Consider the following 121,896-nt stretch of genomic DNA (forward strand, 5'->3'; position numbering starts at 1 on the left):
CTCCCTTGGCAGGCAAAGGCAGGCGCACATTCCTGGCATCTTCCAGGCATCGCTCAGAAGATTGTGAACATCTGGGGCCTCCCTCCATTTGTTCTTGGAGCGAAAGAAAGAAAGATAGAAAGAGAGAAAGAAAGAAATCCAAGGCGGAGAAGGAAGGAAGGAAGGAAGGAAGGAAGGAAGGAAGGAAGGGAGGAGAGAAGGCAGGCAGGCAGGCAGGCAGGCAGGAAGGAAGGAGAGAATGAGAGAAGGAAGGAAGGAAGGAAAGAGAGAAGGAAGGAAGGGGACAAGGAAGGAAGGAAGAAGAGAAGGAAGGAGAGAAGGAAGGAAGGGGACAAGGAAGGAAAGAAGGAAGGAGAGAAGGAAGGGAGGGAGGGAGGCAGGCAGGCAGGCAGGAAGGAGAGAATGAGAGAAGGAAGGAAAGAGAGAAGGAAGGAAGCAAAAAAGCAAGGAGGGAAGAAGAGAAGGAAGGAAGGAAGGAAGGAAGGAAGGAAGGAAGGAAGGAAGGAAGGAAGGAAGGAGAGAAGGAAGAAAAGAAGTAAGGAAGGGGACAAGGAAGGAAGGAAGGAAGGAAGGAAGGAGGGAGGGAAGGAAGGAAGGAAGGAAGGAAGAAAGAAAGAAAGAGAGGGAGGGAGGGAGGGAGGGAGGGAGGGAGGGAGGGAGGCAGGCAGGCAGGAATGAAGGAGAGAATGAGAGAAGGAAGGAAGGAAAGAGAGAAGGAAGGAAGGAAGGAAGGAAGGAAGGAAGGAAGGAAGGAAGGAAGCAAAAAAGCAAGGAAGGAAGAAGAGAAGGAAGGAAGGAAGGAAGGAAGGAAGGAAGGAAGGAAGGAAGGAAGGAAGGAGAGAAGGAAGAGAGAAGGAAGGAAGCAAGAAAGCAAGCAAGGAAGGAAGGATGGAGAGAAGGAAAGAGAAAAGGAAGGAGAAAAGGAAGGAAGCAGACCCCCTTCCTCTCTCTTTGGAGAAACTAGGGCCTGTGAAGCGGCCATGAGGTTCAATGGGACTTTGATAATACCACTACTACTACTACTACTAATAATAATAATAATAATAATAATGGCACTAGGATGCAACCTATAGAATACTACTACTACTACTACTACTACTTATTATTATTATTATTATTATTATTATTATTATTATCCCACCACCATCTCCTAAAAGGGACTCGGAGTGGCTTACAAGGCACCCCAGGTGCAATATAACATAAGCGGTGAAAGGTAACCGAATTTTGCAGTTTCCCTTAGCTCTGTCTAGGAATTTTGCACAAACTCAGAGCCCTCTAAATTCGGCACTTTTATTGCTCCCATGGTACTGTTTTCATAATGTTGTGATATTTTTCTATTTGGTTTGGTTTTGTTTTGATTTTATTGCATTACGTTTTAACTTTGTGCTCATTGGGTTTGTCTTTTTGTAAGCCACCCCGCGTTCCTTCTAGGAGTTGGAGGTGGGGAATAAAAAAGTTATTATTATTATTATTATTATTATTATTATTATTAAAGGTAACGTTTTTCCCTTGACATTAAGTCTAGTCATGTCCAACTCTGGGGGATGGTGCTCACCTCCAAGGTCATGTGGCCACTGGAATGATTGCATGGAGCACCCTTACCTTCCTGCTGGGGCAGTACCTATTGATCTACTCACATTTGCATGTTTTCGAACTGTTAGGTGGGCAGAAGCTGGGGCTAGGAGTGGGAGCTCACCCAGCTCCCCAGATTTGAGCTGCCAACCTTTTGGTCAGCAAGTTCAGCAGCTCAATGGCACTCCAACATAAACAGTACATGAGTATGAAACAAGATCACATATAAAATTATAAAAATAATAACAACAATAGGACTGGGATCCAACCCATGATATAATAGTATAATAATAATAATAATAATAATAATAATAATAATAGTGTAATAATATTAACAACAACAACAACAATGTGCTGGCACACCAAGAGATTTGATTCTTTTTCTTGCACTGTTAGTTTGTTTGAATTCATTTGGGCCATGCATTTTGCAATTGGGTAGCTTTCCCCTGGTTGCAGTCATAGGGCCAACAACCTATCAATCATTGTTAGAGCCTTTAGATCCACCCCTTTCACCAGGTTTGGAGGGAAAAGGGGACTTTTAGTTCAGTCTTACAGTTTGGAACCTTACAGCAGGACGTGTGGGCTTTCTCTGTCCCACTTGTAAAAAGCTTCACTTCTTACAGCTTTTGCTGGGGGAAAAGGAAAACCTCTACAGCTTTTGCTGAGGAAAAGGGAAAACCTCTACAGCTTTGCTGGGGAGTAAAGTTACAGTTCTGCAACTTTGCTGGGGGAATACAGCCAGCTTTGCTGGAAAATAAAGGAATTGTTCTGCAGCCTTCGTGGGCAAATCTACAGAACACCAGCTTGGCAGATCTACAGCAACCATTGCCTGGTAAGGGACCACTCGAGCTATCCATAACGCAGCTTGGAGCCGGGAGTTGGTGCCTCACGCCAGCAGGGTAAAAAAAGATTGCCCAAGGAGGGGTCGGAAGGTTTCCCTAAAGAAGATAGGAACAGTTTATCAAGCAGTTGCCTGTCCCTTGTTGGCAGATCGAGAAAGCTACCAGCTTTTTAAGATTATATAGCATTTAATTCATTTGTTCGAAGATTTAAGCCTTAATAAAGAACTTTGTTGAACCTATTTTGAGCCTCTACAGAAGTTTGTGTTGGGAAACCTATGGGAGCCTTTAGCTGAGGCACCCCGGTGTCCCATTGGGCATACAGAAAGCACGTCCTGTAAACAGACATTGTCATAAGCCCAGTGCACGACGGCACAAACAACAATGATATAATGGCACTGGGATCCAGCCTATAGATGATGATGATGATGATGATGATGATTATTATTATTATTATTATGGCACTGGGATCCAACCTGATTGCATTAAAACAATAATAACAACAACAACAATGGTCCCATTATCCCTGGAACTTGAACTGCGACCGCTCTGCTTGTTGATTTCCTCAAACTTACAAAGTCTGAGTCATTTCTGTATAACACGAAGGCAATCCTTTGCTCTAACCAACGGCATTAAAATAATGGGGATGATGATGATGATAATGATGATGATGGGGGCAGCTCACCTGCTCCTCCTCCTGCTGCTCCCGCACAGTTTGGGGAGAGCTGCCCATTGGCGCAGGTGCAGATGTTGGGCCGAGAGCAGAAGCCATCTCCGCAGGAATTCCGACAAATAGCTGTTGGGAGGAAGAAAGAAAAGAAGGAGGATGAGGAGGAGGATGATTATAATGATGCTGATGGTGATGATGATGATTCTACTCACGGACGATGCACTGATTGCCTCCTGGGAGTGTCTTCCATCCAGGGCAGCAATACGAATGGAACCGTGACCCGCACACGTTGGGTCTGCAAGGCAAAGGGAAGAAGGAGGCTAGTCTCCAACCATATCATATCCATCAGGCAAGCCCCCACCTTAGCAGCCTTTAAGAAAGATCTAAAAACTTGGCTTTTTTGATGTGCCTTCGGAGAGTGACCCATACACTCCATCTACAGTTGCCCACATGATGCACTTTCCCCTGTCCTTAATGAAGACCAAACCCCACTGCTCCTCCTTCTCGGGCTCCTCCCCTACAAATACACTTTCTATATTTCCTATCTCACCCAGGGTATTAACATATTAACATTTTATCTTGCACATCTGGCCCGCCCTTTGTGTTTGATTTTTATTATGTTATTTTGCACTGTTTATTTTATTTTGTTACATTATGCATTTTGTTGTGTTTAATTTTCTGCTGTTTTGTATCTTATTTTGCTGTATTATGTTAGCCGCCCCGAGTTCCCTTTGGGGAGATGGTGGCGGGGTATAAATAAAGATTATTATTATTATTATTATTATTATTATTATTATCTGTCGATTTCAATCATATCTATGGCTGGATGGCCATCTGTTTGGAAGACTCCAGTGGTGTCCTGTACTGGATGGCCCTCTTTGGGGTCTCGTCTAACTCTAGATGTCTATGATCTATCTATCTATCATGCATATGTATGTATATATGTATATATGTATCATATGTGTGTGTGTACACACACACACACACACACACACACACACATATATATATATAAGATAAAGGTAGTCCCCTGACATTAAGTCCAGTCATGTCTGACTCTGGGGTGTGGTGCTCACCTCCATTTCTAAGCCGAAGAGCCAGCGTTGTCCATAGACACCTCCAAGGTCATGTGGCCGGCATGACTGCATGGAGTTTTCGAACTGCTAGGTTGGCATATTATTTTATTATCATAATCAATTAATTAATGGGTTGTAGGTTTTTTCAGGCTATATGGCCATGTTCCAGAGCAGGGGTCCCCAAACTACGGCCCGCGGGCCACTTCTGGCCCGCCAAGGGCACTTATCCGGCCCGCGGAGGAGGAGCGCCCCCCACACAATGCCCCTCTCTTGGCTGGCTCATGCTATCCGTCAGGCCCGATGGGCAGCATGAGCCAGCCAAGGGCAGCTGCTCCACGTGGCCTACTCGCACGTAAAGCACCTCGCAAGGTGCTTTACGGGCGAGTAGACCGTGCGGGGCTGCTCCTCCCTTGGCAGGCTCACGCTATCCGTCAGGCCCGATGGGCAGTGTGAGCCAGCCAAGGACAGCTGCTCCGCGTGGCCTACTTGTGCATAAAGCACCTTGTGAGGTGCTTTACGCGTGAGTAGGCCGTGCGGGGCTGCTCCTCCTTTGGCAGGCTCACGCTATCCGTTGGGCCTGATGGGCAGTGTGAGCCAGCCAAGGGCAGCTGCTCCGCGTGGCCTACTCGCGCATAAAGCACTTTGTGAGGTGCTTTACGAGCGAGTAGGCCGCGCGGGGCTGCTCCTCCCTTGGCAGGCTCACACTGCCCATTGAGCCCGATGGGCAGCATGAGTCAGCCAAGGGAGGCTGCCCCGGCGCTCCATGCAGTCATGCCGGCCACATGACCTTGGAGGTGTCTACGGACAACGCCGGCTCTTCAACTTAGAAATGCAGATGAGCACCACACCCCAGAGTCAGACACGACTGGACTTCATGTCAGAGGAAAACCTTTAACTAGGAAAATTGTGGAAGATCCAGGGTGGGAGAAAGAACTCTTGTCTGTTGGAGGTAGCTATGAATGTTTCAATTGGCCACCTTGATTACCATATCATAGCCTGACAGTTTTTAGGGAGAATCCTTTGTTGAAAGGTGATTAGCTGGCCCTGATTGTTTCTTGTCTGGAGTTCCCCTGTGTTTGAGTGTTGTTCTTTATTTACAGTTATAATTTTAGAGTTTTTTAAATACTGATAGCCAGATTTTGTTCAGACTAGAAATAGGAAGATTTCCCATTCTCTGCTCCTGGAATTACTGCCTAAAGAGGGCTAGAAAGAACCCCCTCTAAGGGCCCTTCCACACAGCAAAATAAGATACGTGCAATGTGCATAGGAATTTTTTAATTGATTTTTTTATATAAAAAAACTATAGTCCGGCCCTCCAACGGTCTGAGGGACAGTTAAAAAGTTTGAGGACCCCTGGTGTAGAGGCATTCTCTCCTGACGTTTCGCCTGCATCTATGGCAAGCATCCTCAGAGGTAGTGAGGATGCTTGCCACTTGTCACTACCTGAGGATGCTTGCCATAGATGCAGGCGAAACGTCAGGAGAAAATGCCTCTAGAACATGGCCATATAGCCCGAAAAAACCTACAACAACCCAGTGATTCCGGCCATGAAAGCCTTCAACAATTAATTAATATTAAATTATTTATTATCATAAATAATAGTTATTTTATTATGAAATTATTTTATGATTATTATAAAGAATTATAAAATAATTATTTGATAACAAAATAATAGTTTAATAATGATTTAATAATAATAAAAACAACAAAATAATAATGTTGTTGTTGTTCATTCGTTCAGTCGTCTCTGACTCTTCGTGACCTCATGGACCAGCCCACGCCAGAGCTCCCTGTCGGCCATCACCACCCCCAGCTCCTTCAAGGTCAGTCCAGTCACTTCAAGGATGCCATCCATCCATCTTGCCCTTGGTCGGCCCCTCTTCCTTTTACCTTAAATAATAATACCTTACTAATAATTACTAATAATATAGTAACAACAACACCAATAATGGCAGCAACCATGAGGAGAGCAACCTCTGGTGGGTCCCATTCTTCAGGGCACTCCACTACTCCCTTTGCTAAGTTTTTTATGTGGCGGGGAGTTCCACAGCTCAACGGATGCATTGTGCATAATGATATTAATATTAATAGTAATAGCAATGGTGCTGACCCACGGAGGGTGTCGTGTCCCCTGCGGCGGACTCGGCTGGAGGGCGGCGGCTGGCTCTCAGGTCCAGAGGAGGAGGAGGAGGAGGAGGAGGAGGGGAGACCTTCCTCTTGGCTTGGACAGATGGACAGCAATGGCAGGAAGCAAACCCCGCCCAGCAGGAACCGGGCCCAGGCACCCATGGCAATGGCCAATGGGGACTGAAGAAAAGGAAGGAAGGGGGTCCCGACCTGGCAAAAGACAAAGAGAAACACAGGCACCATGAAGACGAGGAACAGGGCAAGGTTGCAAAGGGTATACAGTGAGGTCAAGAAATACATCAATGGCTAATGAGACACAATGAGGACTATGAACATGTCAAGGTGGCAAATATGACACAATGGGACTAGAAGATGGCAAATTGGCCCCCATGAGGACTAGGAACACATCAAGATAGCAGGCATCACATAGTGAGGACTTTAAATACATCAAGTTGGTAAAGAATATACAGTGAAGACAAGAAACACATCAGTGGGTAATGCAAAACAATGAGGAGTAGGAACACGGAAAGGTGGCAAATGGGACACAGTGAGGATTAGAAATACTGTATATACTCGAATATAAGCCTAGTTTTTCAGCCCCTTTTTTAGGCTGAAAAAGCCCCCCTCGATTTATACTCGAGTCAAGGTTATTTATTATTTTACTTTGTTATTAGTAGTATTTATTATTTAATCTTTTACTCTATTTGTTATTATTATTACATTTACATTATTTTACTCTATTACTATCATTATTACATTTATTATTTTACTCTATTATTATCATTATTACATTTATTATTTTACTCTATTATTATTAAAATTTATTTTTCTCTATTCATTATCGTTTGATTACATTTTTATTGTACTCTATTATTATTACATGTATTATTTTACTCTATTATTATTATATTTACATTATATTACTCCATTATTTTATTACATGTATTCTTTTATTCTATTATTATATTTACATTATATTACTCCATTATTATTTTATTACATGTATTATTTTACTCTATTATTATTACTATGATTATTATTACATTTGTTATTTTACCCTATTATTGCTGTTATTCTTACATTTCCATTATTTTACTCTATTATTATTTTTATGACATTTATTTTTCTCGATTTATTAGCATTTTATTACATTTTTATTGTACTCTATTATTATTACATGTATTATTTTACTCTATTATTATTATTATTATATTTAATAATAATATTATATTACTCCATTATTATTTCCATTATTTCCATTATTATATTATATTACTCCATTATTATATTACTCCAATATTATTATATTACTCCAATATTATATTACTCCATTATTATTTCCATTATTTCACTCTATTATTATTTTTATGACATTTATTTTTCTCGATTTATTATCATTTTATTAATTTTTTATTGTTCTCTATTTTTATTACATGTATTATTTTACTCTATTATTATTAAATATAATTATAATAATAATAGAGTAAAATAATACATGTAATAAAAATAGAGAACAATAAAAATTTAATAAAATGATAATAAATCGAGAAAAATAAATGTCATTAAAATATTATTATATTTAATAATAATATTATATTACTAAATTATTATTTTATTACATGTATTATTTTACTCTATTATTATTATTATTATTATTATTATTACATTTGTTATTTTACTTTATTATTACTGTTATTCTTACATTTCCATTATTTTACTCTATTATTATTTTTATGACATTCAGTATTTTACTCTATTATTATTGGAAGGATACACAAGCACATTTACACCGAAGAAGATTAGAATAATGGTTTAATCAGAGTTCGACATAAATTACAGTTTTATGTAAGAATTCAAAAACATTTTTCCTCCTGATGCCTCAATTAGTTTAATTTCATTGGTATCTATTTTTTATTTTGAAATTGGCCCATAGCTGCTGCATTTCCCACCCTCGGCTTATACTCGAGTTAATACGGTTTCCCAGTTTTTTGTGGTAAAATTAGGCACCTCGGCTTATATTCGGGTCGGCTTATACCCGAGTATATACGGTACATCAAGATGGTAAATGGTATACAGTGAGGACTAGGGTGGCAAATGGCACACAATGAGGACTAGAAACACATCAAGATAGGAAGCATCATATAAAGAGGACTAGAAGTACATCTTGGACATCTCAGGGGCTTTTGATACCATCGATCATGGTATCCTTCTGGGACAACTCTCTGGGATGGGTCTTGGGGGCACGGTTTTGTCGTGGCTCCGGTCCTTCCTGGAGGGTCATTCCCAGATGGTGAAGCTGGGAGACACCTGCTCGGACCCCTGGCCTTTGTCCTGTGGGGTCCCGCAAGGCTCCATTCTGTCCCCCATGCTTTTCAACATCTACATGAAACCGCTGGGAGAGGGCATCCGGAGTTTTGGAGTTGGGTGCCATCTCTATGCAGATGACACACAACTCTATTACTTATTTCCACCCAACTCCAAGGAGGCCTCTAGGGTGCTGGACGAGTGCCTGGCCGCTGTGTCTATCTGGATGAGGAGGAACAAGCTGAAGATCAATCCCGACAAGACAGAGGTCCTCCTGGTCGATCGTAAACCGGATTGGGGTATAGGGTGGCAACCTGTGCTGGACGGGGTTACACTCCCCCTGAAGTCACATGTCCGCAGTCTGGGTGTCCTCCTGGACTCATCACTTACGCTTGAAGCTCAGGCGTCGGCGGTGGCTGGGAGGGCCTTCGCACAATTAAGACTTGTGAGCCAACTGCAACCGTACCTCGTTAAGTCAGATCTGGCCAGGGTGGTCCATGCCTTAGTCACCTCCAGATTGGACTACTGTAACGCACTCTACATGGGGCTGCCCTTGAAAACGGCTCGGAAATTTCAATTGGTACAACGGGTGGCAGCCAGGTTACTAATCGGTGCTTCTTACAGGGAGCGGTCAACTCTCCTGTTTAAGGAGCTCCACTGGCTGTCGTTCATTTTCCGGTCTCAATTCAAGGTGCAGGTTCTTACCTACAAAGCCCTGAACGGTTCGGGACCCGCCTACCTGCATGACCACATTTCTGTGTACGAAGCCACACAATCTCTTCGATCATCTGGAGAGGCTCTGCTCATGCTCCCACCTCCTTCGCAGGCACAATTGGTGGGGACGAGGGAGAGGGCCTTCTCCGTGGTGGCCCCTCGACTCTGGAATTCACTCCCTAAGGACATCAGATCAAGGGTCTGGAGAACAAGCCCTATGAGGAGCGGCTTAAGGATCTGGGCATGTTTAGCCTGAAGAAGAGAAGGCTGAGAGGAGATATGATAGCCATGTATAAATATGTGAGAGGAAGCCACAGGGAGGAGGGAGCAAGCTTGTTTTCTGCTTCCCTGGAGACTAGGATGCGGAACAATGGCTTCAAACTACAAGAAAGGAGATTCCATCTGAACATGAGGAAGAACTTCCTGACTGTGAGAGCCGTTCAGCAGTGGAACTCTCTGCCCCGGAGTGTGGTGGAGGCTCCTTCTTTGGAAGCTTTTAAACAGAGGCTGGATGGCCATCTGTCGGGGGTGATTTGAATGCAATATTCCTGCTTCTTGGCAGGGGGTTGGACTGGATGGCCCATGAGGTCTCTTCCAACTCTTTGATTCTATGATCAGACATGCCCCAACGCTGGCAGTCTTTAGGAGGAGCTTGAAAACGTGGTTGTTCCAGTGTGCCTTCCCAGAATAAGGAAAACTCTTCGCAATATGTCCTCAAAGGCACTTTAATATTGACTTAGGATTGTCTGTGCCTCCTTCTCTTTCTTTGAAAACCCTATCCTAGTTATACCCTACCTTGTTTATGCCCAGCATTTTAAATTTTAATTATTACATAATTATATACATAGGTTTTTAAATGCTGTATGTTATTGTTATTGTTTATTGCTTGTTGTGTATTTTTGTTTTTGAGTTTTTATTTTAACTGTTTTGTATTGATTATTTGTTATCGTTTTTGTTTATTGATGTGCTGTGGGCTTGGCCTCATGTAAGTCGCACCAAGTCGCTTGGGGAGATGGTAGCGGGGTACAAATCAAGTTTTATTATTATCATTATCATCATTATTATTATTATTATTATTATTATTAACTTTATTTGTACCCCGCTAGCATCTCCCGAAGGACTCGATGCGGCTTACAAAGGCCAAGGCCTCAAAAACATAGCATAACAAATACACAACTCAAAGCAAATCAAAACAATTAAAGCAATATCAAAAACAACAGAACAATTAAACAATACACCAAACACAATAAAACTGGGCCGGGCCAATGTAATGGGTACAGATTAAAAGTACTGATGTGACAGGTGGTATGTCGGATTTTAGGGTAATTGCAGTGTGCAAGCAATCTTAAACTCTAATAAAGTGCTTCTGGGACAGGTTGTTGGAGTTTTCCTATTCTGGAAAGGAACATCGGAACAGCCAGGTCTTCAAGTTCTTCCTAAAGACTGCCAACGTAGGGGCCTGTCTAATGTCTTTGGGGAGGGTGTTCCAGAGTCGGGGGGCCACCACAGAAAAGGCCCTGTCTCGCGTCCCCATCAGACGCGCCTGCGACGCAGGGGGAATCGCGAGCAAGGCTTCTCCGGATGAGCGAAGAGAACGCGTGGCTTCATAGACGGAGATGCGATCACGCAGGTAGGATGGTCCCAAACCGTTTAGGGCTTTGTAGGTAAGCACCTGCACCTTGAATTGGGCTCGGAAGATAAATAATAAACGATCATTATTATCAAGGTGGCAAATGGGGCACAGTGAGGACTAGGAACATGTCAAGATAGCAAGCATCACATAATATGGACTAGAAACACACCAAGGTGGCAAATAGTATACAGTGAGGACAAGAAACGCATCAATAGCTAATGCGACACAATGAGAATTAGGAACATGTCAAGGTGGCAAATGGGACACAGTGAGGATTAGAAATGCATCAAGATGGCAAATATGATACAGTTGAGGACTAGAAGTACATCAGGGTGGCAAATGGGGCACAAGGAGGACCAGGAAGATGGCAAGATGTCAAACTGCAAGCAGAGGGGGCCCTAGGTAATTTTCAATGGTAAGCAAGCAGTAATTTGGCGCCCCCACCCCAACCAATCACTGATATATATTTTCTGTTCGTCGTGGGAGTTCTGTGTGCCATATTTGGTTCAATTCCATCATTGGTGGAGTTCAGAATGTTCTTTGATTGTAGGTGAATTATACATCCCAGCAGGGGCGGCTCATCCATTATGCGAAGTAAGCGGTTGCAGAACACTTTTTTTTGCCAGGGGTGCAGAGGCGCCTCTGTAAATGCCCCTCAACCGCCACTTGAGGAGCGCCCCCTCAGCTCACAACAGCCCTAGCAGTCCGGGGGGAGCCTCGGCTTTCTTGCTTCGCTGCCGGGCGATCCTCTTCCCAAAGGGGCCGGGCCCTTGAGCCTCACCTAGACCCTCTCGTTCCTGCTCCACCCGGCTACCAGGTGCACAAGCAGAGCCGGCACTCAATCGTTCTCCGTGTTCGATCCCTTCCCCATGACCGGCTCCCTTTCCCGATCCCCCGGCGCTCCACCCACCTCCTCTCCTCTCCCCAATCCGCGGGTGGGCCAAGAGGCGGAGCCACCACATCTGGCCCGCTTTGGGTCCGGAGGCGTGTCTGAAGACCCCAGCGTGCACACCAAAAGTCACCTCTTCTCCTGACTTTCCCTTCAGCCATTGGGACCGAGAGAGAGAGAGAGAGAGAGAGAGAGAGAGACCGACCCTCTGGCTGGAGGTATCTCCCACCTCCGCTCCCTCCTTTGTTTTTGTGCCTACCTTCAGGAAAGGTGGGCATCTCCACCTCTGTCTCTCTCTCTCTCTTGGTCCCAAAGGCTGAGGAAAAAGTCAGGAGAAGAGGTGACTTTTGGTGCACACGCCGGGGTCTTCAGGCACATCTCCGGACCCAAAGCAGGCCAGGCAAGGGAGCAAGTGCGGCAAGTGCAGTTACTGGGATGTATAGTTCACCTACAATCAAAGAGCATTCTGAACTCCACCAATGATGGAATTGAATCAAATACGGCACACAGAACTCCCACGACGAACAGAAAATATATATCAATGATTGGTTGGGGGGCGGGCGGCAAAATACAGTTTGCTTACCTTTGAAAATTACCTAGGGCCGCCTCTGCATCCCAGTAACTACAACTTGCATACGTCAAGGTCTATTTCCCCCCAAGTGCGCCTCTGGGCAAAATCAACTATACTGCAAAGGCTTACTTTGCGTAAGGGTTGAGCCGCCCCTGACTGCAGGCGTTTGCTCTTGCCTGAATGGATTGGGAAAGACTTGTCCCTCTCCTCATCCGTCTCTATCTGCTTCGAACTCAAGTTTGCAGTAAAAGTGGCAGAAAAGCCTTGAGTTAGTTAATGCTTCCCAGATGTATGAATGCATGCGCTACTCTCTGCGGAAGAAGGCGAAGAAGGAGAAGGAGCCATCTTTTCCCTTTGGAGGTGGGAAGGAAGGAAGGCATGGCTCCCTTTGCAAGAAGCAGACAAGTCTTTGCAAGGAGAAGGGAAAGGGCCAAAGAGGGAAGAAAGAAAGAAAGAAAGAAAGAAAGAAAGAAAGAAAGAGGGAGGGAGGAACAGCTCTGAACAAAGGAGTCCCTCCCAAACCTCTCTCTCCCCATAGGTTGAATGGGCTGGTGATGAGGAGAGATTCATTGACAAACTGCTGCAGGATGAGCTCCCTCCTTCCATCCCGCCCACAAAATCAAAGTTTGGGCAACTTGGTAAAACTTTTCCCCCCATGTCTTTATGTTAGAACCAATTAGGAAATAATGACACGGATCACCCAGGAACAAAAACAGTGTTGGCACAGTGTAACGAATAGTAAGACAAATAATTAAAATAATAATTAAATAATAATAATAATTAATAATAATAATAATAAGTGCAGGCGAAACGTCAGGAGAGAATGCCTCTAGACCATGGCCATACAGCCCGAAAAAACTTACAACAACCCAATTAAAATAATGATAATAATAATAATAATAAAATAATAATAAAAGAATATAAAGAATAATAACAATTAATAACAATAACAATAATATACACATCATAAGAATAATATAAAGAATAAAAAAGATAATCCTATATAAATAAAAAGGTAATGTTCGTTTGTGGGATTAACAGAACTCAAAAACCACTGGACGAATTGACACCAAATTTGGACACAAGACACCTCTCAGGCCAACGAGTGACCATCACTCATAAAAACACAGAAGAAGGGACTTAAAAAGCCCCCAAACCCCAAAAATACATTACAACGCACACGCAAAACCATATATATATATATATACACACTCACACATATATGCATATACACACACAAAACACATACACAGGAAGGAGGTAAGGAGAGAAGGAAGGAAAGAAAGATGGGTAGAGAAGGAAGGAAGAAGGAGGGAGAGAAGGAGGGAAATAAGGAGGGAAGGAGAGAAAAGGAAAGAAAGAAGGGTAGAGAAGGAAGGAAGAAGGAGGGAGAGAAAGAGGGAAAAAAGGAGAGAAGGAAAGAAAGGTAGAGAAGGAAGGAAGGAGAGAAAGAGGTTAAGAAGAAGGGAAAGAAGGAGAGAAGGAGAGAAAGAAGGAAAGAAGTGTAGAGAAGGAAGGAGGGAGAGAATGAAATAAAAAGTGAAAGAGGGAAGGAAGGAGAGAAGGAACAAAAGAGAGAAAGAGGGAGGGAGGGAGGGAAGGAAGGAAGGAAGGAAGGAAGGAGGGAAGGAAGGAAGGAAGGATGGAACCAAAGAGCAAAGGAAGTGAGAAAAGAAACAGGTAGAGAAGGAAGGAAGAAGAAGGGAAAGAAAAAGAGGGAAGGAAGGAAAGAGGAAGGGAAGGGAGAGAAAGAAAGAAGGAGGGAAGGTTGGCCACAGCAACCTGTGGCGGGTACAGCTAGTTAATAATATAAAGAATTATTATTATTATTATTATTATTATTATTATTATTATTATTTTAAAGCCCCGTACACTTTTCACAATATAAATAAGAACAATCAACAACAATAATATAAACGTAATATTGATATAAAGAATTATTATTATTTTAAAGACCCCCACACTTTTCATAATATAAATAAGAACAATCAGTAATATAATTGATACGAAGAAGAATATAAAGAATATAAAGAATCTTAATGTTATTATTACAGTTTGAAAGACTCCCCTCCCAACTTTGCCCATGCACCAGCCCCATTCATTCCCTATCTGCTTGATGCCTATGGAGGGATCCCAGGCTGAGTCTGCACTGCCACTTTCTGCCACTTTTAACCCCCAGAAGAGTCCGTCCCATTCATTCCCAGGATGGAGCTTTCTGGACACATTCCATCACTCTCGGAAGGAACCCATAATAAATAAATAAATAAATAAATAAATAAATAAATATTAATACAAATAAATAATAGTAATAAATAATAATAATAATAATAAATAATTGCAAGAGTAATCTACATTATATTAATAAAAATAATTAATAAAAATAATAAAATAATAGTAATAATAAAAATGTATTGCCGAAGGCTTTCCTGGCCGGAATCACTGGGTTGTTGTAGGTTTTTTTGGGCTATATGGCCATGTTCTAGAGGCATTGATATAGTCTTTCATTTATTAGAATTTACTGCACCAGGCTTTCTAGTAAATGAAAGACTATATCAATGCCTCTGGAACATGGCCATATAGCCCGAAAAAACCTACAACAACCCAATCATAAAAAATCATACAGAACAGCAATAATAATATCAAATAATAATAGCAATAAAGTAAAATAATAGCATTAGACAATAATAAAATAATATAATAAATAAGTACCAATAGCAATATGTAAAAACAATTAATAAAAGTAATAGTAATAAATAATAAAATAATAATAAAATAAATAATAGCAATAATATATATTAATAAAATAATTAATAAAATAATAAAATAAATAATAATAAATAGCAATCATGATGATGATGATGATGATGAGATGATTATGATGAAGAAGAATACCACCTTGTAGATCTGTCCCAAAGACAGGCAGACCAACCAGAGCAATAATATATATTAATAAAATAATTAATAAAATAATAAAATAAATAATAATAAATAGCAATCATAATGATGATGATGATGATGAAGAAGAAGAATACCACCTTGCCAACAGATTTGTCCCAAAGACAGGCAGACCAACCAGAGCAATAATATATATTAATAAAATAATAAATAAAATAATAAAATAAATAATAATAAATAGCAATCATAAGGATGATGATGATGATGATGATGATGATGATGATGATGAATACCACCTTGCCAACAGATTGGTCCCAAAGACAGGCAGACCAACCAGAGCAATAATATATATTAATAACATAATTAATAAAATAATAAAATAAATAATAATAAATAGCAATCATAATGATGATGATGATGATGATGATGATGATGAATACCACCTTGCCAACAGATCTGTCCCAAAGACAGGCAGACCAACCAGAGGCAGAGGAGAGTGCTTTAATAGCAGCACACAAAGGGAAGTTTTGGAAAGTTTTCCTTTGGACTGCAGCTCCCAAAATCCCCCTTCAACTGCGAATTGGGGCAGGAAGAAGAACAAGCATGGAGTCAGTCCCTCCTCAAACAAAACCTGGGCTCCTTCCCAAGCCTTTGAATCAGCCCAGAGACTGGAAAGGGGGAGAAAAGGAACTGGGGAGGGTGGGATTCCAAAGCATTCCCTGAGGCATAGAAAGGGAAGGAAGAAAGAGAAAGAAGAAGGAAAGGAAGAAAGAAACCTCCCTCTCTCTTTGGAGGAACAAAGGAAAGCCTTGCAGGAGAAAAAAGGAGGAGGAGAGGATGGAGCCAAGGCTCTCAAACCATTGGAAAAGCCAAAGGAAAAGTTGCCTTCCTTGCTCCCCCACTCCCCACAAAAGAGAGACAACACCACATTCCCAACCCCCTCCCCCAAAACATTTGGAAGTTTTCATTGAGAGATGATCAAGATCAATCCTACCTTTTCTGGGGGGCTCCCAAGAGCCGGAGGGTCAGCCAAGCCCAAAGGGAGAAGAAGGAAAGAGAGAAGGAGAGAAGAAAGGAGGAGAGGAAGGAAGGAAGACAATAAGGGGGAAAGAGGGGCGGAAAGGTAGTCCAAGTTGGGCAGGGGGAGGGCCTTGGAGGAAGGGGAGCCAGCCAGGGGGAGAGGGGAAAGGAAGGAAGGAAGGAAGGAGAAAGACAGGAAGAAAGGGAGAAATAAAGGAAAGAAGGAAAAGAGAGCCCCCTTCCCCAACTCTTTTTGCACTGGGGACTCACTTTAGGATCTTTCTCTTTGCAACGAGAAGGAAAGAAAAAAGGAAAGATGCTTGTCCTGCAGGGACAAAAGGGGTTGGACTGGATGGCCTTTAGTTGACCAACTCTAGGAGCCTCTCTCTCTCTCTCTCTTAAGGGGTTGGAATGGATGGCCTTTAGTAGACCCTCCTCTAGGATTCTCTCTCTCTCTCTCTCTTAAGGGGTTGGACTGGATGGCCTTCAGTAGACCCAACTCTAGGATTCTCTCTCTTTCTCAAGGGGTAGGACTGGATGGCCTTTAGGAGCCCCAACTCTAGGATTCTCTCTCTCTCTCTTAAGGGGTTGGACTGGATGGCCTTTAGGAGCCCCAACTCTAGGATCCCCAATCTCTCTTAAGGGGTTGGACTGGATAGCCTTTAGTAGATCCAACTCTAGGATTCTCTCTCTCTCTCTCATAAGGGGTTGGAGTGGATGGCCTTCAGTAGACCCAACTCTAGGATTCTCTCAAGTGTAGGACTGGATGGCCTTTAGTAGACCCAACTCTAGGATTCTTTCTCTCTCTCTTAAGGGGCTGGACTGGATGGCCTTTAGTAGACCCAACTCTAGGATTCTCTCTCTCTCTCTCTCTCTTAAGGGGTTGGACTGAATGGCCTTTAGTAGACCCAACTCTAGGATCCCCCCCCCTCTCATAAGGGGCTGGACTGGATGGCCTGTAGGAGACCCAACTCTAGGATTCTCTCTCTCTCTCCCTTAAGGGGTTGGATTGGATGGCCTTTAGTAGACCCAACTCTAGGATTCTCTCTCTCTCTCTCTTAAGGGGTTGGACTGGATGACCTTTAGTAGACCCAACTCTAGGATTCTCTCTCTCTCTCTCTTAAGGGATTGGACTGGATTACCTTTAGTAGACCCAACTCTAGGATTCTCTCTCTCTCTCTCTCTCTCTCTTAAAGGGTTGGACTAGATGGCCTTTGGTAGACCCAACTCTATGATTCTCTCTCTCTCTCTCTCTCTCACTCTCTCCCTCTTAAGGGGTTGGACTGTATGACCTTTAGTAGACCCAACTCTAGGATTCTCTCTCTCTGTGCGTCATAAGGGGTTGGACTGGATGGCCTTCAGCAGACCCAACTCCAGGATTCTCTCTTTCTCTCTTAAGGGGTTGGACTGGATGGACTTTAGTAGACCCAACTCTATGATTCTCCCTCTCTCTCTTAAGGGGCTGGACTGGATGGCCTTTAGGAGCCCCAACTCTAGGATTCTCTCTCTCTTAAGGAGTTGGACTAGATGGTCTTTAGTAGACCCAACTCTAGGATTCCCCCCCCCCCTCATAAGAGGCTGGACTGGATGGCCTGAAGGAGACCCAACTCTATGATTCTCCCTCTCTCTCTTAAGCGGGCTGGACTGGATGGCCTTTAGGAGACCCAACTATAGGATTCTCTCTCTCTCTCTTAAGGGGTTGGACTGGATGGCCTTTAGGAGCCCCAACTCTAGGATTCTATCTCTCTTAAGGAGTTGGACTAGATGGTCTTTAGTAGACCCAACTCTAGGATCCCCCCCCCCCTCTCATAAGGGACTGTACTGGATGGCCTTTACTGGACCCAACTCTAGGATTCCCCCCCCCCCCATAAGAGGCTGGACTGGATGGCCTGTAGGAAACCCAACTCTAGGATTCTCTCTCTCTCTCTTAAGGGGCTGGACTGGATGGCCTTTAGTAGACCAAACTAGGATTCTCTCTCTCTCTCTCTTAAGGAGATGGACTGGATGGCCTTTAGTTGACCCAACTCTAGGATCCTCTCTCTCTCTCTCTTAAGGGGTTGGACTGGATGGCCTTTAGTAGACCCAACTCTAGGATTCTCTCTCTCTCTCTCTTAAGGAGATGGACTGGATGGCCTTTAGTAGACCCAACTCTAGGATTCTCTCTCTCTCTCTCTCTTAAGGGGCTGGACTGGATGGCCTTTAGGAGCCCCAACTCTAGGATTCTCTCTCTCTTAAGGAGTTGGACTAGATGGTCTTTAGTAGACCCAACTCTAGGATTCCCCCCCCCCTCATAAGAGGCTGGACTGGATGGCCTGAAGGAGACCCAACTCTATGATTCTCTCTCTCTCTCTTAAGCGGGCTGGACTGGATGGCCTTTAGCAGACCCAACTCTAGGATTCTCTCTCTCTCTCTCTCTCTTAAGGGGCTGGACTGGATGGCCTTTAGGAGCCCCAACTCTAGGATCCCCCCCCCTCTCATAAGGGACTGTACTGGATGGCCTTTACTGGACCCAACTCTAGGATTCCCCCCCCCCCATAAGAGGCTGGACTGGATGGCCTGTAGGAAACCCAACTCTAGGATTCTCTCTCTCTCTCTTAAGGGGCTGGACTGGATGGCCTTTAGTAGACCAAACTAGGATTCTCTCTCTCTCTCTCTTAAGGAGATGGACTGGATGGCCTTTAGTTGACCCAACTCTAGGATCCTCTCTCTCTCTCTCTTAAGGGGTTGGACTGGATGGCCTTTAGTAGACCCAACTCTAGGATTCTCTCTCTCTCTCTCTTAAGGAGATGGACTGGATGGCCTTTAGTAGACCCAACTCTAGGATTCTCTCTCTCTCTCTCTCTTAAGGGGCTGGACTGGATGGCCTTTAGGAGCCCCAACTCTAGGATTCTCTCTCTCTTAAGGAGTTGGACTAGATGGTCTTTAGTAGACCCAACTCTAGGATTCCCCCCCCCCCCTCATAAGAGGCTGGACTGGATGGCCTGAAGGAGACCCAACTCTATGAGTCTCTCTCTCTCTCTTAAGCGGGCTGGACTGGATGGCCTTTAGCAGACCCAACTCTAGGATTCTCTCTCTCTCTCTCTCTCTTAAGGGGCTGGACTGGATGGCCTTTAGGAGACCCAACTATAGGATTCTCTCTCTCTCTCTCTTAAGGGGTTGGACTGGATGGCCTTTAGGAGCCCCAACTCTAGGATTCTATCTCTCTTAAGGAGTTGGACTAGATGGTCTTTAGTAGACCCAACTCTAGGATCCCCCCCCCTCTCATAAGGGACTGTACTGGATGGCCTTTACTGGACCCAACTCTAGGATTCCCCCCCCCCCCATAAGAGGCTGGACTGGATGGCCTGTAGGAAACCCAACTCTAGGATTCTCTCTCTCTCTCTTAAGGGGCTGGACTGGATGGCCTTTAGTAGACCAAACTAGGATTCTCTCTCTCTCTCTCTTAAGGAGATGGACTGGATGGCCTTTAGTTGACCCAACTCTAGGATCCTCTCTCTCTCTCTCTTAAGGGGTTGGACTGGATGGCCTTTAGTAGACCCAACTCTAGGATTCTCTCTCTCTCTCTCTTAAGGAGATGGACTGGATGGCCTTTAGTAGACCCAACTCTAGGATTCTCTCTCTCTCTCTCTCTTAAGGGGCTGGACTGGATGGCCTTTAGGAGCCCCAACTCTAGGATTCTCTCTCTCTTAAGGAGTTGGACTAGATGGTCTTTAGTAGACCCAACTCTAGGATTTCCCCCCCCCCCCCCTCATAAGAGGCTGGACTGGATGGCCTGAAGGAGACCCAACTCTATGATTCTCTCTCTCTCTCTTAAGCGGGCTGGACTGGATGGCCTTTAGCAGACCCAACTCTAGGATTCTCTCTCTCTCTCTCTCTTAAGGGGCTGGACTGGATGGCCTTTAGGAGCCCCAACTCTAGGATTCTATCTCTCTTAAGGAGTTGGACTAGATGGTCTTTAGTAGACCCAACTCTAGGATTCCCCCCCCCCCTCTCTCATAAGGGACTGTACTGGATGGCCTTTACTGGACCCAACTCTAGGATTCCCCCCCCCCCCATAAGAGGCTGGACTGGATGGCCTGTAGGAAACCCAACTCTAGGATTCTCTCTCTCTCTCTTAAGGGGCTGGACTGGATGGCCTTTAGTAGACCAAACTAGGATTCTCTCTCTCTCTCTCTCTTAAGGAGATGGACTGGATGGCCTTTAGTTGACCCAACTCTAGGATCCTCTCTCTCTCTCAAGGGGCTGGACTGGATGGCCTTTAGTAGACCAAACTAGGATTCTCTCTCTCTCTCTCTTAAGGAGATGGACTGGATGGCCTTTAGTTGACCCAACTCTAGGATCCTCTCTCTCTCTCTCTTAAGGGGTTGGACTGGATGGCCTTTAGTAGACCAAACTAGGATTCTCTCTCTCTCTCTTAAGGGGCTGGACTGGATGGCCTTTAGTAGACCCAACTAGTTTTTTCTCTCTCTCTCTCTCTCTCTCTCTCTCTTAAGGGGCTGGACTGGATGGCCTTTAGTAGACCCAACTAGTTTTCTCTCTCTCTCTCTCTCTCTCTCTCTCTTAAGGGGCTGGACTGGATGGCCTTTAGTAGACCCAACTCTAGGATTCTCTCTCTCTCTCTTAAGGGGCTGGACTGGATGGCCTTTAGTAGACCAACTAGGACTCTCTCTCTCTCTCTCTCTCTCTCTCTTAAGGGGCTGGACTGGATGGCCTGTAGGAGACCCAACTCTAGGATTCTCTCTCTCTCTCTTAAGGGGCTGGACTGGATGGCCTTTAGTAGACCAACTAGAATTCTCTCTCTCTCTCTCTCTCTCTCTCTTAAGGGGCTGGACTGGATGGCCTTTAGTAGACCCAACTCTAGGATTCTCTCTCTCTCTCTCTCTCTCTCTCTTAAGGGGCTGGACTGGATGGCCTTTAGTAGACCAACTAGGATTCTCTCTCTCTCTCTCTCTCTCTTAAGGGGCTGGACTGGATGGCCTGTAGGAGACCCAACTCTAGGATTCTCTCTCTCTCTCTCTTAAGGGGTTGGACTGGATGACCTTTAGTAGACCCAACTCTAGGATTCTCTCTCTCTCTCTCTCTCTCTTAAGGGGTTGGACTGGATGGCCTTTAGTAGTCCCAACTCTAGAATTCTCTCTCTCTCTCTTAAGGGGTTGGACTCGATGACCTTTAGTAGACCCAACTCTAGGATTCTCTCTCTCTCTCTCTTAAGGGGTTGGACTGGATGACCTTTAGTAGACCCAACTCTAGGATTCTCTCTCTCTCTCTCTTAAGGGGTTGGACTGGATGGCCTTTAGTAGTCCCAACTCTAGAATTCTCTCTCTCTCTCTTAAGGGGTTGGACTGGATGACCTTTAGTAGACCCAACTCTAGGATTCTCTCTCTCTCTCTCTTAAGGGGTTGGACTGGATGGCCTTTAGTAGACCCAACTCTAGGGTTCTCTCTTTCTCTCTCTCTCTCTCTCTTAAGGGGCTGGACTGGATGGCCTTTAGTAGACCCAACTCTAGGATTCTCTCTCTCTCTTAAGGGGCTGGACTTAATGGCCTTTAGCAGACCCAACTCTAGGATTCTCTCTCTCTCTCTTAAGCGGCTGGACTAGATGGCCTTTAGTGGCCCCTTCTCGAATTCTATCTATCATCTATCTATCAATCTCTACTTTTCTTAAGGGGCTAGACTGGGTGATCTTTAGAGGTCCCTTCTAACTCTAGGGTTCTATATCTCAGAGATCACAACAGATCTATAGCTGGATGGCCATCTATCAGGGGGACTTTGATGGTGGCTTTCAGGAAGAAGCAGGTTGGACTGGATAGCCTTTAGCGGTCCCTTCATACAATAGGATTCTATGACCAAGAACCATCGCATTGCAAGGCCTTTCCCATTCGCTTTTCTTGGAGCCCTCCCCCCCCCCCCCCGCCCTGCCTGCGCTTTTCACCATTGGAATCTTAGAACCCTAGAGTTGGAAGGGAACTCCAAAGGCCACCCAGTCCAACCCCCTTCTGCCATAAAGGAAGGTAGAATTACATTATTATTATTATTATTATTATTATTATTATTATTTCCCTGCAGGTGAGGTTTGTGTGCAGAGGCTGAGAGAGTGTGGCTTGGGGAAAGGACCGTTGTGTTGGGGAAAGGACCCTTCCCAGGCGAGGGGGGGGGGCTGTCTAAAAGGGAAGGGAGGGAGGGAGGGGAGCCAGACCACGTGACATCATGCCCCAGGGGAATGCATGGGCCATGACTTCACTTCCTGTCTGGCCTGCACCACCAAAGAGCACAGACCCCCGACAAGAGCTCTTTCCTGTTGTGTCTGAAGCCGAGTGGAACAGGGCTGCGGCTGCCAAAACGAAGGAAGAAGGCGGGTGGGGGTGGGGGTGGGGGTGGGGGCTCCCAGCCCCATAGAGATGTAGGGGAAGGGGCACAAATTGGCAGAATCCATGGGAAACACTCCTTCAGAGAGAGGGAAGCCATCTCCATCATTACTATCGTCTTCATCTCCATCATCTCCAAGATCTCCATCAATCACCACCATCGACACATAATCACCATAATCTCTATCCATCCTCTTCATTATCTCTAGCCATTGTCTCCATCATCTTCATCATCTCTATCCATTATCTTCATTGTCTCCATCATCTCCATCATTCACCACCATCGACACATAATCACCATAATCTCTATCCATCATCTTCACCATCTCTGTTGTCATCTCTAGCCGTTTTCTCCATCGTCTTCATCATCTCTATCCATTATCTTCATTGTCTCCATCATCTCCATCATTCACCACCATCGACACATAATCACCATAATCTCTATCCATCATCTTCACCATCTCTGTTGTCATCTCTAGCCGTTGTCTCCATCGTCTTCATCATCTCTATCCATTATCTTCATTGTCTCCATCATCTCCATCATTCACCACCATCGACACATAATCACCATAATCTCTATCCATCATCATCATCTCTGTTGTCATCTCTAGCCATTGTCTCCATCGTCTTCATCATCTCTATCCATTATCTTCATTGTCTCCATCATCTCCATCATTCACCACCATCGACACATAATCACCACAATCTCTATCCATCATCTTCATCATCTCTGTTGTCATCTCTAGCCATTGTCTCCATCGTCTTCATCATCTCTATCCATTATCTTCATTGTCTCCATCATCTCCATCATTCTATCTTCATCATCTCCATAGAGATTAGGGGGAGGGGTGCAAATGGGCAGAAGATTAAAATGGAGATGAAGATGATGGATAGAGATGATGGAGATGGTACAAATGATGAAGATAGAGATAGAGATTATGGAGACAGAATGATGGAAATCATAGAGATGATGGAGATAGAGATGGTGGAGACAGAATGATGGAAATCATAGAGATGATGATATAGAGATGAAGAAATGATGAAGACGGAGATGATGGAGACAGAATGATGGAAATCATAGAGATGATGATATAGAGATGAAGGAAATGATGATGATGGAGATAGAGATGGTGGAGACAGAATGATGGAAATCATAGAGATGATGATATAGAGATGAAGGAAATGATGAAGATGGAGATAGAGATGATGGAGACAGAAATGGAAATCATAGAGATGATGATATAGAGATGAAGGAAATGATGAAGACGGAGATAGAGATGATGGAGACAGAATGATGGAGACAATAGAGATGGTGATACACATGATAGAGATTATGAAGGTGATGGAGAAAGGGGTGATGGAGATAGAATTATGAAGGTGATGATAGAGATGAAGGAAATGACAAAGATGATGGAGACAGAATGATGGAAACTATAGAGATGGTAACAAAGATGATAGATAGGAATGATGAAGATGATAAACACCCCCAAGAGAGGGAAGCCATCTCAATCATCACTATCATCTTCACCATCTCCATCATCTTCAGGACTGTCTCCTCTTCCCCTCCCTATTAGACTTGTATGCAGAACACATCATGCGATGCGTGGGGCTTGACAAATCCAAGGCTGCAGTTAAAATGGCTGCAAGAAACATAAACAACCTCAGATATGCAGACGATCCCATTTTGATGGCTGAAAGCGAAGAGGAGCTGAGGAACCAAGGTGAAAGAAGAAAGGGCAAAATCTGGGATGCAGTTAAACATCAAAAAACAAAGATGATGGCAACCAGACTGATGGAGAACTAGCAAATAGAGGGAGAAAATGTGGAGGAAGTGACAGACTTTGTATTTCTAGTCACAAAGATGACCGCACACACAGACTGAAGCCAGGAAATCAGAAGACATTTCCTTCTTGGGAGGAGAGCAATGGCCAATCTTGACAAAAGAGTGAAGAGTAGAGACATCACACTGGCAACAAAGCAGTGGTAATCCCTATAGTAAACTATGTGTGTATGGTCCACATAAGGAAGGCTGAGCGAAGGAAGAGAGACGCTTTGGAACTGTGGTGCTGGCAGCCACCTCTCCACCAAAGTCAACATCGACACCGAAATACAACACCGCCTGAACTCTGGGAGTGCAGCATTTTTCTGAATGAAGCAGAGAGTGTTTGAGAACCAGGACATCCATAGGGATACCAAGGTGCTTGTTTATAAAGCTATTGTCCTCCCAACCCTGCTATACACCTGCGAAACGTAGACTGTCTACAGACGTCACATGCAATTCCTGGAACGATTCTATCAGCGCTGCCTCCGGAAAATCCTGCAAATCTCTCGAGAAGGCAAGCGGACAAATATCAGCATGCTGGAAGAAGCAAAGACCACCAGCATTGAAGTGATGGTACTCTGCCATCAACTCCCCTGGACCGGCAACGTTGTCCGGATGCCCGACCACCGTCTCCCAAAGCAGTTGCTCTACTCTGACCTCAAGAATGGAAAACAGAATGTTGGAGGACAGGAAAAGAGATTTAAAGATGGGCTCAAAGCCAACCTTTAAAACTCTGGCATAGACACTGAGAACTGGGAACCCCTGGCCTGTGAGCGCTCCATCTGGAGGTCAGCTGTGATCAGCAGTGCTGCAGAACTTGAAGAGGTATGAATGGAAGGCGAAAGAGAGAAACGTGCCAAGAGGAAAGGACCGCCTTCCACCTGGAAACCAATGCCCTCATTGCGGTAAACCGTGCAGATCAAGAATAGGGCTCCATAGTCACCTACGGACCCATCCTGGAGGATTATCCTACTTGGACAACAAGGAATCGCCTAAGAAGAAGAAGAAGAGAAGCTGGAGGAAAATGCTGAAAGCTCCTTGGACCCCAAGAATATCCAACCAGTCCATCCTCCAGGAAATGAAGCCTGGCTGCTCTCATTTGAGGCAAAGATGAAGTCCTTTGGCCACATAATGAGAAGATAGGAAAACTTAGAGAAGATAATGATGCTAAGGAAAATGGAAAGGAAAAAGAAGAGGGGCCGACCAAGAGCAAGGTGGGTGGATGGTATCCTTGAAGGAACTAGCTTGACCTTGAAGGAGCTGCCAGTGGCCACAGCCTACAGGGAGCTCTGGCCTGGGCTGGGCTAGGAGGGCACCAAGAGGCCTTGAACAAATAAACAACAAAAATCCATTATTTTCATCATCTTCATCTCCATCATCTCTATAATCTCCATCGTTCACTGTCGTCATCAGATAATCACCACCATCTCTTTCTCCATCTCCATCACCTTCTTCATTGGCATCATCTCCATCATTTCCTTCAACTCTGTCATCATCATCTCTATCTTCGTCATCATCTCCATCATCTCTATCCATCATCTTAATCTCTATCTTAATCTTCAACTCCATTGTCTTTATCATTCCCTTCATTTTTATCACCATCATCTCCATCATCTTGTCTCTATTGTCTCCATCATTCTGTCTCCATCATCTCTATCTCCATCTTCATCATTTCCTTCATCTCTATCATCGTCTCCATCATTTTATCTCCATTATCTCCATTGTGTTTATCACCCTCTTCATTGTTATAGTCTCTATCATCTCCTTCATCTTCATCGTCTCCAGTATCTTTATCATCTTAATCTGTATCACCTCCATCATTTGTCATCTTCATCATCTTATTTCAATCATCTCTAGCATCTCCTTCATCATTTCCTTCATCTTTATCACCTCTATTATTACCATTATTTCCTTCATCTCCATTATATTTATAATACTGTCTCTATCATCTCCATCGCCTTTATCCTCTTCATCATCCCTATCTCTGTCATTTTCATCATCTCGTTCATCTCTATCTCCATCATCATAATCTTCATTTCTTTCATCTCTATCACCATTGCTATTGTTTCCAGGATCTCTATCTCTATTATCTTTATCATCACCATCATCTTAATCGTTTCCATTATCTCTATCCACTCTACCATTTCCTTCATCTTTATTACCATAATCTCGTTCATCTCCATCATTCTATCTCTATCCTCTCCATTGGCTTCATCATTTTCATCACCTCAATCTCCATCATCTTTAACTCTGAGTTTAATCTATGCTGACAATTGTGCCATCACCACCCAAGCAGGGAGCTTTGAAACGGTTGAGCAGAAGCTCTCTGAAGGTTTAGGTGCCTATTAGCGGGAAAACCAGCTGATTCCTAATCCATCTGAAACACCGACATGTGTTTTCCATCTTAAGAACAGACAAGCATCTCAAGCTCTGAGGATGACCTGAGAAGGAACCCCACTGAAGCACTGCAGAACACTTCCTCCTTTAAAACCCAGGAGTGTTCTTGCACCCAAACTTCCTGCAATGGAAAGGGAAACCTTGGCTTCATCTCTGCTCCAGAACAGATCATAGAATGATAGAATCAAAGAGTTGGAAGAGACCTCATGGGCCATCCAGTCCAACCCCCTGCCAAGAAACAGGAATATTGCATTCAAATCACCCCTGACAGATGCACTTTGGTTGCCTTGGTGCAATGCTATGGAGTCGTGGGAGCTGTAGTTTGGCAAGGCCCTTGACCCTACTCTTGCTGAGGCCCCACCAAACTTCAAACCCCAGCATCCCATAGCCAATTAAGCAGGAGTCAGTTAAACGGGAGGCGAGGCCCCTCCATGTTGGAAATGACGTCCTGCCCAAGCCTCCTCTACTAGTTACTGGTTGTGGGATTCCAATTGCTTGCTGGATTGTATCTGTGTGTGCTGGTATGCACTTTTCCTTAACACTTTGTTATGGGAAGGGCTGCAGACCATGTGATCAAGTCTGGGCTTGTTCAGGACTCAGACTCCATTTTAGAACAATTCAGTTTAGACTTCAGCAGGAACTGTCTGCTTAGAGACTGTAGTCAAGATAGACAAATGCTTATAGAAGCTTTTAGAAGTTAGTTGAACCAGATAAGGATCTTGAGCACTGAGGATGACTCGGGAATCAATCAAATCAAATCATTTATTTCGGTCATTGACCAGCACAGGAAATAGAGTCACATTTTCATACAAACTTGGTATTTTTGGTACATTAAAAATATAAATATAACTACTAAAGCACAATATGGGTGAGGGAGCAGAAGGGGAAACAGGATAAAAACATACAATGCCCAGATCCATCACCAAATTGCAGATTCAGGGAAGAAGATTACTGGACACACAGTTGACTTTGGGACTAGTCATTCGACCCGGGAAGGAATCCCACGGGAACACTGCAGCACACCCAAACACCTGGGAGTCACTCTGGACCGTGCTCTGACTTACAAGAAGCACTGCTTGAATATCAAACAAAAAGTGGGCACTAGAAACAATATCATACGAAAGCTGACTGGCACAACCTGGGGATCACAACCAGACACAGTGAAGACATCTGCCCTTGTGCTATGCTACTCTGTTGATGAATATGCATGCCCAGCATGGAACACATCTCATCATGTTAAAACAGTGGATGTGGCTCTTAATGAGACATGCCGCATTATCACGGGGTGTCTGCGCCCTACACCACTGGAGAAATTACACTGCTTAGCCGGTATTGCACCACCTGACATCCGCCGGGAAGTAGCAGCCAGCAATGAAAGGACCAAGGCAGTGACATCTCCAGCTCATCCCTTGTTTGGGCATCAGCCAGCATGCCAATGCCTTAAATCAAGAAATAGCTTCCTGTGATCTACAGAGATACTCGCAGGAACACTGCAGCAAGCGAGAGACCAAACGTGGCAGGCTCAAACCCGGAACTTCACTCAGTGGCTGATACCAGATGAGAGACTCCCTCCTGGGCACACAGAAGATGGGGCAACTTGGAAGGTGCTGAACAGACTGCGTTCTGGCACCACGAGGTGCAGAGCCAACCTTCAGAAATGGGGCTACAAAGTGAAGTCCACGACATGCGAGTGTGGAGAAGGACAAACCACAGGCCACCGATTACAGTGCAGCCTGAGCCCTGTCACATGTGCAAGGGAGGACCTTCTTGCGGCAACACCAGAGGCAATCCAAGTGGCCAGATACTGGTCAAAGGACATTTAATCAACTACCAAAATTGCAAAATTTGTGCTTTTTTAATCTGTTTGTTTTGTTCTGTTAGAAATGTAATACAATGGTATGGTTGCTGATGACATGATAAATAAATAAATAAATCATAGGATGTCTATGCCCAAGACCGCTGGAGAAATTACACTGTTTAGGTTATTGCACCACCTGACATCCGCCGGGAAGTAGCAGCCAGCAATGAAAGGACCAAGGCAGTGACATCTCCGGCCCATCCCCTGTTCGGCTATCAGCCAGCATGCCAATGCCTTAAATCAAGAAATAGCTTCCTGTGATCTACAGAGATACTCGCAGGAACACTGCAGCAAGCGAGAGTCCAAAAGTGGCAGGCTCAAACCCGGAACTTCACTCAGTGGCTGATACCAGATGAGAGACTCCCTCCTGGGCACACAGAAGATGGGGCAACTTGGAAGGTGCTGAACAGACTGCGTTCTGGCACCACGAGGTGCAGAGCCAACCTTAAGAAATGGGGCTACAAAGTGGAATCCACGACATGCGAGTGTGGAGAAGAGCAAACCACTGACCACCGATTACAGTGCAGCCTGAGCCCTGTCACATGCGCAAGGGAGGACCTTCTCACTGCAAAGAAGCCAATCTCATAGACCTAGGAGACACTCCTAAACCATTAAATCAGCTCCCTCCAGCAGAGCAACCGGAATCAGTGCTCATAACTGAAACACCGTTTAGTGAGCTATATATAGGCGAGGAAGGTGACCTGCTGGAAACATTCCAATGCTTCCCACAACCAAGTCAAAGGGAAATAATAGACAGATTGACTCTGCTACGGGCAGAGCTTCTTAGTAGGGCGACTAAGGGGGCTAAAATTCAATCCGAGCCAGGACATTTTATAGGGGACCAAGTGGAGAAGGATGTACCAGATCCTGAACCGGTGCTTGGCCGCTGTAACGGACTGGATGAGGGACAACAGATTGAAACTAAATCCAGACAAGACAGAGGTACTCCTGGTCAGTCATAAGGCCGAACAGGGTATGGGGTTACAGCCTGTGCTGGACGGGGTCACACTCCCCCTAAAGGCGCATGTTCGCAGTCTGGGAGTTCTCCTAAACTCATCGCTGAGCCTGGAGCCCCAGGTCTCGGCGGTGGTCATTGGAGCTTTTGCACAACTAAAACTTGTGCGCCAGCTGCGCCCGTACCTTGGGAAGTCTGACTTGACCACGGTAGTCCACGCTTTGGTTACATCCCGCTTAGGTTACTGCAACGCTCTCTACGTGGGGTTGCCTCTGAAGACTGCCCGGAAGCTGCAGCAAGTCCAACGCTCGGCAGCCAGACTACTAACAGGTGCTGGGTACAGGGAGCACACCACTCCGCTGTTACACCAGCTCCGCTGGCTGCCGATTAGCTTCCGAACACAATTCAAAGTGCTGGTGTTAACCTATAAAGCCCTAAATGACTCCGGCCCTGTTTACCTCTCCGAACGTATTCTCCCCTATGAACCATCAAGATTGTTAAGATCGTCTGGAGAGGCCCTGCTCTCGGTCCCACCGGCCTCTCAAGCGCGTCTGGTGGGGACGAGGGACAGGGCCTTCTCGGTGGTGGCCCCGCGACTCTGGAACTCTCTCCCACCGGAGGTCAGAACCGCCCCATCTATCCTGACATTTAGGAAACAGGTGAAGACGTGGTTATGGAGACAGGCTTTCGATGAATGAGACAACACCCTAAGATTTGGATGGAAGATGATGTATAATCGATTTTAGTATGACGACTGACCACTGTAGTTTTAAATAGATTTGTTGTTTTAATATGTTATTGTAATATGAACTATGATGTTTTACTGATTGTATGTGTTTTTATGGCTGGAAACCGGTCTGAGTCCCTCAAAGAGGTGAGAAGGTCGGTATATAAAACTTTGAAATAAATAAATAATAAATACCTTATGGGAGGGCTAGAGGCGGGCAACAAACAGAACCACTGAGCCATCCTAAGAGTGATTACTGACTATTTAGGAATGAAGTAAAGAATGAAACACCTCCTAAGGTAAAGGTAGCCCCCTGACATTAAGTCCAGTCATGTCTGACTCTGGGGTGTGGTGCTCATCTCCATTTCTAAGCCGAAGAGCCGGCGTTGTCCGTAGACACCTCCAAGGTCATGTGGCCAGCATGACTGCATGGAGCGCCGTTACCTTCCCGCCGGAGCGGTACCTATTGATCTACTCACATTTGCATGTTTTCGAACTGCTAGGTTGGCAGAAGCTAGGGCTGACAGCAGAAGCTCACGCCGCTCCCTGGAATCAAACCTGCGACCTTTCGATCAACAAGCTCAGCAGCTTAGTGATTTAACCCACTGCGCCACCGGGGGCTCCATGAAACACCTCCTACTCAGCCCTCTATTCTGCAACCTCCATCAGCCCCAAAAGTGAAAATCTTGCTAACAAAATCATCTAACCTCAACTGTCTATCGTGGAACATAGCAGGTTGGCAGACCAGAAGTAAAGAGGAAGGGGTTGGTAAATTTTTGAGGAATTTTGACATAATTTCACTACAAGAGACATGGGAGCAAAGGACCTCTAGATTTTAATGGATACACTATACTTGACTCCCCAGCTAAATTGGAAAACGGTAGAGAGCGACTGAAAGCTTGCCTGGCCATTCTGCTGTCTACATCTCTTGGGGCTAAAGTCAAACCACTCGACAACTACAGCCATATAGCTATGGCTTGTCACATAGAATATGGACCTACACAGATACTCCTGGTTAATGTATATATTCCTCCCAGCTGCAAAAGGGCAGAGCTAATTTGTACTTGGGAGGAACTAGAAGATTATATAGTAATGTATTGTCGAAGGCTTTCATGGCCGGAATCACTGGGTTGTTGTAGGTTTTTCCAGGCTATATGGCCATGTTCTGGAGACAATTTTTCTCCTGACGTTTCGCCTGCATCTATGGCAAGCATCCTCAGAGGTAGTGAGGTCTGTTGGAAGTAGGAAAAAAGGGGTTTATATATCTGTGGAATGACCAGGGTGAGACAAAGGACTTTTGTTTGCTGGGGTTAGCTGTGAATGTTTCAGCTGATCACCTTGATTAGCATTCAATGGCTTGGAAGTGCCTGGGGGGAATCCCTTGTTGAGAGTGATTTTATGTGCCTGTTTTGTTTCCCCTCTGTTGTTTTGCTGTTGTAATTTTTGAGTTTTTTTTAATACTGGTAGCCAGATTTTGTTCATTTTCATGGTCTCTTCCTTTCTGTTGAAATTGTCCACATGCTTGTGGATTTCAATGGCTTCTCTGTGTAGTCTGACATGGTTGTTGTGAGAGTGGTCCAGCACTTCTGTGTTCTCAAATAATATGCTGTGTCCAGGCTGGTTCATCAGGTGCTCTGCTATGGCTGATTTCTCTGGTTGGAGTAGTCTGCAGTGCCTTTCATGTTCCTTGATGTGTGTCTGGGCGCTGCGTTTGGTGGTCCCTATGTAGACTTGTCCACAGCTGCATGGTACACGGTAGACTCCTGCAGAGGTGAGAGGATCCCTTTTGTCCTTTGCTGAACGCAGCATTTGTTGGATTTTCTTGGTGGATCTGAAAGTGGTTTGTATGTTGTGTTTCCTCATCAGCTTCCCTATGCGGTCAGTGGTTCCCTTGATGTATGGCAAGAACACTTTTCCTCTGGGTGGATCTTCATCTTTACTCTCGTGGCTTGTTCTCGGTTTTGCAGCACTTCTGATGTCTGAGGTGGAGTATCCATTGGCCTGTAGAGCCCAGTTTAGGTGGTTCAGTTCATCTTGGAGGAGGTGGGACAACTGACCAGATAATCCAACCTTACTAGCCTCCAAGTTATGGCATCTGGAAGATATGGATGACCACTTAAACAAGATTGATAGGAAATCTAAGGATAACAAGATCAACTTCGCAGGTACATGCTCAGCGCAGATGACAACAAGACTAGCCTTAAACATAATAAATGGTGACCCTAAATTTGAGAATTGTGCAGAATTTACCTATATATCAGGAAGCGGAAGCAGTGTAATAGATTATGTGGTAGTAGCAAATCACACTTATAAATATATTTATTTATTTGACTTGTATACCGCCACTCCCAATTTGGCTCGGAGCAGTTTACAGCAGTAGATTAAAACAATACAACCAACTTTAAAATACAATAAAACGAGAACCGACATAGTCCCGAGTTATTCACCCATTGAAAGCTTGTCGGAAAAGAAAGGTCTTACAGGCTTTCCGAAAAACAAATAGCTCTCGGATGGTTCGGGTTTCAACTGGCAAGGCCTTCCATAAATAAGGGGCCACAATCGAGAAGGCTCTCTGCCTAGTAGAGGACAGATGATAAGTCCAGATGTTGGGGATTTCAAGCAAATTTTGGTCCTCGGACCGAAGTAATCTCTGGGGTTGGTAGGGGGATAAGCGGGCCCTCAGGTACGCCGGCCCCAGACCATATAAGGCCTTAAAGGTTAGCACCAGCACCTTGAAAGTAATCCGGTACTCAATCGGAAGCCAGTGCAGCTGTTGTAGAATTGGGGTGATACGACACCTCACCGGCACCCCAGCGAGAAGACAAGCCGCTGCATTTTGCACCAGCTTCAGTTTCCGGATCACTGACAAAGGAAGGCCAATGTAGAGGGCGTTACAGTAGTCGAGCCTTGAGATGACTATCGCCTGGATCACCGTAGCCATGTCGTTCCTAGATAGGAAGGGAGCCAGTCGCCTAGCCTGACGTAGGTGGAAAAACGCAGATCTGCTCACAGCAGAGACCTGGGCCTCCATTGTGAGCAGAGGGTCCAATAAATCACCAAGGCTTTTTACAGAAGGTGACGGACGTAGTGTCTCGCCATCCAGGGTAGGCAGCTGGATCTCCCTCCCACCCGGATGGTCCAGCCAAAGGATCTCCGTCTTCACTGGATTCACCCTCAACCTGCTGGCCATGCAACCATCCAGTAACGGCCTCAAGTCACTGATGGAAATTTTTGGGTACAGAGTCCGGCCGGCCCTCCATCCTCAGAATGAGCTGAGTGTCATCAGCGTACTGGTGGCACTCAAGCCCAAAGCTCCGCACCAGTCGGGCAAGCGGTCACATATAGATGTTAAATAATAGAGGAGAGAGAATAGCTCCCTGCGGGACCCCGCAAGTTAGTGGAGATCTCTCGGAAACCATCCCTCCCCTCACCACACGCTATCCTCGATTCTGGAGGAAGGAGGACACCCATTTAAGGGGTATCCCCCTAACCCCAGTCATGGCTAGGCGGTGGGTCAAAAGATTGTGATCGACCGTATCAAATGCTCCTGTGAGGTCCAATAACACAAGCAGCGCTGATCCGCCTTGATCCATCTGGCAGCAAAGCTGATCTGTGGTGGCAAGTAGCACAGTATCCGTCCCGTGCCCCCTACGGAAGCCGGACTGGAAGGGATCGAGTCCAGCTGTGTCATTAAGGAACTGCTGCAACTGTTCTGCTGCTGCCCTCTCAACCACCTTGCCCAGAAACGGAAGGTTCGAGACTGGGCGGTAGCTAGAGGGAACCGAACGATCTAAGTGTGGTTTCTTCAGCAGCGGAGATACCACCGCCTCTTTTAAACCCTCTGGAAAAACTCCTTGCTCAAGGGAGCTGTTTATTATATTCAACAGAGGTCCACGTAATCCCTCCAGGCAAGATTTTACTAGCCAGGAGGGACACGGATCGAGGGAGCAGGTGGTCGGCCGAGTTGCAGTCATGATCCTATTGACAGTCTCCACCACCACACTTCGGGGCAGAGAGTTCCACTGCTGAACGGCTCTCACAGTCAGGAAGTTCTTCCTCATGTTCAGATGGAATCTCTTTTCTTGTAGTTTGAAGTCATTGTTCCGCATCCTAGTCTCCAGGGAAGGAGAAATCAAGCTTGCTCCCTCCTCCCTGTGGCTTCCTCTCACATATTTATACATGGCTATCATATCTCCTCTCAGCCTTCTCTTCTTCAAGCTAAACATGCCCAGCTCCTTAAGCCGCTCCTCGTAGAGCTTGTTCTCCAGACCCTTGATCATTTTAGTCACCCTCCTTTGGACACATTACAGCTTGTCAATATCTCTCTTAAATTGTGGTGCCCAGAATTGGTCACAATACTCCAGGTGTGGTCTAACCAAAGCAGAATAGAGGGGTAGCATTACTTCCTTAGATCTAGACACTATGCTCCTATTGATGCAGGCCAAAATGCCATTGGCTTTTTTTTGCCGCCACATCACATTGTTGGCTCATGTTTAACTTGTTGTCCACGAGGACTCCAAGATCTTTTTCACACGTACTGCTCTAGAGCGAGGCGTCCCCCATTTTGTATCTTTGCATTTCGTTTCTCCTGCCTAAGTGGAGTACCTTGCATTTGTCCCTGTTGAATTTCATTTTGTTAGTTTTGGCCAATCATCTCTCTAATCTGCCAAGATCGTTTGAATCCTGCTCCTGTCCTCTGGAGTACTGGCTATCCCTCCCAATTTGGTGTTGTCTGCAAACTTGATGATCATGCCTTCTAGCCTTTCATCTAAGTCAGAGGTCCTCAAACTTTTTAAACAGAGGGCCAGGTCATAGTCCCTCAAACTGTTGGAGGGCCAGATTATAATTTGAAAAAAAAAATGAATGAATTCCTATGCACACTGCACATACCTTATTGGAAGTGCAAAAAAAACCCACTTAAAATAATACAATCATTAAAATGAAAAACAATTCTAACAAATATAAGCGTATTAGTATTCCAATCTGTACAAGGACCAAGTAGCAACAGTAAGAACTGACCACGGAACAACAGACTGGTTCAAGATTGGGAAAGGCGTACGGCAAGGCTGCATCCTCTCACCCAACCTTTTTAACTTGTATGCAGAACACATCATGCGATGTGCGGGGCTGGATAAATGCAAAGCTGGGGTGAAAATTGCTGGAAGAAACATTAACAACCTCAGATATGCAGATGACACCACTCTGATGGCCGAAAGCGAGGAGGAGCTGAGGAGCCTTCTAACCAAGGTGAAAGAAGAAAGCGCAAAAGCCGGGTTGCAGCTAAACGTCAAAAAAACCAAGATTATGGCAACAAGAATGATTGATAACTGGAAAATAGAGGGAGAAATCGTGGAGGCCGTGATAGACTTTGTATTTCTAGGCGCAAAGATTACTGCAGATGTAGACTGTGGCCAGGAAATCAGAAGACGCTTCCTTCTTGGGAGGAGAGCAATGTCCAATCTTGATAAGATAGTGAAGAGTAGAGACATTAGACTGGCAACAAAGATCCGCATAGTCAAAGCCATGGTATTCCCTGTAGACACCTACGGATGTGAGAGCTGGACCTTAGGGAAGGCTGAGCGAAGGAAGATCGATACTTTTGAGCTGTGGTGTTGGAGGAAAGTGCTGAGAGTGCCTTGGACTGCGAGAAGATCCAACCAGTCCATACTTCAAGAAATAAAGCCCGACTGCTCACTGGAGGGAAGGATACTAGAAACAAAGCTGAAGTACTTTGGCCACATCATGAGGAGACAGCAAAGCCTAGAGAAGACAATGATGCTGGGGAAAGTGGAAGGCAAAAAGAAGAGGGGCCGACCAAGGGGAAGATGGATGGATGGCATCCTTGAAGTGACTGGACTGACCTTGAAGGAGCTGGGGGTGGTGACGGCTGACAGGGAGCTCTGGCGTGGACTGGTCCATGAGGTCACGAAGAGTCGGAGACGACTGAACGAATGGACAACAACAACAAGTATTTCAATGGGAAGTGTGGGCCTGCTTTTGGATGATGAGATAGGATTGTTGTTGTTGTTATGTGCTTTCAAGTCATTTCAGATATAAGTTGACCCTGAGAGAGGGCCGGGTAAATGACCTTGGAGGGCTGTATCCGGCCCTCGGGCCATAGTTTGAGGACCCCTGATCTAAGTCATTCATCAAGATGTTGAACAGGACCGGGCCCAGGACGGAACCCTGCTTGTGGCACTCTGCTCGTCACTTCTTTCCAGGATGAAGAGGAAGCATTGGTGAGCCCCCCCCAAAGGCCACCACTTATATTCAAACAAATGGGAGTCATTTGTAAGTCGGATGTGTGTAACTTGGGGATGGCCTGCATGTGTGTGTATAGATGAGATAGTAGGCTTGGGCGATCAAGAAAAAAATTGGTTCTAAACTCGTTTCGTTTCTAGGGTGCGCTAGCGTTTCTAAATTCTGAGGACTTCCGAAATTTAAGATTTCAAAATTTTGAAATTTCCGAAATTTCGTAAATTACGAATCGATTCGTTAATGGCGGACGCGATTGCGCAATATGCTAAAAAAACCTCCAAATGGGACAGGGGGAACTTCTGAAGCTTCCCTCTCCCTCTGTTGTTGACTGTTGGTGTGATAAAACAAACAATTATTATATTATATTATATTATATTATATTATATTATATTATATTATATTATATTATATTATAATAATATTATTATATTATATTGTATATTATATTATAATATTATTATATTATATTATTGTATATTATATTATTATATTATATTATAATATATTATATATATTATATTATATTATACAATTATAATATAATATAATAATATAGTAATACAATATATAATATAATAATATAATATAATATATACAATACTATAATATAATAGTATTATAATAATATAATATATATATTATATTATTATAATATTATTATATTATATATTATATTATAGTATTGTATATTAGAGTGAGGCAAGAAGAAGCATGAGGAAAGAGGAGGGAAGCAGCAGAGCAAAGGGACCGGAAGTGGGGTAAATGCAAGACTGTAAAACTTGCACCTGACATACGGAAATAATTACGAAATAATTACGAAATAATTACGAAAATTGGAAAAATTGTTTCGATTCTTAATTACTCCTCACACTATTCCTGCATGGTTCGATACTGGATCGTAAGCTAATTTAAATACGAATTAATAACGAATTACGAAATTAACGAACTGGATCGCCCAAGCCTATGAGATAGACAGAGTGTCCAGGCCCGTTCTGAACTCTGAGTCGTATGCAAGTGGGGGGGGGGGGGCGTACCAAGAGGCGCCCCTTGAGCTCTTCCCAAGACCCCAACGCGCCCTTCTCTTCCTTCCACCTGAATACAAGGCTGCGCCACCCCCTGGTGCCCGGCTGCGGAATGGCAGGCCTGCCTGGCTGGCTGCCTTGCTTCGTTGGCCCGCAAGGTCCAAGGGCCACTTTTTCGCTCGCTCACTCCCTCCTTTGGCAGGCAGAAAGCAGCTCGGAGCCACGACTGGGGAGAGCCGGGGAGCCCACAAGGTAAGCAGGCCAAAAACATACCAGGAAGGAGGAAGGAAGGAAGCCCTTGCCTTCGCAGGTTGCAGTTCTGTGGCTATAATAATAATAATAATAATAATAATAATAATAATAATATAAAATATTAATAAATATAATAATAAATTTAAATCAGATCAATCCCGACAAGACAGAGGTCCTCCTGGTCAATTGCAAACCGGATCGGGGTATAGGGTGGTAACCTGTGTTGGACGGGGTTACACTCCCCCTGAAGCCACAGGTCCGCAGTTTGGATTCATCGCTTACGCTTGAGGCTCAGGCGTCGGCGGTGTCCAGGAGGGCTTTGGCACAATTAAGAGTCGTGTGCCAACTGCGACTGTACCTCGCGAAGGCTGATCTAGCCAGGGTGGTCCTTGCCTTGGTCACCTCTAGATTGGACTACTGTAATGCGCTCTACGTGGGGCTGCCCTTGAAAATGGCTCAGAAATTTCAACTGGTCCAACGAGCGGCGGCCAGGATGTTAACTGGTGCTCCCTACACAGAGAGGTCAACCCTTCTGTTCAGGGAGCTCCACTGGCTGCCGTTTATCTTCCGAGCCCAATTCAAGGTGCAGGTGCTTACCTACAAAGCCCTAAACGGTTGGGGACCTGCCTACCTGCGTGACCGCATCCCCGTCTATGAACCCACGCGTTCTCTTCACTCATCTGGAGAGGCCTTGCTCGCGATTCCCCCTGCGTTGCAGGCGCGTCTGGTGGGGACGCGAGACAGGGCCTTTTCTGTGGTGGCCCCCCGACTCTGGAACACCCTCCCCAAAGACATTAGACCGGACCCTACGTTGGCAGTCTTTAGGAAGAACTTGAAGACCTGGCTGTTCCGATGTTCCTTTCCAGAATAGGAAAACTCCAACAACCTGTCCCAGAAGCACTTTATTAGACTTTAAGATTGCTTGCACACTGCACTTACCCTAAAATCCGACATACCACCTGTCACATCAGCACTTTTAATCTGTACCCATTACATTTGGCCTGGCCCCAGTTTTATTGTGTTTGGTGTATTGTTTTATTGTTCTATTGTTTTTCATATTGCTTTAATTGTTTTGATTTGCTTTGAGTTGTGTATTGTTATGCTATGTTTTTGAGGCCTTGGCCTTTGTAACCCCCATCGAGTCCTTCGGGAGATGCTAGCGGGGTACAAATAAAGGTAATCATCATCATCATCATCATCATCATCATACTACTATTAAATATACTACTGCTACTAAATATAAATATAATGCATATTATTAATATAATAACGGATATAAAACTATAAATGTGATCAGTCCTCCTACAACTAGATCTACATGTAATAATCCATATAAATATAATACATATAATAATAATGTTGCTGCTAAATATAAATAGAATTCAAAGTATTCATATAATCAAACACATCATAATATAATAATTATTATATTATTATTAAAATATTTTTATTGTTATTATATTAGTATAATATTATTTTATTATTTTATAATAGCATTATATTATTATTATATTTAATTATTCTTTTTAAAGAATATTACATTATTTTAAAATATTTTTATTATTATATTACATTATTATTATTTTATTAAAATTATATTATAATATTGTTATTGTTACCAGCTGTTAGGAATTGTGTGAGGGCCAAAGTTTGCCCGGGCCAATTACATTATTATTATAATATTATTTTTATAATTATTTTAATTATTAATTATTTTAATTATTATTTTATTATTATTATTATTATTATTTATTTTAATTATTTATTTTAATTTATTTTAATTATTAATTATTTAATTATTAATTTTAATTATTATTTATAATTATTTTAATTATAATTATTGGCCGTCTGCAAGGACGTTGCCCAGGGGACGCCCGGATGATTTGATGTTTTTATCATCCTTGTGGGAGGCTTCTCTCATGTCCCCGCATGAGGAGCTGGAGCTGATAGAGGGAGCTCATCCACCTCTCCCCGGATTCGAACCTACGACCTGTCGGTCTTCAATCCTGCTGGCACAGGGCTTTAACGCACTGCGCCACCGGGGGCTCCTCATTTTTATAATAACTTTATTATACTATTTTAATATTATTATTGGGGGACATGAGAGAAGCCTCCTCGCAGGATTGCAAGACATCCGGGCGTCCCCTGGGCAACGTCTTCGTAGATGGCTGAAAATGCAATGCAACTGTTTGGTTTGCCCCTGACACAATAAATAAATCAATCAATATTATTATTATGTTTTAATATTGTTTTGCAATATTATATTGTATTATTATATTATTTTAAAATATCATAATATTATTTTTAAAATATTTTATTATATTATAAAAATAATATAATAATTATTATATAATTGGCCCAGACCAATTAAATCTTTTTTAAAATATATTAAATACAATAATATTTATTGTAGTATTGTTATCAACTGCTTTGAGTCCTCCTAGGGGTGAGAAAAGCGGTATATAAATGCTGTAAATAAATAAATAATAAATAAATAATAATCATATTATATTATTATTTTATTATAATTATACTATTGTATTGTTTATTATTTATTTTATTTTATTGTTTCATTTATACCCCGCCCTTCTGTACCCAGAGCGGTGTTACAAATTAGGCAGCAATTTGATGTGAAAACATAAACATACCGTACAATAAACATTTACATTAAACCTAAACATGACAACAACACAAACTAAAACCAGTTATTAAAGTCACGCCATCCAGAATCGTAATCTGAAGCCGTTCCATTGGTCTGTTCACTGTTCCTTATTCTGTTGTTTCATCATCATCATCATCATCATTATTATTATTATTACCGGCTGTTAGGAATTGTGGGTGCACCAAAATTGGTCCGGGCCAATTACATTATTATTATATTATTTTTAGAATAACATTATTATATTATTTTAATATTATTGTTGTATTTTATTATTTTTTTCTTTTTAAAGAATATTATCTTCATTTTAGTGTTTTATTATTATTATGTTATTGTATTGTTATCAATAATAATAATAATAATAATCATTATTATATTATAATTATTGGCTGTTAGGAATTGTGGGAGGGGCGAAGTTGGCCCGGGCTTGCCATAAGTGATAATCATCCTTGATCTGAGCGATATTGTTGTTGTTGCTGTTGTTTGGGGGACTCGTAGAGAGACTCTCAACGGTTGCTTGCCCCTTTGGTCTGCAATGTCACTGTTTCCAAACCCATGACTGTGAATCACCCCAGAGGCGAGGAGAGAGGATAAGATAAGAGGCCGAGGAGGCTTCCTTTTGCAGGCAAGTCAGAAGCGCCAAAGGTCTCCTTCCCTCTTTCCCTCCCTCCTTCCTTCCTTCCTTGAGTCTCACGGGTTCAAAGCCCTGGAACCAAAATGAAAGAATTTGCTGCAGAATGTGATGTAGACAGTGTAATTTCTCCAGTGGTGTAGGGCGCAGACACCCCGTGAAAATGCAGCATGACTCATTAAGAGCCACATCCACTGTTTTAGCGTGGTGAGATGTGTTCCACACTGGGCATGCATACTCAGCAGCAGAGTAGCATAGCGCAAGGGCAGTCGTCTTCGCTGTGTCTGGTTGTGATCCCCAGGTTGTGCCAGTAAGCTTTCGTATTATATTGTTTCTAGCACCCACTTTTTGCTTGATGTTCAGGCAGTGCTTCTTGTAGGTCAGGGCACGGTCCAGAGTGACTCCCAGGTATTTGGGTGCGCTGCAATGCTCCATAGAATCATAGAATCAAAGAGCTGGAAGAGACCTCATGGGCCATCCAGTCCAACCCCCTGCCAAGAAGCAGGAATATTGCATTCAAATCACCCCTGACAAATGGCCATCCAGCCTCTGCTTAAAAGCTTCCAAAGAAGGAGCCTCCACCACACTCCGGGGCAGAGAGTTCCACTGCTGAACGGCTCTCACAGTCAGGAAGTTCTTCCTCATGTTCTGATGGAATCTCCTCTCTTGTAGTTTGAAGCCATTGTTCCGCGTCCTAGTCTCCAAGGAAGGAGAAAACAAGCTTGCTCCCTCCTCCCTGTGGCTTCCTCTCACATATTTATACACGGCTATCATATCTCCTCTCAGCCTTCTCTTCTTCAGGCTAAACATGCCCAGTTCCCTAAGCCACTCCTCATAGGGCTTGTTCTCCAGACCCTTGATCATTTTAGTCGCCCTCCTCTGGACACATTCCAGCTTGTCAATATCTCTCTTGAATTGAGAGTGGGATTCCTTCCCAGGTCATCCTCAGAGCTCAGGATGCTTGTCTGTTCTTAAGGTGAAAAGCACATGTCTGTGTTTTAGATGGATTAGGGATCAGCTGGTTTTCCCTGTAGTAAGCGGTAAGAGCACATAGAGCTTTGGAGAGCTTCTGTTCTACCATCTCAAAGCTCCCTGCTTGAGCAGCAATGGCACGATCATCAGCATAGTTGAAGCTTGTATAAGTTAGTTGAACAGAGACTGTATTTGACTCTGAGACTGGAGAGATGCTTTAGACTAGGCACGGGGAAACCCAGGCCCGGGGGCCAAATGCAGATTGGGCTCTTTTCTCAGGCCCTCCTCTCTCTCACCATCCTTTCCTTCCTTTCTTCCCTCTTTCCTTCCTCTTTTCATCCTTCCCTTCCTTCCTTCCTTTCCTCCCTCTTTCTCCCTTCCTCCTTCCTTTCCCTTCCACCCTTTTGTTCTTCTTTCCTCCTTCCCTCTCCCTCTTTCCTCCCTTCCCTTTTGTTCTTCCTTCATTCCCTCTTTCCTTCCTCTTTTCATCCTTCCCTTCCTCCCTTTCCTCCCTCTTTCTCCCTTCCTCCTTCCCTTCCCTTCCACCCTTTTGTTCTTCCTTCCTCCTTCCCTCTCTCCCTCCCTCCTTCCCTTTTGTTCTTCCTTCATTCCCTCTTTCCTTCCTCTTTTCATCCTTCCCTTCCTCCCTTTCCTCCCTCTTTCTCCCTTCCTCCTTCCCTTCCCTTCCACCCTTTTGTTCTTCCTTCCTCCTTCCCTCTCTCCCTCCCTCCTTCCCTTTTGTTCTTCCTTCATTCCCTCTTTCCTTCCTCTTTTCATCCTTCCCTTTCTCCCTTTCCTCCCTCTTTCTCCCTTCCTCCTTCCCTTCCCTTCCACCCTTTTGTTCTTCCTTCCTCCTTCCCTCTCTCCCTCCCTCCTTCCCTTTTGTTCTTCCTTAATTCCCTCTTTCATTCCTCTTTTCATCCTTCCTTTCCTCCCTCTTTCTCCCTTCCTCCTTCCTTCCCTTCCACCCTTTTGTTCTTCCTTCCTCCTTCCCTCTCTCCCTCCTTCCTCCCTTCCCTTTTGTTCTTCCTTCATTCCCTCTTTCCTCCCTTGTATCTTCTCTCTCTTTCTCCTTCCTTCCTTCCCTTTGGTCTTTCCTTCCTTCTCTCTTTCCTCCCTCCCTCCCTCCCTTCCCTTCCACCATCCCTTCCACCCTTCTCTTCTTCCCTTCTCTTCCTTCTCTTTTGTTCCTCCCTCCCTCCTTCCCTTCCCTTCCACCCTTTGGTCTTTCCTTCTTTCCCTCTCTCCTTCCTTCTCTCCCCCCCCCCCTTTCCTTCCTTTCCTTTCCTCTCTCCTTCCCTCTCCTCCTTCCTTTTCTTTTTCCTTCCTCCTTTCCTCCTGGGGATGTTTACCTGGGAGAAGAGAAGGTCCAGAGGGAACATGAAATCACCCTTTGTGATTTCAAAGGGTGTCCCATTGAGGAGGAGGAGGAGGAGGGAGGGAGGGGGGAAACTGGCTTTCTGCTGCTCTAGAGACCAGGGTACAGGGGAGCAATGGGTTCAAATGGCAGGGAAAGGGATTTGACTGACACAACTAGGAAGAACTTCCTGGAGAGTGGCCTAGGCTGCCTGGGAGTGTGGTGGAGTCTCCTTCTCTGGAGGCTTTTCCTGCAGAGGCTGTCTGTCTATCAGGAGTGCTTTGATTGTGTCTTCCTGCATGCCAGAAGGGGGCTGGACTGGATGGCCCTTGGGGGTCTCTTCCAGCACTAGGATTCTAGGATTCAATATCTGGAGTAGGCTAGACGGGGTCTCGTGGATACACGTTTTCCCTCCCACCCACCACCTCATCCTGACCAAGGCCAACCCTTTTGGGATCCAAACGTTTCCTGACTTTCCTTCACTTTCTGCCTTCAAAAGAGAAGAGGAAGGAAGGGAGGAAAGAGCAGGGAGGGGGCTTGGGGAGAACCCCCTCCCTCTCTCCTGGCCCGCCCACCCTGCTCCAGCCCACCCTGCAGCCCCCAAGTTAGAAAGGTTGCCCATGCCTGGTTTAGACTTTGAACTGTTGATTCTGAGAAGGATGTCCTGTGCTACTTGCACAGAGAAAACAATTCAAATCCTATCTGTATCTCGACTGATAAGCAGTGTATCTGTATGCTGAATACATGAAATTTGTGAGTAAACCAACTATGTTTTTTGTGCATTGGCATGCCTTTGTCCCTAACCGTTCAAAGAGATACCTCGGGACAGCTGAGACACCTAATGGCCTTGCGTGAATGCCATTTTCCCAAAAGGTGATTACTCTTAGCAGGTCATGCTTTTCCCCAAGATGTTTTGGCATAATTTCCCAAAAGGTTGTGACTTCTGACAAGGTTGTGCCTTTCCAAAGATCTTCAAATCTCCAGAAGGATTTCTGTTTTCCCAAATTGCAAGAGCAGCTTCCCTTTTGGCTGGGGCTCAGCAGGAAGATGGGTGGGATCGTGTGGCTCTCAGGGGCTCCCAAACCAGTCTCCTGGGCTTGGTCCCAGTCCAAACCAGTGGCGACTTCCCCTTCACTGGCTGGGTGAAAACTCTGCCCATGCGCAGAGGGACAGAGGGATTCCCATTCAGGCGAGAGATACATAGATAAATAAAGAGAGGTAGATTTATTTATTTATTATCAAAAGCATTGCATAAATTAGTATAAAACTGATAAAAATAGAAGGACTACAAGCGGCTAATATCTTTTGACCAAAAACGGGTAACAGCGACTACATTGTCTGTAGCCTCAAATAGTTCTTCCTGTGTGCATGAGGCAGGGCATAGCGGGCAAGCATGCAAATGCGGAGTTGTCTGTTCTGCTCCACAGTTGCAAGAGGATTCTACTAGGAGGTAATGCCATTTTGACAGGTTCCCTTTTGCTCTGCCCACTCCTCTTCTGAGTCTGTTCAGGGACTTCCATGTTGCCCATTCTTGGTTTGCCCCTGGAGGAAGACCCTCCCTCATGGGGGGCACCCAACTGGGATTTCCTGGTTGAGCTGCCAATAGGGAGACTCTTGCTGTTGCTGGAGGAACACTGAGAGGAGTGGGTTGTTGTAAGACTTTGGGCTGCTTGGCCATGTCCCAGAAGCATTCTCTCCTGACGTTTTACCTGCATCGATGGCAGGCATCCTCAGAGGTTGTGAGCTCTGTTGGAAACTAGGCAAGTGGGGTTAATATATATATATATATATATATATATATATATATATATGGAATAATGTCCAGGGTGAGAGAAAGACCTCCTACAACAACCCAGTGATTCCGGCCATGAAAGCCTTTGACATTAAGAGGAGTTGTGGTTCTCATGAAGGTAGGTAGATGAAAGGTGGTAGGTGATTAAAAAAAAGATAAATAGAGACATGAGAGAGAGGTAGATACAGTACAGGGAGCGCACAACTCCTTTGTTGCGCCAGCTCCACTGGCTGCCAATTAGCTTCCGAGCACAATTCAAAGTGCTGGTTTTAACCTACAAAACCCTATACGGTTCCGGCCCGGTTTACCTGTCCAAATGTATTCTCCCCTATGAACCACCAAGACAATTAAGATCTTCTGGTGGGGCCCTGCTCTCGGTCCCGCCACTTTCGCAATCGCGTCTGGCCGGAACGAGAGACAGGGCCTTTTCTGTGGTGGCTCCTCGGCTCTGGAACTCTCTCCGGATTGAGATCAGATCTGTCCCCTCCCTCCTGTCCTTCAGGAGGCTGGTGAATTCCTGGCTATGGAAGGAAGCATTCCCAGAGTAATGGTTGAAACCTGCTACAGAACAAATTTATCGACCACACATAGGGACTGAGTTGGACATGATTTTATCTTGGCGATTTGGCTTATTTGTAATTTTAATCAATACATATTTTAACTCGTTATTATATGATGTTTTTAGATTGTACTGTTAGCATTGAATCCTTGCTATAAGCCGGTCTGAGTCCCTCTACGGAGGTTGAGAAGATCGGGATATAAAAGTTTAAAATAAATAATAAATAATAGATTTCAGACAGGGAGGAGAGATAAGTGAATGGTAGAAAGTTGACAGACAGCAGATAAATGAAAGGTAGATAGGTAGATGGGTAGATGAATGAGAGCTAAGAGAGAGGTAGATAGACAGAAACCGAAGAAAGGGGAGAGGAGGCGGAATAGCCTTATATGTCAAAAACTGTTATGCTGCAGAAGAGATGCAAGAGAGCAATCCGGGAAACTAGCTTGAAAGCATCTGGATAAGAATCAAGGGAACTGGGACTCAAAAAGATCTCGTTGTAGGCGTCTACTACAGACCTCCAAGCCAGGAGGAAGAACTTGATGAAGTCTTCTGCCAACAGTTGACAAAACAGGCACAGAGAAGAGATGTAGTAGTCATGGGCGATTTCAACTATCCCGATATTTGCTGGAAAACAAACTCGTCCAAGAGTACAAGGTCCAACAAATTCCTCGCTTGCCTTACAGACAATTTCATGGTCCAGAAGGTAGAAGAGGCAACAAGGGGATCGGCTACTCTTGATCTCATCCTAACAAATGCGGAGGACCTGATCAATGCGGTTGAAGTGGTCGGATCCTTAGGAGCAAGTGACCATGTGCTCCTGCAATTTGAGGTACAAAGGAAGACCAAAACTAAGACAAGCCAAACCCGTATTTTGAACTTTAGGAGAGCTGATTTCCGAAAAATGAAGGAAACACTGAGCAGCATTCCGTGGACACAGATACTGAAAGACAAGGGAGTTACGGATGGATGGGAATTTCTCAAGAGTAAAATACTCAAGGCGCAATTGCAAACTGTGCCAACAAAGAGAAACCCTCCTTTCACCCCTACCAATCTCACAAGCTCGTCTTGTGGGCACAAGGGAGAGAGCCTTCTCCTCTGTGGCTCCCCGACTCTGGAACTCATTACCTGGGGAGATCAGGAAAGCCCCTTCACTAGAAACGTTCAAAAAGAACCTTAAAACCTGGCTCTTCTACTGCGCCTTTGGCGAGTAGGTGCACAACATGACACTATTGCTCCCCTCAACGCTTCTGCCACTGAAGTACACGGCCTCCAAATGGGAAGTTTAGTTTCACAACCCTGTGTGTTTTTATCTCCCTGCAAATAATCTGCTCCTATTTTTATCTCATTAGAGTCTTTTAATCATTTTATCCTGAACAAGTGGCCCGCCTACTGTTATTGAGATTGTGTTTATTGGAATGTTATTTTGTTACTGTGTTTATACTTTTTTTTCCTATGTAATTTTGATTATGTTGCTTGTTGTTTATGTTTTGATTTTATTTTGCTGTAACATGTTACTCTATTTTATTTTTATTTTGCTGTAACATGTTGGCCTGAGTCCCCATTGGGGAGATGGTGGCCGGGGAATAAATAAAGTTTATTATTACTATATATTATTAAAAAGCCAAAAAAAATCTATAGCACATTCGCAAAATGACTCCCCCAGCAAACAAAACACATAATAGCATATCCACACTCTCTTCTGGACTACAGCTCCCAGCATCCCCTAGACCAGGCCCTTTAGGAGAGGAGGATGATCCAAATGCCAGGCCCCGCCCACCTGCCCCTCCCTCCTCCTCCCTCTGATGCTCCTCCTCCTCCTTTTCTTTCTGAGTCTGTTAATGAGAGGAGGCCCCGCCCATATCCCCTCCTTGGCCCCTCCCTTCCCTCTGCCTGGTAGCCAGGCCCGCCCACCTCCCCTGCCCCTCCCTCCTCCTCCCTCTGAGGCTCCTCCCCCTCCTTTTCTTTCTGAGTCTGTTCCCGAGAGGAGGCCCCGCCCATATCCCCTCCTTGGCCCCTCCCTTCCCTCTGCCTGTCAGCCAGGCCCCGCCCACCTCCCCCTGCCCCTCCCTCCTCCTCCCTCTGAGGCTCCTCCCCTCCTTTTCTTTCTGAGTCTGTTCCTGAGAGGAGGCCCCGCCCATATCCCCTCCTTGGCCCCTCTCCCTCCCTTTCTCTCTGCCTGTCAGCCAGGCCCCGCCCACCTTTCCTCCCCCTGCCCCTCGCGCTCCTGCCTCTAAGGCTCCTTTTCTTTCTCTGTTCCCGCCCATTTTTCCACCTCTCTGGCCCCTCCCCTTGCCGCTCCCTCCGAGGCTCCTCCTCGTTTTCCTCTCTCCCTGGCCCCGCCCCCTGACTGCTCCTCCTCCTTTCTCTCTCTCTCTCTCTGCCCCTGAGGCTGTCCACAAGGGGAGGCCCCGCCCACTTTCCCTCAGAGGCCCCTCCCCCTCCTGCCCCTCCCTCCTCCTTTCTCTCTCTCTCTCTCTGTCTCAGTCTGTTGGCGGTCCTCCTCCACTTCGGCTGCTGCTGCTGCTGCTCCTTCTGCAGGAAACAGGTTTGGCTCTGGGTTGAAAGGGGAGGGAAGGGAGTCAGGCAGGCCCCCTCCCCATTACAACCCCCTCTCTATGGAAAGGAGGGACAGCTTGTTGCTTTGGGGAGGGAAAGGGGGGGCTCAACATGGAGACAGATGCTGGAGGGGGCTTTTATGGGAAACAGAAGAGGAAGCATCCCTTTTCACACACCTCTATGCATTCTCTGAGACCCCCCTCCTCAAGGATTAGGATCCTCATCATTGTCATCTTATCACTCTTGGTATCCATTCATCCTCATCATTATTAGATTGATTTCTACCCCCAAAGGAGAATCAAAGCGGCTTCACATCAAAGCGTCAATCAGCCCACCATTTAAAATAGACACATTATTATCATCATCATCATCATTGTTATCATATGCGGATGAGCTCCCTCTATCAGCTCCAGCTCCTCATGCGGGGACATGAGAGAAGCTTCCCACAAGGATGATAAAACATCAAAAAAATCATCCGGGCGTCCCCTGGGCAACGTCCTTGCAGACGGCCAATTCTCCCATACAGGACGCTCCTGACACGACAAAAAAACCCCCAAAAAACATTATTATCATTAGGTTCTTGTGGGTTTTTTCGGGCTATAGGCATTTCTCCTGACGTTTTGCCTGCATCTATGGCAAGCATCCTCAGAGGAGAAACGTCAGGAGAAATGCCTCTAGAACATGGCCCTATAGCCCGAAAAAAAACACAAGAACCTAGTGATCCCAGCCATGAAAGCCTTCGACAATACATTATTATCATTATATCAACATTGTTTTTTATTGTCATTATTATTACATTATCACTATAATTATTATAATATTATATTTATCATTATTGTGATCGTTATTATTATATTTATCTTTATTTCTACCTGCCAAAGCAGCTTAACACCAAAGCGTCAAACAGCCAGTCAGGCTACAATTTAAAATATGCAATTCATATTATTAAATACAATTTTTAAAAAACGTTATAACACTCCTTATGTCCCCTAAAGGTATTATCATTACCATTATATCAACGTCATTATATTATTAAGACCATCTGGATGGATGGCCATCTGTTGGGGGTGCTTTGAATACAATTTTCCTGCTTCTTGGCAGGACTGGCCTACAACAGGGGTACTCTTGGTATCCATTCATCCTCATCATTATTATATTGATTTCCACCCCCGAAGGAGAATCAAAGCGGCTTCACATCAAAGCGTCAATCAGCCCACCATTTAAAATAGACACATTATCATCATCATCATTGTTATCATATCAACATTATTGCCGGCAGGACTGAAGACCGACAGGTCGCAGGTTCAAATCAGGGGAGAGGCGGATGAGCTCCCTCTATCAGCTCCAGCTCCTCATGCGGGGACATGAGAGAAGCCTCCCACAAGGATGATAAAACATCAAAAATCATCCAGAATTGCAGACGGCCAATTCTCTCACACCAGGAGTCACTCCTGACATGACAAAAAAAACAAAAACAAACAAACATTATTATTATATCAACATTGTTTTTTATTGTCATTATTATTATATCATCACTATAATTTTTATTATATTATATGTATCATTATTGTGATCATTATTATGATATTGATCTTTATTTCTACCTGCCAAAGGAAACTCAAAGCAGCTTAACACCAAAGCGTCAAACAGCCAGTCAGCCTACAATTTAAAATATGCAATTCATATTATTAAATAAAAATTTAAAAAAACGTTATAACACTCCTTATGGGCCCCCGGTGGCGCAGTGGGTTAAAGCACTGAGCTGCTGAGCTTGTTAATCGAAAGGTTGCAGGTTCGATTCCGGGGAGCGGCGTGAGCTTCCGCTGTCAGCCCTAGCTTCTGCCAACCTAGCAGTTCGAAAACATGCAAATGTGAGTAGATCAATAGGTACCGCTCTGGCGGGAAGGTAACGGCGTTCCATGCAGTCATGCTGGCCACATGACCTTGGAAGTGTCTACGGACAACGCTGGCTCTTCGGCTTAGAAATGGAGATGAGCACCACACCCCAGAGTCAGACATGACTGGACTTAATGTCAGGGGACTACCTTTACCTTTACCTTTATGTCCCCTAAAGGTATTATCATTACCATTATATCAACGTCATTATATTATTAAGACCATCTGGATGGATGGCCATCTGTTGGGGGTGCTTTGAATACAATTTTCCTGCTTCTTGGCAGGAATGGCCTACGACAGGGGTCCTCAAACTATTTAAAGAGAGGGCCAGGTCACAGTCCCTCAAAGCGTTGGAGGGCCTGATTATCATTTGAAAAAAAAATGAATGAATTCTTATGCATGCTGCACATATCTTATTGATTGTGCTATAACACTTAAAAACAATAAAATAATTAAAATGAAGAACAATTTTAGCAAATATAAACTTATTAGCATTTCATTGGGACGTGTGGGCCTGCTTTTGGCTGATGAGATAGGATTGTTGTTGTTGTTGTGTTGTTTCAAGTCATTTCATACCTAGGTTGACCCTGAGCAAGGGCCAGGTAAATGACCTTGGAGGGCCGTATCCGGCCCCCGGGCCGTCGTTTGAGGACCCCTGGCCTACAAGGTCTCTTCCAACTCTGGGATTCTACCATTCGATGATGATTATTATTATTATTTATTTATTTATTTATTTATTACGCTTGTATACCGCCAATATCTCAGCCTAAACGGCGACTCATTGCGGTTTACAACAACATTAAAACAACAATATTCCAATTAAAGTATAAAACACAAACATATACATTTCACAGTATTGGGCCACCAATACAGACCAATGCATCTCTTAATTTAATCATGATCCTATTTCGTTGTCAGTAATTGCCGGTCCTAGGTCGAAAATTCCTTGCATCGGGTTAACCGAATGCTTGCTCAAACATCCAAGTTTTCAGTTTTTTACGAAATACCATCAGTGAAGAGGCTGATCTTATCTCTATAGGGAGGGCATTCCAAAGCCGAGGGGCCACCACAGAAAAGGCCCTATCTCTCGTTCCCGCCAACCGCACCTGTGAAGCAGGCGGGATGGAGAGAAGGGCCTCTCCTGAAGATCTTAGGGTCCTGGTGGGCTGATAGGTCGAGATACGTTATTACCATATCATCACTACCATTATTATTATCAATTTGTTATTATTTTATTTCTTTCTACCCCTGCAAGAGACTCAAAGTGGCTTAACATAAAAGCATCAGCTTACAATTTAAACTATGCTATTATTATCAATATTATTATTGTTGTTATTATATTTCTACCCCCAAAGAAGACACAAAGCAGCTTTAACATAAAAGCATCAATCAACCTACAGTTTAGAATAGATTATTATTAGTATTTGTATTATTAGATCCTGTTCAGAGGGGCAGCAACAAGTGAGTGTGGTTGGGGGCAAAGAAGGGAGGGGATGCGCAGCCCTCGGCCAAGAAGTCCTTGGAAGTGTTATTGACAGGAAAGGATGCTAATGGAGGGTCCCCCAGAGGTCCTCCAGGTGTTCCCCCCTTGCTTTGCATGTATCGAGAGCAGAGGAGTGGTAAGCCTCTAAAAATATGGCAACCTTGGCCTCTAGATCAGAGATAGACTACCATCTGCCATAATGCAGCCTCTTAAGAGCAGAGGAGCACTATACCACCAAGGAATGTGGCAACCTTAGACTCTAAGCCCCATTCTTCAGGAGAAATGGGTCAGAGATAGAGTACCACTTACGATAGTGGGTCATAGAGGTGCCACTATCGTGTGTTAAGAGCAGAGGAGTGCTAGTCCTCCAAAAACATGGCAACCTTGGCCTCTAAGCCCCATCTTTGGGGGGAAATGGGTCAGATAGACTATCATTTGCTATAATGTGGCCTCTTAAGAGGAGGAGCACTAACCCCAACCTTGGTGAGAAATGAGTTGGAGATAGACTACGGTAGAACATCTTTATTAATGACTTAGATGAAGGGCTAGAAGGCATGATCATCAAGTTTGCAGACGACACCAAATTGGGAGGGATTGCCAATACTTCAGAGGACAGGAGAAAGATTCAAAACGATCTTGACAGATTAGAGAGACGATTGGCCAAAACTAACAAAATGAAGTTCAACAGGGACAAATGCAAGATACTCCACTTTGGCAGGAAAAACGAAATGCAAAGATACGGAATGGGGGACAATGCCCGGCTCGAGAGCAGTACGTGTGAAAAAGATTTTGGAGTCCTCGTGGACAACAAGTTATGAGCCAAGAATGTGATGTGGCGACAAAAAAAGCCAATGGCATTTTGGCCTGCATCAATAGGAGCATAGTGTCTAGGTCCAGGGAAGTCATGCTGCCCCTCCATTCTGCTTTGGTTAGACCACACCTGGAATATTGTGTCCAATTCTGGGCACCACAATTCAAGAGAGATATTGACAAGCTAGAATGTGTCCAGAGGAGGGCGACTCAAATGATCAAGGGTCTGGAGAACAAGCGCTATGAGGAGCGGCTTAAGGAGCTGGGCATGGTTAGCCTGAAGAAGAGAAGGCTGAGAGGAGATATGATAGCCATGTATAAATATGTGAGAGGAAGCCACAAGGAGGAGGGAGCAAGCTTGTTTTCTGCTTCCCTGGAGACTAGGATGCGGAACAATGGCTTCAAACTACAAGAAAGGAGATTCTATCTGAACATGAGGAAGAACTTTCTGGCTGTGAGAGCCGTTCAGCAGTGGAACTCTCTGCCCCGGAGTGTGGTGGAGGCTCCTTCTTTGGAAGCTTTTAAACAGAGGCTGGATGGCCATCTGTCAGGGGTGATTTGAATGCAATATTCCTGCTTCTTGGCAGGGGGTTGGACTGGATGGCCCATGAGGTCTCTTCCAACTCTTTGATTCTATGATTCTGCCGGCTGCCTTAATGGGCCATAGAGGTGTATTAAGAGCGGAGGAGCAACTTTGGACTCTTGGTCAGAGATTTACTACAGTGTGGGATCTTAAGAGTGGAGAAGTGCGAAATCTACAAGAACGTGGCAACCTTGGCCCCTAGGTCAGAAATAGACTACCATCTGCTCTAATGCTACAGAGATGTCACCATCTTGAATGAAGAGCGGAGGAGCACTAAACCTCCCCATTTTGGGGAGAAAGGGGTTAGAGGTAGACTAACTCTATAATGGGTCATATTGGGGCTGCCGTTGTGTGTTAACAGCGAAGGAGCAATAAAGCTCCAAAAACGTGGCAGCTTCAAGGGGATTTACCTTCTTCTATCACTTCCTTTTTTTGACTCTTCCCTCTCTCAGTATTGCTTTGCTGTTGTCTTTCAGTGAAACAAAACAAAACATGTCAATACTGCAATGGCCTCGCCCGCTTGAAGTGTTACTATTCTTGTTATATTACTATTACTATTGGTATTGCTGCTAGTACTGTATGACTCCCATGGGTTGCTGGATGATGGGAGTTGGAGGAAGGCAGGGTTGAGATTGGGTAATTGGCCTGTAATGATCCTCCTAATAGAGCTGTACAGATAATTACCTGGGGTTATATAACCATAATTGGGCCATCAGCTGCTATGGAGACGTATGGGAGATAAGGGCTCTGATTGACACCTGAAATCTGCTTGGAGGCTCCTTGCCAGTCGGGTAGAAATAAACATATTAGTAGTAGTAGTAATAATAATAATAATAATAATAAGTCATTGAGGGAAGTCAATAGTCGTAAACTGCTTAAAGTGCAAAAGACAAAGAGAGAATACCATAAAAACACAATCCAGAGCAGAAGAGAAAACTGGTGAAAGAAGGCTCTCCATGGACAGTTTCTGGCAAAAATTGAGAGCCAAATTGACAAAGAACAAACATGGCTGTGGCTCACAAATGGAGCTCTGAAAAAGGAGATGGAGGGCCTGATTCTGGCAGCTCAAGCCATTCGAACCAATGCCATCGAAGCCAGAATTGAAAAGTTGACAACAGATCCCAAGTGTAGACTGCAAGGAAGCAGACAAAATGATAGATCCCATCCTCAGCTGCTGCAAGAAGATTGCACAGACAGACTACAAGCAGAGGCACAACACCGTTGCTCAGATGATTCATTGGAACTTGTGCCACAAATACCATCTGCCTGCAACAAAGAACTGGTGGGATCACAAGTTACAGAGAATGAACACGCCAAACTCCTCTGGGACTTCCGGATTCAGACAGACAGAGTTCTGGATTATAATACTCCCGACCTCACAATCGTGTTAAAAAACAAAGCATGGATTGTCGATGTTGCAATCCCAGGCAACAGCAAGATCTGAAAAAAAACAACTGGAAAAGCTGACACGATATGAGGATTTAAAGATCGAATGGCAAAGACTCTGGCACAAGCCTGTCAAGGTGGTCCCAGTGGTGATCGGCACACTGGGTGCAGTGCCTAAAGACCTTGGCCTGCACTTAAACACAATCGGCACCGACAAAATTATCATCTGCCAGCTGCAAAAGGCCATCTTACTGGGATCTGCATGCATCATTTGCCGATACATCACACAGTTCTAGACACTTTGAAAGTGTCCGACGTGTGATCCAATACAACAGCCAGCAGAGTGATCTTGTTTGCTGTGGACTCATCTTGATGTGTTTCTAATAATAGTAATAATAATAATAATAATAATAATAATACATCCTAATACTAATAATATTCTTGGCCCAAGGCTCAATGCCAATTAGCCTAAAGGAGGCTGTAGGAAGACCATTGTTAAAGAAACCAGTACTGGATCCCACCCAACTTAACAACTACAGGCCAGTGTCCTGTTCCAGGGCAAGGTTCTGGAGAAGTTGGGACCTCACAACTCCAAAGGTTCTTAGATGAAACCAATTATCTGGATCCATCTCAATCTGGTTTCAGACCTGGTTACGAAACTGAGATGGCATTGGTCACTTTGGTGAATTATCACCAAAGACAGCTGACAGGGGGAGTGTGTCCCTGCTGGTTCTCCTGGACCTCTCAGCGGCTTTCAATACCATCGACCATGGTCTCCTTCTGGGCCGCTTCTCAGGAATGGGACTCAGGGGCACTGTTCTGTAGTGGTTCTGGTCCTTCTGGGAGGGACGGACCCAAAAGATGCTGCTGGGGGATTCCTGTTCAACTCCCTGGCCTGTGGCGTCCCTCAGGGCTCCATTCTGTCCCCATGTTGTTTAACATCTACATGAAACTGCTGCGAGAGATCATCTGGAGTTTTGGAGTTCAGTGACATGTGTATGTGGATGACACCCAACTCTACTACTACTTTGTAGGCTTGGGTAACCACGGAAAAATTTGGTTCTAAACTCGTTTTGTTTTTAGGGGGCCCTTGCGTTTCATTTTTTTAAATAATTCCGAAATTTTCCTTTTAAAAATTTCGAAATATACGAAATTTCGTATAATTACGAATCGATTCGTTAATGGCGGACGCGATTGCGCAATATGCTAAAAAAACCTCCAAATGGGACAGGGGGAACTTCTGAAGCTTCCCTCTCCCTCTGTTGTTGACTGTTGGTGTGATAAAACAAACAACAACTATAAAACTTGCACCAGACATGCCGAAATAATTACGAAATAATTACAAAATAATTACAAAATAATTACGAAATAAATTGAAAAAATTGTTTCGAATCTAATTTACTCCTCACATTATTCCTGCATGGCTCAATAATGGATCGTAAGCTAATTTAAATACAAATTAATAACGAATTATGAAATTAACGAACGAAACCGCCCAAGCCTACTACTTTGCACCAAAAGCCAAGGATGTCATTCTGGTCTTGAACCAGTGCCTGCCATCAGTAATGGGCTGGATGAAGGCTAATAAGTTGAAGGTAAATCCAGACAAGACATATCCTCACCTGCTGCAAGAAAATCGCACAGACAGACTACAAACAGAGGCACAATTTTGTGGCCCAAATGATTCATTGGAACTTATGTGACAGGTATCACCTCCCAGTAGTAAAGAACTGGTGGGATCATCAACCTGCAAAGGGAGCGGAAAATGAACATGCAAAAGTGGGACTTTTGAATCCAGACTGACAAAGTTTTGGAACACAATACACCAGGTATCACGACTGTGGAAAAGAAAAAAGTTTGGATTATTGATGTCGCCATACCAGGTGACAGTCGCATTGAAGAAAAACAACAGGTAAAACTCAGCCGTTATCAAGACCTCAAAATTGAACTGCAAAGGCTCTGGCATAAACCAGTACATGGTGCCATGCCAGACAGATCTCAGTCAGCATTTGGAAACAATAAACAGTGACAAAATCATGATCTGTCAACTGCAAAAGGCCACCATCTGCACGCATGATTTGAAAATACATCACACAGTCCTAGACACTTGGGAAGTGTTTGACTTGTGATTTTGTGATATGAAATTCAGCATATAGATCTCGTTTGCTGTGACATACTGTGCTTTTGTGTCAGTAAAATAATAATAATAACTAGCGGTCCCCTGCCACGCGTTGCTGTGGCCCAGTCTGGTGATCTGGAAAATAAAGTTATGAGAAAGTGTTGATTTCTAATATATGTAATGTCTTTATGCTTGTAGGTAAACAGTATTTCTTGCTGTTTCTTTGCCAGTGTTGATGTGGAGATTATCTGGTTTGTCTACTCTGGAACATGCAATGTATCATTGTCCTTCTGTAGGGGTCCCTTTCAAGTCTTCGATACTGCATCTGTCATATACATATATGTGAGTGTGTGTGAATGGGTGGATGGCTCTTTGTCAGGAGGGCTTTGATTATGTTTTCTTGCCCTGGTGAAGGGAGTTGGATTGGATGGCCTTAAGGCAGCATTTCTGAACCTGGAAAGTAAAGACCCCCGGGGGGGGGGGGGGTCACCAGCAGGGTGTCACAAGGGTCACCCAAGACCACTGGAAAACACAGTATTGGGTTGTTGTAGGTTTTTCCGGGCTATATGGCCATGTTCTGGAGGCAATTTTTCTCCTGACGTTTCGCCTGCATCTATGGCAAGCATTCTCATGAGGATGCTTGCCATAGATTCAGGCGAAACGTCAGGAGAAAAATTGCCTCCAGAACATGGCCATATAGCCCGGAAAAACCTACAACAACCCAGTGATTCCGGCCATGAAAGCCTTCGACAAAACACAGTATTTTCTGTTGGTCATGGGGGTTCTGTGTGGGATGTTTGGCCCAATTCCATCATTGGAGGGGTTCGGAATGCTCTTTTATTGTAGGTGAACTATACATCCAAGTAAATACAACTCCTAAATGTCAAGGTATATTTCCCCCAAACTCCATCTGTGTTCACATTTGAGCATATTGAGTATTCCTATCAAGTTTGGTCTGGATCCATCATTGTTTGAATCCACAGTGTTCTCTGGATGGAGGTGAACTACAATTCCAAAAATCAAGGTCAATGCCCACCAAACCCTTTCAGTATTTTCTGTTGGTCATGGGAGTTCTGTGTACCAAGTGTGGTTCAATTCCATTGTTGGTGGAGTTCAGAATGCTCTTTGATTATAGGTGAACTATAAATCCCAGCAACTACAACTCCCAAATGACAAAATCATAATTTTTTGAGTGATGGTCACTCCTTGTGTTGTGAGATGTTTTGTTGCCAAATTTGGTGTGATTTCGTTCATTGGTTCTTTTGTTTTTAAGGTACTCATTATGCACAGAGCATTTATATATATATACAGATAGATAGATAATAATAATAATAGCAATTATTATACTAATCATCCCCTGGATGGAGAGGGAAAACAAGCCCAGCCCTGTGGCGGTGGGCTTTGTGCCAGAAACTGCTTCAGAATTAAATATTAAACATGACCCGGCTCTTCCCTTCCATTTTCCCAAAAAGCGGAGTCACTTGAGTTCAGGCTCCAAAGTTTACTTTGTGCTTAAAATAACCTTTTCTCCCTTATCACGGCGTTTTGGGACAGCAAACAGATCCCAATTCAGAGGCAACGAAAAAGAACTAAACACATCCAGAAAAGCCATTGATATCAGAACACATGATATCAATGAATCCATGAAAAGCTGTCTCTGCAGTGTCATAAAATCATAGAGTTGGAAGAGACCTCATGGGCCATCCAGTCCAACCTCCTGCCAAGAAGCGTCATATTCAAACCTTGAATATAAAGGGTGGCAGGATGGGAGCCCAGCAGGCTTGCCAGGAAAGGAGTTCCTATTATTATTATTATTATTATTATTATTAGTAGTAGTAGTAGTAGTAGTAGTAGTAATATTTTACTATTCTTAGTATTTTACTATTACTAGTATTATTATCACTATTATTATATGATTATTACTATTCCTACTGCTACTGGTATTTATTTAATTTATTCAAAACTTTTCTATCCCGATCTTCTCACCTCCGTAGAGGGACTCAGACCGGCTAACAGCAAGGATTTAGTGCTACTAATACAAGTTAAAACATCATACAACAATACAAGATTAAAATACATATAGATAAAATACATATATACCAAATCGCCAAGGTAAAATCATGTTCAACTCACTCCGCATATGTGGTCACTCACTTTGGTCTCAGCCATTATCCTGGGAATGCTTCCCAGGTCTCAGTCTCAGCCATTATCCTGGGAATGCTTCATTCCATAACCAATATTTCACTAGCCTCCTGGAGGACAAGAGAGAGGGGGCAGATCTAATCTCGCTCGGGAAAGAGTTCCATAGCCGAGGGGCCACCACAGAGAAGGCCCTGTCTCTCGTCCCCACCAAACGTGCTTGCGAAGGTGGTGGGACCGAGAGCAGGGCCTCTCCGGAAGATCTACTATATTATATTATTATTTCTTTATATGATTATATTACTACTCTATTATTATTATTATTATTATTATTATTATTATTATTTATTACTATGCTATTGTATATTATGAGGAGCCCCCGGTTGCGCAGTGGGTTAAAGCACTGAGCTGCTGAGCTTGTTGATCGAAAAGTCGCAGGTTCGATTCCGGGGAGCGGCGTGAGCTTCCGCTGTCAGCCCTAGCTTCTGCCAACCTAGCAGTTCGAAAACATGCAAATGTGAGTAGATCAATAGGTACCGCTCCGGCGGGAAGGTAACAGCGCTCCATGCAGTCATGCCAGCCACATGACCTTGGAGGTGTCTACGGACAACGCTGGCTCTTCGCCTTGGAAATGGAGATGAGCACCACACCCCAGAGTCAGACATGACTGGACTTAATGTCAGGGGACTACCTTTACCTTTTATTGTATATTATAATATTATTGCTACTTTATTACTTTTTTATATAATTACTATTGTTATAGTACTATTATTATTGCTACTATTATAATACTATTATATTACTATTATAATGTTATTACTCTATTATTAGTATTTTACTATTATTACTCTATTACTTTATATTACTATTATTACTACTATATTATTATTACTATAATATGACATATATTATTACATTATTGTTACTATATTACTATTTTGTATTATTATATTACTGTTATTATTACTGCTGCTACTACTATATTACTGTATTATTATTAATATACTGTATTTCTCTATTATTATGGCTACTATATTACTATTTTGTCTTATTATTATATCACTATTGCTATTGCTGCTATTATTATATTACTACATCATCATCATCATCATTACTACTACTACTACTACTCTAATGCTATTATTATTACTCCATCACTACCATATTTATTTATTTACTCCGAGTATTTCCCTCCTGCCTTCCTCCCAACGGACCCAAGGCAGCTCGCATACAATATAACATAAACGCATTGATTAAAACAACCCAAATGAGTTCCATGGATACTATCTTGTAGACAATTAAAATTAAATTAAGGTTGAATTAAAAGTAGTCTAAAATTCCCATAAGGCGGTAAAATACTAGGCTTGTGTCTCATTCCATTGAAAGCTATTTCAAAACAGGAATGTCTTCAGTTCTTTCCTAAAGGACAAGAGGGGTGGAGCTGCTCTCATAGCTTCCGACAAAAACCATTCTATTACAATTATTATTTCTGTATTACTATATATTATTCTTATTATCACTATTGCTCAATTTCTATTCATTTTTATCATTATTGTTAGGAAGCCGGGGTGGCAAAATGGGTTAAACCCTTTGCCGGCTCAACTGCTGATCTGAAGGTTGGCAGTTTGAATCCGGGGAGTGGGGTGAGCTCCCATTTGTCAGCTCCAGCTTCTCATGTGGGGACATGAGAGAAGATTCCCACAAGGATGGTAACACAACTGGGCAACGTCCCCTGGCCAGCGTTCTTGCAAATGGCCAATTCTCTCACACCAGAAGTGACTTGAAGTTTCCCAAGTTGCTCCTCACATGAAAAAAAAATCATTATTGTTATTACTCTATTTATTATTTATTTACTTTACTTCTATACCGCTGTTCTCAGCCCGGAAGCGACTCACAGCGGTTCACAACACACTCTATCACTATATATTATTATATTACTATATATTATTATTATTATTATACACTCTATCACTATATATTACTCTATCGCTATATGTTATTATGATACTATTATTAATACTATAATAGTAATAATAACAATAACAACTATTATTTCTCTCCTGCTCTACCTCCCTGAGAGGACTAGGGGCTGTTTACAACAGGTATTACGCAGCATTCAATGACATGGGAAGCTGAACAAAGACAAAAAAAAGTCCCCCCAAATCCCAAAAACAAATCCACATCTATATTCAAAATAATAACAGGTTATATCAGTGTTTCTCAACCTGGGGGTCGGGACCCCCGTGGGGGTCGCGAGGGGGTGTCAGAAGGGTTGCCAAAGACCATCAGAAAACATAGTATTTTCTGTTGATCATGGGGATTCTGTATGGAAAGTTTGGTCCAATTCTATCGCTATGCTATTTCATTGTGGGTGAACTATAAATCCCAACAATTACAACTCCCAAATGGCAAGGTCTATTTTCTCCAAACTCCACCAGTGTTCACATTTGGGCATATTGAGTATTTGTGCCAAGTTTGATCCAGATCCATCATTGCTTGAGTCCACAGTGTTCTCTGGGTGTAGGTGAACTACAACTCCAAAAAACTCAAGGTCAGTGTCCACCAGAGCTTCCCAGTATTTTGTCTTGGTCATGGGAATTCTGTGTGCCCAGTTTGATTCAATTCCATCATTGGTGGAGTTCAGAAGGCTATTTGATTTTAGGTGAACTATAAATCCCAGCAACTCCAGCATTACCAAATGACAAAATCAATCACCCCCAACCTCACCAGTATTCAAATTTGGTCGTATTGGGTATTCGTGCCAAATTTGGTCCAGTGACTGAAAATACATCCTGCATATCAGGTATTTAGATTACGATTCATAACAGTAACAAAATTACAGTTGTGAAGTAGCAATGAAAATAACATTATGGTTGGGGGTCACCACAACATGAGGACCTGTACTAAGGGGTCACGGCTTTAGGAAGGTTGAGAACCACTGGGTTATATTGTAATATTACTACTTATATGTAATAGATAATATACAATTATCATATTATTACATATTATCATTATCATATTAGACTATATTATTATACCACTATATATATATATATATATATATATATATATATATAATGCACTACCATGTCATAAGTTGTAGTATATACAATATATATTATTGCCGTTGTTGTTGTTGTCGTTACAGCTACTCTAATATATATTCTTCTCCTCCTGCTGCTGCTGTTCTCTCTCTGCTTGGGGCCTGTCTCTTGGAACAGTTTTGGGGTTCAAATAAATACAAATCTTTTAGTATTAGGGCCAAGGATTTCCAAATCTGGCAAGTGGACCTTTAAAGAGACCCAGTCTCTTGCTTCTAAGATAGATCCGATATTTATTTATTTATAGATAAATAGATAGATAGAGATATATATAGAGCTGGCAAAAGGGAGGATTTTGGAGAGAGGGATCAAGGGCGAGGATTATGCTTCCCGTCTGTTGCTAATCGCATGCTGCTTGGCCTCCTTCTGCCGGAGGGGAAGAGAGAGAAAGACACGCAGACAATGTCATGCCAATTAGGGAGGCGTGGGTCACGTGTCGCACTTCCAGCCCAGACAGACGGGTCCCGATCCGGATCTGTGGCATGGCCAGGAAAGGAAGGAAGGGAAGGCTTGAATGTAGCCAAAGCCTGTGTTTAACAAGGTGGAGAGTCTTTGGGAAGAAATGGGAACGGTTTGATACACCCCACATGGACTCACGTGTCATGTGCCATTGGATCTGAGGCGCACCTCTGTTTCCAAAACCCTGAAACCAATAAAAAGGATTTGCTGGCGAATGCAATGTGTCAAAAGTGCCCTCTTTGAGCCCCCTTCGGGAAAGATAAAGCAGGGTATAATAACCAATAATAACAACAACAACAACAACAACAACAACAACAACAACATGGCACCAAAGCTTTCAGCAATGGAAAGGAACACCTTGGGTGCATCTCTGCTGCAAAATGAATCCACTTGAATTGCCTGGGTTCAGTGCTACTGAGTCCTGGGGGCTGCAGTTGGACAAGGCCTTGAGCCCCCTCTTGATGCCTCCCCAAACTACCAATCCCAGCATCCCATAACATGGAGTCAATGCAACTAGATGAGAGATGATGTCCTTCAAAGAGGAGCTCCTTCTTCTTTTCAGGCGTTGTTGCTTCTTGCACAAGCCATTCCACATCTGTCCTTCAAATGCGTTGCTTGTTCCCATAGAAGGCCCTTGCCTTTGCTCACATTGTGTGTTAAAGTCTCAGAAAGCAAGCCGGGTCTGGAGGGCCCAGATTCTAGCTGCGGGAAGGAACTGATTTGGAAAAGAAAGCGGATTTTCAAGTAGACAATGCTGGAAACATGTTCCACTTTGGCGTATTCTTCCACAAGGAAGAACAAACAATGCAGCCCTGAATGTATTGTCGAAGGCTTTCATGGCTGGAATCACTAGATTCTTGTGGGTTTTTTCGGGCTATAGGGCCATGTTCTAGAGGCATTTCTCCTGACGTTTCGCCTGCATCTATGGCAAGCATCCTCAGAGGTAGTGAGGTCTGTTGGAATTAGGACAATGGGTTTATATATCTGTGGAATGGCTGGGGTGGGGCAAGCCCTGCTTTGCCCCCGTCCAGTCGATGGCATGCGTAGGGTCGACGGGAAGTGATTTCCAGGCCAGCAATTTCCAGGCCAGCAGCCTTTGTGCTTTGCTCTGGGAGGTGGGACCCAGGTCTCAAAGGTGCCACCACGCTGTTGATGCCTCTTATTCACCTGCAGGTCATTTTGGATGTGATGATTTTGTGCAGGAAACAACGTTCCAAAAGGTGGTCCTGGGTGCAAAGATTTTGCGCAGGAAACAACATCCCCAAGGCCAAGAACCCACTCTCTTGGCCGCCTGGATCAGACCATTTTGAAGATATGGATTTTTATTTATCGAGTTCCGAAACGAATTGAGGATACAGTTACAATGTATAGAAAAACCACAAACAAAGTTAAAAACTTGGCATAATGCTAAATGTCCTTTGGCCAGAAGCTGCCCACTTGACGTGCTTCTGGTGTTGCTGTAAGAAGGACCTCCCTTGTGCATGTGGCAGGGCTCAGATTGCATTGTAGTTGGGGGTCTGTGGCTTGCTCTTTTCCACACTCGCATGTCATGGACTCCACTTTGTGGTCCCATTTCTTAAGGTTGGCTCTTCACCTCGTGGTGCCAGAGCACAACCTGTTCAGTGCCTTCCAAGTCTCCCATCTTCTGTGTACCCAGGAGGGAGTCTCTCATCCGGTCTCAGCCACTGATTGAGGTTCCGGGTTTTTGCCTGCCACTTTTGGGCTGGGGTGGGCCCGATATAGAATCATAGAATCAAAGAGTTGGAAGAGACCTCATGGGCCATCCAGTCCAACCCCCTGCCAAGAAGCAGGAATATTGCATTCAAATCACCCCTGACAGATGGCCATCCAGCCTCTGTTTAAAAGCTTTAATGATATGTCAATGCCTTGGTCCTTTCATTATTGTCTGCTTCTTCCCGGCAGATATCAGGTGGTGCAATACCGGCTAAACAGTATAATTTCTCCAGTGGTGTGGGGCACAGACATCCTGTTACAATGCGGCATGTGTCATTGAGAGCCACATTCACTGTTTCAGCATGATGTATTCCACACTGGGCATGCGTACTCAGCAGCAGATTAGCCAAGCACAAGGGCAGATGTCTTCACTGTACCTGGTTGTGATCCCCAGGTTGTGCCAGCCTGCTTTTATATGATATTATTTCTTGCACCCAGTTTTTGTTGATAGTCAAGCAGTGCTTCCTGTAAGTCAGAGCAGGTCCAGAGTGACTCCAAGGTATTTGGATGTGCTGCAGTGCTCCAGTGGGATTCCTTTCTAGGTCATCCTCAGACCTCGAGATACTTGTCTGTTCTGAAATTTCTGTATTTTAGATTGATGTGGAATCAGTTGGGTTTTTTTCCTGTCATAAGCAGTAAGAGCACTTTGGAGAGCTTCTGTTCAGCCATTTCAAAGCTCCCTGCTTGAGTGGTGATGGCACGATCTTCGGCATAGATGAAACTCTCTGTCCCTTCTGGCAGTGACTGAATACGGATAAGGATACGATAGGGACCGTCAATGCTATCATTTTGAAGAAGGAGCCTGTTTGTTTCCGGCTGCTGCAGTGAACTCAAATGAGAAAAGGGTCTTGTGACTCTCACCGACGGAACATGTTGCCTTGGAGAGGGTGGCACAGGTGGCCATCTGTCAGGAGGGTTTGCCCAGCGCTTTCCACTTCTGGGGGGCCTTGGCTTGGATGAGAGCCCTGCCTGCCTGCCTTAATCCGTATTGTGCTCCATCTGCGGCTGCCTCCCTCCTTGTGGGCCTTCCAAGCAGATTGTCCCCACCAGAAATAGCCCTGAGTGGCCTCCTCCTCCTCTAAACAAAACTGGCTCCCGGTTTATTTTTGATCCCTTCTCCTCTGGCTTTGTAATGTGGATGGATCAGAATTAGGAAAGTCACCCTGTCCCTGGAATGGCTTGAGTGTTGACAGGAGATAAGGAGCTCTTCCAAAGAGCCTCAGCTTCTTCCTCCCTGGGCTTCTCAATGGCAAGGAGAAGGCAGAGAAGAACAAAGATGGGGAAAATGCAGCTAGTGCTTCTTGTACTCGAGAAGGCAAACTTTCGGAAAACATTGGGTCACTGAACAAACTCGGAAGTTGCTCCGCTCTGGTAACAGCATTGAAACGTGTCACTCTGTTTGTTTTGGAAGGCTTTTCCAGCCAAGTTGCCCAATTTGGGCTCCCGGAGTGAGTTACTCCATCCACCCGAGGCTCCTTTGGCGTTGTTGTTGCCGCCGAGAGGAGAGAGGGGGGCCTTTTCCTTCCACCCCAATTTCATGCCTGAGTTTGAGTTTTGAGGGCGGATCCGAATCCCGTCCCTTTTTGAAGGCTTTCCCCCCCAATTCGCTTCCAGGACAGATACCAGCGTTTCGGGTTCAGGGCGTTGGCGTTGGCAGAGGCCTCAGGGATTGCCCATCTGTAAACAAAAGAGCATCTGAACAAATGAGAATCCGGTCAGAGCCGTTTGCTGCCTTGCGCTGACCCAGAAACCACAGGGCGTGCAGCCTCCCTCCCTCCGGGGTCAGAGCTCCTGCTTTCGGGATGAACTCAGTGGTTAGGCAGGCAGGAGATAGGCCGCGTGCCCTAGGTTCGGAAAGGGCCCCCAAAGGCCATCCAGTCCAGCCCCCTTCTTAACTAGGAGTCGCTTGTATGTCAGGTGTTTGTAAGTTGGCTGTGTATGTATAGATATAGATATGAAATAGATATAATTTCATAGATTTGGAAGGGACCCCCAAAGGCCATCCAATCCAGTCCAGCCCGACTTACAAATGACTGGGAGTCGTTTGTAAGTCGGATGTGTGTAACTTGGGGATAGCCTGTGTGCGTGCGTGTATGAGATATAGTATCCTAGATTTGGACAGGGCCCCTAAAGGACATCAAATCCAGCCCTGTTCTCAACTGGGAGTCATTTGTAAGTCGGATGTGTGTAACTTGGGGATAGCCTGTGTGTGTGCGTGTATGAGATATAGTATCCTAGATTTGGACAGGGCCCCTAAAGGACATCAAATCCAGCCCTGTTCTCAATTGGGAGTCATTTGTAAGTCGGATGTGTGTAACTTGGGGATAGCCTGTGTGTGTGTGTGTATGAGATATAGTATCCTAGATTTGGACAGGGCCCCTAAAGGACATCAAATCCAGCCCTGTTCTCAACTGGGAGTCGTTTGCAAGGCGGATGTTTGTAAGTTGCGGGTGGCCTGTATAGATGGATATATAAATAAATAGATATGAGATAAAGTATCATAGATTTGGAAGGGACCCCTAAAGGCTATCTAGTCCAGCTTTGTTCTTAACTGTGAGTCATTTGTAAGTCGGATGTGTGTAACTTAGGGATGGCCTGTGTGTGTGTATATATATATATAGAGAGAGAGAGAGATAGTATCCTAGACTTGGAAGGGGCCCCCAAAGGCCACCCAGTCCAGCCCCATTGTTCTTAGCTAGGAGTCAATTGCCTGCTCCGCTGGTCTCCACCCAGGCTCATCTCCGCCTTGCTATCTTTGCTCTACACAGGCTGTCCCCAAGTTGCAGGCATCCGGCTTGCAAATGACTCAAGAGTTAAGAATGTATGGGGAGAGACAAAGAAGAAGTGAGGGAAATCTTCCCCCCATGATGCCATCCTGCCTGGCAGATAGAAGTAGGCTGGGCTGGGTGGCCTTTGGGGGCCCTTTCCAAATCTAGAGTGCTATATCTATCTCATACACACACACACACACACACACACACATAAATGCTCTGTACATAATGAGTACCTTAAAAACAAAAGAACCAATGAACGAAATCACACCAAATTTGGCAACAAAACATCTCACAACACAAGGAGTAACCATCACTCAAAAAACTATGATTTTGGGAGTTGTAGTTGCTGGTATTTATAGTTCATCTACAATCAAAGAGCATTCAGAACTCCACCAATGATGGAATTGAACCAAACATGGCACACAGGACTCCCATGACCAACAGAAAATATTGGAAGGGTTTGGTGGGCATTGACCTTGAGTTTGGAAGTTGTAGTTCACCTACATCCAGAGAGAACTGTGGACTTAGACAATAATGGATCTGGACCAAACTTGGCACGTATATTCCATATGAATATGAACACAGATGGAGCTGGGGGGAAATAGACTTTGAAATTTGAGAGTTATAGTTACTGGGATTTATAGTTCACCTACAATCAAAGAGCATGCTGAACCACATCAATGAGAGAATTGGGCTAAACTTCCCACAGAGAACTTCCATGACCAACAGAAATGCTGCCTTAAGGCCATCCAGTCCAACTCCCTTCTCCAGGGCAAGAAAACGTAATCAAAGCCCTCCTGACAAAGAGCCATCCAGCCATAGATATAGATATATATATATGATTCAAACACACAGAGATATAGTATTATAGATTTGAAAGGGACCCCTAAAGAAGGACAATTATATGTTGCAGAGTAGGCAAACCAGACAGTCTCCACATCAACACTGACAAAGATACAGCAAGAAATACTGTTTACCCACAAGCGTAAAGACATTATATATATTAGAAACCAACACTTTCTCATTACTTTATGTTCCAGATCGCCAGACTGGGCCACAACAATGCGTGGCAGGGGACAGCTAGTATATATAGAGAGAGAGAAAGAGAAAGAGAGAGAGAAAGAGAGAGAGAGAGAGAGAGAAAGGGAGGCCATCTCCAAGTTACAAATATCCGACTTGCAAATGACTCCTAGTGGGGCTGGACTGGATGGCCTTTGGGGGCCTCTTCTGAATCTATTATTCTATATCTCCCATTTATCTTTCTGTCTAACCAGGCCATCCCTGGGTTGCAAACACCAGGCTTACAAATGACTTGCAGTTCAGAATGGGGCTGGACTGGATGGCCTTTGGGGGTTGCTTCCAAATCGAAGGACTATTTCTTGTGCTTGTTGTGATTCTTATTATAATGATTTTCATCCCATTTGAGATGCAAAAGTTAAAGGGCAACCCTTTCTCTCCCCGTTTTGAAGGCCAACCAGGAGCCATGGGTTGCTCAAAAGGATTGTTTGTGGCTGTTATCATTATTGTTGTTGTTTTTGCTATTATTGTATTGCTTTTATCTGGATTGACAGCAACTTGTACTCTCCCCTTTACAAGGCTGAATATGGGGCAAGCCGTGGGCTTATTCGTTGTTGCTGTTGCTGGTATTACGATGATGATGGTGACGATGATTAGTATTATTCATTCAAGTCCTGTAGAATCATCATCATTATTATTACTCAATTGAGAGGCAGAAGCTTACTGGCGACCGTTACTTATTTGTATTGTCGAAGGCTTTCATGGCCGGAATCACTGGGTTGTTGTAGGTTTTTCCGGGCTATATGGCCATGTTCTGGAGGCAATTTTTCTCCGGACGTTTCGCCTGCATCTATGGCAAGCATCCCAGACCTCACTACCTCTGAGGATGCTTGCCATAGATGCAGGCGAAACGTCAGGAGAAAAATTGCCTCCAGAACATGGCCATATAGCCCAGAAAAACCTACAACAACCCCGTTACTTACTTGTTTCAAAGACTGAATGTGGGGCAGACCTTGGCCTTTTTTGTTGGTGGTGTTGTTATTCAAGTCCTATGGAATATTCTTATTATGATATCTTGCTTTTATCTCAACTGAGAGGCAAAAATTAACCGCCAACCATTACTTTCTCATTTCAAAGATTCAATAGGGGGCAGGCCTTGGGCTGCCCAAAGGGATTATTATTTGTTGTTGCTGTTGTTATTATAATAATTCATAATTATGACTATATCTTGCTTTTATGTTGACTGAAAGGTTAATCGGCGACCATTACCTTCTCGTTTCAAAGGCTAAACATGTTGCAGGCCTTGGGCTGCCCAAAGGGATTATTATTTATTGTTGTTGTTGTTGCTGCTGCTATTATTATTATTATTATTATTATTATTATTATTATTATTATTATTATTTTGTTCAGTGGCGTTGGCCTCTTGATGCCCTCCTGGCCCATCCCAGCTCCTTCAAAGTCAAGCCAGTCCCTTCAAGGATGCTATCCATACATCTTGCCCTTGGTCGGCCCCTCTTCCTTTTTCCTTCCATTTTCCCCAGCATCATTGTCTTCTCCAAGCTTTCCTGTCTTCTCATGATGTGGCCAAAGGACTTCATCTTTGCCTCTACTATCCTTCCCTCCAATGAGCAGCTGGGCTTTCTTTCCTGGGGTATGGACTGGTTGGGTCTTCTTGCGGTCCAAGGCACTCTCAGATTTTACTCCAGCACCACAGTTCAAAAGCATCTTTCTTCCTTCACTCAGCCTTCCTTATGGTCCAGTTCTCGCATCCATAGGTTACTATGGGGAATACTATTGCTTTAACTATGCAGATCTTTGTTGCCAATGTGATGTCTCTACTTTTAACAATTCTTCTGAGGTTGGTCCTTGCTCTCTTCCCAAGAAGGAAATGCCTTCTGATGTCCTTGATGCACTCTGTGTCTGCAGAAATACAAAGTTTGTCACTTCCTCCACATTTTCTCCCTCTATTTGCCAGTTATCATTCTGTCTGGTTGCCATCATCTTGGTTCTTTTGATGTTGAACTGCAACCCAGCTTTTGCCCTTTCTTCTTTCACCTTGGTGATAAAGGCTCCTCAGCTCCTCCTCGCTTTCAGCCATCAAAGTGGGATCATCTGCATATCTCAGGTTTTTTATGTTCTTTCTAGCAATGTGGTGTTGTAGGGAAGTTCTGAGAGTGCCTTGGACAGCGAGAAGATCCAACTTGTCCAATGATGGGCAACCTTTTGAGTTTGGTGTGTCAATACTCCCCAAAAAAACGAGCATAACTCAAGTGGGGTGTCACTTCGAGAAAAACCCATAATTTCATGATATTTATAGTTTAATAACAAAAATATATTGTTGTAATATATAACTGTATTTAATAAACCAAAAACTAATTATTTAAGTTACCTGCTTTTTCTATAATGCCATATATCTCGGCATTATAGAAAAATGCTGGTGTAGGAGCCGAGGATGAAATGTCCTTCTTGGGATGTGGCCCCATCTTCTCTGTATGCGGCCGCATGCGGCTGTGTGTCATCGAAAATGGCTACGCGTGTCAGTGCTGACACACGTGACATAGGTTTGCCATCATGGAACTAGTCCATACTTCAGGAAATAAAGCCCGACTGCTCATTGGAGGGAAGAATAGTAGAGGCCAAGATGAAGTACTTTGGCCACATCATGAGAAGAAAGGAAAGCTTAGAGAAGACAATGATGCTGGGGAAAATGGAAGGAAAAAGGAAGAGCGGCAGACTAAGGGCAAGATGGATGGATGGTATCCTTGAAGTGACTGGATTGACCTTGAAGGAGCTGGGGGTGGTGGCGACCGACAGGGAGTTCTGGCGTGGACTGGTCCATGAAGTCATGAAGAGTCGGAAACAACTCAACGAATGAACAACAACAAGCAATTTTAACTCCAGCCTTGGTTTCGTCAAGCCCCGCAGGTCCTTGCATGATGCCTTCTGCATACAAATTGAATGGGTTGGGTGAGAGTAAACAGCCCTGCCGTACTCCTTTCCCAATCTTGAACCTGTCTGTTGGTCCGTGGCCTGTTCTTAACTGTTGCTACTTGGTCGTTTTTTATACAGATACCTCAGGGACTTGGTCTCCCCATACCACCAAGAACTTGCCACAGTTTATTATGATCCACACAGTCCAAGGCTTTAGAATAATCATAAAACAGAAATAGATGTTTTTCTGAACTCCCTGCTTTCCTCCATTATTATTATTACTATACTGACACCAAAACACAGTATGACACAGCAAACGAGATATATATGCTGGATTTCATATCGTAAAATTATAAGTCAAGCACTTCTCAAGCGTATAGGACTGTGTGATGTATTTTCGAATGATGCGTGCAGATCCAAGTAAGGTGGCCTTTTGCAGTTGACAGATCATGATTTTGTCAATGTCTATTGTTTCCAAATGCTAGCTGAGATATTTTGGTATGGCACTCAGTTTTTGTTTTGTTTTTTTGTCGTGTCAGGAGCAACTTGAGAAACTGAAAGTCGCTTCTGTTGTGAGAGAATTGGCCATCTGCAAGGATGTTGCCCAGGGGACGCCCGGATGGTTTGATGTTTTTTATCCTTGTGATAGGCTTCTCTCATGTCCCCGCATGAGGATCTGGAGTTGATAGAGGGAGCTCATCCGTCTCTCCCCAGATTCGAACCTGCGACTTGTCGGTCTTCAGTCCTGCCGGCACAGGGGTTTAACCCACTGCGCCACCGGGGGCTCCATGGCACTCAGTGGCTGATGGCCACTGGGACCACCTGTATTGGTTTATGTCAGAGCCTTTGCAGTTCAATTTTGAGGTCCTGATAACGGCTGGGTTTTTCCTGTTGTTTTTGTCAATTTGACTGTCACCTGATATGGTGAAATTAATAAACTTTTTACTTTTCCACCATTGTGATGTATGGTGTATTTGTCAGTTTGGATTCAAAAGTCCCACAGTATTTTTGCGTGTTCATTTTCCACTCCCTTTGCAGGTTTATGATCCCACCAGTTCTTTACTTCAGGCATGTGGTAGTTGTGATCAGGGGCGGTTCGTCCATTACGCAAAGTAAGCAGTCGCAGTACACTTTTTTTTTGCCAGGGGCGCAGAGGCGCCTCTGTAAATGCCCCTTGACCGCCACTTGAGGAGCGCCCCCTCGGCTCACAACAGCCCTAGCAGTCCGGGGGAAGCCTCGGCAACCCATTACGCAAAGTAAGCATTTGCAGTATAGTTGATTTTTCCCAGGGGCACTCTTGAGGCGCTCTTGGGGGAAAATAGACCTTGACATATGCGAGTTGTAGTTACTGGGATGTATAGTTCACCTACAATCAAAGAGCATTCTGAACTCCACCAATGATGGGATTGAACCAAATATGGCACACAGAACTCCCACGACGAACAGAAAATATATATCAATGAGTGGTTGGGGGGGGGGGCAAAATACTGTTTGCTTACCATTGAAAATTACCTAGGGCCGCCTCTGGTTGTGATATAAGTATCAATGAACCATTTGGGCCACAGAGTTGTGCCTCTGTTTGTAGTCCGTCTGCGATTATCTTGCAGCAGCTGAGGATAGGATATGATCAATGGGTCATCAGCTGATTTATCAATCCTGGTCTTAATTGCCTTTGCTCTGATGGCTTGCTCCTGGGCTGCAAGAATCAGGCCTTCTGTCTCCTTCTTCCATCAGTGAGCCATAACCAGGTCTTCTCCTTGTCAACTTTCCCTTCCATTTGGTCAAGAAACTGCCCATGCAATACTCTGTTGTGCCAAATGTCAGCTCTGGTTTGTAGTTTTCTTGTACTGATTCTTTGTCTGCTGTGCTTTGAGAAGAAAAAATTGTCTTTCCTGCTTTATGTCGATTCCAAAGGAGAGATTTCCCCATGTGCTTGAGTGGGGCACCCTCCCTCCCTCCAAAGGCCCATTTCCCCGCAAAGGAAGCTTCATGATCCTCCAGCTCTTTCCCTTTTGGGAAATGTGAGTGTGGCTGAGAGGGAAGAGGAGGAGGAGGAGAGCATTGGCTGGAAGAGCACTTTGGCTTGGAGCCGCAAGGAAGGCACTTGTCATTCCAGGCAGGACAGCAGAGGAGAGGGAGGAGGAGGAGGAGGAGGAGGAGGAGTCCCTGGGAGAAGCTTCCAGGCCTTCCTTTCTCTTTTTATTCCTTTTTTCTTCTTTCTTTCTTTCTCTCTTTCTTTCTCCACAGCCTGTCTCTCCTTCTTCCTTTCCTCCTCCATTCTAGGATTGAAGGGCTCCCTCCCCTGCCTCCAAACAGTGACAAAAAGAGGAAGAAGGAGGCTGTGGTTTTAAACTTTGGTTCTGTCGTAATGGTTTTTCACTGGGATTTTTTGAATCCTCTAGATAGTTAATCCTGATTTTATGTTTGCATACTGGTGTACTTTAAATGGTAGGCTGATGCTTTTATGTTACATAGGGTTACAGCCTGTGTTGGATGGGGTTACACTCCCCCTGAAGACGCAGGTTCGCAGCTCGGTGGTGGCCGGGAGAGCTTTTGCACAGTTAAAACTCGTGCGCCAGCTGCGCCCGTACCTTGGGAAGTCGGACCTGGCTACGGTGCTCCACGCTCTTGTCACATCCCGAATAGATTACTGCTTGGGGTTGCCTTTGAAGACTGTTCGGAAATTGCAATTAGTCCAACGGGTGGCAGCTAGATTACTCACTAGAGCGCCATACAGGGAGCATACCACCCCCTGCTGTGCCAGCTCCACTGGCTGCCGATCCAATTCCGAGCACAATTCAAAGTGCTGGTCTTGACCTATAAAACCCTGTACGGCTCCGGTCCAGCGTACCTGTCCGAACGTATCTCCTTCTACGTCCCACCTCGGAGCTTAAGATCGTCTGGGGAGGCCCTGCTCACGGTCCCGCCATTGTCACAAACACGCTTGGCGGGGACGAGGGACAGGGCCTTCTCAGTGGTGGCCCCCCACCTGTGGAATTTGCTCCCCCGGGAATCATAGAATCATAGAATCAAAGAGTTGGAAGAGACCTCATGGGCCATCCAGTCCAACCCCCTGCCAAGAAGCAGGAATATTGCATTCAAATCACCCCTGACAGATGGCCATCCAGCCTCTGCTTAAAAGCTTCCAAAGAAGGAGCCTCCACCACACTCTGGGGCAGAGAGTTCCACTGCTGAACGGCTCTCACAGTCAGGAAGTTCTTTCTAATGTTCAGATGGAATCTCCTCTCTTGTAGTTTGAAGCCATTGTTCCGCGTCCTAGTCTCCAAGGAAGCAGAAAACAAGCTTGCTCCCTCCTCCCTGTGGCTTCCTCTCACATATTTATACATGGCTATCATATCTCCTCTCAGCCTTCTCTTCTTCAAGCTAAACATGCCCAGTTCCCTAAGCCGCTCCTCATAGGGCTTGTTCTCCAGACCCTTGATCATTTTAGTCGCCCTCCTCTGGACACATTCCAGCTTGTCAATTAGGTCATCGTCATCCCTCCTCACCTTTAGAAAAAAGGTTAAAACGTGGCTGTGGGACCAGGCCTTCGGGCAATCGGGTATTTATTATTTATCCTGTCAGTGCAACCAGTCGATTATATTACATTTCTAACAGAAAAAAGCAAAAATAACAGAAAAATACAAAATTTGTGAGTTTGGTAGTTGGTTAAATGTCCTTTGACCAGTATCTGGCCACTTGGAGTGCTTCTGGTGTTGCTGCAAGAAGGTCCTCCATGGTGCATGTGGCAGGGCTCAGGTTGCATTGCAGCAGGTGGTCAGTGGTTTGCTCCTCTCCACACTTGCATGTCGATGATTCCACTTTGTAGCCCCATTTCTGAAGGTTGGCTCTGCATTACGTGGTGCCAGAGCGCAGTCTGTTCAGCGCCTTCCAAGTCGCCCAGTCCTCTGTGTGCCCAGGGGGGAGTCTTTCATTTGGTATCAGCCATTAGTTGAGGTTCTGGGTTTGAGCCTGCCACTTTTGGACTCTCGCTTGCTGAGGTGTTCCGGCGAGTGTCCCTGTAGATCAGTGGTTCTCAACCTTCCTAATGCTGTGACCCCTTAATACGACTCCTCATGTTGTGGTGACCCCCAACCATACGTTTTGCTACTGCTATGAAATGTAATGTAAATATGTGATTTGCAGGTATTATCATTCACTGGACCAAATTTTGCACAGATGCCTGATATACCCAAATTTGAATACTGGTGGGGTTGGGGGGGGGGATTGATTTTGTTATTTGGGAGTTGTAGTTGCTGGGATTTATAGTTAGCCTACAATCAAAGGGCATTCTGAACCTCACCAACAATAGAATGGGGCCAAACTTCCCACATAGAACCCACATGAACAACGGAAAATACTATGTTTTCTGATGCTCCTTGGCGACCCCTCTGACACCCCTGCGTGACCCCCCCAGTGGTCGCGACCCCCAGGTTGAGAAACACTGGTCTAATGGCTTCTGCCTTTCTAAAATGGAGTCTGAGTCTCGAATAGTCCCAGATCTGATTACTTGATCTGCAGCCTTTCTCATAACATGGAGTAAGGAAAACTGGATATCAATATATACATATGCAATACAGTAAGCAACCATCAATTATAATTTATAGTCTAAATTCAGCTGATACTGTGATCCCACTGTATTTCCTGGGAAGCTATATATAAAACAGATTTCTAACTTTGCATTAAAGGTGATTCAATCCATCATAGAAGTCTGACTCTGTATTAAAAATGATTAAATCAACAATTAATTATCATATTTAAATAGTATCAGAACCATCAATTATAATTAATAGTCTAAATTCAGCTGATTCTGTGGTCCCACTGTATTTCCTGGGAAGCTATATATAAAACAGATTTCTAACTTTGTATTAAAGGTGATTCAATCCATCATTAATTATCATTACTTAATTGTAATTTAATTTAAATTGATTAAAATCAGAACCATCAATTATAATGTATAGTTTTGAAACCAATTAATTCAAATACAAATAATTATTCTGGTGCAAATCCAATTACACAACATTGGTCATACAAATTCAAACCTAAGCAGTTTTATCTGGAAAAGTATGAATCAGTAACTTTCCACATGCAAGGTCCTATTGCATGCAATAAGGGTGATCACCTGGCTTCTTTGCCAATCCATATTTCTGGAGAAAATAAAACCAGAGTATGATGATGGAGAGCTATTAAATTTAAACAGAGGCTGGATGGCCATCCGTAAGGGGTGATTTGAATGCAATATTCCTGCTTCTTGGCAGAATACGGTTGGACTGGATGGCCCATGACTGTGAGAGCTGTTCAGCAGTGGAACTCTCTGCCCCAGAGTGAGGTGGAGGCTCCTTCTTTGGAAGCTTTTAAACAGAGGCTGGATGGCCATCTTTCAGGGGTGCTTTGAATGCAATATTCCTGCTTCTTGGCAGAATGGGGTTGGACTGGATGGCCCATGACTGTGAGAGCTGTTCAGCAGTGGAACTCTCTGCCCCGGAGTGTGGTGGAGGCTCCTTCTTTGGAAGCTTTTAAACAGAGGCTGGATGGCCATCTGTCAAGGGTGCTTTGAATGCAATATTCCTGCTTCTTGGTAGAATAGGGTTGGACTGGATGGCCCATGACTGTGAGAGCTGTTCAGCAGTGGAACTCTCTGCCCCAGAGTGAGGTGGAGGCTCCTTCTTTGGAAGCTTTTAAACAGAGGCTGGATGGCCATCTTTCAGGGGTGCTTTGAATGCAATATTCCTGCTTCTTGGCAGAATACGGTTGGACTGGATGGCCCATGACTGTGAGAGCTGTTCAGCAGTGGAACTCTCTGCCCCGGAGTGTGGTGGAGGCTCCTTCTTTGGAAGCTTTTAAACAGAGGCTGGATGGCCATCTGTCAGGGGTGCTTTGAATGCAATATTCCTGCTTCTTGGCAGTGGGTTGGACTGGATGGCTCATGAAGTCTCTTCCAACTCTTTGATTCTATGATTCTATGACTATGACTAAATCAGTGTTTCTCAACCTTCCTAATGCCGCGACCCCTTAATCCAGTTCCTCGTGTTGTGGTGACCCCCAACCATAACAATATTTTTGTTGCTACTTCATACAGTAATTTTGCTGCTGTTCTGAATCGTCATGTAATACCAGATATACAGGATTTATTTTCATTCACTGGACCAAATTTGGCACAAATACCCAATACGCCCAAATTTGAATGCCAGTTGGGTTGGGAGGGGACTGAATTTATCATTTGGGAGTTGTAGTTGCTGTAATTTATAGTTTACCTACAACCAAAGAGTACTCTGAACTCCACCAACTATGGAATTGAACCAAACTTGGCACACAGAACTCTCATAACCAACCGAAAATACTGGAAGGATTTGGTGGGCATTGACCTTGAGTTCTGGAGTTGTAGTTCACCTAAATCCAGAGAGCACAGTAGACTCAAACCATGATAGACCTGGGACCTGGACCGCACTTGGCATGAATACTCAATATGCCTGAATGTGAATGTAGAGTTTGGGGGAAAATAGACCTTGACATTTGGGAGTTGTCGTTGCTGGAATTTATAGTTCACCTACAATCAAAGAGCATTCTGAAACCCACAAACAATAGAATTGTGCCAAACTTCCCACACAGAACCCCCATGACCAACAGAAAACAATATGGTGTTTTCTGATGGTCTTTGGTGACCTCCCTGACACCCCCTCGCGACCCCCCCAGGGGTCCCGACCCCCAGGTTGAGAAACGCTGCTGTAGATCTTAGAAAACTATTTCTAGATTTAAGTCGTTCACATGCTGGCTGATACCCAAACAGGGGATGAGCTGGAGATGTCTCTGCCTTGGTCCTTTCACTATTGGCTGCTACTTCCCGGAGGATGTCAGGTGGTGCAATACTGGCTAAGCCAGGGGTCCTCAAACTTTTTAAACAGAGGGCCAGGTCACAGTCCCTCAAACTGCTGGAGGGCCGGATTATAATTTGAAAAAAAAAAAAACCATGAATGAATTCCTATGCACACTGCACATATCTTATTTATAATACAAAACACTTAAATACAATACAGTAATTAAAATTAAGAACAATTTTAACAAATATAAACGTATTAGTATTCAATGGGAAGTGTGGGCCTGCTTTTGGCTTATGAGATAGGATTGTTGTTGTTGTGTGCTCTTAAGTCATTTCAGACTTAGGTTGACCTTGAGCGAGGGCCCGGAAAATGACCTTGGAGGGCCATACCTGGCCCCTGGGCCTTAGTTTGAGGACCCCTGGGCTAAGCAGTGTAATTTCTCCAGTGGTGTAGGGCGCAGACACCCCGTGATAATGCGGCATGTCTCATTAAGAGCCACATCCACTGTTTTAGTGTGGTGAGATGTGTTCCACACTGGGCATGCATACTCAGCAGCAGAGTAGCACAGCGCAAGGGCAGATATCTTCACTGTATCTGGTTGTGATCCCCAGGTTGTGCCAGTGAGCTTTCGTATGATATTGTTTCTAGCACCCACTTTTTGCTTGATGTTCAGGCAGTGCTTCTTGTAGGTCAGATCACGGTCCAGAGTGACTCCCAGGTACTTGGGTGTGCTGCAATGCTCCAGTGGGATTCCTTCCCAGGTGATCTTCAGAGCTCGGGATGCTTGTCTGTTCTTGAGATGAAAGGCACATGTCTGTGTTTTAGATGGGTTGGGGATCAGTTGGTTTTCCCTGTAATAGGCAGTGAGAGCACCTAAAGCTTCGGAGAGCTTCTGTTCTACCATCTCAAAGCTCCCTGCTTGAGCGGTAATGGCACGATCATCAGCATAGATGAAGCTCTCTGTCCCTTCTGGCAGTGGCTGGTCATTTGTGTAGATGTTGAACATGGATGGAGCAAGCACGCTCCCCTGAGGCAGGCTGTTCTTCTGTTTCCGCCCTCTGCTTCTCTGGCCCTGGAACCCAACAAAAAAGCTCCTGTTTGTAGCAGGTTTCCTATGAGGCGGGTAAGGTGGTAGTCCTTTGTGATATTATACATTTTTCTCAGGAGGAGGCGGTGGTTCACAGTATCATAGGCTGCTGACAGGTCTACGAAGACAGCTCCTGTGATCTGCTGCAATCAGGTTAAAGGACAATTGATAATGTTTGACTATGGCATGGAAGAGGATTTGGATAAGTTAAGCGGAGTATTCATTAGTAGATGGCTAGCTAAACAGGCACCAGACGGGCAATAGCTAATCAGAGTGTAAGTATGCTGCTTTAATCTTTATTAATTAATTGCTAATTGTTATATTTGTTATTCTGTATTCGGTATTTTATGATGCGGCGCCCTACACCACTGGAGAAATTACACTGCTTAGCCAGCATTGCACCACCTGACATCTGACGGGAAGTAGCAGCCAATAGTGAAAGGACCAAGGCAGAGACATCTCCAGCTCATCCCCTGTTTGGGTATCAGCCAGCATGCCAACGACTTAAATCTAGACATAGTTTTCTAAGATCTACAGAGATACTCGCTGGAACACCTCAGCAAGCGAGAGTCCAAAAGTGGCAGGCCCAAACCCAGCACCTCAACCAATGGCTGATACCAGATGAGAGACTCCCTCCTGGGCACACAGAAGACTGGGCGACTTGGAAGGCACTGAACAGACTGCGTTCTGGCAGCACGAGATGCAGAGCCAACCTCAAGAAATGGGGCTACAAAGTGGAATCCTCGACATGTGAGTGTGGAGAAGAGCAAACCACTGACTAACTGCTGCAATGCAACCTGAGCCCTGCCACATGCACAATGGAGGACCTTCTTGAAGCAACACCGGAAGCACTCCAAGTGGCCAGATACTGGTCAAAGGACATTTAACCAACTACCAAACTCACAAGTTGTGTCTTTTTCTGTCTGTTTGCTTTGTTCTGTTAGAAATGTAATATATAATGGACTGGTTGCTCTGACACGACAAATAAATATTGAATTATTGCCAATTGTGAGCCGCCCGGAATCCCCCCAAGGGTTGAGAAGGACTGGGTAGAAATGTTCGAAATAAATAAATATAAATATAAATATGCTAAGCTGCTTTGAATCTCCTGCAGGAGAGATACAACCAGATACCAATACATATAATAATGATGATGATGATGATGATGATGATGATGATGATGATGATTATGATGGATCCATAGCCACTTGGAGTCTTCAAAAGGCTAAATGGCCAGGGCTGGATGGATTCACAGCACAATTTTGCAAGGAAAGAATAACAATCCTTTCCCAGGAAGGCAGCCCAGGAGTTTCCCAAAAGGGTTTTGGGAGAGCACAGAAGGAAGGCCAGTGATCCAAAAGCAGTGCCAGCCATGTCCCCGAACCAGAGCGAGTGCAAAGGGAGGGAGGGTGGTTGTGTTGGCAAGGGAAGGCCCAGCATTCCAGTTAGGCAGGGAGGAATGCTGCTTGGCCCCCCTGCTGCCAGCGATGCCATTGCAATGCTGCATTGGCTTCTCTCACTGCCAGAAAGTGTGACTCACCCTTCGGCCGCTCAAAGGCAAGAGGAACCCTATCCGGATCCCGTGGCAAAGGAGGAGCTACGCCCTGTTCTGTTCCCAAACCCGTGCCCAGCAGCTGCATCCCAGGCAAGGCCAGAGAATGCTAGCCTTGGAAGAGACCCCAGAGGACATACAGTCCAACTCACTTCTACCATCATGCAGGAAAGGCACCACCCAAGCCCTCCTGAAAGATGGCCACCCAGCCTCTGCTTAATAATGATGATAACAACAACACAACCATAGTATCCTAGCCTTGGAAGTGTCTCTCAGAGGCCACACAGTCCAACCCGCTTCTGCCATCGTGCAGGAAAGGTACCATCCAAGCCCTCCTGACAGATGGACATCCAGCCTCTGCTTAATAATAATAATAACAACAATAATAACAATAATAATAATATTCTAGATTTGGAAGGGACCCCCGAGTCTATCCAATCCAACCTCTGTTTAACAACAATAACAACACAACCATAGTATTCTAGCCTTGGAAATGCCTCCCAGAGGCCACACAGTCCAACCCCCTTCTGCCATCGTGCAGGAAAGGCACCACCCAAGCCCTCCTGAAAGATGGCCACCCAGCCTCTGCTTAATAATAATAATAACAACAACAACAATAATAATAATAATAATAATAGTATCCTAGATTTGGAAGGGACCCCCGAGTCTATCCATTCCAACCTCTGTTTAACATCAACAATAACAACACAACCATAGTATTCTAGCCTTGGAAGTGTCTCCCAGAGGCCACACAGTCCAACCCCCTTCTGCCATCGTGCAGGAAAGGTACCACCCAAGCCCTCCTGACAGATGGCCATCCAGCCTCTGCTTAATAATAATAATAATAATAATAATAATAATAATAATAATAATATCCTAGATTTGGAAGGGACCCCCGAGTCTATCCAGTCCAACCTCTGTTTAACAACAACAATAACAACACAACCCTAGTATCCTAGCCTTGGAAGTGTCTCCCAGAGGCCACACAGTCCAACCCCCTTCTGCCATCATGCAGGAAAGGTACCACCCAAGCTCTCCTGACAGATGGACATCCAACCTCTGCTTAATAATAATAATAATAATAGTAATAATAATAATAATAATAGTATCCTAGATTTGGAAGGGACCCCCGAGTCTATCCATTCCAACCTCTGTTTAACATCAACAATAACAACACAACCATAGTATCCTAGCCTTGGAAGTGTCTCCCAGAGGCCACACAGTCCAACCCCCTTCTGCCATCATGCAGGAAAGGTACCACCCAAGCCCTCCTGACAGATAGCCATTCAGCCTCTGCTTAATAATAATAATAATAGTATCCTAGAGTTGGAAGGGACCCCTGAGTCTATCCAGTCCAACCTCTGTTTAACAACAACAATAACAACAACACAATCATAGTATCCTAGCCTTGGAAGGAATCCCCAGAGGCTATCCAGTCCAACCCCCTTCTGCTGTCATGCAGGAAAGGTACCATCCAAGCCCTCCAGCCTCTGCTTAATAATTATAATAATAATACAAACAAGGTATTCTAGAGTTGGGAGGCCATCCAGTCCTGCCATTATGCAGGAAAGGAACCATCCAAGTCTTCCTGACAGATGGCCATCCAACCTCTGTTAATAATAATAATAATAATAATAATAATACTAATGCTAATAATAATAGAGGCATAGCCGCTTTGAGGCTCCTTCGGGAAAGATAAAACGGGGTATAAATAAGTAGAATAAGTACAAGAATCATTATTACCTCTAAGGCAGCATTTCTCAACCTGGAGGTCGGGACCCCTGGGGGGGGGGGTGTTACAAGGGGGTTCCAGAGGGATCGCCAAAGACCATCAGAAAACACAGTATTTTCTGTTGGTCATGAGGGTTCTGTGTGGAAAGTTTGGCCCAATTCTATTGTTGGTGGGGATCAGAATGCTCTTAGATTGTAGGCGAACTACAAATCCCAGCAACTACAAGTCTTAAACATCAATGTCTATTTTTCCCAAACCCCACCGGTGTTCATATTTGGGCATATGGAATATTCGTGCCAAGTTTGGTCCAGATCCATCATTGTTTGAGTCCACAGTGCTCTCTGGATGTAGGTGAACTACAACTCTAAAACTCAAAGTCAATGCCCACCAAACCCTTCCAGTATTTTCTGTTGCTCACGGAAGGTCTGTGTGTCAAGTTTGGTTCAATTTCATTGTTGGTGGAGTTCAGAAAGCTCTTTCATTGTAGGTGAACTATAAATCCCAGCAACTACAACTACCAAGTGACAAAATCGATACCCCCCCCCCCCCCGCCCCCAATATCAAGTATTTGTCCCAAATTTGGTCCGGTAAATGAAAACCCATCGTGCATATCAGATATTACATGATATTTATTTTTTATTTATCGTGTCATTACAACCAGTCGATTATATTACATTTCTAACAGAACAAAGCAAAAAAAAAAAACAGACAAAATATGAAAATTGTGAGTTTGGTAGTTCATTAAATGTCCTTTGATCAGTATCTGGCCACTTGGAGTGCTTCTGGTGTTGCTGCAAGAAGGTCCTCCATGGTGCATGTGGCAGGGCTCAGGTTGCATTGCAGCAGGTGGTCAGTGGTTTGCTCTTCTCCACACTCGCATGTCGAGGATTCCACTTTGTAGCCCCATTTCTTGAGGTTGGCTCTGCATCTCGTGGTGCCAGAGCGCAGTCTATTCAGCGCCTTCCAAGTCGCCCAGTTCTCTGTGTGCCCAGGGGGGAGTCTCTCATTGGGTATCAACCATTGGTTGAGGTTCTGGGTTTGGGCCTGCCACTTTTGGACTCTTGCTTGCTGAGTTGTTCTGGCGAGTGTCTCTGTAGATCTTAGAAAACTATTTCTTGATTTAAGTCGTTGACGTGCTGGCTGATACCCAAACGGGATGAGCTGGAGATATCTCTGCCTTGGTCCTTTCACTATTGGCTGCTACTTCCGGCGGAAGACAGGTGGTGCAATACCGGCTAAGCAGGGAGCTTTGAGATGGTAGAACAGAAGCTTTCCGAATCTCTAGGTGCTCTCACTGCCTATTACAGGGAAAACCAGCTGATCCCCAACCCATCTAAAACACAGACATGTGCCTATCATCTCAAGAACAGAGAAGCATCCCGAGCTCTGAAGATCACCTGGGAAGGAATCCCACTGGAGCATTGCAGCGCACCCAAATACCTGGGAGTCACTCTGGACCGTGCTCTGACCTACAAGAAGCACTGCCTGAACATCAAGCAAAAAGTGGGTGCTAGAAACAATATCATACGAAAGCTGACTGGCACAACCTGGGGATCACAACCAGATACAGTGAAGACATCTGCCCTTGCGCTGTGCTACTCTGCTGCTGAGTATGCATGCCCAGTGTGGAACACATCTCACCACGCTAAAACAGTGGATGTGGCTCTTAATGAGACATGCCGCATTATCACGGGGTGCCTGCGCCCTACACCACTGGAGAAATTACATATTACATGATGATTCATTACAGTAGTAAAATTACAGTTATGAAGTAGCAACGAAAATAATGTTATGATTGGGGGCCACCACAACATGAGGAACGGTATTCAGGGGTTGCGGCATTCAGAGGATTGAGAAACATTGCCCTAAGGCAGTGGTTCTTAACCTGTGTGTCTCCAGATGTTTAGGCCTTCAACTCCCAGAAATCCTAACAGCTGGTAAACCGGCTGGGATTTCTGGGAGATGTAGGCCAAAAAACATGGGGACCCACACACACTGTTGACCCTGCAAAAAGGTCTCTTCCAAAATGAGGGCAAGCGCATTGCTTTTGCTGCCAGACTTGGGAGGAGGAGAGATCGATAGGATGCAAGCCCTGCCTGCGCTTCCACATCTCTTGCCGCCTCCGGCTACAAATGAAGGGCGGAAAGCAGGCATGTGCCTCCTCCCGTGCTCATGAAAGGCAGATTTGGGAGGGAAGAGATGCCCAGAGGCCACGGAGGCAGATCCACACAGACATGACTGTGGCATGCCCAGGCAAGGAGCCTCACTTGGCCCAGTTAGGCATTCTCACCTGGAAGAACCATCAATTGCCCTGTGTCTGGCGGAGTGAAGCTCTGGAAGCCATGAATGGCCTCCCCTCTTCAAACACTGGGCCTGTTTACTCTGCAGGAGAGAAGGTTTCAATATTCAAAAGGAGGTAGCAGGAAAGAGGAGTAAGCAGCCTTGCTCTCTGCAGCCCTGGAGGCTAGGACTCCATGCAACCATGGGTTTTAATGGCAGGGAAGAAGGGAGATGGGCCAAAGCTAACAAAATGAAGATCAACAGTGACACATGCAAGATACTCCACTTTGGCAGGAAAAACGAAATGCAAAGATACAGAATGGGGGGTGCCTGGCTTGAGAGCAGTACGTGTAAAAAAGATCTTGGAGTCCTCGTGGACAACAAGTTAAACATGAGCCAACAATGTGATGTGGCGGCAAAAAAAGCCAATGGGATTTTGGCCTGCATCAATAGGAGCATAGTGTCTAGATCTAGGGAAGTCATGCTACCCCTCTATTCCGCTTTGGTTAGTCCACACCTGGAATATTGTGTCCAATTCTGGGCACCACAATTCAAGAGAGATATTGACAAGCTGGAATGTGTCCAGAGGAGAGCGACTAAAATGATCAAGGGTCTGGAGAACAAGCCCTATGAGGAGCGGCTTAAGGAGCTGGGCATGTTTAGCCTGAAGAAGAGAAGGCTGAGAGGGGATATGATAGCCATGTATAAATATGTGAGAGGAAGCCACAGGGAGGAGGGAGCAAGCTTGTTTTCTGCTTCCTTGGAGACTAGGACGCGGAACAATGGCTTCAAACTACAAGAGAGGAGATTCCATCTGAACATGAGGAAGAACTTCCTGACTGTGAGAGCCGTTCAGCAGTGGAACTCTCTGCCCCGGAGTGTGGTGGAGGCTCCTTCTTTGGAAGCTTTTAAACAGAGGCTGGATGGCCATCTGTCAGGGGTGATTTGAATGCAATATTCCTGCTTCTTGGCAGGGGGTTGGACTGGATGGCCCATGAGGTCTCTTCCAACTCTTTGATTCTATGATTCTATGAGATGCCATGGAACATTATGAGACCAAACTTCCTGATTTTAAGAACAATTCAACAGTGGAAGCCCCTTCCTTGGAGGCTTTGATACAGAGGCTGGGTGGCTCTTTTGGGAGGGGTTTGATGGCAGGTGGGGGGGGGGGGTGGTCTGGATGTCACCTGGGGGTCCCTTCTAACGCTATGATTCTATTATTATTTTTAGTAGTAGTAGTAGTAGTAGTAGTAGTCAGAGGTGACCCTAGGTAATTTTCAACGGTAAGCAAACAGTATTTTGGCACACGCACACCCCCAACCAATCATTGCTATGGAGCAGGAACAAGAGGGGCTAGGCGAGGCTCAAGGGCCCGGCCCCTTCGGGAAGAGGATCGCCCGTCAGTGAGGCAAGGAAGCCAAGGCTCCCCCCGGAGTGCTAGAGCTGTTGTGAGCCGAGGAGTCGCTCTTCAAGTGGCGGTGGGGGCATTTACAGAGGCGCCTCTGCGCCCCTGGCAAAAAAAAGTGTACCGCAACCGCTTACTTTGCGTAATGGACGAGCCACCCCTGGTAGTAGTAGTAGTATTTTTACTTTTCAGCCCATTGATTATGTTTTAGTGGAAACAGAAGAACGGCCTCCCTCAAGGGAGCGTACTTACTCCATTCATGTTCAACATCTACACAAATGACCAGCCACTGCCAGAAGGGACAGAGAGTTTCATCTATGCTGATGATCGTGCCATTACCTTTCAAGCAGGGAGCTTTGAGATGGTTGAACCGAAGCTCTCCGAAGCTCTAGGTGCTCTTACTGTCTATTACAGGGAAAACCAGCTGATCCCTAATCCATCTAAAACATAGATATGTGCTTTTCACCTTAAGAACAGACAAGCATCCTGAGCTCTGAGGATTACCTGGGAAGGAATCCCACTGGAGCATTGCAGCACACCCAAATACCTGGGAGTCACTCTGGACTGTGCTCTGACCTACAAGAAGCACTGCCTGAATATCAAGCAAAACGTGGGTGCTAGAAACAATATCATACGAAAGCTAACTAGCACAACCTGGGGATCACAACCAGACACAGTGAAGACATCTGCCCTTGCGCTATGCTACTGCTGCTGAATACGCATGCCCAGTGTGGAACACATCTCACCACACTAAAACAGTGGATGTGGCTCTTAATGAGACATTCTGCATTATCACGGGGTGTCTGCGCCCTACACCACTGGAGAAACTACACTGTCTAGCCGGTATTGCACCACCTGATGTCCACCGGGAAGTAGCAGCCAATAGTGAAAGGACCAAGGCAGAGACATCTCCAGCTCATCCTGTTTGGGTATCAGCCAGCATGTCAACGACTTAAATCAAAAAATAGTTTTCTAAGATCTACAGAGACACTTGCTGGAACACCCCAGCAAGCGAGAGTCCAAAAGTGGCAGGCTCAAACTCAGAACCTCAATCAATGGCTGATACCAAATGAGAGGCTCCCCACTGGGCACACAAAAAATTGGGCGACTTGGAAGGCACTGAACAGACTGCGCTCTGGCACCACGAGATGCAGAGCCAACCTTCAGAAATGGGGCTACAAAGTGGAATCCACAACATGCGCGTGCGGAGAAGAGCAAACCACTGACCACTGCTGCAATGCAACCTGAGCCCTGCCACATGCACAATGGAGGACCTTCTTGCAGCAACACCAGCGGCACTACAAGTGGCCAGATACTGGTCAAGGGACATTTGATCAACTACCAAGCTTGCAAACTTTGTGTTTTGTCTGTTTGTTTGTTTTGTTAAAAATGTAATACAACTGTCTGATTGCTCCTGACACGATAAATAAATAAATAGCCCATGGATTGCTTTTATGATGTATTGTGTTATTGTGATGTGTTTATTTATTGTTTTTGATATTTTGATTTGGTTTTTTGGTTTTACTGTATTGCACTGTGTTTTTAATCTGTGGTTTTTCTTTTTGGACTTGTCCCTTTGTAAGCCGCCCCGAGTCCCCTCAGGGAGATGGAGGCGGGGTATAAAAATAAAGTTATTATTGGTATTACGATTATTATTGATTGATGATGCTTTTCTTACCTGGCAGGAGGGGACTGGTCTAGATGTTCCCTGGGGGTCCCAAATCTATGATTCTAGATCAGGCATGGGCAAACTTACAACTCCCACAATTCCTAACATATTATTTTATGTATTGTCGAAGGCTTTCGTGGCTGGAATCACTAAGTTCTTGTGGGTTTTTTCGGGCTATAGGGCCATGTTCTAGAGGCATTTCTCCTGACGTTTCGCCTGCATCTATGGCAAGCATCCTCAGAGGTAGTGAGGTCTGTTGGAAATAGGACAATGGGTTTATATATCTGTGGAATGGCTGGGGTGGGGCAAAGAGCTCTTCTCTGCTAGAGCTAGGTGTGAATGTTTCAACTGACCACCTTCATTAGAGAAACCGTCTAATGAAATAAAATCTTATTTTATTTTTATAATATTATTTTAAATATAATTATCACTATATTATTATTATTATATTGTCATATTTTTATTGTTATATATTCTTTTGAGGATAATATTTTTAAAATATTTCATTGTTATTATATTGCTGTATATAAGGGCTTTGACAATCTGTTCCTCAGCTTTCGCTTGAATCACAACATCTCTATTCGCTTTCATTCATATCTATTTCAAGCACGAGTCAACCAGCGTACCATTCAATGACCATGTTTGTCTCTCACATTAGACGCCACATGGAATGAATCATCATCATAATAATCATCATTATTACCAGCTATTAGGAGTGGGAGTTAAAGTCCAAAACACCCAGAGGGGGGCTGAAGTGTGCCCATGCCTGTTCTGTATATCTTCTAGGGTGTGCTTTCCCTCCCTGGCAGAAGGGGCCTGGTCTGGTCTGGATGCCCCCTGAGTGCCCCCTCCTGACTGTTTCTCCCTCCTTTTCTGCTCTCTGCGCTACAGGCGATGTCCCTCCCGCTGACAGACTGGCTGTGGCGGCACGAGTTCTGGCTCCCACCGGGCATCACCTGGGAGGACATGCGGGAGACGGAGGAGGTGCGCTACCCACAGCCCCGGCACCTACTGCTCAGCCTCCCGCTGGCCCTCCTCCTCGTCGGCCTCCGCTTTCTCTTCGAAAGGTCAGTCAGCTCCCCTTGACCCTGGCCTGGGCAACCAAACCATTGGGTGGGCAGCTGCCTCCTCTTTCTGAATGCCACCTAGTGGCTGTTGGAGGCATTGGCGACATTGGTTGTCATAGTCACTCATGCCATGCGACTCTCAGATCACCGGTCCTGACATAGAGCACATAATAATAATAATAATAATAATAATAATAATAATAAGAAGAAGAAGAAGAAGAAGAAGAAGAAGAATCTTTATTTATAACCAGTCAGTCGCAAGGCCGAACAGGGCATAGGGTTACAGCCTGTGTTGGATGGGGTCGCACTCCCCCTGAAGACGCAGGTTCGCAGCTTGGGTGTGATCCTGTACTCATCGCTGAGCCTGGAACCCCAGGTTTCGGAGGTGACCAGGGGAGCATTTGCACAGCTTAGGCTTGTGCGCCAGCTGCGCCCGTACCTTGGGAAGTCTGACTTGGCCACGGTAGTCCACGCTCTGGTTACATCCCGTTTAGACTACTGCAACGCTCTCTACGTGGGGTTGCCTTTGAAGACGGCTCGGAAGCTTCAATTAGTCCAACGCTCGGCAGCCATGATGTTAACAGGAGCGGAGCGCAGGGAGCATACAACCACCCTGTTGCGCCAACTCCACTGGCTACCGATTTGCTACCGGGCTCAATTCAAAGTGCTGGCGTTGGCCTTTAAAGCCCTAAACGGTTCCGGCCCAAGCTACCTATTCGACCGCATCTCTGCCTATGAACCCACCAGGACTTAGAGATCTTCCGGGGAGGCCCTGCTCTCGATCCCGCCTGCTTCACAGGCACAGCTGGCGGGGACGAGAGATGGGGCCTTCTCGGTGGTGGCTCCTCGGCTGTGGAACACCCTCCCTACCGACATTAGACTAGCACCATCTCTGATGGTATTCCGAAAAAAGGTGAAGACCTGGCTATTCGAGCAGGCGTTCGAACAATGAGTGCAATGATTGGTTAATGAATACTGGAATGGATCATTGGATGACGAATCTGGATCATGTTTTGATGATGAGATGATAGTGAATGGCTATTGTAGTAATTGTTAATTGTTTATTGTTATTAATTATGCAACTCTATTAAGTTGATAACTGCTTTTATACTGTAATTATTGAATTTTGTTGTCTCTTGTTGTTGTGAACCGCTGTGAGTCGCCTTCGGGCTGAGAACAGCGGTATATAAGCAAGGTAAATAAAATAAATAAATAACCCACCTCCATCTCCCCAAAGGGGACTCGGGGCAGCTAACACGAGGCCAACCCCAAAATAATACAACATAATTAGACAAAAAATAACAGGAAAAAACATCATAACAATATATGTAAAAACAACAGATAAAATAAACAATATCAAACGATATAGTAAAATCAAACACAGAGGGTGGGGCAGATGTATGAGATAAAATGTTAAAAGCTTAAAACCCTGGGCGAGTTAGGAATAAGAAGTACATTTATGAGAGAGGAACTCGAGAAGAAGGAGCAGTGGAGTTTGGCCTTTATAGGGAAACAGGGGAAGATACTTTATTGAGGGGACAAGTGTAGATGGAAATAGACAAATGGGTTGAGTGGTCACACTCCAAAGTGCCAAGTTTTTAAAGCCTTCTTAAAGGCTGCTTAAAGGAGCCTCCGGTGGCACAGTGGGTTAAAGCACTGAGCTGCTGAGCTTGTTGATCGAAAGGTTGCAGGTTCGATTCCGGGGAGCGGCGTGAGCTTCCGCTGTCAGCCCTAGCTTCTGCCAACCTAGCCGTTCAAAAACATGCAAATGTGAGTAGATCAATAGGTACCGCTCTGGTGGGAAGGTAACGGCGCTCCATGCAGTCATGCCGGCCACATGACCTTGGAGGTGTCTACGGACAACGCTGGCTCTTCGGCTTAGAAATGGAGATGAGCACTACACCCCAGAGTCAGACATGACTGGACTTAATGTCAGGGGACTACTTTTTTAAAGACTGCTAGGATAGCCCCTAATCTCCCCAGGTAACAAGTTCCAAAGGCAGGGGCCACAGCGGAGAAGGCCCTCTCCCTCGTACCCACAAGTCGATCTTGTGATAGTGGAAGATACGAGAGGAGGGCCTCTCCAGAAGATCGAAGGGATCGTATAGGTTTGTGGTAGGAAATGCAGTCACAAAGGTAGGTGGGTCCCAAACTGTTTAGGGCTTTATAGGTGATGACCGGCACCTTGAATTGGGATTGGAAGATGAACGGCAGCCAGTGGAGCTCCTTAAACATGGAAGTTGACCGCTCCCTGTAATTTGCCCCGGTTAGAAGTCTGGTTGCCGAGCGCTGGACTAATGGAAGTTTCTGGGCCGTCTTCAAGGGAAGCCCCAAATTGGGAAGGTAGAGTGCATTGCAGTAGTCCAGTCTAGAGGTAACTAAGGCATGGGCCACCCTGGTCAAGTCAGACTTCGCGAGGTATGGTTGCAGCTAGTGCACGAGTTTTAATTGTGCGAAGACCCTCCCGGCCACCGCCGACACCTGCGCATCAAGCGTCAGCGCTGAGTCCAGGAGGACCCCAAGCTGCGGACCTGTGCCTTCAGGGGGAGTGCAACCCCGTCAAGCCCAGGTTGCCACCCTATACCCCAGTCAGGCATACGACTGACCTGGAGGACCTCTGTCTTGTCGGGATTGATCTTCAGCTTGTTCGCCCTCATCCAGATCGACACAGCAGCCAGGCACTAATCCAGCATCCGAGGGGCTTCCTTGGATTCAGGTGGAAAAGAGTAGTGGAGTTGGGCATCATCTGCGTAGAGGTGACACCCGACTCCAAACCTCTGGATGACCTCTCCCAGCTGTTTCATATAGATGTTAAAAAGCATTGGGGACAGAATGGAACCTTTCGGGACCCCACAGGTCAATGGCCAGGGGTCCGAGCAGGTGTCGCCCAGCGGGAACGACTCTCCAGAAAGGACTGAAGCCACAGTAAAACCGTGCCCCCAAGTCCCATCCTGGAGAGTTGGCTCAGAAGGATACCATGGTCGATGGTATCAAAAGCCACTGAGATGTCCAAGAGAACCAGCAGGGTCACACTCCTCCTGTCCAGTTCCCCACCAAGGCGACCAAAGCCATCTCGGTGATGTGCCCAGGCCTTAAACCAGACTGCGATCGGTCTAGAAAATCTGTATCATCTAGGCATCCCTGGAGCTGCGAGGCGACCACCTGCTCCAGCACCTTGCCCAAAAAAGGGAGGTTGGAGATTGGTCTGTAATTATTAAGCATGGAAGGGTCAAGGGATGTCTTTTTCAGTAATGGTTTTACCACCGCCTGCTTAAGGCAGGACGGGAATTTCCCTTGGCCCAATGATGCATTTATGATGGAAACAAACCAAGCTGATGGCCAAAAGGGAGGACAGGATGCTGTCAGGACACATGAACCAGCCATAAAAATAAATGGCCTTTGGCGTGAGAAGGTGGGCTCTATATGTGGGAAAGGGCAGGCACCAGGGCATTGTCGTTAAGGCCCTATCAAGAGGGGAAGTAGGGCGACACTCTTGGATTCTAACCAAATTGTGACGGTCCTTTCCTCCAAATTGTGAATGTCCTTTGCTCCAAATTGTATAAGTCTATTGCTCTAAATTGTGAAAGTAATTTCCTCCAAATTGGGAAGATCCTTTGCTCCAAATTGTGAAAGTTCTTTGCTCCAAATTGGGAAGGTCCTTTGCTCCAAATTGTGATAATCCTTTGCTCCAAATTGGGAAGCCCCTTTCCTCCAAATTGGGAAGATCCTTTGCTCCAAATTGAGAAGCCCCTTTGCTCCAAATTATATTATGTCCTTTGCTCCAAATTGGGAAGGTCCTTTGCTCCAAATTATATTATGTCCTTTGCTCCAAATTATATTATGTCCTTTACTCCAAATTGGGAAGGTCCTTTGCTCCAAATTGGGAAGGTCCTTTGCTCCAAATTGGGAAGGTCCTTTGCTCCAAATTGAGAAGGTCCTTTGCTCCAATTGGGAAAGTCCTTTGCTCCAAATTGAGACGGTCCTTTGCTCCAAATTGAGAAGGTCTTTTGCTCCAAATTGAGAAGGTCTTTTGCTCCAAATTGGGAAGGTCCTTTGTTCCAAATTGGGAAGGTCCTTTGTTCCAAATTGAGAAGGTCCTTTGCTCCAAATTGAGAAGGTCCTTTGCTCCAAATTGTGAAGGTCCTTTGCTCCAAATTGGGAAGGTCTTTTGCTCCAAATTGGGAAGGTCCTTTGTTCCAAATTGGGAAGGTCCTTTGCTCCAAATTGGGAAGGTCCTTTGCTCCAAATTGAGAAGGTCCTTTGCTCCAAATTGGGAAGGTCCTTTGCTCCAAATTGAGAAGGTTCTTTGCTCCAAATTGGGAAGGTCCTTTGCTCCAAATTGAGAAGGTCCTTTGCTCCAAATTGAGAAGGTCCTTTGCTCCAAATTGGGAAGCTCCTTTGCTCCAAATTGGGAAGGTCCTTTGCTCCAAATTGAGAAGATAGCATACATCTTTATTGTTCAGAATACAAGAGTCTCGCACTAGAATCGAAGCTGCGAGTTGGGGTGAGCTCCTGCTGTCAGCCGTAGCTTCTGCCAACCTAGTAGTGTGAAACCATGCAGTGCAAATAGATCAAGACAGACCACCTCGGCGGGAAAGGTAAAAAAAGGCGCCTCATGCAGATATGCTGCTATACAATCAGAGATGTCTATGGACAACAGGCTCCTTGGCATTGAAAAATGGGAGAAGAGCACCTCCCCATGGCCGCGTTGAGCATCACCTCCAGACGACGGAGATGAAATGGGAGGCCTTACCTTTGTCCATATACTGTACGTCATTGTTCACTGTATAAAAGGCATTGAATGTTTGCCTTATATATATAATGCACTCTGAGTCCCTCCAGGGAGATAAAGCGGAATATAAAGTTTATTATTATTATTACTACTACTACTACTATTAGCATTACCGCCCTGTCTCTATAGGACTTTCCCTACAGTTTTATCAATCACTCAATACATCTCCTGCCTGCCCTTTCCCACAGACCAGAGCCCACCTTCTCGCTCCTCAGGACCATTGACTTTTATGGTTGGTTCATGTGTCCTCCCAGCATCCTACCCTCTCTCTTTCGGCCATTGGCCATGTGCTCTATGCAGGACCGGGGAGCTCATAGTTGCAGGGCATGAGTGATCATGATAGTTGTGCAGGGTTTCCCCCTGCAGAAGATCACCCGCTATGCAAGGCAATGTTTGTTCCTGTGTTATCAGTGTCATTTCCTAATTGGTTCTAACATAAAAAACATAGGAAAAGTTCATTACCACTGCAAAATAATTATAATAATCTATATATATAAAAAAATGCTCTGTGCATAATGAGTTCCTTAAAAACAAAAGAACCAATGAACGAAATCACACCAAATTTGGCAACAAAATGTCTCACAACACAAAGAGTGACCATCACTCAAAAAGTTATGATTTTGTCATTTGGGAGTTGTAGATCCTGGGATTTATAGTTCGACTACAATCAAAGAGCATTCTGAACGCCATCAATGATGGAATTGAACCAAACGTGGCACACAGAACTCCCAACAGAAAACACTAGAAGGGTTTCATGGGCATTGACATTGAGTTTGGGAGTTGTAGTTCACCTACATCTAGAGAACACTGTGGACTCAAACAATGATGGATCTGGACCAAACTTGGCACAAGCACTCAATATGCCCAAATATGAACACAGATGGAGTTTGGGGAAAATAGACCTTGACATTTGGGAGTTGTAGTCACTGGGATTCACAGTTCACCTACAATCAAAGAGCATTCTGAACCCCACGAACATCAGAATCGGGGGCAAACTTCCCACACAGAATTCCCATGACCAACAGAAAACACTTAAGGCCATCCAATCTAACTCCCTTTATCAGGGCAAGAAAATGTAAACAAAGACCTCCTGACAAAGAGCCATCCAGCCATCGATATAGATAGATGGATGGATAGATAGATAGATAGATATGATTCACACATACAGAGACATAGTATCATAGATTTGAAAGGGACCCTTAAAGAAGGATAATAATATTTTCCATGTTCCAGACTAGGCAAACCAGACAATCTCCACATCAACACTGACAAAGAAACAACAAAAAATACTGTTTACCCACAAGCATAAAGAAATTACATATATTAGAAACCAGCACTTTCTCATTCCCTTTATTTTCCAGATCAACAGACTGGGCCACAGCAACGCGTAGCAGGGGACAGCTAGTATAATATATAATACCTCTAATATCTCATGCTATTGGGAAGAGCCTTATATTCAGAGACAAACCCCAGACACTTCGGCCTCAAGAGCGCTGAACTAAATATATAATAATATAAAATTATAATAGCATTATGTCACATGGTATTTGGTTCCTGGGTGATCAATGTCATTTCCTAATTGGGTCTATCATAAAAGCATGGGAAAAAATAAATTATTTTACTGATACAAAAACAGTACGTCACAGCAAACGAGATATTATTATTATTATTATTATTATTATTATTATTCTCCTGCTTCTCCTTGTAACTTGCACCCTCTAAGGTCCAGGAATACAAAAAAAGCCTTATTTGCCCTGGGATTGCCCTAAATCGGAAGTGACTCGAGGGCCCAACCGCACGGCTTTCTTAGCGCATGGCTGGGTGTTCACAGATGGGGCTTTGTGGCATTGCGATGGACGAGAACAGGGCCCATTGTGGGAAACAAGAGCCATTGTTGGGCCACTTCATAGACAATTGACCGCAGAGCAGGCACCGCTCTCTCTCTCTTTCTCTCTCTCCCTCTCTGCATTGTTTTTAATTAGGTGTCGCTTGTTAGTAGGATGTCTGTAACTCCCGGATATATCTCGATATAGTATCCTAGATTCGGAAGTGGCCCCCAAAGGCCATCCAGTCCAGCCCTGTCCTTAACTAGGAGTTTTTTGTGACTTGGATGTGTGTAACTCAGGGACAGCCTGTGTGTGTATATGTATATCCATGTATATGAGAGATAGATGTAATATTTTATTTATTTATTTATTTGGGGTTCTTGTACCCCGCCCTTCTCACCCCGAAGGGGACCCAGGGCGGCTTACAGCTGCAAGGCGCCCTTAGACGCCTGCCACACAAAACAATCATCACAAAAGTACAGCAATACAAATTCCCACAATTCATCATTATCCAATAAAATCAATAAAATGATAAAATCAATAAAACAATACAAACCTAGATCTTCCTCCTACCCATCAGTGTACATTAACTCAAAGATCTGTTTTTGGTTCCATTTCGACAATCCTGCTGATCTTACACATCTGATTGTCTTATTTGGTTGTCTTATCTAATTGCCTGGTTGCCCAAAGGCCTGGTTCCACAGCCATGTCTTCACCCTCCTCCTGAAGGAGAGGAGGGTTGGTGCTGTTCTGATTTCCCCCGGGAGTGAATTCCACAGGTGGGGGGCCACCACTGAGAAGGCCCTGCTTCTCGTCCCCACCAGCCTCACTTGTGAGAGTGGTGGGGTCGAGAGCAGGGCCTCCCCAGATGATCTCAAACTCCGAGGTGGGACATAGAGGGAGATACGTTCGGACAGATACACTGGACCAGAACCGTATAGGGTTTTGTAGGTTAAGACCAGCACCTTGAATTGTGCTCGGAATTGAACCAGCAGCCAGTGGAGCTGGCACAACAGGGGGGTGGTATGCTCCCTGTATGTCGCTCCAGTGAGCAATCTGGCTGCCGCACGCTGGACTAGTTGGAGTTTCCGAACAGTCTTCAAGGGCAACCCCACGTAGAGCGCGTTGCAGTAGTCTATCCAGGATGTAACAAGAGCGTGGACCACCGTGGCCAGATCAGATAATATCCTGGATTTGGAAGGGACCCCCAAAGGCCATCCAGCCCTCCCGTTCTTAACTAGGAGTCATTTGTAAGTTGGATGTGTGTAACTCTGGGATGGCCTATGAATCTATCTATATATCTGAGATAGATATAGTATCCTAGATTTGGAAGGGGCCCCCAAAGGCCATCCAGTCCATCCCTAGGAGTCATTTCTAAGTCGGATGTGTGTAACTCGGGGATGGCCTGCATGTGTGTATGTATATGTATGTGTATATATATGAGATGGATGCACTTACACATACACATTACCCCCGCCTGTGGAATTCACTCCCCGGGGAAATTAGATCTGCAACATCGCTCCTTTCCTTTAGGAGAAAACTGAAAACATGGATTTGGGACCAGGCATTCAGACAATGGGGCAGATAAGGAAAGAACTTTGACGATGATTAGGAAATGATTAATGGATTAGAACAATGGAACTCTGAAAGACGAAACGCTGAGCATGAGAATAGTTTTATATGATGTGTTATGTACTGGTTGTTGATTGTTTTAACTGTGATAATTGCTTTTAACTATGGTTTTGTATATTATGTGTCATTTGTATAGGCATCGAATTGTGCCTTTTTGTAAGCCGCCCTGAGTCCTCCCTCGGGGGTTGAGAAGGGCGGGGTAAAAGTACCCGAAATAAATAAATAAATAAATATATGTGTGTGTGTATGAGATAGTATTGTAGATTTGGAAGGGCTCCCCAAAGACCATCCAGCCCACCCCTGTTCTTAACTGGAGTCATTTGTAAGTTGGATGTCTACAATTCTGGGATGGCCTGTGTGTGTATGTGTGTATTTATTTATTTATTAGCCGTCCCTTGCCACATGTTGCTGTGGCCCAGTCTGGTGAGCTGGAAAATAAAGTAATGAGAAAGTGTTGGTTTCTAATATATTTCTTTATGCTTGTGGGTAAACAGTATTTCTTGCTGTTTCTTTGTCAGTGTTGATGTGGAGAGTGTCTGGTTTGCCTACTCTGGAATATGCAACATGTCATTGTCCTTCTTTAAGGGTCTCTTTCAAATCTATGATACTATATCTCTCTCTGTGTGTGAGAATCATATCTATCAATCTATATTTATGACTGGATGGCTCTTTGTCAGGAGGGCTCTGATTACATTTCCTTGCCCTGGTGAAGAGAGTTGGACTGGATGGCCTTTAGTATTTTCTGTTGGTCATGGGGGTTCTGTGTGAGAAGTTTGCCCCATTTCTGTCGTTTGTGGGTTTCAGAATGCTCTTTAATTGTAGTGAACTATAAATCCCAGTAAGTACAATTCCCAAATGTCAAGGTCTGTTTCCCCCAAACTCCATCTGTGTTCATATTTGGGCATATGGAGTATTCGTGCCAAGTTTGGTCCAGATCCATCATTGTTTGAGTCCACAGTGCTCTCTGGATGTAAGTGAACTACAACTCCCAAACTCAATGTCAATGCCCACGAAACCCTTCTAGTGTTTTCTGTTGGTCATGGGAGTTCTGTGTGCCACGTTTGGTTCAATTCCATCATTGGTGGAGTTCAGAATGCTCTTTGATTGTAGGTGAACTATAAATCCCAGCAACTACAACTCCCAAATGACAAAATCAAAATTGTTTGAATGAAGGACATACATTGGGTTGTTAGGTGTATGCTGTCCAAATTTGGTGTCAATTGGCCCTCTGGTTTTTGAGTTCTGTTAATCCCACAAACGAATATTACATTTTTATTTATATAGATTATTGAGTCCCTTTGCGAGAAATAAAGCCAGGGTATCAATAAGTCTAATCATCAATATTACCATAATGGTGTGTGGCTGATGGGTGGCTGTCTGTCCTCCCTGGCAGGAATGTGGCGTTGCCCTTGAGCCGGCGGATGGGGCTTCGAGAAAAGGTCCGGAGGAAAGTGGCCCCAAACCCGGTCCTGGAGGCCTTTTACACCACGCGCCGGAGGAGCCCTCAAGGGGTGAGTTTCACTCTCATTGGGGCCCATTGTCAAAAGGGAAGGCATTCTATGTTTTTCTTGCTGTTGGGTCTATTGTCACTGGTCATCATTACATTACATCCTGGAAAGAAGTGACAAGTGGAGTGCCGCAGGGTCCCGTCCTGGGCCCGGTCCTGTTCAACATCTTTATTAATGACTTAGATGAAGGGCTAGAAGGTATGATCATCAAGTTTGCAGACGACACCAAATTGGGTGGGAGAGCCAATACTCCAGAAGACAGGAGCAGGATTCATAACGATCTTAACAGATTAGAGAGATGATGGACCAAAACTAACAAAATGAAGTTCAACAGTGACAAATGCAAGATACTCCACTTTGGCAGGAAAAACGAAATGCAAAGATACAAAATAGGGGGACGCCTGGCTCGAGAGCAGTATGTGTGAAAAAGATCTTGGAGTCCTCGTGGACAACAAGTTAAACATGAGCCAACAATGTGATGTGGTGGCAAAAAAAGCCAATGGGATTTTGGCCTGCATCAATAGGAGCATAGTGTCTAGATCTAGGGAAGTCATGCTACCCCTCTATTCCGCTTTGGTTAGACCACACTTGGAATATTGTGTTCAATTCTGGGCACCACAATTCAAGAGAGATATTGACAAGCTGGAATGTGTCCAGAGGAGGGCGACTAAAATGATCAAGGGTCTGGAGAACAAGCCTATGAGGAGCGGCTTAAGGAGCTGGGCATGTTTAGCTTGAAGAAGAGAAGGCTGAGAGGAGATATGATTGTTGTTGTTGTTCATTCGTTCAGTCGTCTCCGACTCTTCGTGACCTCATGCACCAGCCCACGCCAGAGTTCCCTGTCGGCCGTCACCACCCCCATCTCCTTCAAGGTCAGTCCAGTCACTTCAAGGATGCCATCCATCCATCTTGCCCTTGGTCGGCCCCTCTTCCTTTTGCCTTCCACTTCTCGCAGTCCAAGGCACTCTCAGCACTTTCCTCCAGCACCACAGCTCAAAAGCATCGATCTTCCTTCGCTCAGCCTTCCCGAAGGTCCAGCTCTCACATCCGTAGGTGACTACAGGGAATACCATGGCTTTGACTAGGCGGATCTTTGTTGCCAGTCTGATGTCTCTGCTCTTTACTATTTTATCAAGACTGGACATTGCTCTCCTCCCAAGAAGGAAGCGTCTTCTGATTTCCTGGCCACAATCTGCATCTGCAGTAATCTTTGCGCCTAGAAATACAAAGTCTGTCACGGCCTCCACGTTTTCTCCCTCTATTTTCCAGTTGTCAATCATTCTTGTTGCCATAATCTTGGTTTTTTTATGGAGATATGATAGCCATGTATAAATATGTGAGAGGAAGTCATAGCGAGGAGGGAACAAGCTTGTTTTCTGCTTCCTTGGAGACTAGGACGCGGAACAATGGCTTCAAACTACAAGAAAGGAGATTCCATCTGAACATGAGGAAGAACTTCCTGACTGTGAGAGCCGTTCAGCAGTGGAACTCTCTGCCCTGGAGTGTGGTGGAGGCTCCTTCTTTGGAAGCTTTTAAACAGAGGCTGGATGGCCATCTGTCAGGGGTGGTTTGAATGCAATATTCCTGCTTCTTGGCAGGGGGTTGGACTGGATGGCCCAACTCTTTGATTCTATGATTCTACCGGCTGCCTTAATGGGCCATAGAGGTGTATTAAGAGCGGAGGAGAACAAGCCCTATGAGGAGTGGCTTAAGGAGCTGGGCATGTTTAGCCTGAAGAAGAGAAGGCTGAGAGGGGATATGATAGCCATGTATAAATATGTGAGAGGAAGCCACAGGGAGGAGGGAGCAAGCTTGTTTTCTGCTTCCTTGGAGACTAGGACGCGGAACAATGGCTTCAAACTACAAGAGAGGAGATTCCATCTGAACATGAGGAAGAACGTCCTGACTGTGAGAGCCGTTCAGCAGTGGAACTCTCTGCCCCGGAGTGTGGTGGAGGCTCCTTCTTTGGAAGCTTTTAAACAGAGGCTGGATGGCCATCTGTCAGGGGTGATTTGAATGCAATATTCCTGCTTCCTGGCAGGGGGTTGGACTGGATGGCCCATGAGGTCTCTTCCAACTCTTTGATTCTATGATTCTATTATTCTAATTACCTAGGGTTGGTTTGCAAAAGGACGTTGTTCTCTTCTCAATTGTGTCCCTCATTGCTTTGGTCTTGTGCTGCCTTCTCTGCTTCTGCTGCCTTTGGTTTCCCATCTGCCCTGAGTGAGCAAGGGACTGACTCAGGCGTATGACTCACTTCCCCTGAAAAACCAGCTCAGCCCCGATGATGATGATGATGGTCCCTGGCCGGCGGTCATATAAATAGCCCCTCGATTAAAGCGGCACTTCTTCTCCTCCTCCGTCGTGAATCATCCATCCATCATTGGTCGGTCCCTCCAAGCGGAGGGCCACCTGCTGACAGAAACACACCAGCACATGGGCTCTTGGCAGAGAGAAGGAGGAAGCCCTTTGTCTTGCCTTCCTCTGCAGAAAAGACATGTTTCGGGTTCACAGCAAGCCACAAGAACACACTTCCCAGCCTTCGTGAAACAGGGATTTCTTTCTCTTTCTTTCCTTTTTTTCTTTTTCCTCAATTCTCTCTCTCTCTTTCTCACAATAGGCCACAAGGCCACACTTCCTAGCCTTCATGAAATGGGGCTTTCTCTCTCTCTCTCTTTCTCTCTCTATTTTCTCTCTCTCCTTTCTTTTTTCTTTCTTTTTCTTTCCTTCTCTCTTTTCTTTTTTCTCACTCTTTCCTTCCTTCCTTTTTTCTTTCTCTCTCTCTCTCTCCTTTCTTTCTCTTTTTTCTCCTTTCTCTTTTCTTCCTTTTGTTCTTCGCTTTCTCTCTCTCTATATATATTTCCTCGCTCTCCTTCCTCTTTCTTTCTCTTTTCTTTTTCTCTCTGTTTCCGTTTTTCTTCCTTTCCTTTCTTTCTTTGTCTTTCTCCCTCTCCTTCCCCCTTTCTATTTCTCCCTTTCCTTTCTTTTACTTTTCCTTCTTTTTTCGAGTGGTCTCTATGAACGCACACATGTGGAGTGTCTGCACCTGCACGGGCACCAACAGAAATGTCTCTAGTTTAAACTTTTCAAGTTTTGGCGGTAACCCCACGCGCACGCTCCGCAGTTCCTGTTTTTCCACCGCAAGGCTCACTTTGGAACTTCTAGCGATGTCCACAACCCGATTTAAACACTGTACGCAGTGTTCTGACAAGCACTCTCTGTGCCTCCTCTGCCTCGGAGAGGCCCACATTGCTGCTTCTTGCCGGCATTGCCAGGCCTTGACGGCCCACTCTCGGAATTGTGTGGAAACTGCACCAGGATGTAGAGTGGGTCATGCGGGCTCTCAGTGTGAATTGTGGTCCTGATCCTTAATTGTTGGCAGTTGTATTGGTCTTAGGAAGGGAGTGCTGGTATTGCAAGTCCCATCGTCCATGGTGCATCCTCCTCCAAACTGCACCAGGATGTAGAGTGCGTCATGGAGACTCAGTGTGCCAAGTTTGGTCTTTTTTGGTAATTGGAAGAGGGTTGCAGTGGTCTCAAGAATTGAGCAAAGGTACTGCAAGTCCCATAATCCATGGTCCATCCCCGGCCAAACCACACCAGGACGTAAAGTGGGTCATGAGAGGTCTATGTGCCAAGTTTGGTCCTGATCAGTCATTGGATGAGGTTAACAGCAGTCTCAGAATGTGAGTGATGGTACTGCAAGTCCCATCATCCATGGTTCATCCTCCTCCAAACTGCAGTAGGATGTAGAGTGGGTCATGGGGGCTCTGTGTGCCAAGTTTGGTCTGTATTGGTAATTTTCTGACATAGCCCCTGGCCTTTTCCTTTCCTCTCTTTTTCTTCTCGGAATCTTGGAATTGTGGCTGGCCAATCAGAGACCATATGCAAATTTCCTTCTCTCATGTCTCTATTTCTATCATGAACCCTTTTCTCCACCAGGGGTTCCTGTTGCAGTTGGCCAATCAGAGACCATATGCAAATAGCACCACACTGGCAGCCAATCAGAAAGCCGGCACATACACTGCCACACTTCCGCCGCATACAAACTTTGACTTTTATTATATACATAGATAGATAGATAGATAGATAGATAGATAGATATAGATATAGATATAGATATAGATTTATTTAAATCAGGAGGGGTTTTATCTGCTGTTCTTTATGTATCTCTGTTTTATGTTAATTGATATGGTTATTGTTTTAGAAATGTTTATGTATTTTACGATACTTGTATGTTCTGCAGCACTACTATACACTTTTGTAAGCCGCCCTATCCCTAACCCTAACCCAGTCCCTTTTAGGAGGTGGTCCCGGGGTATAAATAAAGGTGATGGTGATGACAATGATTTCTGTTTCTCTTCCTTCCTTCCTTTTTTCCTTCCTTCCTGGCTGTACCTCTGCAGGCGGAGTTGGAAGGGCTGGCCAAGCAGTGCGACCTGCAGCCGCGGCAAGTGGAGCGCTGGTTCCGCTCCCGCCATAAATGGGACCGGCCTAGCCTGACCAAGAAGTTCTGTGAGGCCAGGTGAGCAAGCCCAGGTGGAGGGGAGGCCCCTTGGGAGGCCCATTTGCCCTGCAAGCAGGCTCACACTCTTCTCTTCCTTTTGCAGCTGGCGCTTCACCTACTACGTCACCGCCTTCTGCACAGGAGTGGCCATCCTTTACAATGTAAGTGGTGGAACCCAGGCATATACTTACGTGAATTCCTGGGTCTCCCTTTGGGGGTGTCACATACATGAAACCGCTGGGAGAGGTCATCCGGAGTTTTGGAGTTGGGTGCCACCTCTATGCAGATGACACACAGCTCTACTACTCCTTTCCACCTAATTCCAAGGAGGCTTCTCGGGTGCTGGATGAGTGCCTGGCCACTGTGTCTATCTGGATGAGGAGGAACAAGCTGAAGATCAATCCCGACACGACAGAGGTCCTTCTGGTCGATCGTAAACCTGATCGGGGTATAGAGTGGCTACCTGTGTTGGACGGGGTTACACTCCCCCTGAAGCCACAGGTCCGCAGTTTGGGAGTCCTCTTGGATTCATCACTTACACTTGAGGCTCAGGCGTCGGCGGTGTCCGGGAGGGCTTTTGCGCAATTGAGACTCGTGCGACCAAGGCTGTCTCGGTTCCATGACCTGGCCTAAAGCCAGACTGTTCCGGATCCAGATAATCCGTGTTTTCCAAGAATACCTGGAATTGTGAAGCCACCACACGTTCCAGGTCTTTGCCCAGAAAGGGGAGATTGGAAACAGGCCGATAGTTGTCAAATTGAGTGGGGTCCAGTGATGGTTTTTTCAACAGCCGTTTTATTATAGCTTGTTTTAAGCTCGCTGGAATATTGCCTTCCCGAAGGGAGGCATTAACCACCACCTTCACCCACTCGGCCAATCCCCCTCTGGCTTCCTTTAAAAGCCAAGATGGGCAGGGGTCTAGGATGCATGTGGTAGGCCTTATTCCTCCAAGTATCTTGTTCACATCCTCGGGTTTCACCAATTGAAATGAATCCATCAAAACCGGACAAGCAGGTGCTCCAGCTACATCCTCAGAGACTGCCATTAACATGGTGTCCAGACCAGAACGGATCAAAGTGACTTTGTCTGCAAAGAACTGAGCAAAAGCTTCACAGCGGGCTGCTGGGTTGTCAGGGCTCCCATCCTGGGTGGTGGGATTTAAAAGGCCTCTGACAATTCGAAACAGCTCAGCCGGACGGTTCTTTGCAGATGCAATATTGGACGCAAAGAAAGATTTCTTTGCGGCCTTTATTGCCACGGCATATGTCCTTAAAAAGGCCACAAACCGTGTTCAATTTGGCTCGCTCGGATCCGAATGCCACATGCTCTCTAGTTCCCTCTTCCTTCGCTTCATCGCTGCCAGCATCTTGTTGAACCAAGGAGCTGGTTTAGCTCCTTGGTTATTATTATTACTCAACAGGAGCTGCATGGCCATCTGTCAGGAGGGATCAGATTGTGTTTTTCCTACATTAACACAGAACGAAGGAGGTTGGACTGGATGTCCCTTTGGGAATGTCTTCCAACTCTAGGAGCCTATACTCAGCAGGGGCTGCAGGGACATCTGACAAGAGGGATCAGATTGCTCTTTTCCTGCAAGCCAGAAAGAAAAGGGTTGCACTATATATCCCTTTGGGAATGTCTTCCAACTCTAGGAGCCTATTATTATTTTTGTTGTTGTTGTTACTAAGCAGGGGCTGCAGGGACATCTGACGGGAGGGATCGGATTGTGCTTTTCCTGCAAGCCAGAAAGAAAGGGGTTGGACTGGATGTCCCTTTGTGGGGTCCCTTTCACTCTAGGAGTCTATAATATTATACTTATCCTATCTCTGAATGATACCTACCTATCTGTCTAAGCTGTTGGCAGGGATTGGATGGTGCCGTCTTCTATTATGGCCAAAAGGGGTTGGATGGGATGATCCATGTGGTTTCTTCCAACCCTAGGAGTCTATAACCTTTGCACTTTGAACTCTGTTTGCAGCCGAGGAAACGAGCAAGCAGAGGGCAAAGGGGGAAAGAGGGGGGGGAGGGATAACCGAGCCCTTTTCAAAGCATTTGTAACAGAAATGTGTTGGAGTCACAGTCATGCATGGAAATACATGGGACGTATCTACACTTTTCCTCTGGTTTGGGTACCCATAAATGGCCTGAAGGCTTGGCTCATGGCGTTCTCTCTCTTTCTTTCTTACTTTCTGCAGAAACCCTGGTTCTGGGACCACCGCGAGTGCTGGGTTGGGTATCCCCAGCAGGTAAGCAGCTGCAGGAAGAGGCAAGGTCTCTGTATACATTGAGATCCTTCGAGACGGAGGGTGAAATAACATTCTGTTCCTAGGCTATCTATGTCATTTCCTAATGGGCTCTATCATAAAAACATACTCCAAAAAAGCCAATACTTCAGAGGACAGGAGCAGGATTCAAAACGATCTTGACAGATTAGAGAGATGATTGGCCAAAACTAACAAAATGAAGTTCAACAGGGACAAATGCAAGATACTCCACTTTGGCAGGAAAAACAAAATGCAAAGATACAGAATGGGGGACGCCTGGCTCGAGAGCAGTACGTGTGAAAAAGATCTTGGAGTCCTCGTGGACAACAAGTTAAACATGAGCCAACAATGTGATGTGGCGGCAAAAAATGCCAATGGGATTTTGGCCTGCATCAATAGGAGCATAGTGTCTAGATCTAGGGAAGTCATGCTACCCCTCTATTCTGCTTTGGTTAGACCACATCTGGAATATTGTGTCCAATTCTGGGCACCACAATTGAAGAGAGATATTGACAAGCTGGAATGTGTCCAGAGGAGGGCGACTAAAATGATCAAGGGTCTGGAGATCAAGCCCTATGAGGAGTGGCTTAAGGAGCTGGGCATGTTTAGCCTGAATAAGAGAAGGCTGAGAGGAGATATGATAGCCATGTATAAATATGTGAGAGGAAGCCACAGGGAGGAGGGAGCAAGCTTGTTTTCTGCTTCCTTGGAGACTAGGACGCGGAACAATGGCTTCAAACTACAAGAGAGGAGATTCCATCTGAACACAAGGAAGAACTTCCTGACTGTGAGAGCCCTCTCTGCCCCGGAGTGTGGTGGAGGCTCCTTCTTTGGAAGCTTTTAAACAGAGGCTGGATGGCCATCTGTCAGGGGTGATTTGAATGCAATATTCCTGTTTCTTGACAGGGGGTTGGACTGGATGGCCCATGAGGTCTCTTCCAACTCTTTGATTCTATGATTCTATAGGAAAAAGTTTATTAAACTGCCCAAACTTTGTCTTTGCGGGAGGGACACCCTGCTTCTAGAGCACATTTTGTGATTGTTTCCCAGTGGATCTCTCATCACGGAGTCTCAAACAATTCAACCCAGTTTGTGACACAAAAAACAAATTTCTGGAGTAGAACGGCGACTTTCAAAGTAAGGATTGCCTGCTTGAATGGGAAATCACACTCTCAAACCAGGAACAGGGTGTTTTCCCAATCTGCTGACATGGTGTGATCCTTTCTTGAGGCACCAGCTCGCTCACTCAAGATCCTATGCCTTTCTTTCCCTGCAGCCACTCCTGCCCTCCATCTTTGGCTACTACGTGCTCCAGCTCTCCTTCTACTGCTCCTTGGTGGCCACCCTGCCCTTTGACGTCAAGCGGAAGGTGAGTTGCAATCCTGCAAAACTGGCCCTGTTTCCCATTTCCAAGGGGAACCCCAGGCCCGTAGCGAGGGGGGGGGGTTAAGGGTTCAACCCCCCCCCCTGAAATGTTTCAGATTTTTTTAAAAACCTGGTTTACTCATGAATTTTAACTGGTTAACCAAATCCCCATGCTAAGTCTAAGAGATGCAAAAAATCAAGACTCCCTCCAGAACTGCAAGCACTATCTCAAGCAAATATTAGCAATTTATTCACACTGTCATTACTTGCATCAATAGCCGATGTAGTTGTTCTGGTACAGCTGTACCAGGAGCTCCAACTTTATTTGCTTTGTATTAAATGTTTGCTTGCAGTCCTAGGTTTCAGGGACTCTTCAGATAGGTGGCTTCTTTGGTTGCAGTCATAGGGCAAGTCACCTGTCAATCATTGTTAAGTTTTGGTTCCGCCCCTTGCTCAGGGCAATTGGGAAGGGAAGGGAGCCATTTTTAGTTAGTCTCAGCAAGGTAAGCTTATGTATAGGATGTGTGCAAGCTTCCCCTGTACAAAAGCTTCAACCCTTAAGACCTTCCGGAGAAGAAAGGTCTTAAGAGTCTCCAAAGAATTTCCAGGTAAACAGCCCTAAAGACCAAAGAACTCCAGCTGGAGAACATCTACTGCCTTGCTGGTAGGTCCACTCGGCATTCGAGACGCAGTTCGACCCGGTAGCGGAGCCCACATCAGTAAGGGTTAGATTACAGTCAGCCTGGGAGAAGTTAAAACGGGGATTTTCCTTTAAAGAAGAAGTTATTGAAGACAGTTGCCTGTCCTTCGTGGGCAAAATTAGGAATTCACCAGTTGCCTAAAAGCTTGGAATCATTTGCTTAACTTTACTGAAGACAAAAGAAGTTTCTGTTTGATTGTTCATTAATAGAAGACTTTGTTGTACTTCTCAAGCCATCTAAAGACTGTTTGTGGTGGAAACCTCTGAGAACTTCTCTTTAGGCCCCCTGGCTTTCCGCTGGGCAAAGGTTGCACATCCTGTTCTAAAGACAATTATTTACAGGCCCAGCGCGCAACAGAACAGTAGTGAAGCAACCAAGTTGGCGGGGGGGGGGGGGGGATGTTGAATGCTCTCATTAAGGAGGCCAGACTTGGTGGAGGTAAGTATAACTCCAGTCAAATATATGTATGTGAGTATGTATGTATATACCGTATATACTCGAGTATAGGCCGACCCAAATATAAGCCGAGGCACCTAATTTTACCACAAAAAAACTGGGAAAACTTATTGACTCGAGTATAAGCCGAGAATGGGAAATGCAGCAGCTACAGGTCAGTTTCAAAATAAAAATAGATACCAATAAAATTGCATTAATTGAAGCATCAGTAGGTTGAATGTTTATTAACATTTACATAAAACTGTCCAACCCTTACTAAACCGTTATTCTAACCGTCTTCAATGTACATGTGTTTACGTATCCTTCCAATAATAATAGAGTAAAATAATAAATGTAATAATAATAAAAATAATAAAGTTAACCTATAAATGTAATAATAATAATAATAATAATAATAATAAAGAAAAACAATAAATGTAATAAAAATAAAAATAATAAAGCTAACCTATAAATGTAATAATAGTAATAATAATAATAGAGTAAAATAATAAATGTAATAATAATAAAAATAATAAAGTTAATCTATAAATGTAATAATAGTAATAATAATAATAGCAATAATAATAATAATAATAATAATAGAGTAAAATAATAAATAACCTTGACTCGAGTTTAAGCCGAGGGGAGGTTTTTCAGCCTAAAAAAAGGGCTGAAAAGCTAGGCTTATACTCGAGTATGTACGGTAAGCTTTGGATGGCATAGGGAAGGGTGAGCACCCCTTTGCTGCCGGTACCTCTGTAACAGAGTCAGAGGTTTCTTGTACTTACTTTACTTACTTAGGCGATCCCTTGTTTTCTGAGGATGATTGTCCTCCAACATTCCTGTGGGTCTGTATGTGGCTGTGGAGCCCTATTCTTGATCTGCATCTTCTTCCGCAGTGAGGGCATTGGTTTTCAGGTGGAAGGCGGTCTCGGTCGGGGTTGGCTTGATGCGCCTTCCTCTTGGCACGCTTCTCTCTTTTGCCCTCCATTCGTGCCTCCTCAAATCCTGCAGCACTGCTGGTCACAGCTGACCTCCAGCTGGAGCGGTCAAGAGCCAGGGTTTCCCAGTTCTCAGTGTCTATGCCAGAGTTTTTAAGGTTGGCTTTGAGCCCGTCTTTAAATCTCTTTTCCTGTCCACCAAATTCCGTTTTCCGTTCTTGAGTTCAGAGTAGAGCAACTGCTTTGGGAGACGGTGGTCGGGCATCTGGGCAGCGTGGCCGGTCCAGCGGAGTTGGTGGCGGAGGACCATCGCTTCAGTGCTGGTGGTCTTTGCTTCTTCCAGCACGCTGACGTTTGTCCGCCTGTCTTCCAAAGAGATTTGCAGGATTTTCCGGAGGCAGCGCTGATGGAATCGTTCCAGGAGTTGCATGTGACGTCTGTAGACAGTCCACGTTTCACAGGCATAGAGCAGGGTTGGGAGGACAATAGCTTTATAGACAAGGACCTTGGTATCCCTACGGATACCGTAGGTTTCTTGTAATAATAATACTAATACTACTAATACTAATGATAAAATATTATTAAAATATATGATTTATTGCTTATTATCTTGGGTCTCCGGCGTTGCAGTCAAAATGCATAAAGTTGTGGGTGAACTACAACTCCCATCATGCCAGGTTAACCCCCTGAAACTCCACCAGTTTGTGGTGTTGGGCAAGTTTGCTCTGGATCCATCACTGGTGGGGTTCCGTGGGCTCTCTGTCCAGGCCAATTCCCCTCAAAACCCACCAGGATTCAAATTTGGGCATATTGGGTGTGCATGCCAAGTTTGGTCCAGATCACCATTGTTTGGGTTCACAGTTCTCTCTAGATGTAGGTGAACTACAGCTCCCCCAGATCAAGGTGAATTTGGTGTTTGTGATATGGTGTTTGTGGAGGACACTGGCAGGGCTCATGGACATGTTCATGGCGCTTGCTATAACCTTCACAGTCATTGGAGAGAGGGCCTTTGGTGTCTCCTGAGTAGTGGGAGCTATAACTGTTTGTGGAGGCAGGAGCTTGTCCTTGTAAGTGGGCACCCCAGCCACACACACATTTCCACTTGTGATATTATGCTCCTCCTCCTCCTTCTTCTCCTTCTCCTCCTCCTGCTGCAGGACTTCCATGAGCAGATTGTGCACCATGCCGCCACCATCTTCCTCATCAGCTTCTCCTACTGTGCCAACTACATCCGCATCGGCACCTTGGTCATGATCATCCATGATGCACCCGACTGTCTCTTGGAGGTAAGGCTTGGCAGGGAGGAAAGAAGGGAGGCCACATGCCAGCCCTGCCAGGCGGGCATACAGGGAGACCAATCCCCTGCTGCTATAACTCACTCCTTGGGGTCTTTCATAAAAACTTGCTTCAATGGGGAAATGGGTTGCTCCGAGTTTTCCAGGCTGTGTAACCAATGTGTTCCTGCAACATTCTCTCCTGACATTTGGCCTGCATCTGTGTCTAATGGCATCTTCAGAAGATCTGTTGGCAGGGAAGCCAGTGGAATGTATATATACCTATAGAATGTCCAAGATGGAAGAAAGAACATTTGTCTGCGTGAAGCAAGTGTGAATGTTGCAATTTGCAAGCTTGAATAGCACTGAGCAGCTATAAAGTCAATCAGCAAGGGTATCTGCATAGAGATAGCCTGTCCTCTGTTGCCTGGATGCACCCTCTGTTTGGAGCCCCGGGTGGCGCAGTGGGTTAAAGCCCTGTGCTGGCAGGACTGAAGACCGACAGGTCGGAGGTTCGAATCCGGGGAGAGGCGGATGAACTCCCTCTATCAGCTCCAGCTCCTCATGCGGGGACATGAGAGAAGCCTCCCACAAGGATGATAAAAACATCAAATCATCCGGGCGTCCCCTGGGCAACATCCTTGCAGACGGCCAATTCTCTCACATCAGGAGCGACTTGCAATTTCTCAGGTCGCTCCTGACACAACAAAAAAAACAAAAAACCCTCTGTTTGGGAGGTGTTCAAATATTTTTTTGAAATTTTTTGAGAATTTTGTTCTGCAAAATAAATATAAATATTCGTAAAAATATTCCAGAAAAAAGTTGTAAAAATATTCACAAACAATAGCCATAAATATATTTAGAAAAAATATTTGTAAAAAATATTTGCAAAAATATTCATTCAAATATATGCAGAAATATTCACAAACATAATCACAAATATATATGTAAATATTTTTGCAGATTTCAAAAATACTGGTTACCATGAAAATGAACAAAATGTGGTTACCAATATTAAAAAAAAACACGAGAACCAAGACTGTAAATAAGGAAGACCACTCAGAAACACAACTCCAGACAGTAAGCAATCAAGGGCCAGTTAACACCTCCCAAACAAAGGGTGCCTCGAGGTAACAGAGGCCAGGCAACCTCTATTCAGAGACCCTCACTGATTGACTGCAAACTTCATGGCTACTCAAATGCTAATTCAAGCTTGTACATCGCAACATTCACAGACATACATTGGTGCTTTCCTCCCACCCTGGACAGGGATATATGCACTCCACTTGCTTCACTACCTCAATGCAGAGACCCTCACTTATGGACTTTGCAGCTGCAAGTCTAGTCAAATGCTAATTCTAGCTTGCTCATTGCGACATTCACACTTGCTTTAAACAGAGAAGAATTTTTCCTCCCACCTTGTTTCACAGAGATACACACACACTCCACTTGCTTCATTGCCAATAGAACCTCTGAAGACGCTGTTAGCCACAGATGCAGGCCAAATTTCAGGAGCGAATGCTGCAGGAATACATTGACCACCGAGCCCAGAAAACGCACAGCAACCCAGTGTATTCGGGCCATGAAAGCCTTTGACAACACAATGGGAAATGGTTGCTCCTGCTCATGTCCCAATGTCTGGCCATCCTAACATCGAGGAATCTCTCTCTGACTTGCAGCCCACCAAAATCTTCAATTACTTGAAATGGCGGCGGATCTGTGACGCTCTCTTCCTGACCTTCTCGGCCGTCTTCCTCTTTACCCGCCTGGTCATCTTCCCTTACAAGTAAGTCGCCAAAGAGCAGGAAGGTGCACTCGTACTCCGAAGTGGAAGGAGGAGCAAGATTAGGGTCAAGTGATGTTGCTGCCCTTGAGCGGAGCTCTTCCGTCTTCCTTCTCCTTCTTTCCTTCCCTCCTTCCAGAGGATTCAAAACGATCTTGACAGATTAGAGAGATGGGCCAAAACTAACAAAATGAAGCTCAACAGGGACAAATGCAAGATACTCCACTTAGGCAGAAAAAAACGAAATGCAAAGATACAGAATTGGGGACAATGCCTGGCTCGAGAGCAGTGCGTGTGAAAAAGATCTTGGAGTCCTTGTGGACAGCAAGTTAAACATGAGGCAACAAAGTGATGTGGCTCCAAAAAAAGCCAATGGGATTTTGGCCTGCATCAATAGGAGCATAGTGTCTAGATCTAAGGAAGTAATGCTACCCCTCTATTCCGCTTTGGTTAGACCACACCTGGAATATTGTGTCCAATTCTGGGCACCACAATTCAAGAGAGATATTGACAAGCTGGAATGTGTCCAGAGGAGGGCGACTAAAATGATCAAGGGTCTGGAGAACAAGCCCTATGAGGAGCGGCTTAAGGAGCTGGGCGTGTTTAGCATGGAGAAGGCTGAGAGGAGATATGATAGCCATGTATAAATATGTGAGAGGAAGCCACAGGGAGGAGGGATCAAGCTTGTTTTCTGCTTCCCTGGAGACTAGGATGCGGAACAATGGCTTCAAACTACAAGAGAGGAGATTCAATCTGAACATGAGGAAGAACTTCCTGACTGTGAGAGCCGTTCAGCAGTGGAACTCTCTGCCCCGGAGTGTGGTGGAGGCTCCTTCTTTGGAAGCTTTTAAACAGAGGCTGGATGGCCATCTGTCAGGGGTGATTTGAATGCAATATTCCTGCGTCTTGGCAGGAGATTGGACTGGATGGCCCATGAGGTCTCTTCCAACTCTTTGATTCTATGATTCTATGATTCCAGGGTGCTCTACAACACATACTACTACTCCATGGAGATCTTCCAGCCCTTCTTCGGCTACTACTTCATGAACGGGCTCCTGATGACGCTCCAGCTGCTCCACCTCTTCTGGTCCTGCCTCATTGTCCACATGGTCTACAAGTTCCTCAAGTGTGGCACGGTATGCGCAACCATCATGTGATGAACAACTTTTCATTAACTTTAAAAGTTATTTTTATGGTAACTTTCCAGTATGGGAGGAGCCCCCGGTGGCGCAGTGGGTTAAAGCACTGAGCTGCTGAGCTTGTTGATCGAAAGGTTGCAGGTTCGATTCCGGGGAGCGGCGTGAGCTTCCACTGTCAGCCCTAGCTTCTGCCAACCTAGCAGTTCGAAAACATGCAAATGTGAGTAGATCAATAGGTACCGCTCCGGTGGGAAGGTAACAGCGCTCCATGCAGTCATGCCGGCCACATGACCTTGGAGGTGTCTACGGACAACGCTGGCTCTTCGGCTTAGAAATGGAGATGAGCACCACACCCCAGAGTCAGACATGACTGGACTTAATGTCAGGGGACTACCTTTACCTATACCTTCCAGTATGGGAAAGGGTATCAGAACTTTTACAGAACAACATTTAGACATACAGATTCTTTGTAACTACACTGAATCCACAAACAACATTTACATTACACATACACATTCATTCACCCTCACGCATCCATCCAAATACTACCCTATCCTTTCTCCCTCCTTGGAGAAGCACCTGCTTAGGCCAGGCCCTGCTTTCCCTGAAGCCTGCCATCACACAGTTCCAAAACTTCCAAAACACATCCTCCTTCCACAAGGACAATGCCAAGGATCAGCTCTCTATTTTCCCAACAGTGGAAACTGACTCCCTGCAAATGTATCATGACTCCAAAATTGCACTCCTTTCTCTTCCCGTGACAAAAGGAGCAAGTAACCACACTTCTTCTTTCCCACTGCAGATCTGCCAGTCCCAAAGGTACCCCATCTCTCTCCTTCCTGTGGGTGGCTCAGACTCCTCCAGTCTGCCACAATTTTGAATTGTCATCAGATCACTTATATAGCAATATTTCTTGCTGATGTTGTTCCAAAGTTGTAAATGAATGATAGATGTTTTTCCAGCCTGAAACATCCTGGCTTCATCCCAGTTCCTGACAGATGTTGACTCTCCATAATTGGTGTTGGTAAACATAAAGATCCTTCTGTTGCCTTCCTTCTTGACGTAAGGAACCTTGCAAATATTTCTTTAACTTAAAGAGCCATTGCCTCTGATAATGTAAACACATTGTTTTTCCCCAAAAGTTCAACAGTTCATTGTCACAGGTCATTGGCCACTTTCTTCACCTCCTTCTTGTAGTTTTCCAGGCTTCGATCTTAGGATGGTACCTCTAGACTATATAGATCACAACCATATATCTTGCATACGCCCGTACCTTGGGAAGTCTGATTTGGCCACGGTAGTCCACACTCTGGTTACATCCCACATAGATTACTGCAAAGCGCTCTACGTGGGGTTGCCTTTGAAGATGGCCCAGAAGCTTCAAATGGTCCAGCATGCGGCAGCCAGGTTGCTAACACAACTCCTCTGTTGCATCAGCTCCACTGGCTGCCAGTTTGCTACCGGGTTCAATTCAAAGTGCTGGTTTTAGCCTATAAAACCCTAAACCCATGATGGCGAACCTATGACATGCGTGTCAGTACTGACACGCGTAGCCATTTCTACTGACACGCGCCCACCCATCCACCCCACCCCTCCACTTCTCCCCCACCTCAAATTCCTTTTCCTTCCTCCTTCCTTCCTTCCCTCGTCTTCCCTCCCTCCAGCTTGGCCCTTGGCCGAGTGGTGGCTGCTGCCGAAGGGGGCAGCGAGGAGCCCGGCTGCTGCTGCGGCGCCCCTGCCTTCGGCCCCCCAGGTCTTTGGGGCTTCTGTGCCCAAAATGCCTCGCGCCCACAATGGATGTGGAAGAGTGGCTGAGGAGAAAGCAGGCCGCCGGGCTCCCTCCTCAAGGTGAGCGGGAGCGAGGGAGGGATCCAGCCTCGGGAGGAAGCACCTCCAGGAGGAGGAGGATGAGGCGGGCAAGGCCGAGAGCCATCCCGAAGCCAGGCCTCCCTCCCCTTGGCCAGTCTGAGGCATCTGGCCAGCCTTGGGTTCGGAGGCCGCACTGGGCTTTGGGAGACTCCTCGGCCTTTTGCTGCCAAAGCAGGCTGAATCGAGGCTGCAAGCGGAGAGGCTGCGGCGGGCGTTCCATAGGGCTGCCTGGCCCTGCTCCAGAAGCATGCTCTCCTGACATTACACCCACATCTGTGGCTAAAGGCACCCTCAGGGGTTGAGGGCTCTCTAGGAATAGATATAGATATCCGAAAGCCTAACCCCACTCCAACAAGACATGGAGAGAGAGTTGCCAGATGGACAAGCTGGGTTCAGAAAAGGCAGAGGAACGAGAGATCAAATGGCCAATATCCGGATGCTGGATAATGGAGAAAGGACGGGAGTTTCAGAAAAACACCTATGTCTGCTTCATTGACTATTCTAAAGCCCTTGACTGTGTGAATCATAATAAATTGTGGCAAGTTCTTGGTGGTCTGGGCATACCAAATCAGGTAAATTATATAATTAGTTTTTGGTTTATTAAATATAGTTATATATTACAAATATATATATATATATATATATATATATATATATATATATATTGTTATTTAAAATAAGGTAAAGGTAAAGGTAGTCCCCTGACATTAAGTCCAGTCATGTCTGACTCTGGGGTGTGGTGCTCATCTCCATTTCTAAGCCAAAGAGCCAGCGTTGTCCGTAGACACCTCCAAGGTCATGTGGCCGGCATGACTGCATGGAGCGCCGTTACCTTCCCGCCGGAGCGGTACCTATTGATCTACTCACATTTGCATGTTTTCGAACTGCTAGGTTGGCAGAAGCTAGGGCTGACAGCGGAAGCTCACGCCGCTCCCCGGAATCGAACCTGCGACCTTTCGATCAACAAGCTCAGTGCTTTAACCCACTGCGCCATCGGGGGCTCCATTTAAACTAAATATTGCGGAAATTTTTTTTTTGAAGTGACACACCACCTGAATTATGCTCGGTTTTTTGGCAAATTTTGACACACCACACTCAAAAGGTTGCCCATCTCTGCCCTAAACGGTTCTGGCCCAGCTTATTTATTTATTTATTTATTTATTACTTGCACTTATTGACCGCCGCTCTCAGCCCTAGGGCGATTCGTGGCGGTGTACAAAAACATAGAAAAGACAGTTTACAGTAGGTCAAGACAGCACAACAACATTCTACTACTACTACATAACAACTACTTATACTAAAAATCCGCTTCGTCTTATCAAGGGGTCATAATCAATCTCATAGTCATAGTCCATTCCGGTCATCATTTCCAATAACATAGCACTCAATTGAAGGCCATCTCGAAAAGCCATGTTTTCAGGCCCTTACGAAAGGCCATGAGGGAGGGCGCCTGTCTAACTTCAGCAGGGAGGGAGTTCCACAGCCGGGGGGCCACCACCGAGAAGGCCCGCTCTCTTGTCCCCGCCAGGCGTGCCTGTGAGGCAGGCGGGACCGAGAGAAGGGCCTCCCCAGATGATCTCAAGGTCCTCGTGGGCTCGTAGGCCGAGATGCGGTCTGCAAGGTATTTTGGGCTTATCTATCTGAACGCATCTCTTTCTACGAACCCTCCAGGAATTTGAGATCGTCTGAGGAGGCCCTGCTCTCAATCCCGCCTGCTTTGCAAGCACACTTGGTGGGGATGAGAGACAAGGCCTTCTCTGTGGTGGCCTCTCGGCTGTGGAACTCCCTGCCTAGGGATATTAGATCAGCCCCCTCCTTCCTGAATTTTCGGAAGAGAGTAAAAACTTGGCTCTTCGAACAAGGATTTGGAACCCCGGAATAAATAGTCAAACTTGAGATGGAGAATGACCCAGGAACGGCCAAGACGATGAAACGGATGAGGATTGGAACGAGAGGATATAGCTCTTTTTAACTGTTATTATGCACTGTCTTTATGTTTAAATGCACTTTGTTTTTGCTTTTGAATGTATGTATCGATGGCATCGAATTGTGCCGATATGTAGACCGCCCTAAGTCGCCTCCGGGCTGATATGAGCGGGATATAAATAATGTAAATAAATAAATAAATAAATAAATACAATTCTATTCAAACCATACATCATATTTCATGTCAATCAGGCCCCTTCCTTCCTTCCTTTCCATAGATTCATGGCATCTAGGATTCATGGGAGTTGGGGAAGGTTCTCCTTTTGGAGCTGCTTCTCCCAGAACCTGTAGCATTTTGGCTCCCTGATGCGCATGGCTTCCAGTGAGTGATAAGAAGTCAACGTTTGCCTTCTTTCCATGATATGCGAAGGCCAGCCACCATTTGTTTGCAAACTCATCATTATTTTTACCTTGAAGATAATAATAATAACTAGGTTCTTGTGGGTTTTTTCGGGCTATAGGGCCATGTTCTAGAGGCATTTCTCCTCACGTTTCGCCTGCATCTATGGCAAGCATCCTCAGAGGTAGTGAGGTCTGTTGGAATTAGGACAATGGGTTTATATATCTGTGGAATGGCTGGGGTGGGGCAAAGAGCTCTTCTCTGCTGGAGCTAGGTGTGAATGTTTCAGTTGACCACCTTCATTAGCATTTGAAGGCCTGGCTGAGCCTGGGAAAATCTTTTGTTGAGAGGTGTTAAGATGTGCCTGGTTGTTTCCTCTCTGCTGTTTTGCTGTTGTAATTTTAGAGTTTTTTTAATACTGGTAGCCAGATTTTGTTCATTTTCATGGTCTCTTCCTTTCTGTTGAAATTGTCCACATGCTTGTGGATTTCAATGGCTTCTCTGTGTAATCTGACATGGTGGTTGTTGGTGTGGTCCAACACAGAAAACATGCAAATGTGAGAAGATAAATAGGTACCACTTCGGCAGAAAGGTAACAGTGCTTCATTCAGTCATGCTGGCCACATGACCAGGAGGTATCTACAGACAACACCAGCGCCTTGACTTGGAAATGGTTGTTTGGGGGGGGGGGGGGGGACCTAAACATCTTATTACAAGATTATATGCAAAAATCAAGTTTCAGTATTGACGTAAGCCAAGGAGATAGACATGATTGCCCTTTATCTACAATGCTATGTATACTAGTGGTAGAATTATTAGTGGATGCAGTAAGGGTTAGGGTCCTTAAACTTTGTGTTTGTCTTCTTTCCAAGATAATAATAACAACAACAACAACAATGTATTGTCGAAGGCTTTCATGGCCGGAATCACTCAGTTCTTGTGGGTTTTTTCGGGCTATATGGCCATGTTCTAGAGGCATTTCTCCTGACGTTTCGCCTGCATCTATGGCAAGCTTCCTCAGAGGTGAGGTCACCTCTGAGGAAGCTTGCCATAGATGCAGGTGAAACGTCAGGAGAAATGCCTCTCGAACATGACCATATAGCCCGAAAAAACCCACAAGAACTGAACAACAACAATGTATTTCTATTCTGCCCTTTCTCCCCGAGGGGACTCAGAGTGGTTTCCAGCATATATACAGACACAGGCAAACATTCAATTCCTTTGAAACACATAATGTAACACAAATACACAGAAAAAGGCAAAGTCTTCCCCTTTGATCTCCAGTTCTGGAGGCATGCTCTCTGGTTCTGGAGGCGGTGTTCGTCTCCATTTCCAAGCCAAGGAGCCTCCGTTGTCCGTAGACACCTCCTGGTCATGTAGCCGGCATTACTTCATGGGGTGCCATTTTACCCTCCCACTGAGGCAGTACCTATTGATATACTCACATTTGCATGTTTTCAAACTGGAGCTAACAGTGGGAGCTCACCCCGTCCTGCAGGTTTAAACTGCCAGTTTTCAGGCCAGCAAGTTAAGCAGCTCAGTGGTTTAACCCGTTGCGCCACCATGGCCCCATTACAAGGGCCAGTTGCCATTTGTTTGCAGAGTCATCATTATTTTTCCCTCAAAAACAGTTAGACAGCTTGGCCAGTTCTATATAATCTATTCATTTTTCTCTCCAATCTCTCCTGAGTTGGTCTCTTTCTCCCTTCCATGATTTTGCTATAACAATTCTTGCTGCGGCAAAGCTATATTGGCACATTTATACCCTAAGTAGACCTAGGCCCCTTTCACACTGTCCTTACATCCCAGGACCTGAACTCAGATTATCTGGCAGTGGAGACTCCTATAATCCAGTTCAAAGAGGATAGCCTGGGATCAGATCTTGGGATATAAGGACAGTGTCAAAGGGACCCCAGAAGGCACATTGCTGGGTTTTTCTTGACTTTACAAGTGAGCACATTCTTGGTTTCCATAACCACCCCTTTCCAAAATGGTGATATTGTTGGGCATGACCACCAAGCGTGGAGAAAAGTGCCCTTCTGTTTCTTGCATCTCAAGCATCCCTCTTGACTGGCGGGTCTTTACTTGCAGATGGAGAAGGACCTGCGGAGCGACACGGAGGACAGCGAAAAGGCAGAGGACGAGGCCGAGAAGGAGCTGCGGCAGAACGGGAGCGTCAGCAATGGGAGCTGCGGTGATGGTGATGGTGTTCTCCTGGGCAAAGAGCGGCCCTTGGAGCTGAACAGCAGGGCCCTCCCGGCCAACGGCCACCACCTGAAGGCCAGATAGCCCTTCGCTTTGCTCACTTCCTCTCCTCCTTCCTTCTTTCCTTCCTCCCATCCATCCATCCATCCATTTTTCCCCAAATGGTTTCCGGTAGACTGTAGCCTCCTAGCCGAACCTCTGCCGCCTGCAGGAATAACCAGAATAACAAGAAGAATAACTATTAACAATAAGTGTACTACTGCTACTACTACAAGATAAACCTTCTCATCAGCGCCGTGCTTTGAGTCTCGGGAGGAAAAGGGTCACAATGGGTCAAACCTGTCGGACGAGGATTGTTTCGGGATCGTTTTTGGAATGGAAATACGGATGGACTGAGGATGCAGGGAAGGACCAGTGCTGGGCCCGGAGGCGGTGATGCCTTCCCTCCCTCCCTCGGCCGCAGCGGAGTCTCCTCCCTCCACGTTGAGCGTGGACAGGACTCCAGTTGTTCCTTGGGGGTCTTGGGATCCAAGGGTGGGACCAGAATGCCGTGGGAAGGTCTGCGCGGGGCGTCAGCGGGTGGGAGAAGGACGCTTGCATCCCGGATGGAGAAGGGCGGAGTGTGGCTTCTCCGTATCTTGAGTTTGGGGCACCGTTCAGTGGACCGTGGCCAAGCAAAGGGGGGAATGACGGATGACGGCCCTGCCTCCACAATGGGATGCCTGCACTCCCGCCCTGGCTGCACTTTGGGGTTTCTTTCCTTGAGCCGCCCGGATGCTGGAAGCGATAATAAAACTAATTCCAGGAAATATCTTGGCTTGATCATATTCCATACTGAGTAGCAACCCTGAGGTGAGATATTGGAAGTCATCCTTCATGGTTAGTGAGGCCAAACCAAGGAGAGAAAGGGATCATCTAAGCCAGCAATTGAGTATGGCCACCCACACCCTGGCCTCCTCTTTCATGAAGCCTGCCTCTAGCTGCAGGATTTATTTATTTATTATTCAAACTTATATGCCGTCACTCCCCTGGGGCTCGGAGCGGCTTACAAGAACAGGCTAAAATCTAACACAATTTAAAAACAGCAATATTAAAGATTGAAGGCCTGTCGAAACAGATATGTCTTACATGCCCTGCGGAAAGCTGATAAGTCCCGCAAGGCACGGACTTCAGGTGGCAGAGTATTCCAGAGTGATGGTGCCACTGCTGTAAAGGCTCTGCGTCTGGTTGCTGTTAGACGCAAGGTCTTGACACTGGGAATTTCCAATAGATCTTGGTCCTCAGAACGGAGGGATCTCTGGAGTTGGTAGGGGGTGAGGCGGTCCCTCAGATACATCGGAGTGCAAGGCCTTAAAGGTGAGTACCATCACTTTGAAAGTGATCCGGTGCTCAATTGGTAACCAATGCAGCTGTAGTAAGATTGGCGTTATGTGGCATCTCATCGGAATTCCCGCAAGAAGCCGAGCAGCTGCATTTTGTACCAACTTGAGCTTCCGGATCACCGACAGAGGAAGGCCAATGTAGAGGGCGTTACAGTAGTCCAGTCTTGAGATGACCTTAGCCTGGATCACCGTAGCTAGGTTGTCCCTGGACAGGTAGGGGGTCAGCCGTCTAGCCTGCCGCAGATGAAAAAAGGGGGTTCTGCTAACGGCGGAGACCTGGGCCTCCAGCAGAGGGTCCAAAAGGACTCCCAGACTCTTTACCAATGATGACGGGCATAGCGCCTCGCCATCCAGGGTAGGCAGCTGGATATCCCCACTGCCCGGTTGACCCAGCCATAGGATCTCCGCCTTTGCTGGATTCACCCTCAACCTGCTGGCACGCAGCCATCCAGTAATGGCTTCAAGGCACTGATGGAAATAATCGGGTACAGAGTCCGGTCAGCCCTCCATCTTCAGCACAAGCTGAGTGTCAACAGCGTACTGGTAACACTCAAGGATGATGCCATTGTAGACATATCTTGGTACTTGCAGGGCCAGTCTTAGAAACATTGATTGTACAAGCTCTGGGGGAAGGGGGGCAAACGGGAGAGGGGGCCGAGCTGGGCTCCAGACAGGAGCTGTGTGGCTGGTTTGGCTTCAAATAGCTTGAGTGCCGCAGGTAGGAAGCTGTCTTTTTGTGTATTGAGGCATTTCAGGATGGCTACAGAGGTCCTTTACACCATCTCAGCCACGTGGTCCCCATTAGAGTTGTGTATGTAAGTGTTTTACTTTGGTACATCTGTTCTTTCGTTGCCTTCAGGAGCATGTAACAGGAAGGCCCCTTCCTGTACAAAAATCAGCTTGACATGAAAACAAGCGGGAGCTGATCCCAACTCCTTGCCGGCTTTTAGTAAGCATGTGGTGCTCCATGCCTTGGAAAGAGTGTGTGTATGGCATGCAGGCCCAGAAATCTTCTGGAGTCAGAAAGTCAGAACTTGCGTCCTTGCCTTAGAAAGAGAGAATGTGTGGGGCGTGCAGACCTGAGAGAGAATGGGTGCGCACCTGCTTACAGCCAAACACCTCTCCTCTAGAGTAGAAACAGGTAAGAAGCCTCCTTAAAGCACGTGCCTGCCTGCAGTTGGGTGCCTCTCCTCTAGAGTAAAACAGCTTAAATCATAGAATCAAAGAGTTGGAAGAGACCTCATAGGCCATCCAGTCCAACCCCATTCTGCCAAGAAGCAGGAATATTGCATTCAAATCACCCTCAATAATTCCGAAATGACTTCCGCTAGTTCCTTCAATACTCTTGGGTGTAGTTGATCTAGCCCTGGGGACTTGAACTCATTTAGAGCGGCCAGGTATTCCATCCATCCAT

At 45.2% G+C, this 121,896-nt stretch overlaps 2 protein-coding genes across 4 annotated transcripts in view; one reads left to right on the forward strand and one right to left on the reverse strand.

Moving 5' to 3' along the window:
• Positions 1–16,466, reverse strand: part of LOC132780882 (fibrillin-2) — a 150,186-nt gene extending 133,720 nt beyond the window's left edge. Inside the window, exons 1-4 of one of the 2 annotated variants that reach the window (XM_067473612.1) lie at positions 12,525–12,614; positions 6,268–6,494; positions 3,294–3,376; positions 3,097–3,207 (exon numbers count right to left, since the gene is read on the reverse strand). In XM_067473612.1, the coding sequence (XP_067329713.1) occupies positions 3,097–3,207; positions 3,294–3,376; positions 6,268–6,446 (373 nt within the window). In that variant the 5' untranslated portion in view covers positions 6,447–6,494; positions 12,525–12,614. Of the gene's footprint in view, positions 1–3,096; positions 3,208–3,293; positions 3,377–6,267; positions 6,495–12,524; positions 12,615–16,284 lie in introns of those variants that run through there. The other variant, XM_067473613.1, reaches the window with a different exon arrangement.
• A 21,432-nt stretch (positions 16,467–37,898) lies between these two features.
• On the forward strand, positions 37,899–119,909 carry CERS4 (ceramide synthase 4). 2 transcript variants are annotated; one of them, XM_060784740.2, is made up of 11 exons: positions 37,899–37,965; positions 88,358–88,533; positions 98,177–98,294; positions 102,698–102,816; positions 102,902–102,959; positions 104,994–105,044; positions 106,339–106,431; positions 109,662–109,790; positions 111,458–111,564; positions 112,541–112,697; positions 118,987–119,909. In XM_060784740.2, the coding sequence occupies exons 2-11, from the start codon at positions 88,361–88,363 to the stop codon at positions 119,182–119,184; spliced, it is 1,203 nt and encodes a 400-aa protein (XP_060640723.2). In that variant the 5' UTR covers positions 37,899–37,965; positions 88,358–88,360; the 3' UTR covers positions 119,185–119,909. The 2 variants fall into 2 exon arrangements, with proteins under 2 accessions (XP_060640723.2, XP_060640722.2); XM_060784739.2 differs by lacking the exon at positions 37,899–37,965 and adding an exon at positions 48,315–48,480.
• The last annotated feature ends 1,987 nt before the right edge of the window (positions 119,910–121,896 follow it).

Source organism: Anolis sagrei, chromosome X, assembly GCF_037176765.1.
Source record: "Anolis sagrei isolate rAnoSag1 chromosome X, rAnoSag1.mat, whole genome shotgun sequence".
Classification (NCBI taxonomy): domain Eukaryota; kingdom Metazoa; phylum Chordata; class Lepidosauria; order Squamata; family Dactyloidae; genus Anolis; species Anolis sagrei.

What these genes read in the sequence shown, in the direction of transcription:
- CERS4 (XM_060784740.2), top strand. Translation starts at nt 88,361, where the DNA reads ATGTCCCTCCCGCTGACAGACTGGCTGTGGCGGCACGAGTTCTGGCTC. An exon ending in CTCCGCTTTCTCTTCGAAAG is followed by an intron (nt 88,534 to 98,176) that starts GTCAGTCAGCTC and finishes CCTCCCTGGCAG; the next exon opens with GAATGTGGCGTTGCCCTTGA. An exon ending in AGTTCCTCAAGTGTGGCACG is followed by an intron (nt 112,698 to 118,986) that starts GTATGCGCAACC and finishes CTTTACTTGCAG; the next exon opens with ATGGAGAAGGACCTGCGGAG.